This window comes from Malus sylvestris, chromosome 7 (genome assembly GCF_916048215.2).
Source record: "Malus sylvestris chromosome 7, drMalSylv7.2, whole genome shotgun sequence".
Classification (NCBI taxonomy): domain Eukaryota; kingdom Viridiplantae; phylum Streptophyta; class Magnoliopsida; order Rosales; family Rosaceae; genus Malus; species Malus sylvestris.
Genome location: NC_062266.1, coordinates 5,500,675 through 5,644,853, shown reverse-complemented (window position 1 = coordinate 5,644,853; position 144,179 = coordinate 5,500,675). Strand labels below are relative to the sequence as shown.

Genomic DNA, 144,179 nt, shown 5'->3' with positions numbered 1-144,179 from the left:
ATACTTTTGCTTTTGAAGAAGTAACTTTCCACAGGCTTATTCTTGAACTGAGCTGGAGGGTTTTCTGGTTTCCTCCAGAGTATAAGGCCGACTGAAGAATTTGAGGGTCAAAACAAGTCCATCAAATCTAGAGTACGTTCGACCCTGCTGATATGGGATACTTTTGCTTTTGACAGAGTAATGGATGTATAGGCACGTGTACTGTTACGCTTGTCTCCACATGCTTCCTTGTATCCTTCGCACTTGCCCTATCTGTTCCTCAAGCAGATGCGGTATCTTCCCTGGAAACATAAGATGTTGAAGATGAGTACTCGAGAGCAATGCCAGGTAAGTAATCAGGTAAGGGGTTCCAGGCAGTCAGTTCCTGGTTGGGAGCTTGATTTCAAGTGCTGACTGATTGCTCTCTTTCTCCTTGTCTTGCAGGTAAAAACAAGGCCAAAGGAAAAGACAGGGAAAAAGCATGATATGGGATACTCTTGCTTTTAACCCTGATGATATGAGATATTCTTGCTCTAGTATAGCTTGTTTGCAGAGGTATTATCGGGGGGAAAGAAAGCTGAATATTTCGAAAGGCTTCGTTGGGAGTGCCCTCTCAGATATGAGGAAGGGTTAAACATTTTTGCAGGTCTGCCTGTCCGTTGGGGATGGAGGTCGACATATATAGGAGTCTCCCTAACAACAAGTAGTAATGCTATTCCTTTACCCTGCTTGGTCATAGCACGGTAGTGGGAGCTGCCAGCTTCACAAGTTTTAACTCTGTCAGAGCACTTTGAAAAAGTGGTATGTGGTATCTGGCTCTCAAGATTCGGAGAACGATGCTTCTTCGATTTTTGAGAAAGCAATCATGCTGGGGGTCTGGCTCTCGAGATTCGGGGAGCAGTGTCTCTTCGATTTTTGAGAAAGTAATCATGTTGGGAGTCTAGCTCTCGAGATTCGGAGGGCGGTGCCTCTTCGATTTTTTAGTAAGCAATCTTGTTGGGAGTGTTTTCCCGGATGTGAGTAAAGGTTGGGCATGTTTGCTAGTCTACCTTGCCACGAGGCACAGAGGTTGACACACAGGGACTTTCCAATTATCCAGCAGTGGTACTGTTCCTTTACCCTTGTGGGTAATAATATGGTAGCTAGACCTTCAAAATTTATGTGTCTAAACTTTGTTAGTGCTGTTTCTTTGCTATTCTTTTACCTTTCTTGGTCAGAGCGATGTAGTGGGAGCTGCAAGCTTCACGTGCTCAACTTTGGCAGAGACTTTGGCAAAGTTATCTGTGGTACCCATGAGCTATTGTTGCGTGTGGGAAGTGGGTGATTGAACAGTAAGATTCATGTGCTTTCGACTTCACCAGAAGTCTTCGACAGAATGCCCATAATTTCCGCAAAGCTGAGTGTGCGTGTGACAGGTGCTGACAAGGCTAGAAAAGTAGGTGCCTCTTCGATTTCTGAGATCGGCCCTCGTGATCTCTGAGCAGCCCAGCTTTTGAGAAAGCGAGCGCCTCTTCGATTGATTCGGAGAACGATGCCTCTTCGATTTTTGAGAAAGCAATCATGTTGGGGGTCTGGCTCTCGAGATTCGGGGAGCAGTGCCTCTTCGATTTTTGAGAAAGTAATCATGTTGGGAGTCTGGCTCTCAAGATTCGGAGGGCGGTGCCTCTTCGATTTTGGAGCAAGCAATCTTGTTAGAAGTGTTTTCTCGAATGTGAGTAAAGGTTGGGCATGTTTGCTAGTCTACCTTGCCACGAAGCACAGAGGTTGACACACAGGGACTTTCCAATTATCCAGCAATGGTACTGTTCCTTTACCCTCTCTTCGATTTTTGAGAAAGTAGTCATGTTGGGAGTCTGGCTCTCGAGATTCGGAGGACGGTGCCTCTTCGATTTTGGAGCAAGCAATCTTATTGGGAGTGTTTTCTCGAATGTGAGTAAAGGTTGGGCATGTTTGCTAGTCTACCTTGCCACGAGGCACAGAGGTTGACACACAGGGACTTTCCAATTATCCAGCAGTGGTACTGTTCCTTTACCCTTGTGGGTAATAATATGGTAGCTAGACCTTCAAAATTTATGGGTCTAAACTTTGTTAGTGCTGTTTCTTTGCTATTCTTTTACCCTTCTTGGTCAGAGCGATGTAGGGGGAGCTGCAAGCTTCACGTGCTCAACTTGGGCAGAGAACTTTGGCAAAGTTATCTGTGGTACCCATGAGCTATTGTTGCGTGTGGGAAGTGGGTGATTGGACAGTAAGATTCATGTGTTTTCTACTTCCCCAGAAGTCTTCGACAGAATACCCATAATTTCCGCAAAGCTGAGTGTGCGTGTGACAGGTGCTGACAAGGCTGGAAAAGTAGGTGCCTCTTCGATTTCTGAGATCGGCCCTCGTGGTCTCTGAGGAGCCCAGCTTTTGAGAAAGCGAGCGCCTCTTCGATTTCTGAGATCGGCTTTCATGGTCTTTGAGCAGCCCAACTTTTGAGAAAGCAAACACCTCTTCGATTTATGAGATCACCCTCGTGGTCTCTAAGCAGCCCAGCTTTTGAGAAAGCAAACGCCTCTTTGATTTCTGAGCAGGCGCCTCTTCGATGTCTGAAGCTCCGTTGAGTGCAGCTTTTTATAGGGGCTGGCATTAAGTTCCAAAGCACACTTGAATCTCCACCAGTAGAAGCTCCATTCTTGCACTTCTAAGATCTTGATTTGTCCGACTTCTTCTCTCTTCAACACCTTTGAAAATGTCTGGCCCCTCCGACCGTCGTTTTGACTTGAACCTTGTTGAAGAGGCAGCCCCGCCTTCTCCAGACAACATATGGCGCCCATCCTTCGTCTCCCCTACTGGTCCTCTTACCGTTGGGGATTCCGTGATGAAGAATGATATGACCGCTGCGGTGGTGGCCAGAAACCTTCTCACTCCCAAAGATAACAGACTACTTTCCAAACGGTCTGATGAGTTAGCTGTTAAGGATTCACTGGCTCTCAGTGTTCAGTGTGCAGGTTCTGTGTCTAATATGGCCCAACGCCTATTTGCTCGAACCCGCCAAGTTGAATCATTGGCGGCCGAAGTGATGAGTCTCAAACAGGAGATTAGAGGGCTCAAGCATAAGAATAAACAGTTGCACCGGCTCGCACATGACTATGCTACAAACATGAAGAGGAAGCTTGACCAGATGAAGGAAACTGATGGTCAGGTTTTACTTGATCATCAGAGATTTGTGGGTTTGTTCCAAAGGCATTTATTGCCTTCGTCTTCTGGGGCTGTACCGCGTAATGAAGCTCCAAATGATCAACCTCTGATGCCTCCTCCTTCTAGGGTTCTGTCCAGTACTGAGGCTCCGAATGATCCCCCTTCGATGCCTTCTCTTTCTGGGGCTCTACCGACTGCTGAGACTTCTCCTAAGCAACCTTTGTGAAGGCTCCATCTTGTTTGTTTATTTTGACTCATGTATATGTACATATTTGTAGCTTATCGGGGATATCAATAAATAAGTTTTCCTTCATTTCAACGTATTGTGTTAAATACACCAAAGCCTTCTTCGCTAAGTTCTTTGAATTTTCTTTTGTTGAAGCTTGTATGTTGAAGCTTTCTGAGTGGAGCATGTAGGTTGGGGTAGTGTTCCCTTAATTTTTCGAGTGAGGAAAACTTCTCGGTTGGAGACTTGGAAAATCCAAGTCACTGAGTAGGATCGGCTATATGAATCTTAGAACGCCATTGTGCTCGGTCATGTGTCATGTCCTTCGTTAGATCCAAGTACTCTAAGTCTTTTCTTAGAGTCTCTTCCAAAGTTTTCCTAGGTCTTCCTCTACCCCTTCAGCCCTGAACCTCTGTCCCATAGTCGCATCTTCTAATCGGAGCATCAGTAGGCCTTCTTTGCACATGTCCAAACCACCGTAACCGATTTTCTCTCATCTTTCCTTCAATTTCGGCTACTCCTACTTTACCCCGGATATCCTCATTCCTAATCTTATCCTTTCTCGTGTGCCCACACATCCAACGAAGCATCCTCATCTCCTCTACACCCATTTTGTGTACGTGTTGATGCTTCACCGCCCAACATTCTGTGCCATACAGCATCGCCGGCCTTATTGCCGTCCTATAAAATTTTCCCTTGAGCTTCAGTGGCATACGGCGGTCACACAACACACCAGATGCACTCTTCCATTTCATCCATCCAGCTTGTATTCTATGGTTGAGATCTCCATCTAATTCTCCGTTCTTTTGCAAGATAGATCCTAGGTAACGAAAACGGTCGCTCTTTGGTATTTCTTGATCTCCGATCCTCACCCCTAACTCGTTTTGGCCTCCATTTGCACTGAACTTGCACTCCATATATTCTGTCTTTGATCGGCTTAGGCGAAGACCTTTAGATTCCAACACTTCTCTCCAAAGGTTAAGCTTTGCATTTACCCCTTCCTGAGTTTCATCTATCAACACTATATCGTCTGCGAAAAGCATACACCAAGGAATATCATCTTGAATATGTCCTGTTAACTCATCCATTACCAACGCAAAAAGGTAAGGACTTAAGGATGAGCCTTGATGTAATCCTACAGTTATGGGAAAGCTTTCGGTTTGTCCTTCATGAGTTCTTACGGCAGTCTTTGCTCCTTCATACATATCCTTTATAGCTTGGATATATGCTACTCGTACTCCTTTCTTCTCTAAAATCCTCCAAAGAATGTCTCTTGGGACCCTATCATACGCTTTTTCCAAATCTATAAAGACCATGTGTAAATCCTTTTTCCCATCTCTATATCTTTCCATCAATCTTCGTAAGAGATAGATTGCCTCCATGGTTGAGTGCCCTGGCATGAACCCGAATTGGTTGTCCGAAACCCGTGTCTCTTGCCTCAATCTATGCTCAATGAATCTCTCCCAGAGCTTCATTGTATGACTCATTAACTTAATACCCCTATAGTTCATGCAATTTTGTACGTCGCCCTTATTCTTGTAGATAGGCACCAAAGTGCTCGTTCGCCACTCATTTGGCATCTTCTTCGTTTTCAAAATCCTATTGAAAATGTCAGTGAGCCATGTTATACCTGTCTCTCCCAAAACTTTCCACACTTCGATTGGTATATCGTCTGGGCCTATTGCTTTTCTATGCTTCATCTTCTTTAAAGCTACAACCACTTCTTCCTTCCGGATTCGACGATAAAAAGAGTAGTTTCTACACTCTTCTGAGTTACTCAACTCCCCTAAAGAATCACTCCTTTCATGTCCTTCATTGAAAAGATTATGAAAATAACCTCTCCATCTGTCTTTAACCGCGTTCTCTGTAGTAAGAACCTTTCCATCCTCATCCTTGATGCACCTCACTTGGTTTAGGTCCCTTGTCTTCTTTTCCCTTGCTCTAGCTAGTTTATAGATATCCAACTCTCCTTCTTTGGTATCTAGTCGTTTATACATATCGTCGTAAGCCGCTAACTTAGCTTCTCTGACAGCTTTCTTCGCCTCTTGCTTCGCTTTTCTATACCTTTCACCATTTTCATCGGTCCTCTCCTTGTATAAGGCTTTACAACATTCCTTCTTAGCCTTCACCTTTGTTTGTACCTCCTCATTCCACCACCAAGATTCCTTTTGGTGTGGGGCAAAGCCCTTGGACTCTCCTAATACCTCTTTTGCTACTTTTCGGATACAACTAGCCATGGAATCCCACATTTGGCTAGCTTCCCCCTCTCTATCCCACACACATTGGGTGATTACCTTCTCTTTGAAAATGACTTGTTTTTCTTCTTTTAGATTCCACCATCTAGTCCTTGGGCACTTCCAAGTCTTGTTCTTTTGTCTCACTCTTTTGATATGTACATCCATCACCAACAAGCGATGTTGATTAGCCACGCTCTCTCCTGGTATAACTTTGCAATCCTTACAAGTTATACGATCCCCTTTCCTCATTAGAAGAAAATCTATTTGTGTTTTTGACGACCCACTCTTGTAGGTGATCACATGTTCTTCTCTCTTCTTAAAGAAGGTGTTGGCTAAGAAGAGATCATATGCCATTGCAAAATCCAAGATAGCTTCCCCATCCTCGTTTCTCTCCCCAAAACCATGGCCACCATGAAAACCTCCATAGTTGCCTGTCTCTCTGCCCACGTGTCCATTTAAATCTCCTCCTATAAATAACTTCTCCGTCTGAGCAATTCCTTGCACCAAGTCTCCAAGGTCTTCCCAAAATTTCTCCTTCGAACTCGTATCCAACCCTACTTGAGGTGCGTACGCACTAATCACATTGATAAGTTCTTGTCCTATTACAATCTTGATTGCCATGATTCTATCTCCTACCCTCTTGACATCTACAACATCTTGTGTCAAGGTCTTGTCCACGATGATGCCAACACCGTTTCTCGTTCTATTTGTGCCCGAATACCAAAGTTTAAACCCTGAGTTTTCTAGATCCTTTGCCTTACTACCAACCCACTTAGTTTCTTGTAGGCACATAATATTTATCCTTCTCCTCACCATAACTTCCACTACTTCCATAGATTTTCCCGTTAAGGTTCCTATATTCCACGTTCCTAAACGCATTTTGCTCTCTTGAACTCTACCCTTCTGTCCTAGCTTCTTCACCCTCCCCCGTCTAATAGGATCAAAGTACTTCTTTTGTGTGTCCCGTGTAAAGTTGATAGGAGCATATGCTCCCAAACAACTTTGAGTGGAGTCGTTCGAAAAGAAGTTTCTACGGCACCCTTGCTCATTTAACACTGCATCCGGGTGCCGATGGAGATACAGCGACCCTTGCTCACTTATCACTGTGCTCGGACCACACAGCGCGCCACTTACGGGTGACGCCCTAGCTTTAGCGCGGTTTTGTTCTGGATTCATTTTCATAAGGATTCGACGTGATCATGGAGTGCCGGCTGTCGACTACCTGACGCCCTCCCCCTCCTCCTTTATCCGGGCTTGGGACCGGCAATGTAAAATTACATAGGCGGAGTTACTTTGAACATATAAATTAACAAAAAAGGGTTTATGAGCCCTAGCCCTGTAAGCTCACACCGGCGCTCAGCAAATACTTTTCAGCTCCCAAATGCGCTTGCCAGCATGAATCAAGCACAATTATTGTCCAGCACCGACTGCTCCCTTCAATCCCCAAAATCAGACCCAGTTTTCAGTAGAAGTCAGGGGAACAACTGAAGTAGGCATGAATCAAGCGCAATTTATAATCCAGGCCTGACTGCTCCCTTCATTTCCCAAAATCAGAATCTGTTTTTGACAGAAGTCGCCGGAACAACTGAGGTACTTGAGGTTGTGCCAAAACAGATAGCATCAGGCAATGTATCCAATGCAGAAACATTTCCAGCAATGGTGGAAGCCAGTAGCTGGAGCTGCAGCAGGAGAGGCTCTCTCAGCTAGTTCAAACAATAACCAACCCATGTTGGAGTATGCTGATTTGTTGAAACTGCTTGAAGAAGATCCAGAGGAGTTCAGCTGGTTTGACAGTGCACCAAATCCAGGTGATGCTGCCGACCATTACTTCCAACTGATAACGGAAACTTTACTTGAAAATTGCCCGTATCCTCATCCGCTATAATTTATCAATTCCAAAAAGTATTTTCTTGTTCAAAGGTTTCACTGTTTGAAACATTGATACTGTTGTCTTCCTCGCCGAAGAAGGTTCTTCGAATTCTTGGTCTGGTGTGGCCGAGCGAGTAATGGCCACTAAAGCCATCAGCATCGCTAGCTGAAACAAAACCTTGAGGGATTTCATGTGATATAGTTGTGATTGGAAAAGAAGAATATAGAGTATTTGATGTTGAAAATTATGAATATATAGTTTGGATGGATAAGCATGCAGGGCTTGAACATGTATATATATATATATATATATATATGTAGGGGATGGTGCATGAGGTTTGTCATACAAACGTCATGAACGCGGGGAATATTGCATGGTTGGTATAATATTCAAAAAGGCCATTAGCAAAATGTCATAATTCAGTAAACAAATGTAGGCTTCCAGAAAAAATTGTAACTTGTATATATTATCTCAAAATTAATTAGGCCAATTTGAACCACATTATTTCTTAGCCTACTTCCCCATCCTTAGTATAAATACTACATAATGTCGTTTGTTAAAAAAAACCGTGACAATTCAATTACTTTGTAAAGAATGGTGAGTAATTAAGGAAAAATTGTACCAACCCTCAAAAGGCTTAAACGTTGTTAGCAATGCCGATTAGTAAAAGCCATCTTGCACACATATTTAGTGAAAAATAATAAAGGAGGAGTAAATTATGCCTAAACTGTTTATAGGTAGCAACTCCCACTTAAACAAAAAATAGATAATTCTCACTTAAACAAAGCATTTAAAAAAATGTGACATTATTGTTTAATTGAATATATTTCAAAAAAAAAAAGAACTTTTTCTGTAACACTTCAATGGTATTTTCTACCCCACACTTAGTTATAGTGCATTATACATATTCGATAACAACTAGATAGCTATAGAGAGTGTTAGCAGTTAAGTATCATTTTGACCAAACTAATTTTAATTTAATTTTTTGGGCATATGCTGTTTTAACTAGTTTTATTCGGGTTTCCCATTTTCTTGAAAGAAAAAGTTGTCCCACCAACTGGCTAGTGTCTCATTGTTCGTTCATATCTTTTGCGCCGATATAGATATGATCTCATCCAATTAGATGCCCGGCTGGCTTTTTCTTTACAAATTAAATTCCTTCTAGGTCACTTAGTACTAAAGTCTAGTGCAGTGACGGAGCCACTTGAGGACCAAGAAAGGTCTTGACCCACCCTGAAATTTTTCATTTTGTAATTTTTGTTTATATACTTTTAGTTGGATACTTTGCATTCTTCGACTTATGTGTGTTTGCTCACAGCTAGCTTTATTGTGTTTCGTTAATTGACAAAAGAAAATATGTTTTACAAGTATTGTTATGAAACTAAGGACATATATCAACTAGCCTTCCTTAGTTAGTTCACTATTTTGCATGGTACAATGTTGTTTTACAGTGAAATTACGCATAAATAGAATAGAGGAAGAATTTATCTTGAAAAACAATTTTCATAGCTGCAGTTTTGAGCTGTGGTTATTAATTTTTGTTCAACTTCATTATAGGAACTTATAAACAAGTTCGGTGCTTACGATACAATTATCTCAAAAAAAAAATTCGTGATTTCATTAGTCTCTTTTGATTAAATTTTTCATTCCACTATAAAAAATGAACCTTTTTCTCCCATTTTTTTTTTTTTTTCAATTTCTTTCATAGGGCTTAGAGGCCCTTCCTAGCTTCAATTTCTAACTTCGCCATTGGTCTAGTGGTACTCTTCTTCACTTGTAAGTGAAAGGTCTTAGGCCATCATCAACCGAAGGGTCCAGAGGGTTGAAAATAGCCTTAAAACCGTCTCCAACCGAGAACCAGGTCAAATGACTCGTGGGCCCCACTGGACAAAAAAGGGCCAAAGGGCCAACCAACCTCGAGCCGGGCTAAAAAATTTGAATCTCAATGGCTAGCTAACGTCAGCTAGTTGTTATTTTTGAATTTTTTTTTCTTTTACAGTTTTTTTTTTGCCAAAAATTAAAAAGAACATTTAATTAAGGCCCAAAAAGGTGATTGGTTCTATGTGGGGATGTTGTTTTTATAAGCATGTTTGATTGCTCAAACCTCTCCCATAGCCGATGTGAGACAAATATAATTGGTGCCACACATGCAAGCTTTTGCTTGCTCAATTCTCTCCCGATGTGGGACAAATATAATGGGTGCCCCAAATATAAGCTTCCTATTAGAGATGGTAAATGTGCATTTAATTTAAGTAGTAGTTTTTAAATTTAAATAATATGTTTGGTCCTTGGTTGGAGATGGTAAGAAATATGGTCATGCACTGTTCATTAAAATATTAATTTCTTTGAGGGTCAGAGGGCTAAAACGAGTCATCTGGCCCTCCAAGAAATTAATATTTTAATGAACAGTGCATGACCATATTTCTTACTATCTCCAACAGAGGGCCAAACATAATTTATTATTTAAATTTAAAAACTACAACAACTTAAATTTAATAACTACAAAAATTTAAATTTAAAGTTCATAATCATCATTATCCGCTATTGTAGGAGTATAGTCAGAGGTAAACAACTATTGTCGGGTCATAATTTCCTCTCTTTTTTTCTATCAAAATAGGCCTTACGTACCCATTGGAGTGTAATTCAAAGTGTTCATTTTCATATTCTTATCATCCATCTCTTCTTGTATTTGTTTGGCCCGTTCATCATGCCTACGGTTCCTTTCTTCCACAGCAATGACATTTTTCTCCGCCATTAATCACAATGATGTTGCCACTTCCTGTTGAGTGGCGTAATCATCATTTTCCTTACCCTTTTCCTTCAACCTTCGGGCCTTGTTTCGTCCTGTAGCCCTAGGTATGGAACCTTCACCCGAAGATGGATTTTCTACCCTTATTTGTTGAATGGTAGGAGATCCATCTTCATCCACATCTACAGCTGAGGATGCAGTTCCGAACACCGGCGTAGGACCTATTCTATGTTGTGGTGGATCTTCAAATAACACCCACCCTTTACAAATTTACCAATAATCGTGATGCTGAAAGGGTTCTGAGCTGCCCTCCATATACAATTCTTCCGCTTGGCGTACCTAGAAAATATAATTACAAAAATAAAGGAAATTAATTTATGAAATTAAATGTAATATAATTAAATATTTAAAATAAATTGTGAAAACACTTACTTCGTCGTAGAAATTGGCACCGCTTTCATGTCTACTTGCGGTTGCTAACAGTGCTTGATGCCATTTGTTCAAACTTGGATGAAGATGTTTCTTCCATCTTGAAGAACAACTCTCGTGGTTTCGAGTATTCGGTGGAGTGGTGCATTCGTACAACTCATAGTATTTTTTGGATACACGAGTCCAAACACCTTCACTTGTTTAAGAACCCCCTCTCACACTATTTTCCGAGATCCATCTATAAGCCTTACAAAGAGCTTCATCTTCTTTTCGGGTACAAGCCTTACCTTTCATTGCAGATGAGGCCATTTGAAAATTATTGAAAAAATTGAAGGAAAGAATATTGGAAGAGGTAAGAAAATACGAGAATTGAAATGGTGAAAAATTTGTGACAAATGGTGTAGGAATGGCTTAGGTATTTATAGGACAAAATGAGAATTTAAAAAAAAATTAAACAAAATTTTGGCCCAAAAAAAAAAATAAATCAAATCCAACAGTAACTGACGTCAGCTAGTTGTTGGTGTTTAAATTATACCTTGGCCCCGGGCCGTCTGGCTGGCTAGGTTGGGCCGGCCGATTGGCCCTTTGGCCCTTTTTTGCCTAGTGGGGCCCATGAGCCCTTTGGCCTGGTCTCGGTTGGAGGCGATTTTTGGGCTATTTTCAACCCTTTGGCACTCTGGACCATTCAGTTGGAGATGGCCTTAGGTTCGATTCTCGTCAAAGGCGAATTTGAACTAAATTATTGCTAACCCGTTGTGAGACTAAGCCCACCCCCTCCCGTTTAGTGTAGATAATATTGTTTGTTCAAAAATAAATAAATTTCCTTATATCATACGTACAGTACCAAACTAATCAAATTGAACGGTGAAGATGATCTCCACATAAGAACTTAATTAATTAAACAGAATATAATATTTCCCCTCATAATTGAGAGAGAAAGAGACCCACTTCATAATAAACCTCTAATACCAAGTCCTTATTTAAAACAATAACTTGGAGTACAAGCTAGAATATTTCTTAACATAAAAGAATTATATAGCACACAAGAACAAGGGAACAAGGAAACAATCCTAACACTAAGAGGAAATATGGAATCTAGGTTGGATCCTCCTCCTCTTACAAATGATTTATTCCTTAATTACATTATAATAAAAGAAAAATCAAATTATAAACAATAATTAATTGGTTAAGTCCCTCAAATGGTAACTTAAAGAATTTCATGCATAGCTGCACATCCCATAGACACATGAACTGCCTTTCTCACATTTATTGTTGCAGCTCCCACAGTTTTTCTTGTCAGACCTAAGGTTCACACACTTGCCTTTGCAGCATGTCTCCCCGTACTTGCATTTCTTCCCACACGTGCCACAGTTTATTCTATGTTCATAACCCCACATTTCTTCTTGCAACAATCTAGCCATGCGTTGCCCGATGCCCGACAAACCCTAGGGTATTTGTCACATGTAGTCACAGTGGCTCGAGAGGCAAGCAAGCAGCTTCTTCACCTAAGAGAAGTGGTTTTATCTGATTGCATGCTTTTGGTTGCATCATCTGTATCTTTGTTTTCCTCGTCCAAGAATGATTCTTCTTGGTCCGCAGTTGCAGAGAGAGTAATGACTAAAGCCATTACCATGGAAAGAACAAGCAAAACCTTGAAAGCTTTCATGATGTTTTGGTTGCCTAGTTGGGTGTATTGTATATATAAAAGAAGAGATTTTTGAAGGAAGAAAAGATGGTGAAACAAAGTATATATGTATGAATGTCTTGGATGGAGAAGTATATAGGGTTCGAGAAATATTTATAGAGTGTTAGGATGCTCTGATAGGTGGCATCTTTTGATTGGTAATTGTTCTAAGAGGTTAGTTGGTTAGTTAGGAGGAAATAATATGTGTTGTTAGTATTCTCTCTGTGTGATCAAGGAAGATGTGGAGTAAGGTCTTAACATTGGTATCGAGCCACTAGTTTCGATCTCTCAATCCTTCATTGTTGCATGACGCGGCAAGCTTTGCGTAAATCCATGGAGTCAAGGTTTCCAGCTTGGAAAAAAAGTTCGACGAATTTCAAAAGTCGCAGGAGGAATTCCGATTAAATCAGACGGAATTCCGATCACTTATGGTGGATTTCAAAGCGATCCAGGATTTGATAATGCTCCAGTTGCAATCGATCTTGGCGCAGTTGAATGGGGGGGTTATTGGGGGAATCGTCTGAGGCCACACATAACGATCCCCATATCCAAGAACGGCTGAATCTGAACTTCAATCATCAAGAAATTGAGTAGAACTCCAATAAACTCTCTCGTCCTCCATTCTTGAAGATGGATTTTCCAAGATTCAACGGGATCAAGGATCCAATGGAGTGGTTTACAAGGCAGACCACTACTTCGACTTTTTTAATGTCAATGAGTCTAAGAAAGTGAAGATGGCGTCCTTTCATATGGAAGGTGATGCCCTTCAGTGGTTTCAATGGGCAAGATGTTTGGAAAACTATCTAAACTGGAATGATTTCATCAGGGTACTATGCCAAGAGTTCGGCCCTTTAGAGTTGGATGATTCCATAAAAAACTTAGTCAATCTGAAGCAGATAGGAAACTTGCGTGATTACGTGATAGAATTCAGACGATTAGCCAATTGAATAAAGGACATCAGTACTGCACTTCTCAAATCGTGCTTTGTGGGAGGGCTCAAACTGGAGTTGCGACATGATGTCAAGATCATGAGACCCAGAGATATGCTTGAAGCTCCTGCTGTTGCTTAACATTTGGATGCCAAAATCTTGAGTCTTAAGGTGAAATATTTTTCCAAGACTCCTTTAGTTCAACCCAATTTTCGATCTCCTTTGCAAACTGTCAATTCTAATCCAATTTATGAAACTCAGTCAAAACCTAGTAATGTAAGGAAATTGACACCTGAAGAAGTAGATCACTGTCGAAGAAATGGTCCTTGCTTTCATTGTAAAGAGAAATATTTTAAGGGTCATGCCTGCGAGAAGAAACAATTATTGCTAATTGATATTCAAGATTCTGTGTGTGATGCTACTGAAGGATTAGAAAATGAGGAACCTAAGATAACTGCATGTGCATTGTCTGGTACCCCTGCACCACCTTCCATTAACATTATGAAGGTTTGTGGGTCGATCAAAAATTGCCTAGCCATTATATTAATTGACTCTGGCAGTTCCCCTAACTTTGTGGATGTGGGATTGGTGAAATGGTTAAGAACACAAATTCATACTAAGCATTTGTTTAATGTCAAGATTGCTGATGGGGGAAAAGTAGCTACCAAAGGTACTTTAGCTCAAGTTTTTGTCAAGATTTAGGATTTCCAATTTGTCACAGATTTGTATGCTATTCCATTAGGGGGTGTGATATTGTACTAGGAATTCAATGGTTGAGAACACTTGGCCCTATTCTATAGGACTTTGATAAATTGTATATGCAGTTTTCCAAGGATTCTAAGACATTTTGCATCACAAATTTTGCAAATGTTAGTAATACTTTTGAGGATATTCCAGCTTTATAAATGCAGAAATTATTGCAGCAAGAGACTACAGTGGGTACAGTACTCTACCACTTGGAAACTGAACCCATGTTTTTGCATAATATGGAGTCCAACAATGCAAATTCCATTTCTGTTAACCTTATAGATTAACAACAGTTGGAGTTGAATGACCTGTTGGCTGCATTTGAAGAAGTGTTTCTCTCACCAAATACACTTCATCCTCATAGGACTCAAGACCACAGAATTCCCTTGATTGAGGGCAACTCTCCACCAAACAGCATACCCTATAGATATGGACCTATGCAAAAAAAAAAAATAGAAATCGAAAAGTGTGTGAAAGATCTTCTAGAATTTGGGTTTATAGAATTAAGCAACAATCCCTATTAATCTCATGTGATTTTGGTTAGGAAAAAGGATGGAACATGGAGAATGTGTATGGATTACATATAGCTTAATATCATTACAATTAAGGAAAAATTTCCTATTCCTCTGATTGATGAATTGTTGGATGAGTTATTTGGTGCACAATTCTTTTCCAAGTTAGATTTACGGGCAGGTTACCATTAGATCAGGATGCACCATCAAGATGTGGAGAAAACAACCTTTAGAGTAGATGATGGGCACTATAAGTTTTTGGTTATGCCCTTTGGACTTACAAATGCATCGGCCACATTCCAATGTCTCATGAACGAAATCTTTCGACCATACTTAAGGAAATTCATTCTCGTATTCTTTGATGATATTTTGGTCTATAGTACTTCTTGGTCTTCACATTTGCACCATTTGAAGGTGGTTCTCGAAACTCTGCAGTAGCATACCTTATTTGTTAAAATGTCCAATTGGGCATTTGGTAAGGATCAAGTGGAGTATTTGGGTAATATAGTGTCTAAACATGGTGTATCTGCTGACCTTACAAAGTTAAAAGCAATAGCTCAATGGCCTATTCCTACATCCGTTAAGGCATTAAGGGGATTCCTTGGGTTGACAGGTTATTATAAAAAATTTATACCTCAATTTGGAAAAATAGTAAGTCCTCTCACCGTTCTCACAAAAAAAGATAATTTCAAATGGTCTACTGAAGCTACTGTAGCCTTTAATAATGTCAAACAAGCAATGCTTTCACCCCAACTCCTAGCTCTACCAGATTTTAATAAACCTTTTGTCATCGAAAGTGATGCTTTGAGGCATGGGATTGGAGCTATGTTACAATAGGAAGGGGACCAATAGCATTTACCAGTAAAGCACTTTGCCCAAGGAACCAAGCTTTGTCAGCCTATGAGAGGGAGATGTTGGCAATTATCCATGCAGTTCAAAAGTGGCAATCTTACCTAGTAGGGAATCATTTTATTATTCAAACTGATCACCACAGTTTGAAGTATTTTTAGAGGGAAGAGCTCATACCCATTTTCAACAAAAGTGGATCACCAAGCTACTTGGTTTTGATTATGAAATACAATATAAGAAAGGTTGTGACAATCAGGCTGTAGATGCATTATCTCGAGTGTCTCCTGACATTGTTAGTTCTCAAACCATCGATTCAATCAGTGCAATTTTTTACCCATACTTTTCTTGGTTGGATGATATAAGAAGGTATAATGAGAAAGACTATTGGATTATTGCTAAATCTCAGCACTTATTACAATCTCAGTGTGATGATGCTCATATTGGTACCTTGCGATTTCATCTGGATAATGTTTTTTTGAGATACCAGCAAAAAAATTTATTAAGTCCATCAAGCTATTGAAGAGATAAAGTTTTCACTGAGTTTCATTCTAGCCCTGCAGCTGGCCATGAAGGTTTTTTAAAGACTTATAAATGGAATTCTAGAGCATTTTATTGGGAGGGGATGAAGAATGACATTAAGAGTAAAGTGGCGAGTTGTGCTGTTTGGCAGCAAAATAAGTATGAAACCTTGTCACCTCCTGGAATCTTGCAGCCATTACATATCCCATCTAAGGTTTGGTCTGACATCTCAATGGATTTCATGACCAATCTTCCTCCTTGCAAAGGTAAAATTGTGATTTGGGTAGTCGTGGATAGACTATCTAAATATGCACATTTCACTGCATTGAATCATCCTTACACGACCTCTTTGGTAGCTTAACTCTTTATGGACAACATAGTCAAATTGCATGGAATGCCACAATCTACAATCAGTGATAGGGATCCAGTGTTTATGAGCAAGTTCTGGAAGGAATTTTTTCAACTCCAAGGCTCTAAGCTTTGTTTTAGTTCTGGATATCACCCACAAACCGATGGGTAAACTAAGGTTCTTAATAGGTGTTTGGGGACCTACTTACGATGCTTTTGTACTTTGCATCCAAAGAAATGGGTTCCTTGGTTATCTTGGGCAGAGTGGAGTTACAATACTAGTTTCCATTTTGCCATTAAGATGACACCATTTGAAGCAGTATATGGTTATGTTCCTCGTCTTGTACCTTACTCAAGAGTAATTTGGTAGCTGCTCAATGTTGAATGAAGGTTCAGGCTAGTAAAAAGAGGATTGAGAGGGTCTTGGCAGTGGGGGATTGTGTTTATCTCCGATTGGTGCCTTACCAACACAAATCCTTGGTAGCACATCCCTTTCATAAGCTTCAGCCTCATTTCTACGGGCCATTCCAAGTATTAGCCAAGATAGGCAATGTAGCTTATAAGATCAAACTTCTAGATCACTCTAAGTTGCATCATGTGTTCCATGTGTCCTGTTTAAAGAAGCATTTGGGAGAACATGTGCAGACCACAGTTCCATTACCAGTTATCACTGATGCTGGTATATTACAAGATGTTCCCATTAAGATTTGTGATCGAAGAATTGTGAAAAAGGCAATTCTGCAGTGACTGAAGTTTTGGTGCAGTGGCAAAATCATTCCAAGGAGGATGATACTTGGGAAAATCACCATGATTTGTGTTGATGCACAAAATCAGTGAGGACTTTGGTACAACAGAAAGTGTTAAGTTTGTAACCTTCGCTAGATTGCTTCGGTCACTAGTGTGGATAAGTATGTAAATGGATAGGGACAGGGAAGCAAACACAAGATGTACGTGGTTCACCCAGATTGGCTACGTCCACGGAGTAGATGAGTTCTCATTAATTGTGAAGTGTTTACACAAGTACATAGGTTCAAGCTCTCCTTTAATGAGTACTAGTGAATGATTTAGTACAAATGACATTAGGAAATATTGTGAGAGAATGATCTCTATTTATAGAAGAGAGTTTCTAGTTTCATTCTGACATTGATACGTGTCGTGTTGTGATTGGTTTCTGATGTTGACACGTGTCGCGTTATGATTGGCTTCTGATGTTGACACATGTCACGCTGTAATTGGCCTCCTGGTTGTAGAGAAACTCTTCTGGGTCCTTGACGGTATAACGTTGACCGGTGCTCAGTAGTTTTGGGATTGGTCAAGTATGGTACAAACAGTGCTCCCCTAAGTTCCCGAGTGAGGGAAACTCCTCGGTTAGGGACTTGCAAGATCCAAGCCACTAAGTAATCACGAAACTTCTAAGTACCGAAGTGTGGTATCATTTTCACTTGCCTTATCTGTCTCATATGTAGATGTGGCATCTTCTCTGGAAGTACTTTTCCTCCATCCAGGGGTGGTATCTTTAACCGATGAAAATGCACAAGGTAATGTATCAATTTCACTTGAAGCTTACTTGTAGTTTCGGGCTTGGTCAAGTGCGATACAAACCCTATAGTAGGAGTCCCCCAAGTCGCCGAGCTAGGAGATTTACCGAATGAGGTAACAGACAAGGTAAACAATCAGACTTCCAAGCAAGCAACCTAGATCGGAGGTTCGACTTCGGCTTCTTGTTAATTGTTCTCCTTCTCCTTGTGTCGTAAATAACACCAAGGATAAGGAGAAGCAAATGGAGAAGAGATGATATGAGATACTTTTTCTTTTGAAGAAGTAACTTTCCACAGGCTTATTCTTGAACTGGGCTGGAGGGTTTTCTAGTTCCCTCTAGAGTATAAGGCCGACTCAAGAATTTGAGGGTCAAAACAAGTCCATCAAATCTAGAGTACGTTTGACCTTGATGATATGGGATACTTTTGCTGTTGACAAAGTAGTGGATGTATCGGCACGTGTTCTGTTGCGCTTGTCTCCACATGCTTCCTTGTATCCTTCTCACTTGCCATATCTGTTCCTCAGGCAGATGTGGTATATTCTCTGGAAGCATAAGATGTTGAAGATGAGTACTCGAGAGCAATGACAGGTAAGTAATCAGGCAAGGGGTTCCAGGCAATCAGTTCCTGACTAGAAGCTTGATTCCAAGTGCTGATTGATTGCTCTCTTTCTCCTTGTCTTGCAGGTAAGAACAAGGCCAAAGGAAAATACAGGGAAAAAGCATGATATGGGATACTCTTGCTTTTAACCCTGATGATATGAGATACTCTTGCTCTGGTGTGGCTTGTTTTCAGAGGTATTATCGGGAGGAAAATAAGCTGAGTATTTTGAGAGACTCTACTGAGAGTGCCCTCTCGGATGTGAAGAAAAGTTGAGCATTTTTTTTATTTGCAGGTTTGCCTGGCTGTGGAGGATGAAGGTCAACATATATAGGAGTATCCCTAACAACAAGTAGTAGTGTTATTCCTTTACCCTTCTTGGTCGTAGCAATGTAGTGGGAGCTGCAAGCTTCACGTGTTTTAACTTTGTCATAACACTTTGAAAAAGTGGTATGTGGTATCTGGAAAGCTGATGTTGTGTGTGAAGATTGCAGACAAGCTTTATCCAAGGAAATCTGGCTTCAAAGTTCAGAGAGTGATGCCTCTTCGGTTTTCGAACAAGCAATCTTGTCGGGGATCTGACTCTCGAGATTCGGAGAGCGGTGCCTCTTTGATTTTTGAGAAAGCAATCATGTTGGGAGTCTGGCTCTTGAGATTCGGAGAGCGATGCCTCTTCGACTTTTGAGAAAGTAATAATGCTATTGGGAGTCTGGCTCTCGAGATTCGGAGGGCGGTGCACTGTTTGTACCATACTTGACCAATCCCGAAACTACTGAGCACCGGTCAACGTTATACCGTCAAGGACCCAGAAGAGTTTCCCTACAACCAGGAGGCCAATTACAGCGTGACACGTGTCAACATCAGAAGCCAATCATAGCGCGACACTTGTCAACATCAGAAGCCAATCACAACATGACATGTGTCAATGTCAGAATGAAACTAGAAACCCTCTTTTATAAATAGAGATCATTCTCTCACAATATTTCTTAATGTCATTTGTACTAAATCATTCACTAGTACTCACTAAATGAGAGCTTGAACCTATGTACTTGTGTAAACACTTCACAATTAATGAGAACTCCTCTACTCCGTGGACGTAGCCAATCTGGGTGAACCACGTACATCTTGTGTTTGCTTCCCTGTCCTTATCCATTTACATACTTATCCACACTAGTGACCGGAGCAATCTAGCGAAGGTCACAAACTTAACACTTTATGTTGTACCAAAGTCCTCACTGATTTTGTGCATCAACATTTGGCGCCGTCTGTGGGAATCGACATGAAAAACTATGTCGGTTCTCTTTCATTTTTTCACTTCCATCGTAAATCTGCAAATCTGCAAAAACCCATGAACCCAAAGCTTTCCTAAAAAAAAAACCCAGAAACAGAAAATACTCGATTTCTCTTCTCTCTCTTTGCATCTCACTCTTAGATCTCCGTTTCTGAGTTTTGAAAACGCAGCTGCTCTCCTGACATTGGGTACCTTTCTCCAGCTGCTCTCAGACAACCCAGCTGCTCTCAGGTTGCAGCCGTTGATCCGTGACCCGGAAATCGGCGAAGCCCCACCCTTCTCCGAATTCTCCTTCGCCTCAGATCACTCCCTCTGTTGCTTACTGTCTCACGGACTCGCCCCATCACAAGGATTCAGTCAAACGCCCGCCACATTTGTAATCCTAGATTTCAGCAACCATCAAGAAAATATCTTATTGATTTCTCAGCAACCGTGCGATCATTTTTCTCCAACTTTGGGTGGCTTATTAAATGAGTATTTCCCAGATGTGTGCTTGGCCATTTGGACAACGACTCCCTGGACTATTCCAGTCAATGCTGCGGTGGCTGCGAAAGCCAAGCTTTTATATGACCATCGTTGAAGTACAGTCACTCCCACACTCCCAGAAGATTCTTTATCTGATGGAAATAAAAAAAGGAAGGTCTGGAAATCTTTTGAATGAAGAAAAGAAGCATTTCCTTATTGTTGCTTCAGATCTTGTGCCAGCGTTAGAATCAAAATGGGGGGGGTGAAGCTTGTTGTTAGGAAAAGGGTGTCGGGTTCAGATCTTGAAAACTGCAGGTATGTCCATCCTCATCACCTTCGTCATCACGGAGGAATGGCTCGGCTTCATCGGTTTTGAAGCCATCCCGGACAACATTTAACTCACCACGATTCCCAACATCGTCCCGTCAGAGCTGGTCTTCGCCATCGACATGGATGGTTTCTCGACGCAATCATGACCAAGATGGAGGCCCCATTCGAGCAACTCATGGATCGGCTCGAGCCGCCTTCACACCTGATCGTGGCCGACACTTTCCTGCCTTAGGTGGTCCATGTCAGGAACTAGAGGAATATCCCAAGGAAAGAGATGAGCTGGGCAACTACAGCTCCGCTTCTATCACTGCCTCATCCTAAGCTTCACTATTCCCCTTCATTCCTTTCTTCTTTTTCATCTTTGATTTCGAGTGATAGGGTTTCAAAAACCAGTAGTATACATTTTTCTTCTGCTTCGCCATTTTTGTCCTCAGAAAAGCACCAGATATGCAGAGCAGCGGGCGAACACAAATTTCCCGACCCAATTCCTAATTTCGCTGATGCCGAGACAGGAAAATTCAAGACCCATCTGCTTGTTCATATAATCATTTTCCAATCCTCTTTTGAGAAATAGGTAGATCTCAAGATTTCATCTTTTGCCACATAAATAGAATTCTTTGCGTTTCCATCCTCCTATTCTTGGTTTCGAGCTCGACCCATCTGATATTCATGGCTGAAGGTGGTAGAACAGTTTCGGGCAAGCAAACTGAGGCTGCTCCGGTGAGAATTCTAGAGGAAAATAGAGCAAGAATGGCAGTCAATGCACGTCGAACAGGAGCTGAAAGCAAAAGTAGAAAAGCAAATGAGCTGGAAATGTAAGTGTGGGAGATCATGGCAAACCATCACTCACACAAAAGAAAATGAGAAAGAACAGAGATAGAGAGAAACACTTGGGGGACAACAGAAAAGCAAAAAGAAAAAAAAAAGAAAAAGAGAAGTGAGAATGGATGGGCACGACCAAAGCAAGTGGGTTTGCAAGCAAAGGATACCTTACAAAACAAGGTGGACAGAGAGAGTGGTGGAAAAGCATCAAGAAAAGCAGAAAGCGAAAGCAAGGAATAAACACCCTACCAGAATGATGTAATTTATTTTATCTTTCGGAGACATCTGTATAAACCCCATCAGAGGGTAATAATAGTAAAAAAAAAAACGGCAAAGCCCAAAATAAATGGGCTGGAATGTTGTATGGAGGGCGAAAGCCCATGAGCCCAAAATAGCTCCAACCAGGTGATCAAAAGTGCGCCCAGTACTCCACAATTATTCGGCAACTTGCCGCTATTACCACTAACCAGGTGATCAAAAAGTACGCCCAGTACTCCGTAATTATTCTACAACCTGCCACTATTACCACCAACTAGGTGATCAAAAGTACGCCCAGTACTTCAAATTATACATGAGCATTACTCATGTCAATCATATATAAACATACATGAGCATTACTCATGTCAATCATACATAAACATTTATGAGCATCACTCATATCAATCATACATAAACATTCATGAGCATCACTCATGTCAACATTCATGAGCATCACTCATGTCAACATCCATGAGCATCACTCATATCAATCAAACATTCATGAGCATCACTCGTGTCAATCAACTTCAAAAGCTTCATTTACAGAGCTCTAGCTTCGAAAAGCTTAATTTACAAAAGCTCTAGCTTCAAAAGCTTCATTTACAGAGCTACAGCTTCAAAAGCTTCATTTACAGAATTCTAGCTTCAAAAGCTTCATTTACAAAAGCTCTAGCTTCAAAAGCTTCATTTACAGAGCTACAGCTTCAAAAGCTTCATTTACAAAAGCTCTAGCTTCGAAAAGCTTCATTTACAGAGCTCTAGCTTCAAAGCTTCACTTGCAAAGCTTCACCTACAAAGCTTCAGTGCAGGGTATACAAATACCGCTTCCGAACAACCACCACTTCGGCCTATACATGGATTCAATTTGAAGTCTCCAACCAACAGACTCTATTGACCGAAGACTTGGGGGACTACATTATGTACCATATATTGGACCTCAACTGGGCCTCATGAAAAATACTTGGGGGACTTAGCCCATTACTTATGTATTGAGGAGCGAGCCCTTATTCTATAAAAGGGACTCCCTAACCATCATTAGAGAGCATCAACTCTAGCCCATCATTCATGTATTGAGGAGCGAGCCCTTATTCTATAAAAGGGACTCCCTCACCTTCAAACGCCGCAAGCCGAGCTAACCAAGGCAACATAAGCCACGAGCCGAGCAGCCTCGCAACGTGTGCCACTTCTAGTTGAGCGTCATTTCAGATTAAGCACTGCCTCATATCGAGCATCAGTTCAAGACAGCATTTTGTTACTTTGGCCCACACATGGACTGAATTTCAAGTTTTCAGCCAAAAAACTCTCTTAACTGAAGACTTGGGGAACTACTGTTTATACCATATTTAGGGCCTCGTATTTAGACCTCGTATAAATACTCGGGGGACTTAAATGTAATTATGTAATAAAGGAAGGGGCAAATATGTAATTAAGGGAAGAGCCCTTATTCTATAAAAGGGCCTCATCACCCTCACAAACGAAATGCCTCTCCTATCTAGAGCAAAGCTCTCACACTCTCTCCCTCACTTCTCAGAAAAATACAATACAATCAGTGTGGACGTAGCCCAAACCTTGGGGTGAACCACGATACATCTTGTGTTATTTACATTACATGCAGATTCACGGTCGGATTTACGTTGTTCCAAGACCTCCGGTTTTGTGCATCAACAATTTGAAAATGAAATTTCCAGAGATTGTTCATCTTTGAAGATCTGTGTTGAAATTTTTTCTGTTTTGTGCAAATTGTTGAGTTTTAGTTCAATCTTGTGACCTATTATTAGTGTTATGATATGTAAGCTCAGTTTTAAGGGGGGGGGATTGTTAGGATGCTCTGACAGGTGGCATCTTTTGATTGGTAATTGTTGTAAGAGGTTAGTTGGTTAGTTAGGAGGTTAGTGGAGAACCGACTACAAATAGTCAGCTTGTATCAGAAGGAAAACAGTTATGAAATATGGCGCCGTTGCCGGGGATTAGCAAAGTCGCTAATCCCTTGTCTTGAGTCTTGTTTAAATTGTTTAGTTTTTCTTGTTTGTTTTGTTTTTAAATTTTGCACCGTGTGTGTGTGTTTTGTTTGTGTGCCGTGTATAGGCACCTTAATTCCTTACTTGTGCCGAGTCTCTTAAGTTGGTTATTAACTTTGTTGCTCTTGTGTGCAGGTACTAGTTTATGACCCGTAGCTCACAACCTGTTCGTGAGCATATCTCCGACTTTGACGGTGATTTTGAGAGGACTTTGAGAAGGAAAAAGAAATTGCAAGAGTCTAATCCTCGTAGTCCCAAGCCTGAATTAGAAGAGCAAGAAGTTGAGGTTGAAGAGAAGGCCACGGCACAAGTGGGAGAAGTAGTGCAAGACATGGCCATGGACAACCGTACGCTCAAGGAGCTTGCCGCCTCGGGTTTGGATAATGCCTCACCATTATGTATCCAATATCCCATGGCTGCTCAAGGTAAAACCGAAGAGTTCGAGTTAAAGTCAAGTTTGCTCCACCACATTCCAAAGTTCCATGGGCTGTCCATGGAGGATCCGAACAAACATTTGAAAGAATTTGAAGTGGTGTGCTCAAGTATGACTCCGGTTACCATTGACGGAAGTATTTTAAAGATGAAGGCTTTTCCATTCTCTTTAATGGACAAAGCCAAGGATTGGTTATACGAGTTGGCTCCCGGTACAGTTACATCTTGGGAGAGTATGAAGAGGGCGTTTCTGGAGAAGTTTTTCCCAACTTCTCGCATCATTCTTCTTCGTAAAAAAATAAGTGGAATTCAACAAGATGAAGGTGAGTCTTTTCCTACATATTATGAGCGATTTAAATCACTTGTTGCTTCTTGTCCACAACATCAGATGAAGGAGGAGTTGCTTTTGCAATACTTCTACGAAGGGCTCCTACCACTTGAACGTCAAATGCTCGATGCTTCGGCGGGTGGAGCATTGGTGGACAAAACGCCCATGGCTGCAAAAATCTTGATTGCTAATAGAGCATTGAACGCTCAACAATACGAAGGTGTAGGCCAAAGAGGACCCCCACGGCAACAAGTGCATGAGGTAAGTTCCGCATCCAATATTCAATCTCAGTTAGCTAATCTTACTTCTATTATTTCACAGATGGCCGAGGGAATGAAAATTCAAGGACCCATGGTGCGTGGCGTATGTTCTATCCAAGGACATGCTTCCGAAAAGTGTCCTCAACTCATCGAGAATGGTGGATGGGAGAGTGCTAATGCCATTGGGTTTCAAAGCCAAAATCAGCCAAGACATGATCCATACTCCAACACGTATAATCCGGGGTGGAGAGACCATCCAAACTTCAAATGGAGAGAGCCACAACAAGCCCAACCACAAGGAGGCTTTAGGCAACAACCCCCGGGCTTCTACAACAACCCATACGCACCCCCTCAAGTCCAACCACAATCTGCCCCAAATAATTCAGGTAATGCTTTGGATAATGATACACTTGTTAAGTTACTAACCACTTTGACTAATGGGCAGGAAAATCAAAACAAAAGAGTGGACCAACTAGAGAAACAAATGGGGCAGATTGCCGACGTTGTTGGGCAGATTAGAGACCAAGGAAGGCTTCCTAGTTCTACCATTCCAAACCCAAAGGGAGGCTTTGAAAGTGCAAAGGCCATACTCTTGAGAAGTGGAAAAGAGATTGGGGCAGGTTCTTCATCAAAAACAGGTCACAAAGAGGATGAAAAACTTCAATTTGAGGAGGAGGAAGCATGCCCACCCACGGCAAAGGTGGACACGCCTATGCCGCAAGTGTCCATGGCCCCTAAACCTTCAAATCTGTCCAATAAGGGTAAGAATGTGTTAAATTCAATTCCTACTAATGTTTTTCCTTTGAATGTCCCCTTTCCTCGCAGATTTTTGCAATCAAAGAACGAAGAGGAGGAAAAAGATGTTCTAGAGACGTTTAGAAAGGTGCAAGTCAACAATCCCCTCCTTGATGCCATAAAGCAAATCCCGAAGTATGCCAAGTGTTTAAAGAAGCTTTGTACAACAAAGAAACGTGTCCGGGAGAAAGAGGTGGTACATGTAAGTGAGAATGTCTCCGCCATCTTGCAACATAAACTACCCCCCAAATGCAAAGATCCGGGAAGTTTTACAATTCCGTGTGTCATTGGTAATACCCATTTAAATCTGCCATGCTTGATTTAGGTGCTTCTATAAATGTTATGCCATATTCCATTTATGCATCTATGAACTTAGGAGCATTGAAAAATGATGGTGTAATCATACAATTGGCCGATAGATCTAACGCTTATCCAAAGGGAGTTTTGGAAGACGTTTTAGTGCAGGTTGATCATTTAATCTTCCTAGCGGATTTCTATGTTCTCGAAATGGATGAATCAGACCATGCCCATTCATTGCCCATCCTCCTTGGAAGGCCATTCATGAAAACGGCTCAAACGAAGATTGATGTGGCCAAAGGATTAGTAACTATGGCATTTGGTGGTGACATGATTAGTTTTAAAATTTCTGAATCCATTGAGACTCCTAATGTTGTTCATTCTTGTTGTGCCATTGATAAAATAGAAAATATAGGACCGGACCATTCAACACTAGGCACAAAGGATGCATCAAGAACCATGCAAGACGAGGGAATTGGAGTGGCGCACAAGGACCATACGGCCACTGCTCTCAAAATGCTCAAATTGGCCGAACACACCATGGGGAAGAATGTTCACATTGCTGCCACTTCATCACAACACATAGGCAAGCCACCTAATCCAAATCCAATTTCCATTAAAGTTGATAGGTGGTTCCCTTCTTTGGTGCAGGTACCCAAGCAAATCCCCGATGGTGGGCGTATGAACATGAACCTTAGGCAACACAACGCACCCATCAACAAACATCACTATCCATTTCCGTTCAAGGATGTAATATATGAGAACTTTGTTGAGCATGTTATGGAGGACATTCCCTTGCATGCCGTGGGCTCCAATGGGGAGTAATTGTGTTCATCGTTCGGCAGGAAGACGTTAAAGTAAGCGCTTTAAGGGAGGCAACCCATTTATTCTGCTTGATTGTCAATTTTATTACTTGTTTAATTATTTTTGGTTGTGACTTTCTATTTTGAAACATTAACAAATATGCAAAGGATTTTAACATTAAACTTCGTGGAAATGAACAGCAAACTGGGAAATAAAGAAACATAGCATAATACAAGAGGGAGCCTTCACAAAGGCTGCTTGGGAGAGGTCGTAGTAGTCGGCGGAGTTGCAGTAGTCGGCGGAGTCTCAGCAGTCGGTGGGGCCACGGAAGGAGGAGGTATCGGAGGTTGATTAGTTGGAGCTTCACTACGCAGTGCCGCCCCAGAAGACGAAGGCAGATGCTGTTGGAACAAACCCACAAACCTCCGGTGATCAAGTAAAATCTGACCATCAGTTTCCTGCAGCTGGTCAATTTTCCTCTTCATGTTTGTGGCATAACTATGTGCAAGCTTATGCAATTGTTTATTTTCATGCTTGAGTCCTCTAATCTCCTATTTGAGACTCTGTATTTCAGCCGCCAACGATTCAACGTGACGGGTTCGAGCAAATAGGCGTTGGGCCATGTTGGACACAGAACCCGCACACTGCACGCTAAGAGCCAGAGACTCCTTAACTGCCAATTCATCAGACCGTCTAGCGAACAGTCTATTATCTCTGGGGGTGACAAGGTTCCGGGCCACCACCGCAGCGGTCATGTCATTTTTCATCACCGAATCCCCAACGGTGAGAGGACTAGTAGGGGATATGAGGGACGGGCGCCATATGTTGTCTGGAGAAGGAGGGGCTGCTCTTTCACTAAGGTTCAAGTCAAAACGACCGTCGGAAGGGCCATACATTTTTCAGAGGTGTTAAAGAAAGAGGAGATCGGACAAGTCAAGATCGTAGAAGTGCAAAACGGGAGTTTTTACAGGCAGAAATTCAAGTGTGCTTTGAATGTCCTGCATACCTCTATAAAAATCAGCACGCGATTGGATTTCAGAGATCGAATAGGTGAGCTCAGAAATCGAAGAAGCCATTCGGAGATCGAAGAGGCGCCAGCTTTCTCAAAAGTGGGGCTTGCTCACAAACCACCAATTCCAGATACCGAAAAGTGTCAACTGTCTCAGCCTCGTCAGCACCCATCACACGCAACTCAGCTTTGCGAAAATCACGGGCAGTCTATCGAAGCACCGATTCCAACCATCTGTCTCTCTCAGCCTCGTCAGCACTTGTCACATGCAATCTCTGCCCTCAACGAAGCTCAGAACTCGAAGCGTAAATTCTGGATATTAAAGAGGCCTCTGCTTTATCGAGACGTGTCAGCATCTGTCAATTTGCACATCTGCGTTACGTAAATCACGCGCAATCTGTCGAAAATTTTTGGAGAAGCGGAATGCACGTGAAAACTACTGTTAAATTATCTCAGGCTTGCCGACACGAGTAATGGAACAATGCCTTCCCAGCCATTAAGAAAATTCTATAAATGTTGAACTTCAAAGTGAAGCAGTCTCACCCAACTTTCAGCCTCACTTAACCCTTCATCCTCTCTGAAATGGCTTTCCAACAAACCCTCTCGAGTCACTCTGTATTTCTCATCCCCTGGGATACCCCTGCAAACAACCCATCCAGAGCACAAGTATTTCATATCATAAAGGTTGAGAGCACGAGTATCTCATATCATGCTTTCTCCCTGTCCTTTCTCCAGCCAGCACCTGCTCTCGAGTACTCATCATCTTATGTTTCCGCTTCGTCTCTCACGTATAAGGGAAGTGAAGATGATACCTCGAAACATGTGGAGACAACGTGCTGATTCATCCTCAACTAGGGACAAGGAGAAAGAGAGCAAGAGGTGGGGGCACTTGGAAAGATTGAAGAAAGAAACAGACCAACACCTTTGCCTCGTGCCTGCCCGCCGTGCAGAAGAAACAAACAGAGAAGAATGCAGACTGCACTCTGATATTCCCCGCTCAGAATTCCAAACCAGTTCAAGATCAAAGCTGTGGAAAGTCAACAAGATCAACTATCTCCAAAACCAGATTTGCGTTCTTAAACTCTACTCTGTCTGGTTTTTACTTTGCCATATTTGTCATGTTTATTTGTCGTTTGTTATTTGCTTGTTTTTGGTGTGAGTATATGCTTGAAACATTGAGGACAATGTTTGATTTAAGTGTGGGGGGGGGGGGTAACTAGTGTTTTGCATAAAATTCGTAGAAAATTATCACCCATTACTTCTAGTGTTGTTCCTTGCTGTTTTAAGTATTTTTTTAAGCTGTTTTGGAGTGTTTCAGTGTGTTTTGACATAAAAATCCGAAAATTCATAAAAATTTGAAAAATTGTTTTTGAAAATCCCAAAAAGAGTTGTTTTTGTGTGCTTATTTGTGTCTTAGGGTACCTTCCAACACAATGATGAGGATTCGGTTTGTAATTGCATGACTGTTAAAGAGAGTTATAAATATGGATGAAAGTTTGATTTACTCTTTATTTATGCGTGGTTGTGGTTATAACTTATGAAATCACATGTAATCATAAAAGAAAAAATTAGTTTTTGTAACATGCTTGAAGGAAAGAACTCAAACTAACGCTACAACCTTGTGAGACTTGAGCTTAAACGTTTATTTGGAGAGTTAAAATCTGTGCATTCTTGTTTTCTCAAGTCATTGCATGATCTCATTATTCTTTGCTTGGTTATTACTTAGAAGGCGTTTCATCATTTAGTTCCAAATGCTAGAACTCATGCCTATTTCATTCAAAGCATGCTATTGATTTGCATAAAACATATTCAAGATGAAGTTGTGTAGTTACCACCACCAAAGCCAAACTGCCATGTATCCCATATCGTTATATGTTTAAGTTAACCCCATGGAGCCTTGATAGCCTACATTCTTTGTTGAACCACATTATCCTTACCTAGCATAGTTTAGGACCATCCATACCCTTGTTCTTGAAGCATAGTAAAGCATGATTCAAATTGAATTTCTTTTGATTAATGTATGGCAGAAAACAAGTGTGGGAGAAGTGTGAGTTATTATGCTTGTTGAAAAGAAAAGAAGAGTTGAAAAAAAAAAAGAGTTGAAAAATATGCGAAAAAGAGTTTTAAAGTGCTGCTTGTTGAAGAAAGGGTCCAAAACATAGAATTCGGCCCTAATTATTGCTTGAATTTTCCCTTCGTGTCTAAAAGCTGATTTCTGCAATCTAAGTGAATTCTAAGTTTCAATTTCATTACTTTACTTGCTATTGCTTTAAGAACGATTGTTATCCTTATCCTTCATTTGTTAGCCATCACCCCAAGCCCCGTTACAACCCTTAACTTCATTGAGTGTCATGCGTTTCAATATGTGGAGTTTGAATTTGGTATGAGCATATGGTGTCACTGGTTCTCGCATCTAAGTAGTAGCATTCCATTCATGAGATCATATCTAAACTTGCTTATTAACTCCAGAAATTGCTTTCTTTGTGATACATATATGTGAGCGTTCGTTTTCATATCTACATCAATCTTCTCACATATAACTAGTATAGGGTGTGTAGTTAGAAAATCTGAGTGAAAATTGAGTGCATACTTTGAAAGGAATTGAGTAAATTCTCTAAGGCATGTTACTACATCAAAAACATTATTTTAATCGATTAATTGTGAACAAGTAAGTAGTGACTATGATTAAGTACGTGTTTAAGTGTGAAGATGATTCAAATATGTGGGGATAATGATTTTTAACATGTCATATGCATTGGAATCCCTGAGGCAAATGTTGGAAGGTTTAGGTTGTATTTTATTTGTTTTGTTTCGTTTTATTTCTTTGTTTGCTCGAGGACTAGCAAAAGCTAAGTGTGGGGGAATTTGAGAGGAGCATATTTATGCGACTTAGTTAGCTTGTTCTTGTGCATTTATGTTGTATTTCCTTAGTTATTTTAGTGTTTAAAGTTATTTTTGTGTGATTTCAGACTCTAAGTACAAAGTATGCAAGAAGATGCATTTTGGAGGCCTTTGGAGCATGTTTCGGGCTTGGAATGGATAGCAAATGCATGGGCCAAAGTGGATGGACGAATTTGAGAACTAAAGAGGCCAAGAATATGAAGAATTATGGTCCAAAAGATGAAGAAAACAGCCCAAAAATCTGTCACCCCAACTTGCATTCCTTGCCATGCAAACCACATAGAATTCCCTTTGGATTCCATGCCATGCTTGATCATTCTTGTCCCCTACATAATTTCTAATTTCATGTTTCAATTCATTTAATTATTACACTCAATTGCTTGATACCTCTTGTTCCCTTCACTCATTAGATTTTAGACAACATTTACATCCATTACATGCACCAATTGATGCTCCATCATTCACATTTGGAATCCAATGCCATGTGCAACACATGTTGTTGCACCTTTGACCTATTTGTTGACACATTTCACCTCCATTTCCATCTCTATGCATTGTACACAATCATTCATGCTCCCTAGCTACAACACCACTCCATTTTACCCTTCACACTTTGCATCATTACTTCATTTTCACCCTTGGACCATTGCACACCACACACACAAATTGCCATGCATTTCATCCTTAACCTAACCTGATTTTCTAAGGTTTTTGGGGCCTATAAATACATGTTTACACCCCTTGGCCAAAGGACAATCCCCCATATTCATCATTTTATCACAAAAATTCGTCCATACACACCCTAGGAAGCAAAACACCCCAAAAACACCATTCTAGTGCCTAGAAAACATAACAGCCACTCCACCTTCTTCCACCCTCTTTGCCTAGTTCTCCACCACCCTCCAACCATCAAACACTCCTCCACACTCACCCTAAACCCTTCCATACCATTCCCCATCCATTCTACATCATAAAACTACCCAAAATCTGTCCATAACCCAATCTGCCGCAAGCAAGGGAAAAGAGGAATCTTGGATGCACTTGCTACCAAGTTGGAGCATTTTAGGTGTTTTCTTTCCTTTGATTTTAATGTCTAATTTTATGTATCTTTGCTTTGTGAGTATGAGGAACTAAACCCCTCTTAGTTAGGGGGTGATTCGAAACTATGTTCATACTTGCAATATGATTTGATTACATCCAGTTGTGATTCATAAGTTGTGAATTCAATTTACTTATCCGTTCATATAAAAACTAATTTGTGTATGTTGGTTAAGAGTGCACGCTTAATTTTCATGCATGAATTTGACGCTAGAATATAAGGGAGTTTCACCTAATCGTTATAAACTTATATTCACAAGTAGTGAAGGTTGCTAGTCACAATCACGTTAAGTAAACTCTTGGCATAAGTTTCATGCAAATCATAGTAACGAGTGCCTCGTCAATGCTTATGTTTTTCATAGAACTTAATGATTCTTGCTTGTATCTCTATTATGCAATTCATGTAGGGAACTTGTAGGGAATGTTTTGGGTTGTCGTATGCAATCATCCAACCTAATAACTTGTGGAAAAAACTAAGGGTTAATTAGTGCAATTCACGGTTAATTTGGGGCGTTGAGTATTCATAGCTTATCGAAAAGCAACTGGAAATCGTTTTGTATGCAAGTGTGACATATGTGGAGAAGAACCTCCTAGCTAATCTTCCATCCATAAGTTTCATTCAAATTCACTTACAATCTGTTTTGTTTTACAAAGTTTGTTTTGTTTTCAAATTCATTAAAACCAAAATCCCCCTTTTACTTTATTGTTTCAAAGTGTTTAATTTCTGTTTTGGTTGTGTGTTAGAGTGTTTTGATTCACCCAAATTTGTCTAAGAATTTGTTTACTTTGTTCTTGTCTTAATTTAATTATTTTCGTCGAAAATCAACCCCATCTTATTTCTTTGAGTCATATTAATTAGAACTTGTCTTAGATTATGTTTTTAAGTGTTTTAGTTCATTAGAAAACCAAAATTTGTCCAAGTTTGTGTGAGAGTCCCAAAATTGCCCAGATTGTGTTTTTAAGGTAGTTTTGAGTGTTTAGGGGCTGTTTTGAGTCTTTTGGTTTGTTTTAGTGTTTTAAAGTATAGTTTTGCATTCTTTGAGTCTAGTTAGTGTTTTAAACTTTGTTTTCACGTTTTCAAGTCAATTTCAAAGTTTAAAACGTGAAAACAAAGTTTAAAACACTAACTAGACTCAAAGAATGCAAAACTATACTTTAAAACACTAAAACAAACCAAAAGACTCAAAACAGCCCCTAAACACTCAAAACTACCTTAAAAACACAATCTGGGCAATTTTGGGACTCTCACACAAACTTGGACAAATTTTGGTTTTCTAATGAACTAAAACACTTAAAAACATAATCTAAGACAAGTTCTAATTAATATGACTCAAAGAAATAAGATGGGGTTGATTTTCGACGAAAATAATTAAATTAAGACAAGAACAAAGTAAACAAATTCTTAGACAAATTTGGGTGAATCAAAACACTCTAACACACAACCAAAACAGAAATTAAACACTTTGAAACAATAAAGTAAAAGGGGGATTTTGGTTTTAATGAATTTGAAAACAAAACAAACTTTGTAAAACAAAACAGATTGTAAGTGAATTTGAATGAAACTTATGGATGGAAGATTAGCTAGGAGGTTCTTCTCCACATATGTCACACTTGCATACAAAACGATTTCCAGTTGCTTTTCGATAAGCTATGAATACTCAACGCCCCAAATTAACCGTGAATTGCACTAATTAACCCTTAGTTTTTTCCACAAGTTATTAGGTTGGATGATTGCATACGACAACCCAAAACATTCCCTACAAGTTCCCTACATGAATTGCATAATAGAGATACAAGCAAGAATCATTAAGTTCTATGAAAAACATAAGCATTGACGAGGCACTCGTTACTATGATTTGCATGAAACTTATGCCAAGAGTTTACTTAACGTGATTGTGACTAGCAACCTTCACTACTTGTGAATATAAGTTTATAACGATTAGGTGAAACTCCCTTATATTCTAGCGTCAAATTCATGCATGAAAATTAAGCGTGCACTCTTAACCAACATACACAAATTAGTTTTTATATGAACGGATAAGTAAATTGAATTCACAACTTATGAATCACAACTGGATGTAATCAAATCATATTGCAAGTATGAACATAGTTTCGAATCACCCCCTAACTAAGAGGGGTTTAGTTCCTCATACTCACAAAGCAAAGATACATAAAATTAGACATTAAAATCAAAGGAAATAAAACACCTAAAATGCTCCAACTTGGTAGCAAGTGCATCCAAGATTCCTCTTTTCCCTTGCTTGCGGCAGATTGGGTTATGGACAGATTTTGGGTAGTTTTATGATGTAGAATGGATGGGGAATGGTATGGAAGGGTTTAGGGTGAGTGTGGAGGAGTGTTTGATGGTTGGAGGGTGGTGGAGAACTAGGCAAAGAGGGTGGAAGAAGGTGGAGTGGCTGTTATGTTTTCTAGGCACTAGAATGGTGTTTTTGGGGTGTTTTGCTTCCTAGGGTGTGTATGGACGAATTTTTGTGATAAAATGATGAATATGGGGGATTGTCCTTTGGCCAAGGGGTGTAAACATGTATTTATAGGCCCCAAAAACCTTAGAAAATCAGGTTAGGTTAAGGATGAAATGCATGGCAATTTGTGTGTGTGGTGTGCAATGGTCCAAGGGTGAAAATGAAGTAATGATGCAAAGTGTGAAGGGTAAAATGGAGTGGTGTTGTAGCTAGGGAGCATGAATGATTGTGTACAATGCATAGAGATGGAAAGGGAGGTGAAATGTGTCAACAAATGGGTCAAAGGTGCAACAACATGTGTTGCACATGGCATTGGATTCCAAATGTGAATGATGGAGCATCAATTGGTGCATGTAATGGATGTAAATGTTGTCTAAAATCTAATGAGTGAAGGGAACAAGAGGTATCAAGCAATTGAGTGTAATAATTAAATGAATTGAAACATGAAATTAGAAATTATGTAGGGGACAAGAATGATCAAGCATGGCATGGAATCCAAAGGGAATTCTATGTGGTTTGCATGGCAAGGAATGCAAGTTGGGGTGACAGATTTTTGGGCTGTTTTCTTCATCTTTTGGACCATAATTCTTCATATTCTTGGCCTCTTTAGTTCTCAAATTCGTCCATCCACTTTGGCCCATGCATTTGCTATCCATTCCAAGCCCGAAACATGCTCCAAAGGCCTCCAAAATGCATCTTCTTGCATACTTTGTACTTAGAGTATGAAAACACACAAAAATAACTTTAAACACTAAAATAACTAAGGAAATACAACGTAAATGCACAAGAACAAGCTAACTAAGTCGCATAAATATGCTCTTATCAAAATAATGTGTTGATAATATTCTCTTTGTGTGATCTCTGTGTAATCAAGGAAGACGTGGAGTAAGGTCTTACATAGAGAAGAATAAGAGGGGGTTATGGGTGGTATTAATTTGTAGAGTATTCATCTACTTAATGGGTTTTCTAAATCAAAGGGCTACGAAGCGTTTAAGTAAACAAAGTTAGGTTTCGAAAGAAATATTGTACTCCAAATTAATTAGGTGGATATGAACTTATGAATAAGAAGATACAAATTTACTTGATGATAAAGTAGGCAGGTTAGGCTGTGGTGTTCTTATTTGCTTGGGTTAATCACCCTCATGCATGCATAATATTGCATACATGTCGGTACTTACGTGAGCTCTAGCCCGCCTTCTTGTTATTTCAAGGGTCCAAGAAACCATAGTCCATTTTCCAAAGGGGGAAACCGTTACAGAAGCACTTGTTGACCCTCTATGTTAACCTTTTTCCTTTAGTAGACTTTTGGAATCACATAATTGACCATTGACCAATATATATTAGTGAAGAAACTTCGAGGAGGGTGACTACCCGATGACTTCAATACCATCCAATTCGATTTCGTTAGCATAGATTTGGTTCTGGGAATAACATTTTAAACATATGATAACTACAAGTTTTATTTAAAAATACTGCAATAGCTCAACCGGAGGGAAAAAAAAAGAGGGGGGGGTGGGAATATATATATTCTTACACATCTCATTTTCCTTCTCACTCCTTCAAATTTCAATTGTTTAATAGATTTTTAGAATGCATGTGAGGAAAAATTGGGTGTGTGAATATCCCAACCTTACTTCAATACATTGAAGCACTGCAGACATTGAAGTCAGAACAGTGCACCTACGAACATGGCTTCAACATTGGTAAAAGGTTAATTAAGAAATGTAAGGCTGGTTAATGGCTTAAACATTTTAAAAAGAAATCTTTGGCACTATGCTGTTTTAAAAAGTTTTATCAAAAAACTTTGCTCGTTTTTCCCATTTCCTTGCAAAGAATAGTTCCCGTGCAACTATAGATGAACTCGTCGCATTATCTGTTAAAAGTGTAGATCCAATATCGATAAATTTTGCATGCATGTATCTATAACTAGATGGGGATCCACTCTATTGCCAATTAATATAGGTGAAATTCAACTACGTCAAATATTTAAAGAGGCAGACCAATGATCCACTTCTAACCATACTTATATTGTCTTAACTTATCCATCTATTGTTAGGTGTTGGATTTTATCACAAAATCTTATGGTGTTATTAGAAGTAGAACCATACACTTATAATTTCACAATCTTAAACTTATATTCAAAACGCCACCTCATGTAGGACCACCACATAGTGGGCCACACGTGCAACCAATCCCACGTCAGACATTAGTGCATAAACATAGTGTTACATTAATAATTAACTCGGCCACAACACGGACAATGTTATATTAAACTTGGTAACTAGGGCATGTCACGAACCCACATGACCTACAATCAAACCCTTTGTGATACCATGCCAGATAGAGAGACAGGTCATTGACCCACTCCTGATCACACTAATATTGTTCTAACTTAACCAATTATTAACTGGAACTTCAATTTTTTTTAATCGTATCCATATCTGGGGCACGAATATGGACATGATATGGTTCAATTTTAAGATGCCCAAATGGCGTTTTCTTGCAAGGGTAATGCTAGAAAAATTAAATTTGTAGACTAAATTTACACACTAAATGATGTGTCATCAATAGAAATGAGCGCATTTATTAATGCTTAAGTAATAAATCAATCATAACCTTCCATGTCCTTTAGTTTTCAAAATTTATTCTCTAAATTTAGTCTCCCTAGCATTACCCTTTTATTGCAAACTAAATTCCCTATACATACAGTATCAAACTGAAAGTTAATCTTAACTAAAACAAATATGATCTTTTCATCAATTAATAAAAAAAGCTTTGCAGGTATAAAATAAAATATGTACGCTTAAAATTAAAAGATAAAACAATAGGTACTTAAAGGAAATTTGAATGGAAGTTAACAAAGGTGATGCTTTAGCATTACAACAAAGTCTGAGTGGTAATGTACATATTTGTGTGCAGGGAGAGGGAACCAGATTTCTAATTGAATGTTATCTAGATCATGTATACAAGCATGGTAATTAATGAACACATGCCTTAAAAGGCAGAGACTGAGTAATCGTTATACGATTAACCGGAATATGTAATTGCAAGCTTAACATAAATAAAATGAAAGATAATATTTTATTCATTATTCTTAAGAATTTGTACATTAATAATAAAAGAAATAGTCAACAATTAACTGGCCAAGGTAGCACATCAAAAGGTGATAACTAGCTAGCCCTTATTATCCTTGCACACATACATAAATTCATATAGCCTTATTTTATCTTCGCAATGTCGATCGAATGTAAGTTCATTATCAGCTGATCAGTAATTAATCTTCGATCACGCATAACTGCACATGCCATACGCACATGAACTGCCTTTCTTGCACCTATTGTTGCAGCCGCCACAGTTTTTCCTGTCAGACCTTGGATTCACACACTTACCCTTGCAGCATATCTCTGCGTACTTGCATTTTTTCCCACACTTGCCACAGTTTACTCTGTCTGTGTTCGTGTTTACACATTTCTTCTTGCAGCAATCTGGGCCTCCGCTGCCCGAGACCCGACAAACCCTAGGTTGTTTGTCGCATGTCATCACTGCCGCCCGAGAAGCAAGGAAGCGGCTTGTTCCCCTCAGAGAAGTGCTTTTTTCTAATTGGCTTTTGGTTTCATCATTTGGATCATTGTTTTCCTCTTCGAAGAATGATTCTTCAAGGCCTGGGATTGCAGATAGAGTACTAATGGTTAAAGTCAGTAGCATGGCAAGAACAAGCAAAACCTTGAAGGCTTCCATGATGTAAGTGTAATTTGTTGGTGAAGCGGAGAGATTTCAAAAGGGAAAAGTTGATGAAGGAACGTATATGATGTTTTTTTAGATGGATAAGCATATGGGCTTGTAGAAGTATTTATAGAGAAAAATTGATCAGTGGGGGCAAGTTGATAGAGGTCAACGAGTTCGATATCATTTGAAAACCAGGGTTGCATGTATTAGTTAAGTTGTATAATTTGAGAGTATTCATGATGTCCTTAATGCGTTGGTCTAATTCAAAGGGCTACAAACAAAACGTTTTAAGTAAACAAAGTTAGGCTTCCAAAGAAACATTATACTCGAAATTAGGTCAGTATGAACTTATACATGAACGAAGAAAGGAAACTAAGTCGCTGAGTTTGCTCATAGGTTGACGGTTAATTCATCACACTCATGATGAATCATTAGATTTTTAATTTGCTTGGGTTAATTCATCAGACTCATGCATGTATATATGTTGGCAATTACATGCGAGCTCAAGCGCCCGCCTTATGGTTTCTCAAGGGTCCAAGAAACCAAAATTAGTCCAATCTCCAAACGAGGAAACCGTTACAGAAGCACTTCCACTTGTGGAGCCTTATATATTGACCTTTTTTATTTTTTTATTTTTTTATTTTTTATTTTATTCTGTTGATACTTCTGGAATCATATAAGCAATGGGTAATGTTAAGGAGATCATATATTTATATTATATCTTGTAAATCATATGAAATAGTTGTTAATGATTAAATCATTTCTTAACTCTGGAATTTTTTTTTCGTAGTAACTATTTCTTGTATATAGCTAGTAGTAACCAATTGTAATTAGTATAAGATTCAATAAAAAAATTGTTATAGACTATATATATATGTTGTACTATTATGCATCGATCAAAATAAGAAGTCACCAACTAATTCATTTCTATAGATTTGGCTCTCGCAAAAAATATAAGTATATGCAAATTTTTAAGGGAGACTTTGGATGCGGTCCTTATTTATGAATATTATTTTACTGAAACCTTGTTGGTTTTCAATTTTTGATCGAAGTCCCTGAAATTAATGTGATAATTTATTTCTATATATGTTACTATTTTTTTTAAATTTAAAATTGAAATTTATAGTTGTTTATATTAATGAGATTTTAAATAAAAAATCATAATATGTGGGATTTAAAAATATTAAAATATAGGGTAAAAGACTGTTTACCACCCTCATGTTTCGTGGTTTTCAACATTTAGTACATCAAGTTTTTTTCGTCCCAGAGTCATACATAAAGTGTAAATTTTGGGACAGTCTCATACATATGTTAGTCAAACTGTTAGTTCTCCCGTTAAGTGATGACGTGGCGCCCTGATTGGACGCCACGTGTCATTAAAAAAATAAAAAATTTATTTAAATAAAAATAATATTTAAAAATATTTAAATAATAAAATAATAATAAAATATTTTTTTTTCCTTCTTCTCTTCTTCTTCTTCTTCTTCTTCTTCTTCTTCTTCTTCTTCTTCTGGGTTCGGTTCTCTCTCTCTTTTTTTTTTTTCTTCTTCCTCCTCCTTCTCCTTCTTCTTCCTTCTCCTTCCTCCTCCTTCTTCTTCTTCCTTCTCCTTCCTCCTCATTCTTCTTCTCCTTCTTGTTCCTTCTTAAGAAGGAAGGAGGAGAAGGAAAAAAACAGAAAAAAAAAAAAAACCAAACCCAGAAAAGAAGAGGAAGAAGAAGGAAGAAGAAGGAGAAGAAGAATGAGGAGGAAGGAGAAGGAAGAAGAAGAAGGAGAAGAAGAAGGAGGAGAAGGAAGAAGAAGGAGAAGGAGGAGGAAGAAGGAAAAAAAAAAAAAAAGGAGAAGAAGAAGGAGGAGGAAAGAGAAGGAAGAAGAAGGAGAAAGAGGAGGAAGAAGAAGAAGAAGAAAAAAAAAAGAGAGAAACCGAACCCAGAAGAAGAAGAAGAAGGAGAAGAAGGAGGAGGAAGGAGAAGGAAGAAGAAGGAGGAGGAGGAGGAAGAAGGAAAAAAAAAAAAAAAAAACAGAACCCAGAAGAAGAAGAAGAAGAAGAAGAAGAAGAAGAAAAAAAAAAAAAGAAGAAGAAGAAGAAGAGAAGAAGAAAAAAATATATATTTTATTATTATTTTAATATTTTATTATTTAAATATTTATTTAAATATTTTTTAATATTATTTTTATTTAAATAAATTTTTTATTTTTTTAATGACACGTGGCGTCCAATCAGGGTGCCACATCATCACTTAACGAGAGAACTAACAGTTTGACTAACAGATGTATGAGACTGTCCCAAAATTTACACTTTAGGTATGACTCTGGGACGAAAAAAACTTGATGTACTAAATGTTGAAAACCACGAAACATGAGGGTGGTAAACAGTCTTTTACCCTAAAATATAAATATACTATTGTGTGTGTGTGTGTGTGTATATATAAACATGGGTACATTCTTAAAAATTAAAAAAAATTAAAAAATAAATAAAGATATTAGGCTTAATAACATTAGTAAATTTCTTCAATTAAACTTGACATGGATACATTCTCAAATCAAAGAAAAAAGAATGTACCCATATAAGTTTAAAAATGGATTACAAAAAAATTGAATAGATTTTATATAAAAAAAAAATGGTACATTTTACATATAACAAATTGGTATATTTAAGAATGAGTACATTTTAAGATTAAAAATTTGAAAAAAAATACATGAATGGGTGCATATAATTAGCATGGGTACATTTAGCAAAATTAAAAATGGGTACAAATAAATAAAAAAATATGGGTACAAATACAAATAAAACTTTAAAAAATATGGGCACAAAAAGAAATTAATGTATGGGTACAAATTAAAATTGAAAAGAAAATTGGTACAAATTAAAACTGAAAAGAAAATTGGTGCAAATTAAAAAAGGGTTGCAAATTAAAAATGTGTACAAACTAAAAATAAAAATATATGATAAAACATTTAGCCATAAATATAAATATACTATTTGTAATATTTTTAACACTAAATGAATATATTTAGAAATAAAAAATATTTATTATTGAAATGATTAATTATGTTATTAATACACAAGGACCTTGATTAAAAATTGAAAATGCATAAGATTTTAATCAATTGAGTAGCAAAACGAGGGATGTGAACTTAATTTATCTAATTTTTAATGACTATATATATACACGTGTGTGTGTCTTCATTATATGATAGGGCAATGTTTACTTTGCTCCTTTAATCCACTTTTAGAGTTATGCCTACATGTGATTAATTTGAACTAAATCTTACAAGATAAAATTCCAAACTACTACGGGTCAGTGATTTCTAAATCTCAAAGGATCGAGGACTAGCAAATGATGAAACGAATCGTGTCAAATTAATTTGTTTGGCATTAATTCAGAACAGTACTAGTAAAACACAATTCGCAATCTAGATATATGAAAGATTGCTCATGGACCAGGACTAGTATGCGTGGAACAGTGAACATTACATGGACACACATTGGCAGAAAAATGCATAGATAATTGGTAATGGTCTTAGAATAATATAATTCTTCAAGTTCATTGCATTTTTATCAACTATTTAATGGGTAAAAGTTTCAGATAATACCTTCTTGACCCTTAGATTTGACTTTAATATGAAATTCTGTGGTTGAGATTCTGTGGCCTGTGATTTAATCTCAACCACAAAATTTCATTAAAATCAAATCTAACGGTCAACAGGATGTTCCCATTTAAAAAAAACAAAATAGATCCCTTCCCTTAAAGGCCTGTGTATATTGGTTACATAAGATTGTTATGTAAGCTGTCATAATGTGACAAGATAAATGTATAGCAGTAGTATACTGTGAACTAATCATGCATAATGGCACATCCCATAAACACAGAAGTCTCCCTTCTTGCACTTCTGATTGCACCCACCACAATGCCTCTTGTCAAACGATGCATTGACGCACTTACCCCTGCAACAAATCTCAGTATACTTGCATCTGTAGCCGCAAATCCCACAGTTGTACCGATCAGTCTTCACGTCAACACATTTCTTCTTGCAGCAGTCTGGCCCCAGGCTGTTCTTCGCACGACAAATCCTAGGAAAGTTGTCGCAAGTATAGCTGGGCAGTGGGATATTTTTATGATGATTATAAAGAAAACGGCTCACTCCTCTTAAAGAGGTAGTTGCTTCTGCTTCATCTGGTGTTTCAGGCAATGTAGTTGCTTCTGCTACAGTACTAGTCTGCATTTCCACGTCTTCGATATGATCGTCCTGGAAATTTGCAGCTCCAACAATGGCCATTGCTGCTAGGAGAGTAAAGGAGATGTTAATCAACTTCATGGCCATGACTAAATATTATCTGAAAGTTAAGAAATATTTGTAAGGAAAGATGTTTTTGAAGAAGAAGAGTGTAGACTTATTGTAGGGTGTCAATTGAGCGTGTGGGTTTTATAGAAACTAGGGAAAAGGATCCTGATCTCGCGATCTTAACTGTTTATCGTACATCGTACGGTTAGTTTTTATTAGATACTATTTATATATATAATTTTAAATTTTAAATTTTGAAATAATTTTTTACCGCACAATATACGATGAACTGTCATAATCACGGAATTCTCCAAGAAAATGATACGCGAGGATCCTTTTCCGAAACATAGGGAGGAGAGAGTTGACAATTGGAAACTGCATGTACAAGTCTTGCTTTATTTGTGTGGCTTAAAATTACTAAGTATCCTATATGTACAGAAATCATTTGATTGACAAGAAAGAAAAGTTGTCCTCCCTGTGATTCTGATTCTGTATCTGTATCCCATCATAAAGTTTAAGATACAGAAGTTCAAATAAAGAAAAATGCAAAAATTATCCTTTTCCTCACTTTCACAGTTATGATAAATTTATGTAATATTTAATTTCACTCCATAATGAAACTTAAGAACAACTCCAGTCTAAAATTTTAGGCTGGTTCAAAGCCTAATAAATGGGCTGGCACCACGTAAAATCCCTCCAGCCGAGCAAAATAGGTCAGGTCACAGCCCAAACCAGCATGTAGGCCGGCCCAAAATATGCTGAGTGATGTACCGGCCTATGTGATGTCATGCTGGTGTCAGCATGACGTCAACGAAGGCAACAAAATTTTTTTTTGCGTCAGGCGCGTGGGCGCATGTCCCAAACAGAAAATAAACATAGCGGCATGCCGCCTCAGGCGCACTAAAGGGCCGCGGGGATGGGCCACATGGCGCGTTTTCGGCCGTTGGATTTCCAACAGCTAGTTTTTTGAACCATTGGACTTCCAACGATCAAAAAATTTTGAAATTCAAACCCAACGTTCAGTGATGTGGCAACATCTATGCCGTCTGATTCCTAGATCAATGGTCCACGATTTTCGACCAAAAAACATTAAAAAAAAGAAAGGAAAATGTCATAATTATTATCGTTGGCCATGTGTTGGGCTGTTGGATTTCAATCTTTTTCAAATCCAATGGTCCAGATTAATTAATAAAAAATATTAAAAGTTGTTTAAAAATACAGAAAAAATAAAACAAAAATTTATTATTATTTTTTTCTATAAATACCTAACCATCATCTTCCACCTTACACTACTTTTTGTTAAAAGTGCTCAAACTGACAGAACAGCCTGGACAGAAGGAATGTTATCATGGATAAAACATTCCTTGACAACTAGGTTAACATGTGAAGATGTATCATTGTTCTGGACAGTAAGGACACATGCATCGTGGACAGCAAAGTCACTGCATGTGTATTCTGACTGCTGCATCATGGACAGCAAGAACACCACTTCCAGTGCCTTTGTTTATTGCATGTGTGTGTGTGTAATAAAATGTATATAAACTCTGCTACAATTGTAGCAGATGATTAATTCAAAAACATATATTGGATCCAAGTTTAATATGGTATCAGAGCGGTTCTAATCCTTGCTCTGCTCTGCCTTCATTCTTCCGTTGCCATAACCACCTTAGCCCCCCCTTCATAACCACTACATATATCTCCCACAAACACCATTGTCAACACCATGACAAACTCAACCCAACATACCAAACCTGATGAGGAATTCTCAGACCCATACACCATACACCACTCAGATCATACGGGGCTTATCCTGGTTTCCAAAACACTTAACGGAAACAACTACGGTTGGAGCCGTGCCATGTGCATGGGTCTCAGCGCAAAGAACAAGATTGGGTTCATTGATGGAACCATTAAAACTCCACCACTCTTGGACACAAAGTATACAGTTTGGAAAAGATGCAATGACATGGTCACACTGTGGCTTGTGAACTCAGTTCACTCGGACATAGCCAGCAGCATCATGTACACCGAAACTGCTGCTGCAGTTTGGAACGATCTCAAGGACATGTTGTCACAAAGTAGTGACTCAAGGATCTACCAAATTCGACAAGAAATTGTCGAGAATCGTCAAGAGCAGCTTTCAGTTTCTGCCTATTACACCAAGATGAAGGCCTTCTGGGACGAGTTAGCGTCCTACCATGATCCACTTGTTTGCACTTGTGCAGGTTTGAAGGGGCTTGCTGAACTGGAAGAGAAAGAAAGAGTCATGCAATTTCTGATGGGACTGAACGACTCTTACTCAACTGTATGAGGCTCATTTCTGTTGATGAGCCCACTTCCTGACACATGCCGAGTTCATGGTCTTATTCTCCAACATGAACGACAAATAGCTGTGGTCAATCGACGCGATATGGGAACAAACTCCCATGCAATGCAGGTTTAACAAGCTTCAACGTCGCAATTGACTAACAACAAGCATTTCAAACACATCTAGGCAAGTTAGGCGTCATTGACATTCACGCTCCGACTTGAGGGGAAGTGTTAAAAGTGCTCAAACTAACAGAACAGCCTGGATAAAAGGAATGTTATCATGGATAAAACATTCCTTGACATCTAGGTTAACATGTGAAGATGTATCATTGTTCTAGACAGCAAGGACACATGCATCGTTGACAGCAAGGTCACTGCATGTGTATTCTGACTGCTGCATCATGAACAGCAAGAACACCACTTCCAGTGCCTTTGTTTATTGCATGTGTGTGTGTAATAAAAAGTATATAAACTCTGCTGCAATTGTAGAAGATGATTAATTCAAAAACATATATTGAATCCAAGTTTAATACATTTCAATATTTTCAACACTTTGAACCAAAGCTTTCTTATACTTTTGTGTGCAAAAAATGGCAATTTGGACGATCATCGAAGATATTATGTTATGTAAATGCTGGGTTTAAATTACTCACTACTAGAAAATATTATTTTGCCGACAAATTTTAGGCTGACAAAGCAAAAATTTTGTCGGCACGAGAATTCTTTTCCGACGAAAATTTTAATTTATCGGCTCATAGTAGTTGAACCTGTGCCGACTATAAATTTGTCAGCACAAAATATTAGTACTGACGAATAAAATGACAGTCTCAAAAGCATGCAAGTTTGTCATCTCTGACAATTAAAAGAAAGGTGCGGACTAAATCATTCTCGCGCCCCTTCGTTTTTGGTCTTTTGATTCACCTGCTTCTTATTTTTTCGATAAATTCACCCTCAGTTCTATAACCGCTGTATTTTTTTTTTTGGTAAAATAAAAAGAGAGAACATTGTATTTTCACTCAACCTTAATATTGTGGATAGACTACCGCTTTCCCTTCTCTCCTTCGTAACGCTCTCCTCTCCGGCGATCTCGCTCCATCTGCTCGTCGTCGCTCCGTATGCTCATCATTGTCGTCGATTCACCTGCTCACGTCACCATCGATTCATCTGCTCGCATCACCGTCGCTCCATCTACTCTTTGTCACCGTCAAAGTGCCCGTCCATTCTAGCTCTGAAATCTCCAATGCAGAGTGTTTCTCTGCATTTCGTTCTCTAAAACCTTGGGTATGTTCTCAATCTCTATCTACCCTATCTTTCCCCTTAGTTTTTTGTTTAGTCTCTACTTTATGGTGCTTTTCTTAGTTTTGTTTGACCACTGTAATTTTGAGGTATTTTAGGTAATGAATTTGGTTGAGAATCTCATTTAGGTTTGTAGTTTCTTCCGGGTTGCCTGGGTTTGAGGATGATTAATCCACTTTCTAATTTTTTTTTTTACTTTTAACTTTGATTTCTGGGAAACTGCAACCAAAATACAGTTATGGTTATATATTTAGAATCGATTATGAGTGTTTGCACAGACATTATTGTAAGAAAAGTTCATCTTCTCCTGATTTACTTTCGTTTTGAAACGTTACTTTATGGTGCCTACATAACTTATTTTTGGATTGTTGGAATAACATTTCAAGTTGGTAAATGTTGCAATTCTGCATGTGTAACTACTTTTGCTTCATTAATCAGTAGTTGGTAATTATTACACTTGTGGTTAACTTCTGTAATTTCCACTTTCCAGTAATATGTATGTTAGTTAGCAGGAAAAGTTTTATCCATACTCGGTGTTTTTTAATGGAAACATAATATTCCTAGGATCATATATATGTTATTAGGCCATAACTTGTGGACACTAGCTGGGGTGTTTTGACTGATATGATTGTGAAGTTTTATGCTATTCGATATTATGTTAAATAGTTACGGTGTGCTTTTGGAATCCTGGTTAAAGGTTTTGTACTTGATTGAAGACATTATGCTAGTTTTCAAGTTTTCTTGTATGGCTACTTGGTAATTGACAAGTGAATTTTCGCTCGAGGCCACTTTTAGGACTTTAATTAGTGAAATTTACATGTTGTACTACTGGTGTACTGATTTTAGTGGTAATCTTGATTTAAATTTTTGGTTGTGAATTTTGTGCTTCAAGTGAAGTACTCTTGGTTGATGAATTCTTCCTTCTTATTGTTATGGCTCCAAAAAATTTCTTTGCATCAATTTCTAGATATGGCTTCAACAAATTTCTTTTCATCAATTTCTAGATATACAGGAGAGAAGAACTTTTGTATGCTATTTTTCTGGCTAGAATCTGAGACCCTTTTGGCATGTGCTGCTTCCTTGTTCCTATGCTATAGTTTCAGGTGTTGTTGGATCATTCAAGTGTTGTTTGCAAAATATATGTAAGTCAGTTTGCAAGGTAGTTTTCTTTGTGTAACGCAAGTGGTGCAATCATGCAATTCCCTTATGTTTCTAATTCCCTTGTTTTTCTTGGCAGATCTAACCTGCTACGTTTGGCCATGCCTAGCAATTATGAGTTGCATAGCTGGTTCACTTACTCCATGCTTCTTTTATTTCTATGTATAGCTGGATTTTGGGTATCAGTTATTGCAGAATTAAGTTTAGATTGCTTGGTTTACAAATTGTTGGAATTGCATGCTATGGTGCTAACTTTATTGAATGAAAGGTTATCCTTTTTCGATGCAATTCTTATTTTTCCTATGTTTCAGATTGCTTGGATATTCATTTCCATTTGTACAGGATTTGTGTAGTTTTAAGAATTCCAGGATTTGTATATATTCACATTCAGCCTCTAGATGTACATTTGGAATTTATCAATCAATAAAGTATTATTTCTTAACAATTTTGTGTATTGTATTTTGATACATATATAGTTGTTGAGCATAAAAGCATTTATTATTATTTTTTTTATAAATTAAATATCTTTTCCGACGAAAAACAAATTTTGTTGGGAGAGAGAAGATTGTGCCGATGAAATATTCACGACGACAAAACACATTTTGTTGGCTGAATAATACTATTTGTCGGCTTAAAAGCCCAGTACCGACGAGAATACTTGTCAGGAACAATGAAAATACCGACAAAAAAGAGTTTGTCAGGAAAAATTGAACCTTACCGACGAAGTATCAAAATTCGTCGAGAAAACTCTTACGCGACAAAATGGCCAACAATTTTTTTCGTCGGGAAAGGATCTTTGCCGAAAAATTTTGATTTTTGCCGACAAACAAATGTTTTCAGCAAAGTCAAAGTTTCTAGTAGTGAAATGTAGGGTTTCACTCAAGCAGGCATAATATTTCCCATCAAGTTAGTAATATCTTAGTAATATTTGTAGCCAAATGAAACTTGGTTGCTATAATCTAATTTACTCTACAACTGCGTATAAGCTAGGATATTATAACTAGTAAATAATTGAATTGCATACTTTTGACATTATATAGAATGTTCATCAAAAAATATATACTCACTTGAATTTAATTAGAAAACATATGGAATGAGAGCCTTGAGATTGTTGGGAAAATGATATTTAAACTTGGAACGATACCAATTCCTGGTGGCATAGCTTCTTCCGGCCAAGTAGAGGGCGGTTCCAGCGGTAAAGGAAAAGGAGTAGAGAGTCTGAGAAATGAAAGATATCCCAAGAAAGGTTGTGATTTCAAAGAGATAGTGAGGGCATATAACAAGCTCAAACAAACCACCCTTGGGAAGCTTGTATTCCTTCTCTTCACCTGGCTTCACCCTCATCTCCGAAAGAAGGTAGTGATGGTACAAGTTGCCAGAAATTCCTATTACAAACAAGACAATGCCGGCGCTCTTTAAATCAATTGCTGGCTCTGGAAACCCTAGCCCTTGGCTGCTTAGGTATTGACCATAAATCATGCTTCCGGTCGACAACAAATAACTCAGACAGATCGGAACTGCTGTATCAACGCCCATTCCTCCACTGTACTTGTGAACAAATTGAACCTATATACATACATGCATACATATACATATATTAATACAGGTACGTAGAAAACAAGATACAAACATAATATACACAAGCATTACGTACGTACGTACCTCAAGAATCCTTTTGAGAAAATGAAGGGTTAGAGCGTAAGAGAGCAATAGAGATCTGATATCTTGATGGGGAAAAAACAGCAAGGATGTGAGAGCAGCGACGAAGGCAGGAGTATAAGCGACGAGCATGCCTGTTCTACCGGACAATGTTACTACTTGTTGTTGCTTTTCTGAATTTAGTGCAGATTTTTGAGGATTATTGAAATTCCTGAACTTAGAATACTGCATGTGCTTTCCTCTAATCTCTGAAATCCCAGCATTTGCTAATGACGTGAAGCTAATCACTGACATTGCTGTCATGAATATAGAAGGAGGTGGTTGGAAAATCAGCGTCGAGATTATCGACATACTACTCACCACCATCATTAATCCTAATAAAACTCCCTTAAAAGAACAATTAATGGTGGATTAGAGGACAATTTCTAGCTATTTAATCAGTCTTAATTTGTTCTAAACCACGTACTCTGTGTGTATATATATCTAGTGGGCGGCTAAATGGTTTTTTATTTTGTTTCTGGGGTGTGTTTTTGTGTAGAATGGCTGGCTGGGTTGGCTACATGTTAAGTGAACAGGAACCACAATCAAAACCAGTAAATGAAATTCCAGGCCACTAGTTATCCGGCCATGCATTAAATCCGGCTCCTTTGGAAGTTTGGTTGGCTACTAGATAACCCATGAACATGTGTTGTTTTGGTGGACCACGTTGCACAGTGCCTGCCACCCTCAGCAGACCTTTGTTTCACTCTCCTTATCTTTTTGCCCCCAAAAAACAGAGAAAAATGCTCGGCGGACACCGAAATCAAGCTATGATGGTTGACACTTGAAATGTAACGTAGCCATAACATGCATGACTATGTAGTCGTACCTAAAATTAAACAGAATCTACCGAAAAAATGGCAGAGTTTCCTTAGAAATTCAAGCAATCCAAAAATTCACAATCGTGCAAAAAAAAATTTTCAACACAACATCCCCGCGTCGCTACACCTAATGAGTCCCCGACTCTCAACTACACGCATGAAATTCATATTCAGAGCATAAGTTAAACTAACACAACGAAAGCATAAAATGTATCAATACTGGTTACCCTATCCATTAGGATAAATACTTAAACAGAAAGATTAAAAAAAATAAAATAAAAAAATACAATTCTTCTCCCTACACTTCGGAAGGTCATTCTGAGGTTTCGTCGACGTCGACGGGATCTCTGCTATTAGGTCCGGAAGGAGGCGTAAAATAAAAATGCGTACGCAAAAAAACAAGTGTTAAAAAAATCATCTCTCTTTATGAACATACTAATTTCTTATTGAAAACCCATATAGCGTAAAAATGCATATAAATAAAGTAAAATTCACAGTTAGGGCAAATGAAGTGGATAGCACTACTTAGTACTTCTGCTTCTGCTCGTACTCTTTTGCTCTGAACCTCTTGCATGCGTGTGTAATAAAGGTTGCAACTCTCTTGCGGCGGCGGTTGCAGCGGTGTTTCTAGTTTTCTGTTTTCTTTGTTGAAATAAATGCTTCACCATGTTTTGGCATGGTGTTTTTCCAAATAAAAAAAAAAGGTTGCAACCCTCTGACGACTTTTTGTTTAATTCCAGTTGACTTTTGAACTTTTATTTATCATGGTGCATGTTAAAACTGCGTAAAAGTTCATCCTTAAAACATTTTGTGGCTGATTCACATGACTTCATGCTTATGATCTAAACTATTTAGAATATAGATCATTTTGTAAAAATTTTAACACATGATCTCTAGATAGTGATTTATAATATAAACAGATCCTATCACGTACATGAAAAATTCCTTAATTCGTGATATTTATTAAAAAAAATTTTAACACATAATCTCTAGATAGTGATATATAATATGAACAGATCCAATCACATACATAAAATTCTGTAAATCAACCACGACTTATATTTAAGAGGAACTCGTCCACAATTTTGTATAACCATGTGTTGATCGAAAACATTTACGAACCATTTCGGCGACTTAATTTTACAATGTAGCGATATTTTTCTTCATTAATTAATGAGAGATCTTAAATTTGAATATCGTATTTACGAGTTTGATACAAATTTTTCCATCACCCTTATGTGTAAATACATCGTTGCATTATAGAAAAAAAGACTTTTCAACCCATAAGAGTTGCTATATCACCCTCATGTCTCATTTCCCCATCCACTTTCGTACCAATTTCAATCACATCCAGTCAAGAATTGGCAAAAACAAACTGGTTGGGGCAAATGTACCTGCAGCTAATTAATTTCACACTCCAAAACAACAGACAAAACAAATAGAGAACATCCACAGGAAGCTGAAGATCCAACATTATACAGAGCTTCCATCATGCATGCATGCAAAAAGATCAACATACCAGAACTGCAGAACTGGACAATCAAACTGCATTTTTAAACCTGCAAACCTATACCCTCTATACATTGCTCGCCCCAAAATCTTATATACGGAATTACAAGGATTAAAACGAGACGCGTCCTACGTCACACCTCAAAGACGAGTGCCTTCAACAATTCAGAAACATCGAGGATACACATCGTTTAGGCTAAATAATTTTATGCCCCGTAAGATCAATAACTACTGCCAAATGAAAGAAAAGCTTCCTTTGTTCTTCTCGGACTCTTCACAAGACTCTGCATATGTATATGAGGTCGAATCTGTGAAAGGAGCTGACAAAGTCATCGCCGTTCTTTTCAGTTGTAGATTTTCACTGGCTTCTCAAAGGTGTGACGATTCTGCATAATTCAAGCATAGTCAACACAGGATTAAGAAAAACTAATTATCCGGGTTGGGCCTCTAAAGAACATAAAAAGAAACAATGTTTTCTGCATCCCTTGTGCTTAATAGCTACCTCCTGTACAAACTAGTCCAAATTTCTACCCAGAATAATTGTAAAGAAAATTGAGAACGATCCTGGATTGGCCTCAACCGTATAAAATATACCTGATTTGTTGTGTGTGACCTTTTAGGAGCATGATCAGCGTGTTCCAATCCAAGGTACTGTTCCCATGCTCCATACACATCCCTTCTCTGAAAAAGGTTATTGAAGAATACAATTCAGATTCCCATATAAATTACACTCATGACAGTGTATGTGTGAGCATGTGGGTGCAGAGAGAGAGGGAGAGAGACCTGAAATCGGCTGGCCACAATATCATCGTCTTGCAGGTACTCAGGACGACCCATGGACAAAAATGCAAATTTCCACTGAGCCAAACCAAAAGCATATGATATATTATAAATCAAAGTAAAGCTTATGGTGTTTCACAAATGTGCACTACTCTGAAACTGCTGTAATGAAGAAAATACCTTTGAATACTCCTCATCTGGGACTTGTAACTTTTTCTGTACACGCACTTTAACTTCTGCTAATGTCTCATCCTCACGAATGACCAAGAAAAATGGTTCTCCGAAATTCTGAACCTGACAAATTCAAAATTTTATAATTACAAAGTGGGGTGGTTGATGATGAGGGCGATGATAATAAATTCTAAAAGAACATATCGATTCTGAGAAAATAATAATAATAAAAAAGAGAGGAGAGAATAAGAAAAGCAGGAAGTAATTATATCTTCCTACCTGGTTTTGAGCTGTGTCCTTCATAAAATGATAAACATGGATCAGACGATCACGAGGGCCAAAGTTTTTCTCTTCTTCAGGGATCTGAGCAACAGACAAGAATAAAGGTTTACTAGCAGAAGTGTAAAACAAAGATTTCTTACATATAAAACAAAGCACTGGAACATAGAATAAGTATGAACCCAATACTGTGCAGACTAACCTCTTCTGCACGCAATGTCCAGTACTGATCATTTATATTCTCAATCTTCTCATTTGGCGGGAAAATCTGTAAAGAGACAATTAGAAGAATTACAGAAATGAATGCCGATTCTAAAAGGTTTCAAATTTTCAGATAGAAGAAACAACAATAGATTCCTGCAGCCACAACAAGAGAGCAACTCCTGCTTCTGCCTAAAATAAAATAAAAAAAGTACAGGCATTCATTGCGCCTTACTGATGCTTACTTCTTTGGACCAAACAATGTTGTTTGGAAGGGGTAACTTTAAGGACGTGGAACTATTATTTTGAGGCACCGGGGGTTTTTTTTGGGCTGCGGGGGGGGGGGGGGGGGGGGGGGGTGGCGTGGTGGTGGGGTTGAGGTGCTCCACTAAACAGAGGCAAATACCAATCTGTTCTCTATGGGTGCGTTTGGTACGCAGACGGGACGGGACGGGACGGGACGGGACGGAACGGGACGGAACGGAACGAAGGTGTAATTTTTGAAAAATACATGGGGTATATTTGTCTTAAAATGGTAAAACAGTGTGTTCCACAGACGTGGAACAAACCCGTTCCAGGGGGGGAGGTGGAACGCAAAAACACCCAAAATCTGTTCCGTGGAACAGCCGTTCCACCCATTTTTGGCGTACCAAACGCGGGACGGAACGCCTCGTCCCGTTCCGTCCCGTCCCGTCCCACGTACCAAACGCACCCTATGATATGATATTTAAGGGATGTAACATAAAGCTCTGTTCATAGACAACATTCAACATTTATATGCACGTTACTAATACCTTGTAGATTTTGTGATAGAAAACTTCTAACAATCTGAGTTCGGCATTAGGATGAGACAACTCCACCTGTTACAGATAGAAGAAGGAGATCCGTAAGTGTATTTCCATAATCATTTATTATGCAACGTTCACTGAAATATTGCCCTGAATAAAATAGAAACCGTACAACAACACATGTAGACTTAGAAACAAAGGTGAATAAATCCCAACCAGGAATATGACACTTTTGTTTCATATCCATTATCTACATCCATGCTTTGTCTTAAGGTCAGAAGCTGCAAATAATTACCTTTGTCTTAAGGTCATCAATCACATCCCCAACAGTGCTCTGCTTCGGTAATCTAATAGTATGAACCACAACCTGACAACATAAAAGTGCTTCTAAGAGGCAAGATTCTCACATATTTAATAATTAATGGTTCCATTGCTATCTGCACTCACTTCATCCTTGGTAGCATGATGAAAAGCAACTTTCAAAGTTTTGAGGCCTTGCAGCTCTGGGAGAGGGATATCTAATACTTCATAATAGAGTACATCCGTAGTCTGAAAGAGGAATACAAAATTTATGTTTATATAACAGTCAACATGGCAGGGAAAACACCTCCTAAACAGAGCTTAAAAATCTGGTATTAAACAACCTGATTGTAGTGCACCAGCATGTCAGACAAATGTTCCACTCCTCGATACTTGATTGGTTGGGGTTTAGGTTGCTGTGAGTAACAATTATGAGATGTGAGCCTAACTTTAGATGGATCATCCAAGCTAAGCCGTTGAGCAACCCTTTCCACTACATCATCATAGGTGTGAAACTTTGACCTAAAAAGTATAGGAAAAGAATGCCAATAAAAAAGTTAATATTAAACTATTCAGACTGATTCACCCCACTTCCAGAAGAATACAAAAAATGATACTGCAAACTTACAACTCAAGACAGAACTCATCTTCCTTTGGCTTGTCCAAAGAACGAAAGCGAACAACCTGTAGGTTGTCATGGAATGTCACAATACAATAACAAAAGAAAAATTATTGACCCCCACACCCAAGGGCCCCAACACACACACACACACACACACAAACCCCTCTTCTGGAACTTCCCATTATTATTTGAAATTCAACTTGAGCTTACCAATGCAATGAAAGCTTCTTTTTACAAGCAAGAAAAATGACTTAAACGCACACCCTCAAGTGCACATGCGGAAATATGCAAGAAAATCAAAATTGTAAAGATAAAAAGTGGTATAGTATGCATGTTGATTGTTAATAACCCACAACTCCCCTTATTGGGATAGACAATGCCTAATAACTGGGCATAAAATAATTACTAGTCCCAGCACTAAAACCTTTCCACATTTATGGACTAATAGGCATACAATATGAAACAACAAATAAGCAAGAGACCCTATTGTTTATCTGGTTTTGGTCCCCGGGCTGCAGGAGCAAAATCTTCCACCATACAAATAATGGAACTACCAGACATCCATCACATGATAGCACTAAGGATACCAAACACACTTAACGGTTACAAAACATAACAACAGAGTCATCATTTAACTCTCCTATGCATGGACTATGGACTTCCCATTCACTAGCAGACACTCTGTGTCTCCCGCAGTTAAGTATAAACTAGTGGATGATGAGAAAAGAAGGATTAGGGGGTTTATTTAGTTTAGATAAAGGTGACAACATTGTACCCAAAGACATAACAAGCGCATTTTCCACATTTAGAGGTACATCCCGTGATGTTGGTTCATCCCCATTCAAAATAATGCAGCATGTACTCATCAAAACAATTCATGCTTCTGTTTATTCCGTTAAAATATCATCCTCCACTTGAGGGGGGAATCCCAACATCCTTCATCTCTTTGCCATTCATTTGCAGCAAAAGGATGTTTCCCTATAATCTTGCAAACAAGTATTCATTCAGGCATGTTTGGTTGGTTGGAATGCTATGGTAATAATATATTTATATCACATCACATCTCACGCTTACCAAAATAATTTGCAGAAAATAAATAGGACTTTGCAGCAGTAAACAGAAAATCACTAAAAAGTTCTCTAAAACAATTCTCAGGAGCTACGAAGGAAGGCCAATTTTGATAACCATTTGGTTGAAACCACGTTTTATAGTGCTCAACTTCAGATCTGCATCTGCATAAATTAAAGTAACTTCTTACCAATGACCAAAAAAAATAATTTGACTTCTAACAAGTTTCTCTGCACTACTCTGATAAAGAAGGGTTTGCAGAAATTTCTTTTTCCATTTAAAACAGTATAGTTGTCAAGTGATAAAGGATCATCAGATGGGACTTTGCATCCCAAAGCTGGATGGAATAAAAATACCAACCCACCCTTGGTGTATCTAATCCGCTCAGTGGGCAGAACTGACTTCCGTTAATTCCTTGTGCTTATATCCTTTTCGAGAACTAAAAAGTTAACCAAACATCAAGCCCTGATATAATGGAAAATTAACTCCCTGATCTGGATTCCAACCAAACAAACATAGCCTTAGAGAAATACTAAATCATCCAAGCTTTGACTAGTTGTCAATGATCACCAATCTCCCTAGTTTTCATTGTCAGAAGTCTTTTCTTATTCTGAATAATAGACTATAGAAGTAGACTATAGAAGATTGACCCATTGGGCAGGGAAACTAAAATATTGAGACTCCATCATGGAATTAAAAGTTTGGGAGATTTTGAGCTTTAAAAAGAAAAATGAAAATATACCTGACGGTTACGAACATAATCCAGGAATGAAGGAACATCTGGGTAACGGAATTGTTCGCTGCTTCCACTCTGAGGGGATTTTTGAAAGCAAATGATGTCCCCATCTTCAAGCTGAAAGAACAAAAAGGTTGCATAAGGGAATAATATCATAATGATATTCAAAGTTAAAAATCATAGTTTGAATACTTATTGAAGACCGGTTTATAATTATTAATACCTAATACACCAAATCCCGCATCCAAATACAAGAGGAGGGGAAGGGGCCGGTAAGAGTAAACTAGCAGAGATATAAGACAATAGCTTTGTATATACCTGAGCACAAATTTACATATGAAAACAGTACAAATTAGTCTTTGAAATTCATACCTGACTAACACGGAAAGTTGCCTTCTCATCAATGTGTTCGCACATGATATTAGGTTCAAACTTTATTTCCTGACAACAAAAAAGATGGATATAAAAGCCTTTAGATTTTCTTTTCAAAGAAAACTATGTGCCATAGACTCTCATAAGTGATGTGATCAGAGTTAGGTAGGTTAGGTGGCACCTATTATACAACACAATTGACACAATTTACATGACTTCTCTTCAAAAAGAATCCATGTGACTTACCTCAAAAAATTCTATCTTTTCATCAGGACTGAAACCAGCCATTTGGTTTAGTTTTGTCAATAATTCAATGGGCTTACCACTTCCCTTCACAAACAACCTCCCAACGTACCTGGTTTTGAGAAGGAAACCTAAGTAATCAAATGTAATTTCAACTTTGATGGAAGAAATAAGGAACATACCGGAGCTCTTCTTTCAAAGGGTCATAAAGTTTGAAAAATAGAAGAATCTCTTCTTTAGTCTTCTCAGCAGGAGAAAGAGGCAACAAATCCTGAATATGATATATACAACAGCCGGTGAACACCGCCATTGAAATACGATGATCAAAGCTTGTCAAAGAATCACACAACTTATTGGGGAAAACATGAAACAAATTTAGAAGGTAATATTACCGGCCCAAGTTCTACTTCAAGAAACAGCTTTAGCTCTGCATTATTTGACTTATTGGAAACTTCCCTCAACTGTCCAACCTGCAAATACCATACATTCACAGATGAGCAAAATATAATAAGCCACTGAAGTGCCAACTTTTTTGTGATCGCATGTTATATCTAGCTTCTCATAAGCTAAAAAGGTGCTTCTTCAAGGTACTTTTTTTTTCATGTTGTTTGGCATCACTTGACAAATGTATTTTTTAGCAGAAGCTAAGGAGAATCTTTTTGGAGAACGATCCTATCTTATATCTTCTCTGCTTAGAAATAGCTTTTGTTGAAAGCAGTATAGCTTCTTCTTCAGAACCTCTCAAAGAATCTCTCTACTGATGGTAAACAAGATTTCAACTGTAAATTACCTAAATGAATTTCTACAAACCTCAAAAATATTTATAAGTCGTGAAAAGAGGAATGGAATATGCTTCATTACATTTACACACAATGTAAGAACCATGAACTAACCATAAAGTCATAGAACATGTAACAGAATCAATGACATAACAGGTATCAAGCAAAAGGAACTTACAGATTGTGCTTCCTCAAGAGGTGTCAGTGGTCGATTTGGCCGGTATGTATGGTTTTGACGCTTTGCCCACAACCAGAAACGTTGACATTGAACTGGTATACCAAACTCTTTGGCAACCTCTTCCTGAGGGTGGACTTCAATTAGAATGATACTGATCTTTTGGATCCGGCAACTAGAATATTACATATAGACTACAGCTTCATCATAAGTTTATCTAACGTCATTTACTTGGTTAGAATGATTCTAATCATTTGGATCCAGCAACTACAATATTACATATAGGCTATAGCTTCATCATAAGTTTAATTTTATTTACTTAATTAAGCTCAATATAAAAAAAAAAAGGTCGTACCCAGTGCACAAGGCTCCCGCTTTACGCAGGGTCTGGACTTAATTAAGCTCAATATAAACTAATGAAAATAAGCGAAGACCACATTGATAATTTTCAGTATGGAAACTAGCAATACTATGGAATAAATGGAGCACAGTGCACACCGAAAACTGAAAATGTCAATCATTTCAATACAATAAAGTTAAAAGAGTGAAGACGCTACCTTAAAGAGGTTGAAGGGCATCTGCTTCTGAATACGAAAACTACGAACTTTATCATGATCCACAAGATCAAAATAGATATTCTTTCCTATCTGTTCAAGCAGGTCCTCGTTCCGCGCAACCTAGGAAACCCATAAGAAAATCTGAATTAACTAATGTTCCACAAATCAAAATTTACATAGCTCAAACAAAAAGAGACAGGAGGCTGAAAAGAAAGGGACGAGGGGAGAGAGAAGGGATGGAGAGGTTGTAAATATTGTAACCTTTATGATAGTATAAAGGTGCGCTTCAGCTTTCTCCTTTCTCTTTTGCTCCTTTTCTTCCTGTTCTTTCTTCAGTCTTATCTGGAATATGGTGTTCAAAGAACACAGTAACACGGCATGACTTAGCAGCAAGACAAAATAAAATTAAGAATATTAGAAGTCTAAGTCAACAGAAATATTAACAATCTGTCTTACCCTTAGATGTTCTGCAATGTCTTTCTCATCCACATTACAAATTATTTTCTCCTTGTCAACTTCACGTATATAAACAAGCATGTAGGCATTGGAGTATTTAGTAAATTTAAATGGAGCATTGTTGAACCCAGGATTTGTCTGCGGTAACTGTAAAATGCAAACAGTGAAACATAGAGTACATCAGAACAGACGGAGGAAGTAGAGATAGCAAACGTGAAAATAACCAAAGACTTTACCTCTTCTTCTCCACCATACTGCTCCTCTAGAGCCCTCTTCATATCTTCTTTTGTTACTCGTTCATCATCAAATTTAAACCTGAAAGCAACGAGTTGCGGGGGATTTTAAATTTGTTAAACTGAACGGGACAAGTCATGGTATGCAATAATAACTCACTGTTGATTCTCAATGGTAAAGATCAAACTAGTTAAGCACTTTCTTAAAAGCACATGCATGTACACTTCCAAAATTGCACAATACCTTACCAGTTACTAACTTAATAATAGGATGTAATTTTAAGGGAGAAAAAAAAAATAGAAGTAGATTTTTTCCTAAGTTATCGTACATCCAAAATTCTAACAGACATGATTTGTCACTAGAATCTTTTTTCAATTAATTCAATTCAAATGCTAAAAGAAAAACGGATGAGTGTAGCGAAATTCTAGAATGGACGAAGATTACATAGCCTTTGTATCCAAGGAGAGGGTCAACTTCTAACATTAGTCAGCCAAGTCAGTGTCATTGGTGCGAACTTATTGCTTTCTTTCCCAGTACTGTTGACTCCCTAGAAGTCCAACAAGCATAAATTCATTCAAGTACAACATTAACAAATTTTGTCCAAACAAAATTTTCATTGGTTCAAAGCCCAATATACTTCATCTTCATTTCAGAAGACCTCCAGGGATCAAGAGCAGAAAACTCAAACCTTTGGACATCCCTCTCTGTCCCTATCTCACTTGTTCCACATTCATTTGGTCCATATTTATCTATATACATAAGTGCATTAAAGAATTGAGGACTAGTATGTCATTTACCACAGTTGAACAATGCCCTCCTAAACTTAACATTGAAAAGGCCTCACAAAATAGCTAGCTCTCTCATCAAAACTACAAGACCAATTCAACCCTTCCACCAGAAAATTCAACTTTCTTCCAGGGTAATCTAAGAAGCTACAAACTCAGGTACAATTCCTTCTTTCTCCCTCAATCACAATGCCTTCCTTGTCGTCCAACTTATTCATCAACTTGTTCACCTTTCTACCAGAGAAACAACTTTACTTATTCTCCCACTCCTTGATCCAATCAACTTTATCCTTCTCTTTTCCTAGTAAAATGAACAAGGGCATACATTTCGAAAAACTTAGTTTTCCTGATGTTGCAGAAATTACATTAAAGTAGTCCTTGAAGTACATTTTTGAGGTAATAAATTGTGAAGCTACATTATTTTGTTTACAAACCCTTATAAGGAAAAAGAAAATCAATAAAATCAGGAAAAACAATTCTAAACATTGTTAACTACGAAACAAACAAACAAAAAGAAAGCATGGCTACAAACACAAACTAAAGTCCACGACTATTAATAACTTCCAACTTGAGTATTTGAAAGAACATTAACCAGATACATGATGCAAAAAATAAACTTATTGTTGCAGAAAGAAAAAATGCTAATATACCACTGATCAGAAAGGGTTGGCCTGATATAAGCATAGTAATGCCCACCATGCACCCCGCCACTGTGCACCAAAACACTGAAAACAGACACAAGCACACATTAACAATCTCCATGCACAGAGCCAGATACAACGGCCAAGCATGTACAACTTTGTTACAATAGCAATCAGCAAAAATGAACTTAGCATAATGAACTACTAATTTTGACGCATAAAAAAAATTAACCATGAACACATTGAACTTGCTATATACTGCATCTGCTTTGACAAAATCTAAAGGTATGTATATAGTTAGACGTTCCATCCCCATTATGCCACCAATACATGCCAATAGGTATAACTGGAGTATCAGTGGGCACTTCAGCAACCTTGGCTTTCAGATACGGCACTGGTAAGAGGTGGACCCATCAATGTACGATCAAGATATCTATAGGTTTATTTTGTAAATACTTGTTTAAGAGATAGGTCGAAATGTGATTCTGAAAATTTTGGGGTAAGCTTCAAGAATACCCGAAACGGATGTTATCGCACTCACATAGTTCCTCTTTTCCTCCATGGTTAAACAAAACAGAACAGGATCTATGGTTCTCCACTTTCTAAGATTGTATCCACAGAAAATGGAGCAGAAGAACGGGAGGGGGGACCTAAAACAAAAAACTCACCTTACCTGCACATCACAAGACTAAGAACATGGAAATTCTATGACAAATCTTATGCCAAAATTTTTGGCATAATTGGAATGTAGATTAACTCTCCATCAATGTAAGTCATACAAATATGCTTAACATAATAGCTTCTTCGCCCTTTTCCATAACCAATGCAACAGGGATGGTTCATCCTAACCTGTCAAAAAATTGCTTTCTACACTTATTTGAGTACGATTCTCCTAAATGACTATCATTTGCATCTTCATTTCCTCTTTTATATGACCATATATGAATGCTAACCAATGGGGGCCAAACCCATGTATTTCTAAAAAAAAAATCAATATTAAGGGGACAGATGTATAATCATCCCCACGAAATGCACAATATACTAAAAATAGGGTGGCCGAAAAGTATAGGACTGTTGACAGCTTGGGGAGAGGTCGTGGAGATATTGCAAGATAAAGTTCCTTTTTGTTGTCTGGTGATTTTGGATTCTACATAGTTTAAGAACCACCCTGTTATTTAGCAGGAGCCAACTGCTCCCCAGTATATTTGTAACTCATTAATCATAAATAAAATTTGTTTCTCATAACCACCAAAAAAGACAGCAATGCAAACAGAATAGAAAAGACCAATACACATAAATTATAATCATTAATAAAAAAAGGTGAACTATTTTATGCTATATCTGGTTAGCCTATGATATGGTATGATTACAGAGAACTCCGTTGCAGTACATCCAGATACTCTCTCGCAAAAGTAGACACGGAAATGATACAACTCTCTCTATCAGTCTATGTCAGTCAATCTAATGAACTAACACATTATTTACCATATAGAAACTTTTCACAACAAAGGGTATAAATAGTCTCAAACACCAATAATCTTAAATTACTAATACCTATGAAGAGTGTAGAGGTTGCGGACGCTCCTGTCAGCATCAGGCGACAGATATTTCCCATTCTCCCTATCAAGATCAAGTTGCAAGGGGAACTCATAGCGATCATTTATCTGTTGGCATGCAGAAGACTAGGTGATTCCAAGTAATTATGTTTAAGGAAAATTATACAAGTATGAGAAGAGAGAGAGAGAGAGAGAGAGCTAATAAATTACATTACAAGAGACAGCTCAATTGCGCTGGTCTTAATTCTTATAGGCAAAGATAATGAAATAATAAATAAATTCTGACAAAGTTGAAAGTCCAAAATTTTAACAAAATATGGGCCTATGGTAAATGAAAGCAAATTAATATTGCTTTCGAGAGTGATTTCAAATGCACAATACAGGGTTTTAAAGTTCATTAAAAGCATAAACTTCAAACATTTTACCAAAATTCTATTATGAGATTACACAAGATTATAAATGCTAAAGAAGACCTACCAAATGGGAAGAACCTAGTAGCACTATGCCATTATAAGACCAAACAGTTCCTCAATCAAACCTAAGAACAGCTTCAATATTTTTGGTTTATATGTCCCAGGAAATATATAGATAGTTAGATACAGTTGCACAATATGTATGAAAAGGTTCAGTGAAGGCAGATTAATCTATCAACCACACCTTTACCATGGTGTCCCGCATAAAATCGTACTCGAAACGTTTTAGCTGAAGTTGAAGGACAGGTGGAAAATCAATGAACAGGACACCTTTCTTAGCATCCTGAAAATGTCAAACAATTGCAAAATGTTACTAAAAGCAATCTTCAAACATTCAAACTATAGCAAACTGATATAATAATACAATTATGATAAAATAACCCCCACCCCTGTCAGAAAGAAAAATCTAACACAAGATTTTAATTTTAGCATTTTACACCCTAAAGGTTTAAATTTACATCAACTTTTCGTCGGGGAAAACCATTGGTTTTGTTGTTAAATTGATGATTTGGAAACTAGGAGATCCATTTTTGTGTTGATATGTGGAAGAAAAATCCTAAAAGAACGATTTTATTATTTTCTTAATATTTAATCCTATCATCTTTACCCCACTTCTGTCCTTTTAAGAGAAATTTTACTATTTTCTTCCCCATCAGCATAAAACTGAGTTTCATAATTGCCACCTTATATATTTAACTGCAGAACTAACAGTCTTCCTGATGGAAGGTTTAAGTTGTCGTAAACTTAAAACTTGAAGGTGTAAATTACTAAAATTAAAACCTCATGGTCCATTTCAAAAATCACCCCCCAACACTAGGGGGTAAAATTTAGTTAATCCAAAACTAAACAAAGCATAAGAAATAAAAACATGAGTTGACTGGTGATAATCCAAGTAAAATCTGTTTTTTTGCCAACATTCTCAAGAAAATAGATAAAACCAACAGGGAAATGTATACCTATTCCAAAGAGATCTACCTGTAAACCATACTGTTCAGCATGATATTTATTATCACCCTCAAGGCGCTCCACTTCCACATACTTATCGAATGAAGCATAAACATCCCGACACCCTTTGACATCCAATTGAAGATCTGCAAGTAAACATACAGAATCTTCCATCAGACCTACAGTATTTATGTTCCATTAGTAATCTACTTCAACCTCAATCACTTACCATAAAATGATTCTTTCCTCGTTGATTTATAGTCCACATTGATGCATTCAATATAGTTCATCTGGTGCCCTTCAAATAACTGCTGTATTGTACCCTCCACAACAGTTCCCTATTCCAGTAAAAAAATTCAGTCAAAGTAACCTCCAAAATAGATGTAGAAGAATTAAGTGCAAACAATGAAGTATGATACAGTAAGAGCTTCATACTTTCATCTTGTCTTCAAGCTTTTCAGAAAGAACCCTATTGAGTTCTTGGACGTCATGCTGCATGAATGAATCATATGCATCCCATCCAAATGACTTCGTCAGCTCTTTGGTCGCTACACTAGTATCATTGTACTGAAGCTTGTAAAATAAGCTTTGCAAGGCAAGTGGGATGCTTCCAGATGGATTATCATTCTCCGTTGTTGGCATATGGTACACAGCCTAAAAGAACAATTTGAGATATGGGGCTTTCTTGTACACAAAGTGGGATAAAGTGTATTTAGAAATTATGCTACCTTTCTAAAATAAGGAATATGGTACAGCGTCTGAAGAAGAGAGTTCATATAACAAGTAGCTCCTTGGTTTTTCAGTCCAACAAAACCAGTTTCCTTTTTAGAGTCATGTGACCAGTAATCAATAACCTTTCGAACTGCAACATCAGCTTCAACTATGCATCTATCATTCACAATATAACCTCTACTAGGGTCATATAATTCACCAAGAGGCATGAATGAAGTGAAACCCCAGTCACTCTCACGAGCATTAAATTGGTGCTGTGTTTCTGCAAAATGCAACACAAAGCAGTAACTACAAATAGTTCTAACATACATGCTATCATAAACACTCAACCTGAGACAGACAAATCAATGTAATGTCATAAAAACAAATCTTGTTCTGTGCTACCATATTAACGAAGTCTAACATTTTTCTTTTTTCTCCAAAACAAGTATGTGTAATGTTATGAGATGTTGCGACTCCAGCTGTTATAAGAAAAACATTTCATTTACTAGAAACAGCAATATCATGTAAGAGAGGCCTTGGCTTAAACCTGAAGTAAAAGAAAAATATTGAAACATCATGTATTGGTATTTCTGACTCTTTTTCTTGTTTGGCTTAATTCACCTCATCTCTGATCAGAAAAGGTAAGAAAAGTACTCTTCACATGTTAACCGAGCATACATTTATATTTGCATCATTTTTATATTGGTAAAACCAATCCCCCAATTTCCTAACTAAAGTCTTGGAAGAACACGTAAGTAAGAATCCAGTTTTATCTACTTTCACATAATCCAAACACTACATAACTTCATTTTCTATTCAACATCTCAATGATACCAAGATAATTCTGGTCCACTCTTCCTGTCTCAGCTTTGGAGAGAAGTTAATTTGTTCTAACTGAGCATACCTTTACATTTGCACCATTTTTATATTGGTCAAACCAATCCCCCAGTTTCCTAGCTTAAGTATTGAAAGAACATGTACGTAAGAATCCAGTTTTATCTATTTCTCACATAATCCAACCACTACATAACTTTATTTTCTATCCAACGTCTCAATGATACAACTTTTGGAGTGAACTTTCTTCGTTCTAAGTTCAAATAAAAAGTTATTGTCTGTCTGCAACTGTGCAACATGCCAAAACAGGTGCATGTATTTTACTTTTGTGTTTCTTTTCACACCCCTTTTGTTAACTGGTGAGAGTTTGAAGGGCTACGAGAAGATAGACTACATGTGTTGGTAACTTAAAAATCAGAACAAATAAAGTCTAAATTTATAAAACTACTAAAACTATCATTTCTAAAAGGTACACCAGCGGCAGAGAAAGTACCTTTTCTAATAGAGTATTTACTATTAACTTGATTGACAATAGACAAGCTAAACTGAGCATATCTACTCCATCCATAAGGCAAATTTCCAGAATCTGCAACATCCAGATACATTGACAGATGATCCACATTATTTCCTTTGGGGAAAATTAGTATCCGCCTGCAAAGCGCATTAGAAATACAAACATGATTATAAATCATAACAAATCAAGTATCAATATCTACATGCATTCGGATCAAAATTAATCACTGGTAAGAGATTTAAATACCATTTGTAGCCTCCTACAAGGAAAACATCAGAATAGAGCTTCTTAGTATTAAGCCTTGAAAAGCTCTCAATTGGCCATGTAAATCTAGCTGACAATGGATCATCCACCGTCGGAGCATCCACTGCATTGTTAGTTTCTGCTTGTGCTGCCAAACGTAATAAACCAAACAAATTGTTTGATTGTCAAGATCAGCGGACAGAAAGAGCAAAACAAGGTCAATCTTATATCACAACTTTTTTATTATACACCCAAGAAACCACATAACCTACTCAACAAAAAACTAATCGAGTAATTTGTCCAAGTTATACCTTTTCTACATATTTCTTTCTACAACCAAAGGAATGGTTAAATACTGCCCAAGGAGCACAATTCCAGTACACACTAATGGCCTTTTTCATCCAAGTAACTTATAAAATAGAATGACAGAGAGACCGAGCTATTTGATGGCCACTCCCCAATGCCATAATCACCAACGGACCATTTTTCACCTGAATAATAAAATTGGCCATTCCATTCCGTATGGCCTAATAGAAGTCAATTCTGACTTCTATTAGCAGAAGTGACAAGAACAGTGTGGCTAGTTTCTAATAGTTTGATTTCAATTTCCTCAGTTGTCTCAGCAACCATACAATTCAGTCCCCACTGTAAATTGTAACGCACAATTATCGCAAAATAAAAATGGAAATTAGAAAAAGAAAAGACCATAATTACTATTGCCCTAAAAACTGCTACTGTTGTGTCCAGAGGCAAAGCAAGACCTTGACATAAAACTTCACTGATTAACTTTTTGCTGAAATTTTCTCGGGAAACAAACAGAAAGTAAGAAAAATAAGTAAATAAAGATAGAAAATAAACAAACAACCTTCCTCCATGGGCTGAGGACCGTCGGGGAGGTCGGAGTGTGGGACCAGCATCTCATCTTCCTCCTGCGGTTGCTGCTGCTGCTGCTGCTGCAAAAACAAGGTCAATATGAGAGCTCCGATCTGCTAATTGAAACCCTAGCACAACATTCATACGCCAAAACGAAATCGTCTGGAGATCGCGTTCGAAACGAGGGGGAGACGGGTTTAGTAATCACATCTAGCGGCGGCGGAGTCATCAGAGTCATGGGCGCCGGAATTGGATGCCGCCTGATCGAAGAATCCGAGTGACTTGTGCTTGATGCTGAGGAGAAGAGGAAGACTGAGGGATTTCGAGTCTGTAACTTATAATATGAAAGGGGGCTTCGCTGCTGGTTTTAGCTAGTCGCGGGACAATTTCGGAATTTTGTAAAAGGAATGAGGAGACCAGACACAATAAAGGCAATAAATGAAACCCAATTATAAAGTACAGCTTTCTTTACGAGTAAGTCTGTTCTCTTACTCGTTTTTACCTTCCGCAATCTCTTAATTTTTAGAGTATACTATTTATACCATTTTTTATACCACATTTCTATATTATTTTAGATAGTATTTGATGTGGATAGCCACGTCATTTGAAAAATATGCAAAACCCAAGGAAATGGAGGAGAAAGACTCCTCGTATACCACAATCATCATTTAATTAACTAATTTTTCTTAATTATTAGTTTATTAAATAATGAACTAAATTTAAAAATCTGATTAATTCAAATGATGTGGCTATTCACATCAAATGTCATCTAAGATGATATAAAAAATGTGGTACAAAAATATAGTATGAATAACAATACTCTAATTTTTAACGGTTATATCAAACAAATTGAAAATATCAAAGTTTAAAAATTAACAAGATATGTGAAAATTAAAATTAAGTGTGAGAATAAACGATATTATTTACATTAAGCCTCGCTAGCAATAATGTGATTCATATTCGTTTTTAACGAGCATTGAATATAAGATTTCTCACCTACAGGTGAAGATAAATATTACTAAATCGTAATAGTAACTAGTAAGTGTCGAAAATTATTTCTTCTAAAACCAATGGTTTGAACCTTCAATTTGAGTTAGAACATATAATTTTGAGAGAATATTTTTCTCACCACTTTTTAGTAATGTTCATAATCTTATTTATTATTGTTTTTAACATTTTAAAAAATTATTTATTATGTTAAATAAATTTAAATTTAGAAAAATAAATGCAAATTTTAGTGCGCTATAAACATAATACGTACACCACATTTTTTAAATATTCAACAACTTGTACTTTGTGTTAAAGACCGTGTTGTGGCATTGAAAAATATAGTAAAAATGATAGGGGGGGGGGGCCGGCCACCACCACCTATATCATGGCTGTTGATAATTTAATTTACAGTTATGCCTTTTCCGTTGAATTGAATTAGAATTTAGGGATTTTGCAGTAGTACTGATACCAATCCAATGGCGCTGTCGCGATTTTATCATCCCTGTTGTTCTACTCTTCCCTCCCCACCACCATCCCCGCCGCAATCTTCTGCTGCTTCTTGTCTTGGTAGCAGCTATTCACCCTCCAAGTCCCCAGTATTTACAGGTTCTGCCCTCCTCCGCCCTCTCCGCTGGCAATCAAACCACCGGCACCTGCGGTCTCTGACGGCGGTGAAGGTGAGGGGCAGCCTCTCTTCGGCCGCGGAAACTTCAATTTCTGGCAGAGAAGGAGAGAAGGAGCTGCTACTCGAAGTGAAGGATCTAACGGCCGTGATTGCCGAATCCAAACAGCTGATTCTCAAGGGCGTCAACCTCTCTGTCTACCAAGGGGAGGTTCATGCAATTATGGGAAAGAACGGTTCGGGGAAAAGCACTCTTGCCAAGGTCCGTATTATTAAGGGCTCCCTTGGAAGTGTGAAAGTGTTTACGATTGAAGTGCTTTTCTATAATTCACTTATATTTTTAATGTTTCAATACTGTTTCCAAAACACTTTCGTCAAAAGCGTTTTCAATCATTTTGAAAAGCACTCCCAAACACACTTACTTTGTCTTTCTGTCTCGAATTATTAGAAATTTGAAACAATTGGTAAATTAATTCGTTCATTGGTTCAGGTTCTCGCCGGGCATCCGGATTACCAAGTTACAGGAGGCAGTGTTGTGTTTAAAGGTGACAACTTGCTCGAAATGGCAGCAGAAGACCGGTCACTGGCCGGGCTTTTTATGAGTTTCCAGTCCCCAGTTGAGATCCCCGGTGTCACCAACATTGATTTTCTCAACATGGCTTACAATGCTCGCAGAAAAAAACTAGGACTGCCGGAGCTTGGACCAATTGAGGCAAGCTAGCTACGCCCATTATTTCGTGTTAGAAGCCGCTGTTTGAGATGTCTCTGTTGGTTTACTGATTCATTCTTGTATCTTTATTTATGTCCTTGCAGTTCTATGCTTATGTATTTCCCAAACTTGATCTTGTCAACATGAAGACCGACTTCCTTAATCGAAATGTTAATGAAGGCTTTAGTGGAGGTGAAAAGAAGCGCAATGAGATTTTGCAACTGGCGGTATGGCTATCATTCTTAGTTAATCTTCCTGCTTCTTTTGTAATCTTGGTCAAAACTTCATTTGTAAGAAAATGCTTGGTGTGTGTTTGTTGAATTGAACATATAGTGTAATTACAATATTTGTAGAATTATGTAAACCTGTGGGAAGTGGGTTTCTTCCCCAGAGATATAGTCTTGTAATTTCAGTAAGTTGTTGCTCCTTCACATTCGTGTAAGTTTTACTGGGTACTTGTCTTTGTATTCACATGCTTCCGCTAAATGCAGGTTTTGGGAGCAGAGTTGGCTATATTGGATGAAATTGATTCTGGATTGGATGTCGATGCGCTACGAGATGTAGCAAAGGCAGTCAATGGGCTTCTGACTCCGACAAATTCTGTATTGATGATTACTCATTATCTACGACTTCTGGAATTTATAAAGCCAACATGTATCCATATTATGGTAAGTCATTGGAAGATATGAAAACATACATCGACAAGAGAGGTTTTGGGTCTTGTTTCATGTATCTGTCTCATGAAATTAGAAAACAAAATGGAAAGGTAATAAGGGATGCTCTATAAATATAAAGTATAACATGGTTCAGAAAAAAGCATGACAAGGTAAATGAGTTATTAGTTTCATGTGTCCGGTAGTTTATCTCGGACTGCATAAACATACGGTTTGGATTTTTGCTGTTCTATCTTCATGTTATGGCTCCTTATAAGCAAATCTGTTAAACGTATAGCGGATAGTGCATCAGCAAATAGGGCTTGTTTCATGCATTCTTCCCCAGAATTCCTGGCGCTTTTGTTTTTACTTATGAGAGAACCAAGTGGGCAAGATTTGTGAGTAAAATTTTAGAAGCTCCAGATACTTGTAGAATTAATACAACCAAGATAGCTGCATGTTGCTTAGGGGATACATGAATTGGGCATAACCTTGGAGTATATCAACTCACGAAGATTTGGAAAAAGAAGAAATTTCTCTTTTGTTAATTGAATCTTTTTAGCTTTAAGAAAGCGTAGAAAAAAAGGTTATATAAGTTGGCTTCTACGACATAATACAGGATAATCAATAAATTATCATTGCGAGGAATACAGTAAGCTTTTTAAAACTGTTCCTAGATTATCTTTCAGTATTGATCTAATTATTTAATTAAATGATTTTATAGGAGGATGGGAAAATTATAAAGACAGGTGACATCTCCTTAGCAGAAGTGCTAGAGAAGGAAGGGTACAAAGCAATTTCTTGAGCATAACTTTATGAAAGGTATTGCTCTTCCTTTCTCACTCTCTTAAACCTCTAAACATCTTTTACTGCCTGGATACTAATATTGTATGCGTGGACCATTAATTTAATTGATCTTCTCAAATAAAAGTAAATAAATAAATATAGTGCCTCGAGTAATGCGTTTTATTATCTACAAGACTTAATTGGTCCTTCAATCACATTTATTTGCCTTTTTGCATATAATTGCTTTGGTTCATGTGGTCAATGGTATGTAAACAGAAGGGCAATTATATATGGCTAGATATTGTTGTAAGAAGGCCCTTCCCAACAGCAGAACTTCAGGTTTCTAAGTGAACTTCAGCATCCTATTTAGAATAGGAGGCAATTTTCCGTCTTGGTAAAAACTTGCTCCCTATGAGTTTAATAATTTATAGCAGTGTTTCAAATAGCGTTTTCCTGGCGGGCTATATCGCCCATTTTGTGGCAACGCATTCAGAAACTTCTACAAGGTGTAGTCATTTCGTGGGGTTCCAAATAGCATACGCTGTTTGATAAAAGCGTACGCAATTGTAGTTATAGGTGAGCTATATTTTTGAAAAAGGCGATGTAATGATAGGTGCACTATCTTTGATTAAAAGCGTACGTAATTGTAATGATAGGTCTCTTATCCTTTCTTTTTTGTGTGGCTGAAAAGCTCATGCCTCGGGTTCACTTTCCAAGATGAGAATGTTATGCAAGAGAACACTGGACACAAGCTCAGATGTAGTATTGCTGAAACTGCTTCAGGGTATGCTTTCCCAGAAATGTTTATAATGATCATTAATGTTCATCCAATTTTTCTCGGGTTTAGTCAAGTTGTTAGGCCTGTGGTTTGCTGTCACATGGAGTTTGTTCCCTCAAGGTACCTATCTAGCTATTTGATAGAATTTACTGCCTCCCAAAGATTTTAGAATTTTTTGGCAAAGCAGGTTCGGGGATCTCTGGGTAAAAAGATAGTGTTTGCTGATGAAGTCAAGTGATAGAAAAATCAGTTCTGCCTGCCCTATTAGGAATTTTCGCATGCAATGGGGAAGGAAATTCCTCAAGATTCAGAATGCGAATGGTCTAATGCTGAAACACATTGATTCCCTTGAATGACTGTCAGTAAGAAATCCCACTTCTGATGACAATTGCAAAGCTTCCTGGCCATAGTTTGTTGATTCTGAGCCAATGATATATGATTAGGGTCCAAAATATACCAATAATGTTCGAGGAACGTGGGATAGTAGTGATCACCGATTCACTTGAACTGCTTGCATATCGTCTTGCAATTCTCACTAGGAATATAAACAAATTATATGGTATTTTTTTATTGCTGCGGCATCTGTTGTATATCTCAGTTCGAAACTAATGTTGTTTTGACCCTTTCTCATTCTTGTAGATTTGATTCGGGGAAAAGCGGGTGCAGGAGTAATGATCTCTTCCCGAAAAACCATAAAACATAATCTGCGTTCACTGCTTGGTAATTTGAGTTTTACATTTGTCTAATTTGTTAGGTCATATTATGGGTATCAAGGTGTGGAGCCCTGATACCTAGTAATCTCATATATAAGTGAAATAACTTGAAAGTTTTGCCATCTGGTATGGTCCATGCTTCTGACTCAACCACAAACGTAACCTTTTGATGGTGATATTTTAAACTACTATGTTCTACGATGATGAGGGGAATTCAAAATTGGGTGCAGGGGTTCGGGCACGTTGCCCTAGTCAACTGGAATAACTAGAAATTGGAAATTGATCCCTCAGAAAATTGAATTTGATTGGTTGCACTCATGGCTGGATAATATGGGATTTGATTCATTCCTCTTAATAGTTTTTGGATTTTTATACATCTTTTTTAAGATTGCCGACATTCACCTCTCCCAGACCCTGCGTAAAGTGGGAGCCTTGTGCACTGGGTACGACCTTTTAAGAGGTCGCACTTGGTGCGATGGCAAGTGCCTTCGCCCATGAGCGGTAGGTCTTGGGTTCAAGACTTGGGAGCAGCCTCTCCATAAATGGGGGTAAGGCTAGTCGACATTCACCTCTCCCAGACCCTGCGTAAAGCGAGAGCCTTGTGCACTGGGTACAACCTTTTTTTATCAGATTCAATAAATCAAATGAAAACTTATATGATTACATATTGGTGTGGAGGAGAAATAATGTGCGTGTTTATCTACTTAAAATTGCGGAAGTCATGAATGAGAAAAGGAAAGAAAAGAGTGAAAATGAGATCAAGTAGGGCTAGTTAAAGGTGGAATCTACTCTTTTTTCATCTTTTATATTATTTTCATACGTATTAGTGTGTTACAAGGGAAGTTAGGAATTAGATTCTGTGTTTTCAAGGAAGCCAAAGATCATTACGACCATGTGGCGATGACAAATTGTCAGCATTTTCATAAGATCAATTGTCCTGGACATGACCTCACCTACTTTTCTAAAGCTGTTTTGTCGATTTATTCTCATAAAATAGAGCAATAGTTTCTGATCTAATCGGTGCTTTGTCTCTTAACTAATCAATGATTTGGTCTTTGAACTAAAAATTCGTACGTATTGGTTCTGAATTTGTTATAATGTGAAGCAATGATCCTTTTGACTAACTCCATTAGAACTTTCATATTAAATAAAGGGTTTAAAGGGACAAAAAATGGAGGGGAGTTCTAAGCAAAGTTAACCAAAAAGATTACTGCTTCACATTGTAACAAGTTAAGGGACCATTGCTCCACATTATTACAAGTGCAATGACCAATATTCACAGATTTTTTGTTCAGAGACCAAAGTTCCAATTGAGCTAAAATTCAAGACTATTGCTCCAATTACTTTTTTTCTTCTTTACTTTATAAAGCACATACATCAACAATTAACGGATGACTTGAGGCAGTGAATAATAGAGGTATAAAAGTGACGGAAAAATCTAAGTTTGAGTACCAAAATGCGACAGACAACTAAAAGTTGGAAATTAGAAAAATCTTTAGGGTAGTAAAACGAAAATTACTTGTAGCTTTATTGTGCGATGGTGCCCAACCAATTGCAGCAACAAATTAAGGCTTCCAAGATGTCTTTTTTGCTCTCTTCTTTCTTAGATTGCATAAACCAGCGAGGAAAAGGTACATTTGGTGGAATGGAGCAAGAAAGAAATGAATTTGGAACAACCTTTCTAGAATTAGATGGTGGCGTAGCTGGGGTAGCTGCGTTAATAGGATTAGAGATGATTGGGTGTTGCGGCAAGGCTTCTTCTAGGCTTGCCATGGCTGAGTCTTCCTCCTCTTCAGACAGCATCTATTTATCCACTTCTAGGCTATGTTTGGACATCTGTGATTCAGCTCCAACCTCCATACCACTTCAACACTCAATGATTCATTTCTTCATACAACAATTTGTAAGTGAAGAATCATGGCACATAAAGTGTCCATGCCCTTGTTATGAACAAAGCAAGAGCATTGAAGAACATCCATGAAAACCCATAAGAGCGCCATGAATGTTTTCACTCAATAAAACTCAAATTTTCACTACTCAAAAGGGGGTTAACATCCTAGGATACTTAGAGGTTTCAAAAGTCACTTTAAAACACTTTTAACAAGACAAACATGAACCAAAAAATCCACCATTTGGATTTGGCCGAATTTCCCCATAAACATGGCATCAAATTTTAGCTCCAAAATTCATGCTCATATGAACTACATCTACAACATTTGAGATGACAAATTTTCAAGCAAAATTCACATCCAAAGAAGCAAGAATAAAGCTTGTAACAATTACAACATTCAAATCATAAACTATGAAAATACAAAACCCAAAAGGATTCATCAACTACTAGACCTAGGCTCTTGATAAAACATGAGGTATGAGAATGTGATTCGACCTATAGTTTAAGGTAGTTTTTTGTAACTTACCCTTTTTTTTCTTTTCTAAATTTCAACTTTACCAAACTGGTACTTAGTTGACAAGAAAGCCCTCTAATATGTTTAAATGACATCTCCTCAATCGAATCACTTTTGGATTGGATTTTTTTTGCTTAAATGATTTCAAATGGATGAGAGCCACTTAGAACTGCAGTCTAGTGATATTCCTCTTCGCTTCTAAGTGAGATGTATTAGGTTCGATTTTCGCTAAAGGTGAAGTTGAATCACATTATTATGGTAAGTCCATCATAAGGCTTAACCCATTCTCCCATCTCTTTAGTGTAGATATTGTCGTTTGTTAAAAAAATGAATGAGATTTGAGAAAAATTAGGAAAAAAAAGGGGATAAGCACAAAGTCAACACTAAAAAAGATTAGTAAAGTACTTCATTCAAATAGTTCAAAGAATGTGCATTCAAACAACAGTACGTGATATAATCAATCAGTTTATGTTATGGTAAGTGAATTGACAATTAATATTACATTATGAATCTTCAAATCAATTGTTCATCAGTGTTGTAAACAAATGTGGGTTTGTATAATTAATAAGTTAATTAAATTTTAACATTGATCCAATGGTCCTTAAACATAGGACATGGGTTTTGTATAGTTATTAACTATAAATTGTATAGTTTTTTTTTTTAGTAAAGCAATGCGTTAGTGGGTCAATTAATTAATTGTCAAAAGACAAAACAATCATCGAGAATTGAACTCATATTAAGATGTATACACATAATTACTTTTCTTCACAATTGTAAAACGTCATATGCCATAATTTGTATAGTTTAACTTGATGTTTCTTGAGTGTTTCTTTTTATGGTCAAGTGGTCATTTGAGGAAAAAAACACAAGTGAGTCAATGATAAGATGGGCAGTCTCATACATTTGGTACTGTTGGGGAATGGGAAAAGCATGGACCCCAAAGGTAAAGGAGAAAATGGTAAATGTGTGTGCATTTGATTGAGTTTAGGCGGGAGCTAAAAGATCTCAAGCGGTCGGCCGGTCACATCAAACCCATGGAATCTTGGACTCCACTCATGTAAATCCCATTTTTTCTATTTTCATCCAACTTTTGTTCTTATTTTTTATTGCTAATTACCTACTAATTAGAAAGTAGTATAAACTGTAAATCTGAAATAAACTTTGGACTATGCAAATTGTAAGTTAATAGGGAAAGGGAGATCAGTGGATCAAACCTGCACTTGCATACGTAGATATTATTGTTTTTCACTAGCGACCGTAGCGCAAGGAGGGTGTTCGCCTCTCTGGTCGTCGGAAATCCTCCTCCTCTGCTCTTCATGGAGATTTTCGACGATCGGATGAGCCTTTTATTGAAAAAAAACCCAAGTCAAAACGACATCGTTTTGAACTTGGGAAAAAAAGAATAGTAAAACGGCGACGTTTCACTAATTCTAAAAAAAATATAACAAAACAAGAAGATCACTCGTCCCCTATTACACACACAAAATTGATATTGATTCTAGACAAACAATCAGGCATGTCATCGTAAATGAACGATACTATAAGAAACGGTGCTTAAACCCTCCTTTAGATAATACAGTTAGTCCAAATCCTCCTTCGAATATTTCAGGTAGTCCAAATCCTCCTTTGGATATTTCCGCTAGTTCACAATAAAGTGATGTCACTGGTTGGATGAAATATTGGCTAATCTTCCTGTAGACTCTGGACTTAGACTTTGAATGAGTGATTATAAGCCTAATTATCGTAAAACAATTCTTAGACACTATCTATAAAAGGGTCCTTGTCAACCTTAAACCCACAAAGCACCACGAAAAGTTATAGGGAACGACAATCAATATTTTATCACTCATTGATCTGATTTATTTGAGTGGTTGAAGTATATAAGTTATAACACAACAAAAAGATTCTGCTTTACGTGAACAAAAGAGGAGAAGTAATTGATAGATTTTTGGGTCTTCAACATGTCTCCTATACAACTACTAGCAAACTTGCAGAGGCTATTGAAAGGTTGTTTGCCACAACAAATTTGAGTATGAGGACAATGCTATGATAGAGTTAGTAATATGAAGAGCTAAATGCTCTTAAAACAAATATTTTGAACAATTATCCTTAAATATTTTATGTTCATTGTTTGGCACACCAACTTCAACTAGCTCTTGTAGCCCTAGCAAAGGGAAATGATGATGTTGCCACTGTCTTCCCAGTGACTAGTAGTTTGGTTAATATTATTGGATTATCGTGTAAGTGTCGTGATGCATTTAGAGAGAAATAATAATAACAATTTAAGAAAGCTCTTGATATTTGTGTTCTTGAAACGGAAAAAGTGTTAAATCAAGAGAATAGCCTCATGTTTCCTTGTAATATATTTTGAAACTGACATTCTGGTACTTAGTATTATTGTTATGTTTCAACTTGTGGTGGAGGTGCTTCAAAGGATTAAGGGTGATCGCAATGCTTTAAAAGGCAAAGGTGGAGGCGAAGTGAGTCATGAATAGCCCCATCTAGGCAAAAGTCTTGAGGCGTGATGCTAAGCTTTACAGGACTTCAATTTTTTAATAATATATAATTGTGTATATAATATAATAGTTTGTACAAAACTACCAAGGCTGCATTCCGTAGATAATTCATCAGCCTAAACTTTCCAGATCCAAAAACTATGACAAACGCCGCATTTCTACTCAGGTTTCTTTGCAGATTCGGAATTTTCTTCCTTTTTAGACTTACTAAATGATCTTTCCGCTTCCAAGACTGGCATATATGCTTCAGTTGTTTTTCTTACAGTGTCCTTGGTTGCCTTGTCAGACTCACGAGGGCTCGCCAGCTTCTTCTCAACGTCTTCGAACTTGGCAGTGGCCAAAGGTGCCGTCCCAACGTTCTTGTAAGAACTGGGTGCGTCAATTGTGAGCATTGAAACCGCATCCCGGGCGGCATACCATGAATGACCACAGGAAATACAGTCCAGCTGAAAAATGAATGAGAAAGTAAATTCCATTTGCAAGAAGGAAACAAGTGATATAGCTGTTACAATCTAAATAAATTACCCTTGAAACAACGTTCATGCATTAAGCTTAGGGACTGAAAAGCAAATGAGGCTACAGACATCCATGGCAATGTCATCTTTTAGTGAAAAAAAAAAATCAAATACTGGAAAGAGAACTCAATGATAGTTTGCCAGAACCAGAAAAAAATTTGGTAGATAGAGATAATGTACAAACGTCTTTCATCCATCATCACCACCTACTTCAGAATACAGATAATATCAAAAGTTTAGGGACTGAAAAGTATGCAATTCAAACTTTGAACGTAGCCAGCAAAGCCGAAGAACGCCTTGGCAAAATTAGGGGCGGTACAAGGCAACATAAGAAACCAACCCATAGTTGATGCTTGCCTATAGAGTCTACACAGTAGGTAAGAGACTTTCAGATTACTCAACTTAACCCCTACTCCGCTGTTGGTATGATACTACCAGAGACATCTTTTCTTTTTGGTATTTTCGTCGGACCTGGACTATTGCACACCAGACTTAGTCCTCAAACATTGCCCGTTATTTTGTATGCTCCCAACAGTGTATAATAATCCCAGTTTAAAAAGAAAAATGTAGGGGCAAAAGCAATTGCCACTTGCCTTCAGACTCTGGTTGGTGACCATATCATATATTAATCTCTATATGCACAAACCTGATACCGAGCACTATTTCCTGCTTGAATAATGTCCCTAACTCCCACTTTGAACTCTGAGCATCTTGAGCAACGAGCATCAGCCATGAAATCAACAACGAGCACAGAACGTATATGCTGCAGAGTGCAAGGTACTCAAAACCGACTACAGGTACAAATAAAATCACCTGCATACGCTCCCAATCATCAGGCTCCTTTGCTCTCTCCTCACCTGAAATAAAAACCATGAAAGCAAGAGCAACTATAGTATTATCCCTTTTGCATACATCAAGAGTTGGCCATAGCAACCACATCTTGTCTGATCATACATGGATACTCAAAAGGTATCATGTCAAGAGGCCATACTCAACCCAGGGCAGAGGGAAACACAGACGCATTTTACTCGATTCTCAACTGAGATCTTCATACAAAATGAGAGAAAAAGTGAACAAGTAAGCCTAGTCCCAGACTCCCAGCTAAGGCATAAAATACCTAGAGAACTGCTGAAGCAATCTTGACTCTACATCTTTCACCTGAAACTAATGTATTCATTCCACATGGAAACATCCACAAAGTTACTCTTTAGATCTTATCAACTTTATTGAAAATATGCAAAATAAAAGAACAAACCAACTCGAACATGCCTTAATTCAACAGAAAAATGAAATAGTTTACATGAATTTCTGTGCTATTCCATAATAGGTCACCTTTCATTAAATTTATCTGTCTTGAACAAGTAGAAGTTTGTTTCAGATGACCAAATCGTCCCAGGAAATTGTCATCTTCAATGCAAAAATTCGAGCACTCATGGAAAAATTACACCTCTTTAGATGTTGTGGACAAATTCTTCACTAAGCATGTTTTTGCTTCCACAAAAGGAATTGAAGTTCCTTGATTTTAAAAGCAAACAAATCAACATGCAGAACCTAAAAGCTAAGAGTACCACCAGTTTCTCTATGGCTATCTGCTTTGAAGACTAGTCGGATCTAAAGCTAAAAGAACCAACAGATTCTCTATGAATATATAACCCATTTCAACCCAAAAACCCAAATATCAAACATATCCATCATCTTTCACTTTCCTCGATAAATGCTCCCCCCACCAGTTGAACAGCCTTGACAAACTTTTCTCTGATAAAAACCTTACATGGACATGAAAAGAAAGGAAGGGAAAAAAAGGACAACATCCAAAGATATAAGAGACATGTGTCTACTCGTGCAGCTGGCATACATACTTCCATCCCTCCTAAATTAGCAAACAGTAAGATTGGCTAAATAGGAAGAATTAGTCAGCAGAGATGTTACAAATATGTCCAGTGAGACCAAAAGCAGCTAAAGGAAACTGAATCTGATCAAAATCGAATAATTAATCTTCCTTGAGGAAAAATGGCAGACGAGACTAGATAAATATATAAAAGTTACACAAAAAGCAAACAAAAAACTATTTCAAATCGTTTTCACTTTGAAAACTAAAACCGACTAAAACGGAAAAAACAAATAATTATCAAACGACTCCTAAATTTCTATCTTCGTCCTGCTTTGCTTTATGTCGACTCGGAACAACTCAGTAAAATTATTCAGTGAGTTCTTATCGTGCAGCATGCTTCATTTCAGGCAAACTCCCTTCTCCTTCAATCAAAGAACTAACATGCTATTTCATGTCATTCGAAATTTGATCTACCGAACTACAAAATTGTTATGCACTCGTGGGGCATCGAAAGGGATTGTCAAACCAAACTGATTTTTCGCATGTTACTGTGATCACTGCGTTTGGCAATCTCCTTCAAACTAGTCCACGATTTTCTCCTCCGTTTGTTTAACGTGCTAGTTGTGTTTTCGCCTATTGAGGTGGGACTGCTCTCAGGTTCAGCTGGTTTCTTGGTCGCTGAATTGTTTCTCCTTCTCTTCTTCCCTCCCAACAACAAAGTAATTCCAGTCTTCACCGCTGGAGTTGCAGGTGTATCCACACTAGGAATCTCTCCGCCTGTGGAAGGAGCTATCTCATGCGCTTTACTAACCTCATCGCCTGCAGTGGTTTTCTTTGAGTTGACAAACTTCTTGGAGATGGACTTAGCGAGGTTCAGTTTCGAAGTTGTCTTGGCCTTAGGGGGGCATATCGTTTTCATATGTCCATTCGGAGTCCCTCTCTTCAAATTCTGATGTGAACAGAAGTGGCATGTATACACTACATTGTTTTGAGAGAAATTAATAAGTTTCTTACTTCGTCGTCGTGCCTTTGCTCTATTTTTCTCAATTCGAACAGTGCAGTTGAAGCCAGGCTGAAGAACTGTTTCACATCTGCAAAATAGTGAAACGCTGATCACAGGTCTGTACCTTTTAATATACTTTATAGTATCATTCATTTCAAAATGTATATTGTCCAAAGTTATAAAACCTACAAGGCTACAACACACATTACACGCATCCAAAGACAAATTGATTCCAATAATTTTTTCATGTAACGTAATGGCTGACTCATTTCAGAGTCAAAGTCATGGGAAGCTCTATGCTTATCTCAAAAGCACTTCAGTGTGTTTGAAAACATACATTCAAGGTGACATAAAATCCAAAACACGAAGGTTTACTAATATCTTTATTTGTGTTGTCACTGTTGCGTGCTAATAACACAAACAGGACAAGCCAGCATCAGTAAAGCAAAAAACGATACATGCCTCAGTCAGATTCATGTTTCATGCCAATACAGTATACAGTGCAAAACGAGTTAAGCGGAAAAGAAAACCTTGCAATTGCGGTTCGTGAGAACTTTGTTAGGATTTTATCTATTCATGGGTTAACCAATAACAACCTTTCTGAAAATTAAAATAAACAAACATGTAGTTGATTAGGCTTTCAGGTTAGACGAGTCAGAATCCTATTCTCTCTCCACCTTTCGAGTCTAACATTCCATTAGATGTTTCTTAGTTTATATATCTGACTTTCGATGGTGAATCCTAGATGCATGTTGTTCCCATATAACTATGTATCAATTAAGAATTTCAGAACTCCAACACGTTTAGCTACGCGACCAGAAACGCTACCCCCATTGCCATACCAAACAGTTTCAAACCTATCCAAACCAATAAGATTTCCATCTTTATGGTGTACTAAGCTTAATCAAGGCGGAATGTAACTTCAGTAAGCATCATGATTACAATCAATTATATTTGTGGAATGCAGGTATGGTTAAGCTAAATATGAGGCTGTATTACGAAATCATACAAAAGATACGCAATCCCACGAAACTCAAGACTCCTTATAAAGATACGCAAGTCAATAATGTCTGTTATAGCTGGATTGGTTTGGTTCATTTTGGTAGAACGAATCTATCTCATTGGTTTCATAAATTTCTATTGCAATCCAATCCAAACGACATCAATGAGACTAAAGCGAATAGCCCGTTTTCTTGTTTCTTTTTCTCCACAGCTCTAAGTCATGCCACATTCAAATAGCTAATTTTGTATCAGGGACAAATTAACTACTACAAACTATGCAAGCCTCTTAACACCGAAAACTATTAACGCAAGCAAGTGAATCAAAAGTGGCACAAACTTTCAATCACAAAAATATTACAATGATCATATTAAACCAATAGTTCACAATCCCACCTTAACAGTGAGCAGTTCATGATCACTTCCTAACAGAAATCAAATCTTCCACAATTTTTTCACAACCAATCCTACAACATGCAAAACCCACAAAATTGAACTAAAAAGGCAATTAAATTTGCAATTAAATCCACTTATAACCACACCAAATTCAAATACGATAAACCCTCTTTCTTTTGCGGTTTTTCAATCAAGAATCTAAAGATTTTTGGCATACCTCTGGCAAGGGAAGAGAGAAGGTTCAGGGGGCACAACGATGGCCTCTTGGGCAGCGGCCAAGGTGCGCCCAAATAATGCACCCAGAGAAGGAACAGAAGCCTCCGCGCCAGTCCACACAACGAGTCTCTGCAAGTGGTCGAGCTTCAGCACGGCCTTGGCATTGATGGAGGAGCCGCCCTTGGTTTGCTTTTTCCCGGTCAATTCTCTCAGTGATATGTTGTTGGTAGACGCAAATGAGGTGTTTGGCACCCTCTTACCTGCTCCTCTCCTGCCCATGGCGGTGCTTTGTTTTGCTGTGGGATTAGAAATTGTATGGGTAATTATGTTTGAAAAACTACCAAAGTTAAATTTAGTATCTTCAGCAGATCTTTAACTTTCCAGCCGTATATAAATGTGAGCTAATAAATGTATATCTAAGTTTCTAGATGTGTTTAAATTGAAACTAATAGATCCATAACTTAGGTTTCAAAATGCACTATGGCATTGATTAATCTAAACAGAAGCACCTCAGCAAAGCAAACAATTTTATTTCCTTTAGGAATATCATTGTTTTGTTACTTTACAAAGTGAATTTGTTCGAAAAGATTGAAAGTAAGTGGGCTTCAACTTTGAAATCCTACAGCATGAGTAGATTAAAGAATCAGTTTCTCCAATTATATTCAACACCACTAAACCACGCCATGACATTATCTTGTAGGGAGCAAAAAAGAAATCTATACAAACAATTAGAAAGAATATAATTGTAAATATAAAGTTACGTGATTTAATGGTTAAAAACTATGAAAACCATGTAGATGTTAAGAAATAAAAAGTATATGGAAACTGAGGACTTACTTGAGCTGAGAGTTCAGATAATGTTTTAAGAGTGCTAAAAGTTTTGTTAGATTGAGGTGGTTGTAATGAGATATCTTCTTCTGCACAAATAGTTTTAGATGCATGTTACCTAGGAACATAGCATGTTAAACAGCAAACTCTGAGCAAAGGTAACTCATTTTAGGTAATGACACATATTATTCATTAAAAGAAATCCTTTTTCGTTAGACATGTAACTATAATATTAACAAAGATCAAGAATACAAATGAAATGTTTACATTGTTTGAATTAATCCAAAAGACATGATTTTATCATGTCAGACATGCTGATGAAAACCCATTTACAGCAGCCAAAATGAAATTGAATCAACCCGTGATTAATGTGAATTGAAAAAAGAATAAGCCTGGTGACATGCAGGACAGAAACCTAATATTGTTAAAAAGATTGGGACAAATCCGAAAAAAATCCTATTGCAACCACAAATGAGTTAAAGAGTTCAAAAATAAGTGCGCTTACTTAGATAATTATATTTACACCCAGAGAATAGCATATGCAGCAAGCTAGTACTAACAAAACACTCAAAAAAGGCAAAACTCATTTTCATTTCTTCCTAAAATTAAACATAAAAATGAAAAAATTGATCTGCTTCGAACTCAGAGATTCGGAAGAATGGTCTACGAATAACAGAATCAAATTATCAATGATAAATTGATTTAAGCCAATTCCAGTTTGTCCTACTAAATCTTTTTTACAGTCGCTCAAATAAGAGCATAAGCAAGTTCAATAGTTGAAACCTCTGTAAATCCTTCCCATTATACATGTTGCTCACAATTATTTCATTGCAATCCTGCAGATATTGCGGATCAAGATTGTTTGAAAGAAAATGAAAATTTTGAGGTGTGTGTAACTTGTAAGTCATTACAGAGCTAATAGATACACAAAATTACAAAAGGACTGCATAACCATCTTAATTAAGAATGTGATACAAAAGTAACCATACTTATTTGCAGCAATCAGTTCTACATTTATGTTCAATTAACAATTTCATACCTTTTATCTCACGGATTTGGGACCCTATGAATTTCTATTGCCTTTTTTGTCCATCTAATTTGCAATCTGTGATTTCCGTTTTTTGTTTATCATCCTTTGAGCTTCCTGCAAAGAACATAGATAAGCAAAGCATTCAGAATATTGCTGTCTAATCTATATTTTGAGGAAACAAAAACAGAACTCTGTTTTTTTCCAGTGGGTGCAAGGAGAAATTTAGAAAGAAATGGGCAAGATGGGTATGAATAGTGAGAACATGGAAATGAAGCTGGGAGAAGAGGATTGCCGCTTTTACTGCAAAACCAATACTTTATTTTTGTCGTACCCAGTGCACAAGGCTCCCGCTTTACGCAGGGTCTGGAAGAGGTGAATGTCGGCTAGCCTTACCCCCATTTTATGGAGAGGCTGCTCCCAAGTCTCGAACCCGAGAAAATTCAAAACATTCAAAACCCAAAAAAGAAATAAAACCCAAAGTCCACAAAAACACGAAAGAGAGAGAGAGAGGAGAGAGTAAAAAATATTATTTTTGCATCAAAACTAAAAAATGCTTATAAAGACTACAAAAAACTACAAATGAAACAAACATTGTTAACATTGGAGCAAAAACCTGACTCTTTGAGATTTGCTTTCCTTGTATGTTTATATAAGTGATAATCATGCTAAACTGAAAACAACTTTTGAGTCCCAATGGCCTTCTTTATTGTTTTTCCTAAATGGGTTAGCTGCATATGGAGGAGAAGCTGGCTTTAAAATCAAATTTGAGAACATTTTAGAATTTTATTTTTATTTTTTGCCTGTTTGGTTAGTTTGCTTTTCATAATTTGTTTTGCGTATTGCCCAATGGAGTAGTGATTGGATGAGTTAGTTTGCTTTTCATAATTTGTTTTGTGTATTGCCCAATGGAGTAGTGATTGGATGAGCATACTGAATAATATTAATCTCTGAAAATTAGAGGGGATCCTTTTAAACACACAATGTTACCGTTCGAATTAAAATACCTCAGCTATAAACTGGGACACCTTTGCTTAAACGGCTCCGGTTCTGTAAACCGAACTTCTTGAAGAATGTAGCGGATCTGCAATTGTTGTACTTTTATGCGCAAACGGAAGCGAATTATAACAAAGTATCAAATATCAACGTAGTAGGTGAAAGCTAAAACAAACAATCTCAAACTGACACAAAAGATTTACGTGGTTCGGTGTAAAGCCTACTCCACGGGCGAAGCACGGCGAGGAATTTCACTAAACAAACGGAGATTACAAAAGAGTGTTTAAACGCTCACAACCCAAATCCCACAAATTACAAACCCTAAACCAAACGAGTAGAGAACTCAAACAAACGGAAAAGATTCTCCCAAATTGCTCTCTAACTCACAAATTGACTCTCACCAAATTGCCACACGAATGAGCCACACAAAATACACTAACCCTAAGGTCCTATTTATAGTGCATAGGACTTAGGTTACAATAAGAATCCTAATAGGAAATAAATTCAAATCCTAATCAAATAGGTAATTAACAAAATCTCTCCACCAAGGAAACTAACTAAGAAGTTAAAACCAAACCCAAATAGGACACCAAAACCAAATAGGTAACACAAACCTAATTTATTGCATCATCCTAATTTTGAGCCAAAAACCCAACAGCAATAACATTAAATGAATGCATTAAAAGCTTTATCTATTATCTGCCAAACCAGATTTCTTTGTGAAGAGAACTTGTATAAAGAAAGGTAATCACTTCAAAATCACCAATCAACATAGGCATCTTCAAATAATTTAAATAAGCAAAGAGATGGGTGAACTGGGCTGGTAAGATCAGCAACTTGGTTTTCATTTACATTCAGTTTAGCTGACATCAAAGCCATTGTACAATTAACTGGATGAACTTAAACGTTTCTGATCACAAAAGTTGTGATCGCAAAACACATTGTGTTTATATAAGAAACAGAAGCAACAATCGATATGCAGATCTTCAAAAGAATACTAAAAAAATAAAGAAATAACAAACAACATTTGAAATTCCATGTCCCATTTGACCAAAAAACCCATATTGAATCACACTAAACAGAAAACACATAATCCTAAAATCAAACCTCAAATGAATAAAATTCGAAAAAAAAATAGTGAACTCTGGTCCTTAATTCTTCTCAACAGTTTAATACGTGTTACAATATTTTCTTTTCTTTTTTTGTTGCTTAGGCTGCCTTCTTGACAACAAATACAACTGGAAGAAAGCTTTTGCTATTCTGCTGAACAACTTCTACCACCCTTATCAATCTAAATAAACAATGTTCTCCAATATTTTTTGTTGTGTAAATAGCTTAACACAGCATGATTTCCCCAATGTTTTTTTTTCCATGTAAATAGCTTAGCATTTCACACATCTTTGTGTCCAAATGCTGCTATCGATAAAAAACCACATGGTAAGTTCTAACCCAATTCATTTAAGCATCTAACAAAATGGTGATAACACACTACAATCAAATTGGTTACTCCTTCCACCCAATTTTTATCAAACATATAGAACCAAAGACCAATTGTTTAAACGTGTTTAGTAAGGGATTTATTTTTAAAAACTCCTTCAAATACATAATGCTAACTGGCAAGATATGCATCAATTTAGTTAACCAACACAGACAGGTAAGTGCACGTGTTGTTCGGATAAAAACTAACACAAATTACTGAGACTCATTTATTTAAAAACTGAAAAATGATTATTTAAATTCATATTCATACAACGTCTAATACTGAAACAAAATTTACAATTCAATTAAAAAAATTTGTCCAAGCACTTGCTCAGTGCAGTCCCCACATTCCTCAATAATTCAATTGTAACATATATTGCATGTACCAGAAATCATTTTAATTAATTTCCAGAGAGGGTTTAGCGAATGTAGAAATGGAAACAGTTGTTAACAAACACTGTAGCTTTAAAAGAATACCAAAAAAATAAAGGAATAACAAACAACATTCGAGATACATCACAAATAAAACTGAACCAGCAGCAAAGCTGCTGTTCTTGATTATTTTTCTCTTCTCCATTTGGCTTCCCTAACTTCAAATCTTCACATCTTTTTCATTCGGTTATCGTTTTCGACAAATATTATATCAAAATCTAAGCCTCATTAACTACGAAAATTGTGCAAAAGGTTGAGAAAATGTGAAATTTCCCCTATTCGTATTTTAGATAATATTCCAACTGATTTGAAAAGACTTTAACATTAGTGACTTTATATTCTTTTCTCCATCTTCTAAGCAACCAAACAGAGGAAGTTGGAACAAAACATTAAATAAGACAAAAAAGAAAACATGTTTCTCACATCTGCTTCTGGATGCAAAGTGATCTGAGCATAAACCTCAGGAGAAAAACGCAAGAGAGAGATTTCTTGGTAAACAAACAGAAATTAAACAACCAGTTTCAAATCGAGAACAAAATTCTTACCACGCAAAGCAAATATGCAGATCGTTGTCGTAGAAGACGCAGGGGCAATAGCAGAAACCGTGTTGGAGAAAGAAGGGGGAAAGTCTGCGAATTTAGGGATTTGGAAGTGTGTGGAACTGAGAACGCACACACGGAAGAAAAAGAGAGAAGGGCAAAACGGCCAATTCACCATACAACCCCACTAAAACTAAAAAACCATGAAGACAATGAGGGGCAAAATCGGGTGGACACTGTTAATGAACAGTGTTTTCCACCGGGTTTTAGTAGAGAATAACTAGCAATTGTGCCCAGCAATTGTGCCCGCGCGTTGCCGCGGGTTTTAAAAGTGCATGCATAAAATTTGTAGAAAGTTTTACAAACATGTATGTGTCTTCATCGTATTTACAGGAAGGAATAAACATATAGAAATAACAAATGGTACAGTTTTGTTCTAGTAATGGGGCAATTGTAAGAAACAATGTATTTGTAATTCAAGGGTTAAAGTTGTGTTGTACGGTGTGAAAAAATGTTGATTCAAATGTGAGCTTGTGAAGGGTTGTTAAGTGTGTAAATTGACAGTTAACACGTAGGAAAGTGTTTAGGTATTTAATACTTAACCAAGGGAAGAAATAATATTGTCATTGTTTATAAGTTAAACAGCTGAGAATTAATTTTATCAAAGCAAATAAAAGATAGTGTTAGAATGGTGTACCTTCAAATGAATGATGATTGGAGGCGATGCTTTACAGAATAACTGGTTATGCTGTAAAATAACAGTAAGCATGAATAAATTCTTATGCATCAAATTGTTTTTAGAACTGAAAAGGTCAGGAATCAAATACTGCATGAAAGTAATAAGAAATATAAATCTAAGCTAACAATATGCTTCCGTTCTCTTCTTCAGGAACCTCATATATCAAAAGTAATATTTAGCGAATACTAATTGTATAATTGCAGTCTTATCACAAATGTAATCTTGTTGGTGTTTAATTGAAAGTCTTATATTGGTGCACCTTTGGAAAAAAAAAAAACCTAGAACTAAAGAATTGTGTGATCAAATTGAATAATTATATTGTTAATTAACAGTCAATTTTGTATGATTTTTTTTTTTGTAAAAATAGAAGGAGACGGTGTACAAAAATGGACCAAATACGTTTAGTTCGCTGTTCTATATAGTAAAGAGGTATAAGTTGCTAAGTTATTTCAACTTGCATAATTCGGACAAACGATCATCATTTCCATTTTTCCTTCTCAGAAAAATAGATTGTTACCAATTTGTAGGTAAAGACTTTCTTCTATTGGCTTAGTTGTAATACATGGCTAATGACTATGCTGATCACTGAGGGGTTTAAAATGGATGTCTAAAAGTATAAACAAAGATGGTCTGACCAAAGATGTAATTGTTTCACATGCTTTAACTAAATGAAAGAAGACTTTAGAAACAGAGGAATTGTTAAATGGAGCCAATAACCAATAAAAATGATATATGGATAGATTTAACAATTTATCTATTACCAAATGTTTTTTGGTTGAATTAAGCCATGTGGACAGGGTATATTTGTAATGGGAACATCTTGACTAATACTTTTAGATATTGAAGTATACTTCTCAGTGATCAGGGAAGGGATTAGTCATGTATTCTAAAGTAAGTAAAAAGAAGATGGTCATTAATTTATATTAGTAACAGCCAATTCTCCTGAGAAAAAATGTTAGTAAAGATTGAATGTAAAACTAAAATATTAAGTAAAAAAAGGGAATAAAACTTGAATTGTTGGTACATACTAATGAAGTTTTCAATTGTAATTTGGGATACAGGGTGGGGAAGGATGAATTATAAACGTTAAGTAAACGCAGGGATTTATACCTCAGTTGGATTTTCAGATTAATTTTCTTTCGGAAAAAAGGTGAACCTACAAAATTAAATTAAATTTATGATTAAGAATGAATGAACACTGCATCTAGGAAACTGTTCTTTATCATTTCATATAACAACGATGACAAATCAACGATGAACTCGCTAGAATATGAAATCAGATACAAATTCAAACATAATGAAAATTTTGAAAACCATGTGATGAAAAGATTTAAAATTTCTTAAACCTTTTGAGACTTACAATGTCGTTTGTAGCTTTTTCATCCCTAATGGAGGTTACCGCAAAGGAACAGCACAGAGCAAGTCCTATGGAAGCTCTGAGACAATCGGTAAAAGATCATTGCCTACAAATCTGAAAATAAAACAATTCAATCAAATAAATAAATACATATAGATATGTTTGTTATACAGAACCTGTGAAAATGTGCAAGTTTCTATAACAGAACCAATGGGACGTGAAAAGTTTATCAAATACGAAAATCAAATACCAATATTGTAATTTCACAATGGAAAACTTGAAAAGCAGAAATAGACTCTAGAACAACATCGTGACAGAATGAACATAGAAATGGATATATTATTTAATACGTTTTGTATTAAATAAATAGAAAACCAATTAAGACTGAATTAACTGTGGTTTTCATACAGAATAAACAATGGCCTTTGTGTGATGCTTGCAAAGAATCTGTTTTTCATTCTGCATATACAAAAAGAAGACATTGATTATGTTTAGCAGTAATCAGAAAATTATAGATAAATAGCATTGTACATGTTATTCAATTATATTTAAATAAATGTAAATTTTTTTACCTATGAGGTCATAAAGCGAAGCACGTAATTATAAATTTTGTAAGACATCTTTAAATACTATATTCAAAGTATAATTGTCAACATTATTTTCTCCATTTGTTATTAAAAATTTTAAACCTTGTTTTGAAGCCACTCTAGACAATGGAATTACAAATTTAATAAAAAAAATGTATAAATTAATATAACAACTGATAAAAATGTGTATCTTCTTTGCTTTCATCCTTTTATCAACCAAAGAAATCATGAATTGGCCAAATAGAAAACAAAGACAATAATTGAAATTGATGCCAAAACAGTAACCATTCCAAAACTGTATCTGCTTATTTAATACTTAGATTATCACCAAACTGTTTTCTCAATGAGTATTAAGACTGGTGTAAGAATAAAATTTACGTTGGATCAATATTAACAACACTTATTCAGTGAACAGCAGACACTGAGCAGCCTTAATATTGTCTGAGTTTGTTTATCTCGTTAATAGTTTCAAAACAATTTAACATGGCATTAAAGAGGAATGAGTCAGCAATTAAACATTTTGTATGAAAATGTGTGAAAACAGAACAAAAAACAATAACAAATAACTAAAACCAATAATGAAAACAGTGTGTTTCAACACGACACACTATTGTACAAAGCCACAGTAAAAAAAAGAACAATTATACCGACAGAATTTTAGAGAAGCCAAAGAAACAAAGAAAAAAGTCAAAAAAAAAAAAAAAAAAACAAAACCAACACTTTATAAAGCAAGATAGTAACTTTACCTCCCTCCAACAATAACAATTGATATTACAGCAGCTAGATTTGTTAGGTGGCATCGATGATTTCACTGCCAAAAAAAACTGGAAAAAAACACAAAATTAGCAATAGGAACAACAAAAACCCAAAATCAAATAAGTCAAATTCAGTTTTTCGTCATGATTGTGCAAAAAAGAAAATCATACATCACTAACACGCAAAAGCGATTCAGCAAACTGACTTCGGTCGAGTTAAAAAAATTTGGAAGCAAAAGGAGCCTAATGACCTGCAATACAGTCCACCACTCAATTAAGAAAAGCTGGAATAGTTGTATCATTAACCAAACAGATATGATCTTTGCCATGCAAAACATATTTGATGCATCTATTTAATAAATAAGAGTTAACAGTTTCTTGTCTGCATTATCTCTCTGCAATAATACCAAATCATCCAAAAATTAGAACCAAACAGAGTGTTTGTTATTGATCTACCATATACAATATATGTATTGTTCTCCACCCATGTGAGAACACTATTTGACAATGAAAGCAAACGAAATACCTCACCATTCAGAAAAATTGCCACCATCAATGTTCTTAATCCCCAATATAAAAAGTGCTAATTTTCACAATGGTAATTGAATCACACACCTTAATTCAGCATTAAATCATTGTTTAATTTAAATAATTAAGCTCTAATTAATCACTGAAGCTCTCAAACCTTTGTAAAAGCTTCAAATGATTTTAAACAATGTGCCTTTCAAAGCCTTTTGATTTCTGCATACTAATCTAAAGAAAGCTGTATTTAAGCATTTAAGCTTTTAAATTTTTGTAAAACCCTTAACTAATTTTGAATACTTTCCTTTTCAAAGCTTTTTCCTTGCTCATCACTGACTCAAACCAATAACGAAGACAAGTCCAAAAAATAAGTGGAAAGCACACTGAGTTTCTCTTCTTAAAAAACGATTAAAATATGAAGTAATTACACACACCAATCAGAACAAATCGAGTCTCCCTTCTTAAAAAACGATTAAGATCTGAAGCAACCACACACACCAATCAGAAGCAAAGCGAAAAAACAGTACCAACTCAACTTATATCAGACTTTCTTGCAAACATATACAATTATGGACCAAAAAATTACTCACATGGAAAACCAATTTATTAGAACCATCGTAAACACAACAGATAAAACCAATTTGGCAAGGCTCCTTTTAAATAAACACAAACTACGAATCGAAAATTGCACATAGTTGTTTTAAACATACCTAAGCTGTAACATCCCACATCGCCCAGGGGAGCGATCCTTAAATGTATATTCTCATCCCTACCTAGCACGAGGCCTTTTGGGAGCTCACTGGCTTCGGGTTCCATCGGAACTCCGAAGTTAAGCGAGAAGGAGGCCAGAGCACTCCCAGGATGGGTGACCCACTGGAAAGTTGCTCGTGAGTTCCCAAAAACAAAACCGTGAGGGAATGGTAAGCCCAAAGCGGACAATATCGTGCTACGGTGGTGGAGCGGGCCCGGGAAGTGGTCCGCCCCGGGCCGGGATGTGACAATTTGGTATCAGAGCCTAACCCTGGTCGTGGTGTGCCGACGAGGACGTCGGGCCCCTAAGGGGGGTGGATTGTAACATCTCACATCGCCCAGGGGAGCGATCCTTAAATGTATATTCCCATCCCTACCTAGCACGAGGCCTTTTGGGAGCTCACTGGCTTCGGGTTCCATCGGAACTCCGAAGTTAAGCGAGAAGGAGGCCAGAGCACTCCCATGATGGATGACCCACTAGGAAGTTGCTCGAGACTCGTGAGTTCCCAAAAACAAAACCGTGAGGGAATGGTAAGCCCAAAGCGGACAATATCGTGCTACGGTGGTGGAGCGGGCCCGGGAAGTGGTCTGCCCCGGGCCGGGATGTGACATAAGCTCAATATAATTTCTTTATCAATAATTTGAAGAGGTAGCACATGATCAGCCTCCAATTTGACAAAAAATTTGTCCCAACCTCCAGATCCGCAAAAATAAAAATAAATAAATAAATAAATAAATAAAAAAAAACAGAAACAAAGAGCTTAAATTTCTTACCCTAGAGATCAAAAAATAAAGATAAAACGTTGAAAACAAACTGACCTTAAAATTTTGATCCCAACGATGGCAAGATGAGAACAAAACGCTGACCAACAAAGGGTTCGACACCAGATAAGACCGAAAACAAAACACCCAATAAAATCAAACAAAGGGTCCGACACCGGAGAAGACCGGAAACCAAATCCCCAATAAAATTAAAGTCAGGATCTCTTTTGAGACTATTTTGCGAAGAAAGAGCAAAGATTTAGCAGCAAAAGAGGGAGCGATGAAGGAGAAAATCGCAGAGCAACGGAGATGAAAAAACGAAGAGAGAAGGAAAAGTAAAAACGATGCGGTCAAAGCAGAGAAAGAAACAATCCATACCGCAACAGAATTCAACTCTATAATGTGATTAAAAAAACACTGAACTAAACGACCAAGAGATAAGATTTATAAAAATTTAAACTAAATATGTACAAAAAAGTTTTAATTGCAGAAACAAAGTGATAAAGAGGCCAATACATTAATTGAAAGATGCAGCAAACCAAGCACAGTGGTAGAAGGAGATACATTTCATATGCAGCCGAGGCAACACTGCAAATTATGACGAATCATGATGATGGTATATGGGCATGTATGTGTGATGCGAACCTTGATTATCCAACTGGATGCATCTTTCATCCACCATCATCCAATTAATTAATTAATCAAATTTGCAAATGTGATCCAATTCTACTCCATCACTCACTGATTAATTATGTGTCTTCCCATTTCCCATATACGATCCCATTCCATCAGTTTTAAAAGGAAAGATTATCCAAATCATCTAAAACAATGAAAACTTCATTTTATATCCATGAACAAAAGCTCCAAACCCTGAAGAACAACACCAATTTTAAGTCGCTTCAGAGCAACCGAATAACACAGAATCCAAACAAAACACCGACGCCACTCAATAAACCCTGCCCAATGAAAAAAACTAATACCTAACAAAGAACCCAACCACTGTAAGTGTAAATTCAAACAACAGATGGAACAACCACGGACAAATGATCACAAAATAGAAGAAAACATTTGAAAGAAAGAGCCAACACACCTTAATTAGAAAAGGTTTGCAACGCTGCTCATAAAAACCCCAAAATTTGGAGACCAATATTTCCTGCAACGAAAAAGCCAATCAGATTAGCGAACCACACCAAAAACGCTAAAAATTAACCAAACAATGAATGAAAAACGCAAAAACTTCAATTTCACACCAATTAAGCAATAAAAACCCTAAACCAGAAAGACCCAAATTTCCCAAAAGGAAAATTCGGATTACAGGGAACAACGACGCCAAAATAAGCAGAAAAAAAAGAAGAAAACATTCGAAACAAAAAACTTACAGCCCTTAATCACAAATGATTTGCAAGACTATTCTCAAAAACCCTAAAATTCACACACCAACGTTAGTTGAAGCCAAAAACCCAATCGGATTAAACGAACAGGCTAAAAACAAAGAAAAAAATTAGGAAACAACCAATGCAAAACACAAATACTCTAATTTTACATCAATCAGTCTGCAAATTTTCTTCCCAATCAAAGAAAACACACAAAAAAAAGGAGAGAAATTACCTCAAACAGCGGAATGAATGAGAAAAAGAAACTCTTCAGGCGACAAAGGATGGACGCAGAGAGATAAGCAGAGAAACACGAAAGATGGAGGCAAGCGGAAGAACACAGAAACAAAGAGGAAGAAAAAGGGAGAAGCTATGGAAGAGAATGAGGGATCGCTCGAGCAGTTTCCACACCAAAAAAGTGAGGGAGGAAATGGGAGTGCGATCCCACGTGTCAATAGAAATGTGGCAGAAATGTGATAACACAATTTAGCAGGGACAAAATCGGTATCACACTGTTACTTTCACTGTTCATTAACAGTGTTCCACCCGTTTCGGTTTTAGTATATATAGAATTTCTGCTCAGACTATAATCTCAAAACAGAGATGATAATGATGATGATGGATATGATAATGATGATGGATGATGATGGATATGTTAATGATTGGATATGATAATGATGATGATGATTATGATATTGATAATGGATAAGATGATGATGATGATGATGGATGGATGATGATGATATGATGATGATGGATATGATGATGATGATGATGATGATTATGATGATGATGATGATGATGATAATGATTATGATGATTATGATGATTATGATATTGATGATTATATGATGATGATGATGATGATGATATGATGATGATGATGGATGGATGATGATGATGGATATGATGATGATGATGATGATGATAATGATGATGATGATGATATGATGATGATGATAATGATTATGATGATTATGATGATTATGATATTGATGATTATATGATGATGATGATGATGATGATAATGATGATGATGGATATGATGATTATGATGATGATTATGATATGATGATGATGATAATGATGATGATAATGATGATGATGATTATGATGATTATGATGATTATGATATTGATGATTATATGATGATGATGATGATGATGATGATGATAATGATGATGATGGATGATGATGGATATGATAATGATGATGATGATAATGATGATGATGATGATGATATAGCTGGATTGGTTTGGTTCATTTTGGTCGAACGAATCTATCTCATTGGTTTCATAAATTTCTATTGCAATCCAATCCAAACGACTTCAATGAAACTAAAGCGAATAGCCCGTTTTCTTGTTTCGTTTTCTCCACAGCTCTAAGTCATGCCACATTCAAATAGCTAATTTTGTATCAGGGACAAATTAACTACTACAAACTATGCAAGCCTCTTAACATCGAAAACTATTAACGCAAGCAAGTGAATCAAAAGTGGCACAAACTTTCAATCACAAAAATATTACAATGATCATATTAAACCAATAGTTCACAATCCCACCTTTTATAAGCTAATTTTTTTTTAATCGACACCAATTCACCATTTTCAGCGAGAGGTGGTTATGGTGTATAGTTTCTGAGGGAAAGTATTGAAGAGACAATCGTTTTCATCAAGAAAGTGAAAGAGAGAAGGCAGCGGCGACAGAGTTCTAGAGAGAAAAAGTGGTTTGAAGGAGGAGAGAGATGAAATTTTGGGGAGAGAATGAATTTTTGAGAGAGAGCTCGGAAATGCGCACAGGAAGGAAATAAAAAGGTTTACTGGAATCTTCGAGAGCGAGGTGGAGAATTTTGAGAGAGAACACCAGTGCACCATCACCTGACCAACACGTGTACAGAAGGACAAAACCGAGATTAGAGTATACATGGAAGGGCAAATTCGCTAGAACACTGTGCTTATGAACGGTGTTTCAGTTCAATTTCTCTTTTAGTATAAACTAGTAATAGAGCCCGCGCGTTGCTGCGGGTTTTTAAAGTCTATAAAACATGTAAAAAGTTCTATTACAATAGTAGCACATTGTATCATGGCGTTATGATTATAAAAAAGTTTGATTGGTTATGTACGAAATGAAATTTACTTACCATGGGAGAGGTTGGTCTACGTTCTGCCCATATGCTAAGCAGATGCTAAAATGTGTATCCTGGAGACTTGTTGGTTCAACCTGAAAGGAAAATGAATAGATTTTCAAATTGAAATAATGAAGAAAAATGATTTTAGTTGAACTATTGTCAAAACTGTGAATTATCATGAATTAAAAACACTCAAATCATCTTCTTTTCAAATGCATAACAAAACTTGTAAAAAAAAAAGAATTGAAAATTCAGAAAATAACACCAAAATTTAAACACCGACATACAAATGAATAATAAAAAATAGCAAACTAACTGATCAAGGCCCTTTTGTTTCTCTGTAAGCTTTCTTTGCAAAGCACATGAGCATATAATGAAAAAGCTCTATTAACGACATCCATAATGAAAAACAGCAGAACAACAAATAAAAATATAACGAAGACCAAATTTATTTATTTATAATCAGAGAAGCCATCACGCACCCAAATTTTTTTACTCATTTTGACCATAATTATAACAAATGCTGGCTATAAATACAGAGACTCACACAAAATCGAAATTTCTATTTTAAAAATAAAACCAAAACATATATCTGAAGACTATGAATAGGAGAAAAACAGAGGAGAGGACACACAACCTTCTCCTTAAAACAAACTGTAACTAATAAGTTAAGAATAAAACAACACTTCTAACTATACATGAAAAACAGAGGAGAGGACACACAACCTTCTCCTTAAACCAAACTGTAACTAATAAGTTAAGAATAAAAAAACACTTCTAACTATACACGAAAGGAGAAAAAAACCACATAAAACCTAGTTTGTGCCAATGATTTCCATGTTTGAGAAGATAAAGTTCTGTATAAAATAAAATTTTCAAATCTTGAACTCACCCAATTGTTGACCTTCAGTTAACCATAGAAACACTGCAGCTGCAGATGGACTCTTAAACAAACCAAAATTTTCAACTTCAACACAGACGTTTTCCAATCCTACAAACAAAATTTCGAAAAAAAGTAAAAACTTGAATCCCTTGAAATTATAAGTAAAACCCAGACCCACATACCCTTTAAAAAGAATTCTTCAAAATGAGAAAAAAAAAATCAAACACAAAATCTATGTGCACATCTAAAACTAAAACAGAAAAATACAAAGATCTGTATTAAAAAAGACCCAAACTTTGCAGGAAATAATGCATCCTCCGAGTAAAAAAAATATACCACCATCGAACCAAAGAACAGAAAATTTAGCGAAACACAGTGAATTGAGAATTATTGAAAATTTAGCGAAACACAGTGAATTGAGAATTAGAACAAGCAATATATAACAAAAGGCAGGTCGGACTGTCAAAGTAGGAGCATGATGTCACTGCCCTGTGAGACCATGAGTTGTTCAATTGCATGAAACAAGCCTACCCCTACTGAAGAGTTCATTTTTTTTGTTTTTACTTGTTATGATACAAAACGTTCATGTTAGCTAATTGTGCCAAGTTTTTGCTAATAATCCACAGGAACAAACAAAGGTTTCTTTCTCTTGAAGTAATTAAGTTGTCCTGTCCCTTTAAAGTAATTAACCCATCTAAGAAATTTACATGTTGGTAAATAAAACTCCAGCACAGAAGCTGCAGAAGCAAAGCAAAAGAGCCCAGTTCCTTCCTTCACCAATCTGCAAAAACCCAAGAACCATTAGATCAATTAAATAGAATCTGTGAAACCAAACAAACCCTAAATTTACAAACCCTAATCTAGAATTCGTAAATTAAATTTCACAAATCCTAAATTAAATTTCAAACCCTAAATTAATTCCCATATTTATTTACCTGTGTGTGAATCTGAGAGAGAGAATCGCGTGAGAGACTCTTGAGAGAGAATCACGAAAGAGAGTCTTGCGAGAGAGAGACCGATGGCTGTGGCTCTGTGTTGTCACTGTCGTGAAGGAAGTAATAATCATAATAATCAATGATGATGATGATGATAATAATAATCTCTACTAATTAATAAAACGCTCTTTGTCAACCAAAAGAGGGTGAAAAGACAAATTAGTCTTCTATCACACAAAAAAAAGATGGGTAATAATCCAAATTTTACTGTTTTTTATTGAAGCCTCACCTACATGTGATGTTAACATAGCTCCAATATTAAAAAATAAAAAAATAAAAAAAATAAAAAAAAATTTCCCATTTCCCACATTCTCTATCACTCTCTTCCTCTCTCCTTCTCTCCTTCTATTTCAAAAACAAAAATAAAAAATTTTCTCACACACTTTGTGTGTACCCATATGCTAGAGAGATAATCCATTTGAACCGTATTTTGTAAATCACATGATGTATCATTGATGACTATTTTTCTTTTTCAAATCATTAAAAAAAAATTCAACCATCAATTATCACATCATGTCTCTACAAACTATGATCTAAAAAATTTGTCTCCCTAGCATTTTTCGAAGGGTTAAGTGGAAATAAACTAACAATGGGCTGGAAAGTCATCAAATGCTTATCATTATAATATTTTCCTTTAGTGTGTAGGGTTTAGGTCATCAAACACTGGTGCTAATTAACGAATGTCAAATTTTAAAATATTAGGTAGTTATTTGAAATAAAATTGGAATAAGAACTAAAAATCTGTATGGCGCCCATATAAAAAAGGGAGGATAGTATCATTCATATGCTCATTTTTACTTCCTACACACTCTTATTAATTTTTTGTCATTGATCTTCAATTCATTCGATCTGACTCCTAATTATTAAGAGTAGTGTGTGAGAAATAAAAATAGACGTGTGAATGACACTTCCAAAAAATGGAATGTCATTCCAAATTTTGGAGGAATGACATTTCTTGACGGGGTGGGATTGGAGAAGGAGAATGAGAATTAACTTTATCTATTAAAATTTCATTCACATTTTTTATTGATGAAAAGTGAACTAGTTTTTTATAATGATTCATTAGTGGAATATATAGAGAGGGAAGGAGAGCGTGTAGCATAAAATAGAGTGGCGCGATGATTGTTATTAATGCAAGGTGAGAATCAACAGATTCATTAATCCAATCTACAACAATATCGGGTTCCAGACCATTCAACGGAACCAAAATACAGAATGAGATTTTGGACCACTCAACGGAATTCGAACAGGATATGATTCCGGACCACTCAACGGAATCTCGGAGTAAAAGAGATTCTGGACCACTCAATGAAATCTGAGTGGATACGATTCTGGACCACTCAACCGAATCACAGAGTACGAGAGATTCTGGAAATCGCAGAGTATAAGGGATTTCGGACCACTCAACAATTCAACGGAACCCCAACGAACTCAGTTTCGAACCATTCAATGAAACTAAGCGGAAGTCCAAGAAACATATCAACGGCTCGAAGAAACAAGACATGATTCAAGTTACTCAATTTACGAAGGCTCAACGAAATGAAACAAAACACAAGCACTAAATTTAAAATGGATCAATGAAGTGAGAAGTGAAACAATATCATAGCAACAAATCCCCATGACAATGGGTTAAGGTCTGCTACTAGCCCTCACATTTCACAAACAATTCAACATGCATTTCAAATCACATTTCACAAATATTTCCAATGCACAAGTCAAATCACATTTCATAAAATAGATCGATGGCTAAATGAAAAAAATCACATTTAAGAAGAAATCACATTTATAAAATCAAGTCATATCCACAAAGGATACATAAGAATCTCAGGGTAATAACCATTACCATATATATTAAAGTCACTCACTTGAAGTCCGCACTACGACTCCTAGCATAATTATCGAGGCGTCCACACGAACGTCGCCAAGAACAAATATCAATTCTCGTCTCAGAACTTTAACGATACAACCCATAATTTCATGTTCTATACGTTCTCCAAGACATTGTAAAAGAATTAGGAATGCATTGACCAAAAGTCAACCGGTTGTCAACCATCAACAGTAGGGTCCACAACCCTACGTAACTTGAACTGGAAGATCTGCGCATCGGATTTTTGATCTGTAACTTTCTAAGGTCCTTATTATGGTTCTAGAACAACATATTAAAATTTCGTCACGATCCAACAGTTGGATCTCCACCAATCGCAAATTCAAGTGGCGGTTAACTAGGTGGTCAACTATGAACTTACGTTAAAACATCGGAATGTCACTAAACGAATTAGGGGCATCGACATTACCTTAGGGGGGGGGTCTCTTGGGCCAAAACCTGAAAAGTCTACAAAAGTCAATGCAAGGAATATTCGAGACAAATGGTGAAAGCCAAATGGTGGCTGCAGATGTCCTGAAACTCGGAAAAAGAAGCATGTTAGCACCTGTTTGAAAGCCAAATGGTGGCTGCAAATGTCCTGAAACTGGATGGAAAGTCTCAGAGCTTTTAGAATATTAGTTAATGGCCCTTTTTTTTTTTTCGTGATCCAAAGCTCATTTTTAAGCTAGAGAAAAAAGGAAGGTCGACCTGGTGTTGATCAAATGGTTAGAATCGGGAGGTGTGTGGTGATATGTATGCTCAAGCAAGGAAGAGAGAGTTCCAGAGAAAGTGAGGGAAGATTGAACGAAAAAGAAAGACGGGAGAGACAGAAGCCGGAGAAATCTAGAGAAGTGGAAAACGGTCTGTGGGTCCCACGTGGCACACAACCCCATCTAACATGTGTTCCAAATGGGCAAATTATCAAAATACCCTCAAAGTTTAAAGGTTCGCAAAATCTTCACTTTATCTCCAAATTTAACTCCGCTTGCGTCCGGGAGTTCGCATCGACGAGTACTATCCGAAAATGTCAGGAAACATGAAAAATATGAAAGGATCAGTTATGACCTCTAAGAATCCCATTTAATCCATTAGGGTCGTTTTCGTCTTTTCACACATTTCAAAAAAATTATACATTGCAATTATAAACGTTTCGAAAATAGGAAGGTCGACCTGCTGTTGTTTTTGAGATCAAATGGTTAGCATCTTGAGGTGTGTGGTTATGTGTGTGCTCGAGCAAGCAAGATAGGGTTTTAGAGAGAGAGAAAGAAAAAGAAAAACGGGAGAGAAAGAAGCCTAGAGAAATCCAGAGAAGTGGGAAACGGTCTGTGGGTCCCACGTGGCACACAGACCAATGTAACATGTGTTCCAAATGAGCAAATTACCAAAATGCCCTTGAAGTTTAAAGGTACATATATTCTTCGCTATACCTCTCAATTTGACTCCGCTTGCGCCCACGCGTTCGTATCGACGAGTACTGTCCAAAAATGCCAGGAAACATGGAAAATATGAAAGAATTAGTTACGATCTCTAAGAATCCCGTTTAATCCATTAGGGGCGTTTTCATCTTTTCAAACTTATTCTCATAAAATTGAGCATTAGCTTTTTAACTTTGACCGAATTGGAGTTGACTTTTGAATAAAAAATTCGTGAGTATTGATCCCTAAACTTATTATAATGTGATTGACCAAAAGAAAATTTTGGTGTAATGTAGAGCAATGGTCATTTTGGCCAACTCCGTTAGAACTTCCATAAAAAATAAAGGATTTAAAGAGACAAAAATTTGATAGAAGTTCTAAACGGAATTAGTCAAAATGATCATTGCTCCACATTATAACAAGTTCAGGGACCAATACTCACATATTTTTTAGTTTAGGTACGCTCCAGTTAAGCTAAAGTTCAAGGACCATTACTTCAATTACCTCATTTATTCTCTTCTTTTTCTTTTCCCTCCTGTTAACGTAAGACTTGAGACAATGACTAATAGAGGTGTGGAAGTGATGGAAAAATCAATGTTTGAATACAACAGTGAGACAAAAGAACTATGGATACTAAAAGCTGAAAATTAGAGAGACTTCAAGGTTGTAAAACGAAAATTGCCTGTGGTTTCCCAACCAATTGCAGCAACAAATTTGGGATGTTAAATGTTCAAAGAAGGGAGAGTGGAGATGAAAGAAGGAACAAAATACCAAGAGAGGAAGAACAGCCGGTAGGGCCATTGGAAAATTCACTTAAAAACTCAGGGGGTCGAGCATGTATCTTACAATCATTGCATTAATTTAATAAGTCGAAAATTATAAATCTTCTTACAAATTAAGATAATGTTCAAGCATAATTACACACATTAAGTCATTCAAGAAATATTGACGTTTCCCGACTTAACAGTAGCATCAGAAAACATGGATGTCGCCGGTCTCTTTGTAGCCTGGTGGCTTCGTGTTCCACATGAGGTTCACCGGGTCAACAGTTCGACTGGCACCACAAGAAACCATGGCTATCTATTACTTTGGTTTATCAGTTCTTCTTAGAAGGAGATAACCGATGTTTTGACCACTCTTCCAGAGCCCTGCGGTGTAGAGCATTCATCCTAATGTAAGGACGTTTCTCTCGAATTAGTTTCTCAGCATCTTTCCAGTCCTCTGTCACCCCAAGAGCAACTAGCAGTGCACACATGACAGCTACACTTCTCCCATGACCTATAAAATAAAATTACAAAACAATTTCTCGTTACAACTTACAACTCAATACCTACACCCATCCAAATAGTTCAGCAATCAAATATCATTAAAAAGGTCGTACCCAGTGCACAAGGCTCCCGCTTTACGCAGGGTCTGGGAGAGGTGAATGTCGGCTAGCCTTACCCCCATTTATAGAGAGGCTGCTCCCAAGTCTCGAACCCGAGACCTACCGCTCATGGGCGAAGGCACTTGCCATCGCACCAAGTGCGACCTCTAGCAATCAAATATCATTACTATGAAAAACAAAACACAGCGGAAATTTGTTACGAAAAATATTTAGGGACGAGCCCCTTTATCACCCGAAACCTCCTATCGCAGGAAATTTAATGCAGAAAACTTTATTCATCAATCCAACTAGACATGGGAAAATTGGAACTAAAACAGGGAAACTAAAAACCTCAGGAAACAAACAAACAACACAGGAAGGTAATCCAACCACAAAGATATGTTAATGAGATCATCTTTTCTTCCATCTCTTTACTTGGTAAACCGTAAATGGTTTTTCAGCAATGTCCTCATCAAATTCTCTCAACGAAAAGCTATGAATCTAGAGGCTAAAAGTTTGAATAATTCCGCACATAACATCAGGGTTTATCCAGGATCATGCTTAGAATTACACGCGTAAATGCAAACTTAAATTTTGTAACTGTGTGTGACTTGTATTTCTGAAAACCAACAGCGATGACAGCATTGTTCCTCCATAAGAAATGACTGGACAAGATCATATCTAGCTTAAAAATGAGACAGTATGAATAGTTTCGAACCTAAACAATAAACAAGTTAATATAATCGTTAAGTTTCTTTTTTCTTTTTTTCTTTTTCTGGGACATTAATTATGCAGAGTATAGAGCGTTTCAAAGATGTTTTGAAGAGCCCAAAGCTAATCGAATCAATTCAACCTCTTGATGTGCTGCGCTTATAACTCATCTATGCTTTTTTAATTATTTTCGTTCTCTTTTGTGTGAACCTTTAAATGTATTTAAAAAAGCGTAGATGAGTTATAAGCGAGAAAGTGCCGAGTGGTAATTGGTATCGAAAGCACTGTGAAACGCTACCCCGTTTCTTATCATCCATTGTTTACCAATTACCATTTTGCAGGAATGACACCCCGTTTCTTATCTAACCCGAGGATGCCCTGAGCAGAGCAGTGGTTGATCAAGAAGTACCTCCTCCATAGGGCTTAACCTTAAGGCAATCTTATCTGCATTGCACCACAACTACCCCTCACTTTAATCACCTATATAGATATCTAGGAGCTAATACCGCCAGACATGTTGCATTGCAGAACAATTCACAAATATATACAACCACATTATATGCATCGCAAAACAAGTGAATCTATCTCACTACCAACATGAAAAATTACTCAAAATTTGAGCAGCGTACCGTGGGCGCAGTGGACGAAAACAGGCTTATTCTGAGCCCTTTTTCGGCAAGCCCACTTGACAGCAGATTCAATGGCACCCGGCGGAGGAGCCCTCGTGTCCCATGTTGGCACACACAAATAAGAATGCCCTGTAACCTCACACTTCCTTGGCAATTCACAAGTGCAATCAACAATGGCAGGGTCACCTGGTGGCAGTTTATCCGGCGAAGAAGGCCACCCGCCAACGAACAAACCCTCGGAGATTTCAGTGTAAAGAGCCTCCCTACTATGCAACCTCTGAAATGCCGAGGAGAAGCGGACGAAATACAAATAGGGGCTGAACATTATAACCGACCAAGTGGGGAAACTCCCATCTGGGTTCTTCCCCAACAGCATGGGAAGGTCTATCAATGGATGAGCAGCAAGTGAAACCAAAGCTAAAACCAAAGAGGCATATAAAAATGGTATGGAAAGCACTGTGAAACCAGAGCTTTTGAGGCATGCAAACAACGCGAACAATACTGCTGCCTTCCACCCTATCCGAACCGATAGACCATGACCCATCTTTGCTCCACTACTGAGTACCCCAAATGTGCCTGCCAGGGGCTTGATGGAAGTCCTCAGAGAGGCCAAGGGCAGATCTTGTTTTGCAGATCATATCTCGACTGGAGAAATGTAGTTTAAATAAGGGTGGGATTGGATGCTGGAGGGTATCCTCGTGTTACTCGTAAAAGCAATTTCAAAGTGAATTTAAGACTCCTCCTTCCGTACTCAAAGAATAGAACTAGAGGAATTGATGGTTTCACGGAATTGGTATTGACATTTCAAAATTCTCATTTTGTTTTTTAAACTTTTTACATATAGAAAGAAAATACACTCGTGAGATAAAATGAGATTTTTATAATGTTAATAACAGTTTCTATAATAATAATAATAATAATAATTACGATTAAAATGATGATAGAGAGATTATTTATTTGACCCGTATTTTGTTAATCACATGATAAAGCGTCGAAAATGGGAAAAAGATCATCGCTAGATCCTTTTCCTATGGATTCTAGAGATCCCATGATCGTGATTGTTCATCGTACATCGTGCGGTCAGAAATCATTTTAAATTTTAAAATTTAAAATTAAATATAAATAGTACTTAACGAAAATTAACTACACGATATACAATGAACGATCACAATCACGGGATCCTATAATCCCTAGGAAAAGGATCCTCACCGTCTCCTTTTCCGTCAAAATGTAGCTTAATAGTTATTTTAAGGGTGGGATTGGATGCTGGAGGGTATCCTCGTGTTACTCATGAAGCAATTTCAAGTGAATTTAAGATATCTCCTTCCATACTCATAGAATAGAACTAGAGGAATTGATGGTTTCACGAGAGACTTTCTGTTTACTGAATTGTTATTGACATTTAAAAAATTTCATTTTGTATTCTAAACTTTTTACATTTAGAAAGAAAAATACACTTGTGAGAAATACAAAATGAGATTTTTATAGTGTTAATAACAGTTTCTATAATAATAATAATAATAATTACGATTAAAATGATGATAGAGAGATTATTTATTTGACCCGTATTTTGTTAATCACATGATAAAGCGGTCAAAATGGGAAAAAGATCATCGCTGGATCCTTTTCCTATGGATTCTAGGGATCCTATGATCGTGATTGTTCATCGTACATCGTGCGATCAGAAATCATTTTAAAATTTAAAATTTAAAATTAAATATAAATAGTACCTAACGAAAATTGATTACACGATATACGATGAACGATCACAATCACGGAATCCTATATAATCCCTAGGAAAAGGTTCCTCGCCGTCTCCTTTTCCGTCAAAATGTAGCTTAATAGTTATTTTAAGGGTGGGATTGGATGCTGGAGGGTATCCTCGTGTTACTCATAAAGCAATTTCAAGTGAATTTAAGATATCTCATTCCATACGCATAGAATAGAACTAGAGGAATTGGTGGTTTCACGAGTAGACTTTCCACCACAATCCAAGGACAAAATGAAAAATTTGAACTACAAGTTTCTATTATAATAATAATAATAATAATAATAACAACAACGGTTAGTGTGATGTTAGAGAGATAATCCATTTGAACCGTATTTTGTAAATCACTTAATGTATCATCGATAACTATTTTCCTTTTTTAAATCATTAAAGAAAGAATTCAACCATCAATTGTCACATCATGTATCTACAAACTATGATTTAAAAAATATGTCTCCCTAGCATTTTTCCAAAGGTTAAGTAGAAATAAACTAACAATGTGCTGGAAAGTCATCAAACGCTTATCATTACAATATTTTCCTTTAGTGTGTAGGGTTTAAGTCATCAAACACTGGCCTAACCAATGTCAAATTTTAAAATATTAGGTAGTTATTTGAAAAACTAAAAACAAATTGGAATAAGAACCAAAAATTTGATAAAAAAAGGAGAATATTGTTATTTACATACTCATTTTTACTTCCTACCACACTCTTATTAATTTTTTGTCATTGATCTTCAATTTATTTGATTTGACGACCAATTATTAAGAATAGTTTGTGAGAAGTAAAAATAGCCATGTGAATGACACCACCCAAAAAGGGAATGCCCTTCCAAATTTTTGGAGGAATGACATTTCTTGACGGGGTGGGATTGGAGAAGGAGAATGGGAATTAACTTTATATATCAAAATTTCATTCACATTTTTTATTGATGAAAGGTGAACTAGTTTTATAATGATTCATTAGTGGAATATATAGAGAAAGAAGAGAGTTTGTAGCATAAAATAGAGTGGCGCGATGATTGTTAACGCAAGGTGATAACCAACAGATTCATTAATCCAACCTACAACAATATCGGGTTCCAGACCATTCAACGGAATCAAAATACAAAGTGGGATTCCAGACCACTCAACGGAATCGCAAAGTAGAAGGGATTCTGGACCACTCAACGAAATCTGAGTGGATACGATTCCGGACCACTCAACAGAATCGAGGAGTACAAGGGATTTCAGACCCCTCAACGAAATCGCACAGTATAAGGGATTTTGGACCACTCAACGAAATCCAAAACAAAATACGATTCTAGACCACTCAACGAAATCGCAGTGTACGAGAGATTCTGAACCCCTCAAACGGAATCCAGACGAAGCAAGAAACCAGACCACTCAACGGAACCCCAACGAACTCAGTTTCAAACCACTCAACGAAACTGAGCGGAAGTTCAAGAAACATATCAACAGCTCAAAGAAACAAGACATGAATCAAGTTACACAAGTTACAAAGGCTCAACAAAATGAAACAATGCACAAACACTAAATTTAGAGCGGATCAACAAAGCGAGAAATGAAACAATATTGAAGCAACAAATCCCCATGACAATGGGTTAAGGTCTGCTACTAGCCCTCATATTTCACAAACAATTCAACATGCATTTCAAATCACATTTCACAAATATTTCCAATGCACAAGTCAAATCACATTTCATAAAAATAGATCAATGGTTAAATCATAAAATAGATTGATGGCTAAATGAAAAAAAATCACATTTCAATAGAAATCACATTTATAAAATCAAGTCATATCCACAAAAGGATAAATAAGAATCTCAAGGTAATAACCATTACCACATGTATTGAAGTCACTCACTTGGAGTCCGTGCTACGACTCCTAGCACAATTATCGAGGTGTCCACACAAACGTCGCCAAGAACAAATATCAATTATCATCTCAGAACTTTAACGATAAAACCCATAATTTCATGTGCTATACATCCTCCAATACATTGCAGAAGAATTCGGAATGTGTTGACCAAAAGTCAACAGTTGGTCAACTATCAACGGTAGGTCCACAACCTTACGTAACTTGATCCGGAAGATCTACACATCTGATTTTTTATCCGTAACTTCATAAGGTCCTTATTATGGTTCTAGAACAACATATTAAAATTTCGTCACGATCTAACAGTTGGATCTCTATCAATCGCAAATTCAAATGGCGGTTAACTAGGCAGTCAACTCTAAAATTGGGGGCATCGATATTAGCATAGGAAGGGTCCCGGGCCGAAACCCAAAAAGTCTACAAAAGTCAATGTAAGGAATTTTCCAAACAATATTCAGATAAGGGTCATATCCAGATCAAACCACAGGTCGAGTCAAGTCCGGGTTATTAGATCTAGATACAAGTCGTGGGTCAGATATGGACAGGTCGACCCAATTCGCCAGAAAGCCCATCGATTTTTGCAAATTTTGATTGAAAATTTGGGCAATTTTCAAAACTTAATAACTCACTCATTTTCAACCAAATTCGACCTATAATATATCAAAACGAAGTTAGGGAAGTGTAAAACAAGATTATATCTGTTGGGAAGCCAAATGGTGGCCGAAAAATGGCTTGAAAAGCGACGAATCCGCATGAAAACTGGGTAACTCGCCGGATTTCTAGGTAGGATTCATCATTTTTTAAAGTTTATTTCGATATCTGTTTGTGTTGTTTAGTTGATTGTGTATCCAGGTTTCTTGGTAATTTTATTTCGCCTTCTTTATATTTGCTTCTGACCTGACGTGTAGGATTCATCAATTTTTAAGTTCTTGATATCTTATTGCGTCTACTTATACTTGCTTCTGACCTACACAATATTTGTTTATGTAAGAGTCATGAGTACTGGTCAAGTAACGAACGCCGACCCCGCAAGTGGAGCAGCTACACAATTGGATGTGCAATTGACCGCCGACCTGGTTGATCAGGTGATCTCCACTATTTTTTTTTTTCTATATTACAACTATTTTGGTTGTTTTCATATTTATAATTTTATATAAGAGAAACTATATATATATATATATTTACACATATATATGTATATAACAACCAGGTGATCTCCACTATTTTTTTTTTTCTATATTACAACTATTTTGGTTGTTTTCATATTTATAATTTTATATAAGAGAAACTATATATATATATATATATATATATATATATATATATATATATTTACACATATATATGTATATAACAACTAGCTTTAAATTTGAATATTGTAACACCCTACCAACAAAAACTATCTTTCATGTGTGTGTTCAGATTCTACCTATATGTTGTTTGGGCGTCGGACGTGCTGGTGTTTTTAGTACGGTGGTTATGGTTATACATAATCCATGGGCATGGATGTAGGGTGTTACAATATGTATAGTCATAATCACCATACTAAAAACACCAGCACGTTCGGTGACCAAACAACATATAGTTAGAATCTGAAAGCACACATGAAATATCGTTTTTGTTGGTAGGCTGTTACAATATTCAAATTTAAAGTTAAGTGTTGTATATGTGTGTGTGTATATATATACAGTTCCTCTTATATAAAATTATAAATATGAAAATGACAAAAAAAAATTATAAAAAAAAAAAGTCGTACCCAGTGCACAAGGCTCCCGCTTTACAAAAAAAAATTATAATATAGAAAAAAATAGTTGAGATCACCTGATCAACCGAGTCGGCAGTCGACTGCAGATCCAAATTCCAATTGCGTAGCTCCTCCACTTGCCGACCGCTACTCATGACTCTTAACTAAACAAATATTATGCAGGTCAGAAGCAAATACAAGTAGACACAAAAATATATCAAGAACTTAAAAATTGATGAATCCTACACGTCCACATTTGTGAACTTCCAGATAAAACTGTTAAAAATGTAATTCTCAACAGTTATGTGATATGTCAAAATTTGTGATTCTAACGGTATGAGTATGCGGAAGTTGTGATATAAAAAAAAGTGTATAGTTGCTGAGATACCTTCCACACACTCATCTTAGACATGCTCAAAAGAGTCGTCTACTTTGTGAACTTCCAGATAATACCGTGGGCACTCTCAGATGCAAAAGGCATGACTCTTTTGAACCAGTCTTAACTCAACAGTTATTTTCTTACAATCAATTTTTAATGGCTGTAATTCTCTTCATATATACTCAACTATGGCAGAAGAGATTTATATTCAGAAACAAACCTGAAAACAAAGCCCATACCCATAAAATGGGCTCAGAACAAATCTATGCACAATGAGACAGAGAGAGACAGAGACAGCGAGTACACCCAGAGAGAGAGAGTACTTACATCAGTCGTGCTCTCAAATGCATATGGTAATCTGCATAGAAACAAACATAATAGAGAAGCTGTTCTACATCATCTCATTCAAACTATTAAAATAGCTTTAACATTATTGCACCGGTGAATCAAATTCTATAAAAGTAAACTTCAATTGAAACGTATAAAGATTACCATCAATTCTTTGTAACCAATAACCATACATCTTCCCATCATCACCAAAAGAGCTATTCAACTCAACAGGCTCAATACAAAAAACTGTCTGAAGCACTCACCTTCACTTTGCTAGAAACTATGATAGTAGCCATTGGTTAAGCCTCAATGTCAAATTAAAAATTGAGATAATAAAGAAAATAGATAATACCTAAAAATTAAAACAGAGAAAAATCAACGAAACATAACCATCTGCATCTATTCTAAACCTCCTCCATAGAACATATTAAGCACACGTCCATACACTCCATCTTCTCTTCTCTCTCCCAAATCAAGTTCCTTTTTATACAGGTTCTCAACAAATCAGACCCAAAAGGTCCCTTTTTTTTTTTAACACAGATCAATTTCATCTATCAAAATTTTCATAAAATTTTTTTGCACTGCCCATGAAAATTAATCATTGACTCACAAAGAAGAATATGGACAAAGACAAAGAGGGGATGCAGGGTGGATGGGATTAGAAGGAATAGACACCAACCAAAAATTATAAATTGAAAAAAAAAAATCATACGAATAGATCGTTTAACAACTAATGACAGAGGAGAGGAAGGGGTTAAGAGCATGTGACCTTTCCTAGGCATAAATTTGTACATTGCAAGTTTAATTCCAATGAAACAAATACGTGAGTAAAGCAGAAGACATCAAGGCTACATGTACTGTTTTACAATCATCTCAAGCAGCTGACACAATGCCTAAGCTATTTCAGACATAAAGATTTTCATATAAATAAAACACCTCACCTAAACAATAACTGAGGTTGTGGTATTTGAATCAAGTAGGAATACCATCTCATATTCCCTTCCCATTTTTACTGTATGATACAATAAACTGTTCAAATCTAGACGGAAATAAGAGAATCCACACACTCTACAAACAGAATAGCCAGTCCCGAACAATAATGCAAGTCTAGTTGCAAAAATTCACCTCAATAAACTACTGATGGCATCTTAGCAACATCCAGGATTCCAATAACTCAATATATAAGAAATGAAATTGGCAAAAACTTGGTATCTTTTAGCAAATAAGACACGAAATAGAAGAACGAAGGTATCGGAAGAGAGCCATCAGACAGAAAAAATCAGCTTTCCACCAATTAAAGGAGAAGGTCTAGCTCCAGCAGCAGCCTCCATCCCCGGTTGACCTAAACCATGCTCGTGTAAATCCAAGTGCAATTGCGGTACCTATAAACACAGTAATTAGTAACTTTGTGATTTAAGTCCAGCATTCATAACATAAACTGATAAAAAAAACCATAAGACAGTATAAAAGCATACAGTTCCAAAAATACTATAATAAATAACAACGAACGTCTCAAGAAAACCAATTGACACTACATTCAACCGAGACACCTGAATATTGCTTTCTCCCATTAGAATTTCCTTTGCTTTCTCGCATAACATTCTCACCTACAATGAAGCAATGAAGAAACGATCATGCACTAATAGACAGTTCTGATACTAAAAGACAGGAGATAACTTCTTCTTTTTTTTTTAAATAGAGAACATAATATAACTTAAAAGGTGCTTAAACAAACCATTCTGGCATAAAGCCAAGTTCTATACTGAGGTAAAAGTCCCAGATTATACTTTAGTCCATTTCACATAGTTTTGTATGTGTATAAGATAATTCCTTTTGAAAAATAAGATGATTCATTTTGAAAAATACGACTGCCTTATCTTAAAGTGGCAATACAACTGCCTTAACTGTAGTCAATCACTAAAAGGAATCCAATCCATTTTTTAAATAAATGAGAAGCATTCTATAAGACAATTCGGTTCTTCACCTAATCAGCTCAAAGTTCCCGTGCCAAAATATATTCTTCGACTGAAATAGATTTATAAGACTATTAAGTATGCACTCTTTTTATGCTGTATCTAACTAATTTCATGTCATTCCGAAAATGACCTATTTACCATTTTCTGCAAGATACAGAATAGATCTTGTAGTAAATTTAGACGAAGTAAGACTTTTGATTTAAAATCACAAAAACAGAACCTGAATTACATCACAACAAACACAAACAAAAGAAAATGAAATATTTCCCATTTGGTGGCTAAGAAAACCAAAAAAAGGTAAAGAACTTTTTTCCCTTAAGAAAATACACACAAAAATTCAACCAGAAATTGCAATTCCCACAAATCCAACAACAAATCAAGAAACCCCATGAGCCCATTTTCCTTCCCAAATTTTCCCAGGAACCAAACAGACCCCAACCCAACCCTAATCCCAAATCACTCAACAATGGGCGGATAACACATTTATATAAGATGAAATTAGAATTTGGGTTGGAGAGAGTTACCAGCAGTGTCCCATAAGCCTAAGTTCACAGTGGTGCCTTCAACCACCACATTTGCACTGAAGTTATCAAATACAGTTGGTATATAGTTCTGATGAACACAAAAACAATTGAAAAACAAAATCAAATTAATTGGAAAGGGAAAGGGGGAAAAAGCAAAGCAATTTGTCTACAGAGAAAAAGAGAGAAGGGGGGGGGAGATATATATATATATATATATATATATATATATATATATATATTTCTGAACTAAAATCTTTAAAAAAACAGAAAAAAGCTGCAAAACCAGATGCATAAACACATAAAGTAATCCAAAAGTCACACAAATTAGTCAAATTTGAGAGACCCAGATGGATCTTCTTGGCAGAAATAAATAAAGATGTTGAGAAGAATGGGCAAACATGGAGCCTGGAAGAGTCGACCTCAGCAGCTCGGCAGCCTGTGAGAGCAGCTAAAAAGAAAAATTGAAATAAATCTCTCTCTTATGTCAGATTCGGATTGATTGGGATTTCGATTAGGGTTTTCGGAATTCTTTCTTCTTCTTCCCTCCCAGAAGAAAGAAGGTAATAGCGCGGCAATGGTGATCAAATAACCAAAGTCCCCCAATTCATACTACTCAAATTACAAATACACAGGGGACCAAATAGCTGTTAAAGCTGGAAATGGCCAGGTAAATGTTGTAGATAGACTTCTAATTACAATTTGCTTTCTTTATGAATTTTTAATTGTAGGTTTACCCTGTGGCTTTTGAAATTTTGGTTGAAATTGTGAATGTTGTCTGTTAATTAATCCTGAATGGATTTTGTAAAAACAATTTATATATGTTTTCCAGAGACCTAGAATATACCGAATCTCTACCCAACAATAAAAAACAGAGAAGGTCATCCACATAGGCAATAGAAGCCGAACAGAAATCCCACATTTCACAACCAAATCGGTACATCCTACAACAAAAACCCAAAAGCAAGTAACTTCGAAACATTAAACTCTAAGAACAAAAAAGAATAATAACAGTAATAACAGTACCTTGAAATGAACCCTCAGGTCAGAACCTCTTGCTTTGCAAGCTGAAACAAATGAAAGAAATCAAAACCCACGAACCCACAGTCAGATCAAAACAATTTTCCAGGATAAACAAAACCAAGATTGGTCTACAAAAACCCATTAGATCTGTAAATCGATAAGAGCACATATACTTGGTGATATTGTCGTGCTAGGGAAGTATAAAACGAGAATATCTAACCCTACAAGTTTCCAGTGGTTATTGAATTATAAATAGCTTTGGAATATCAACCAACCCAAGGATGAAAACTTATAGTGATCGCATACAATTTTGAAAAAAAAAACAGCTCATGTGCATGGCTTCACATGTAATGGGTGTATATTACATTTGTGATGTAGTCAACAGACAAGAGTAGCAATTGGAATTTGTTGTACCAGAAGAGATAACTTACATGCCTGATATAAATAGCATTGAATATGTGTGATTCTTGTTACTTTAGAAAGACGACACATTCTCTCTGCACCAACTCGCTTAAAACACAAATGATCCTGGATGAGGGAGAACAAATATACGCCTTGATGTACTGTTGAAACTCAACCCAATGTGCTAGGCGTTGAATTTTCTTCTAGAAGATATGAACAGACAATATCTTTGTGCGTTTGCCTATCATGAATTACTCCCTTAGTTACCATGTAGTCATGCAATGCAACAACTTCTTTTGGGCTGCAATTCTTGTTCAAATTGGTATCAAGAGTGGCGTATGTTACAAAATCCGGAACCATGCTCCTTGAAATCATTACCTTCACAAGTCCTCCTGCTTGTTGAATACACCAAACTTGAACAAAAAGTTGATCAATATATTGTAGGTGACTATATTGAATGAAATTCCACCCTCTCCCATTTCCCGAAGCAAAACAAACGCCTGATCAATCATCCCGCTGATGAAATACCCATTTATCATTGTGTTATAGGTTATAATGTCAAGAAGATCCAGCCTCTATAACGAATCCATCAAAAGTTTTGAAATACCCACTGATGCCTCTTTCCGCAACCCATTTATAACAGAATTATATATCACCAAATTAGTTTTTTCTTCCCCTCACATCAGCTTTTCATAAATCTGAACTGCACTTCCTATGCTCCCTTCTTTGCAGTGCCCATCAATAAGAGTGCCATAGGTGACAGTGTCAGGAAGTAAACCACGAACAAACATGCTGCCCGTCAATTGCTTGGCTGCTGTCAAATTTTTGCTTTTGCACATATAATCAATCAGGATACTGTGGGACAAAACATCCTTGATGAGGTTCTTCTCAAGGATGTGGTTATGAAGTCCAACTGCTTCCATCACAAGCCCACTTCTAGAGAGCCCCTTGATGAGGATTGAGTAGGTGAACTGATCAGAGCATATATGCCTATCAATCATGTCAGAGTCAGACAATAAGGAAAAAGCTTCCTCAGTATCTCCTTCCATGTGAAGCCGATGGATAATTGAATTGTAAACAACAGGATTAGGGGCCAATCCCCTTTCCACCATTCCATCGCACAATCGAAGTGCCAACTCCAAACGCCCCTGTTTTGCATACCCATCTACTAGAGTTGCACAAGTCCTCAAATTGGACTCAACACCTGCCTCGGCCATTTCAGCATGAATTTCTTCTGCAACCGGTAAACCACTAATTTTGCAAAACCCATTAATGATACAATTATTGTAAGTAACTGAATTGGCCGTAACACAGTCCTCCGACATTACCCCCATCTTTCTCAAAACCTTCAAGGCAAGTTCCATATCACCCATCCTGCATGCTCCAGGACCATTTAAAATCATGTTAAAAGTAACAACACTAGGCCAAATTCCACTCTTCAACATCTGATAATATTCCGACATTGCTTCTAGTAACTTGCACTCCTTACAAAGAGCATAAATAACCAAATTGAAAGTATCAACATCTTCAACATACCCATATGAAAGCATTTCCTTATACATCTTCCAAAACCTATCAATCTCATTCAACTTAATTAAATGATTAAGAAAGTTCTTCCATGCGTGAATCAAAACCCAATCCAATCTAAGCTTCTTGATCACCTCATAATCACCATCTATGGCCCCGAACCGAGTACAAGCCCTCACAAGTGCATCAAACACTGCAGGGCTTGAACGACCACAACCTTCACCATAACTAGTAACCAACCCCTCCAAAACAACCAATGGGGGCAAACCCTCTTCCCCCATTAGACTCTCCATAAGAGACAATGCATCATCGTACCTCCTAGAATGGATCAAAACACGAATTAAAGTACAAGAAGATTCCAAAATTGAGGACAACAACTCTGGTTCGTACGAACCCAGTTGTAAAACTCTAAAGCCAACTGCGGCGAGTTCCGAAACTCGCGAACAACACGGCTGACTAATGAACTGGTTGAGTGGGGGATATCTGGTCTAAGAACTTCCATCTCCTCTGTTGAAGATTAACACAAATCATTTTGAAAACAATGTTGTCGGAGTTTGGAGGTGAGAATTGCTTACTCGCGTGAAGACCGCGGCAAATTAGACGGGTTGTTTTGGGGGAGAGAAGAAGCTTGGAACCCAGTTCATCAAATAGCACCGCAGTTTCTGGAACAAACCTTCGGACCCCAAATCCAATGCATCGTCGCGCTTCACTGAGATACTGCGACAAATTGCGATAGGCCACAGAGCTTCTACTTCCACGAACCAAAAAATAAAAAAAATAAAAAACCAGAGTTTCTCTTTCACTTTTATTTTTAAACCTAGATGTTACTCACTGTTGGGCTTTCTGCAGTAAGTCCAAATAAGAGTGCAACTTGGGTCGGTTCAAGACCAACCGGAGCTTATGAGAGGAGTTTGGTGCGGTTCGAGGGGGTTGAACTGACCCGCTATAGTACAGGAAACTACACGGATCATGCGAAGCGTTGTCATATGATCATATGATGATTTTATCAACAAAACAATGACATAGCGCGGATTTATCGATCCAAATCTAAAGGTTCAATAGTGAGAGTAGATATGAAAAGGGAACGCACAATCGTGGATGCAAATGGGAACGCACAATCGTTTGAGACAAATTATGGACTTGAGAGAGTTACGAGAAGTAAGTGGCAATTACCATTTTTCTTGTTTGAATTGCTATTTATAGATTTGAACCATAACAAGCAGTTGGGAATGGAGGTTTCATGCCATACTAGGTAGACCTTTAAGATCTACTAGTGATGGTGCAAACCAGTCTCCACAATCCTGCCAGCTAGTGGTCCTAAAAGTCACTGTCGACATGAGCGCAGGCCCGCTAGACACCCAAGGGGAGACTCCAAAGGGTCAACTTCCTGCTACCATTGAGCCGAGCATGGCCAATTGACAGGACATATCATGGGCCTTGAGCACCTTTTGTCACACCCCGATCCTGACATAGGTCCAGAATCGACGTGCAACGGTAGACTATGTAGGGGGATGCCAAGAAATACAACCGAAATACTAAAATGAAATTAACAATATTTACAACAACTATGCAATAAGGATTACTCTCACTAGGGACAATGTCAGTAGGCTTCCAAAGGAAAGTCGAAAATAAATACGAGGAAAGATAAGGGTAACCTAACATTCCTAGCTGTCTGGCAACAATATGCTACTCCAGAGGCTCCACATATCAACTAAACCTGCATAATCGCCCCTACACCATGGGAACGGTGCACCCGGTAAATCAACAACCCAGATAAGCCGCGAAACTCGTGTGAGTGACAATAATGCAATGTATGTGATAATATAAAAACGTATCCATCAATCACGGTTTATAAACATAAAATATAAACTCAATACTTTATGAAATCATAATCAAACCACTGAAAATCCCGAAAGAGTCACACACACATCCATCGACTTTTCTATAACAAACCACAAAGATCACAGTCAATAGTTCATACAATACACTAAAAAGTAGGGCTAGAACAACACAGTTCGGTTGAAGCCTATATCTTTGAAGCTGTCTCAAATAATTCAATCCAAGGAACCAATGAATCAAAGGATGCAATTTTGGAACACTCAACAAAATATGATATTTTATTTCTCTAATTTTATCAATTTTTATATAAGATGGGTAGAGAATTTGCATGACTTGGCCGTTGGTGAAAGAGAGTAACTTTTCAAATCTTGGTGTTACAGATTGTTACTTGTTTTTCTAAATAAAAACGATAGTTTTACTCTAAACTACACTAACGAAAGGGAGAAGAGTTTGAACAGGGACACAGTAGGTAAAAGAAGATTCTAATCATCAAGACAATTACCATTTTATTTTAGTTGTTAAGTGACTATTCAACCTGTTGGGTTGCTAATGGGTAATTGTTAAGACACTTTAATTTGATATCACTATAATATACATGTGAGATTGATAGTGGTGATGATGGTGTCAGATGATATTTTAACAACTCAATGAGTTGATTTGCCACATCTGCTTAAAAGACTATATTGATTTGCAACACCTATTTTCAAGAATTATTTTGATCTGATTTTCAATTTCAATGACCATCTTTATCTTTATGAGGTGCCTCAATTTTAGAAACCGGATAAAAACTCTTTATTTATTTATTTTATTGGACAAAAGAAGAAGTGTGGTTGACGCACTTTGCTACTAACTTTCATTATAATCTTAGTTCGGATCATACTTGGCTTGACGCTGTCTCTCTCTCTACTTTTTCATCATATCTTGTTCCTCTTTCCATCCATTGCCTTGCAATGCAAGCAAAGTTCCCATGTAAAGAGAAATCAACCACCACAACCACTGCTACTCTATATAGTAATATACATGATGAAAGAATCTAACGGCCTCAATTTTCCAAGTTTTTCATATATAATAGCTACCGGCCGCTACCGATGATATATGTATATCTTTGAATTGTAAATAATGGGGATCTGTTTCGCGAAGCGGAAGAAATCGACGGCAGATATAGTGCCGCAAAAACAACTGACGACAACAGTCCGACTGTACGGCTCTCCCAGCAGCACAAACTACATCCGATTTGCCCTCAAATACAAGGAGGCGGCTGTCTCACTTCGCTGCGTGGTGGTAGCCAGATCTAACGACGACAACGACGACAACGACGACAACGACGACAACGACGACAACGACGACAACGACGAAAACGACGAAGATTATAGAAACTTGGAGGTGGCGATGGAGGTGGAGGAGGGCGGGTCATCGTCGGAGCCAGCTGAGAGGGTTTCAGGGCCACCCAATACTCTGCTGCAGTTGATGGAGGCCAGATTCCCTCATCCGCCGCTTCTTCTTCAAACGGGGTCGTCCTCTGAAACCCAAACGACGTCGCTGGTGGCGGCGGTTGTGAAGCTGACTGAGCTGCAACACAGGAGCCTGGCGTGGCACTTGGAGAGGTTGGTGAGGTGGGTTATGGATCTGTTGAAGCGTCCGGGTAAAGGAAGAGGAGGGGTGGTTGATCCGACGGTGGGGAGTGCTCGGATGGAGTTAAGGAAGCTGGGGAGGAACTACTCGCAGCTTTTGGAGCTGATGTTGGAACACGCTCAGATGGAGGAGAGACTCCTCTTCCCCATCTTCAACTACTGTGATCCAGGTCACATCTTTTTTTCCTTTTTTCAGAAGAATATTTACCAATTAAACTTTTACTTTTTTTTGGTATATATATTTTTAGGATTGCAAAAATAAAGGTATATGTAGGAATCTTCTATAAATATTTTCGGGCACCTAAACTTCTTGTCATTTGTAAGAATTTTCCATGAATATAATTTTGATGGAGTAAAAAACCATAAGATTATATATGTAAGTGAATATGGAAAGATTTTTCACACATACGCCATACTGTATAATGACATAAAGGGAAAAAGAATAAATTGCCATAAAACTCGTCATTTTCGAAATTTGAATATAAATTTTTTTATTTACAAGTGAAAAAAATACTACTAGATTGTAATACTAAGTGATATAATAATAAATTATTTTAAAAACCCAGCAAATGTCATAACTTAGCTAAAATGTTGAGTTAAAACAAAGCAACTGTTATTAGCATTCCAAAAATCTCATTCTACACTCCTAACAATCGTATGTTTCTTTCTGATTATAAATTTTTTTTAGAGTAAAATGAAAATTTTAAAATGTTAATAACAATTATTATTAAATAAAGTTAAGATGGTAAACTAACCAAATAATTATGCAGGAATCTGTAAAGCTGCGAATGAAGAACACGCAAGGGACCTACCCATCATGAACGGCATCAAAGAAGACATCAAATCCATTGAGGTTCTTGACATTGGGAGTCGTTACTACAAAGAAGCTCTTTCTAACTTTTCTAAGCGCCTCAATTCACTACAGGTGATCCATGTTAACTGCTTCTTGTTATTGTTTTATTAGTGTTATATAGAGCTAACTAGTTAGTAATTTAATATAATATTAATTGCGTGTTTAAATTCATTCCATAATCTTTTTTCATAATTCAAAATATTTATTTTTCTGGATCTTCATTCAAAAATCTTTCTTACAGAATTTTATCCATATCGAAAAGCGTTTCAATATCAAATTGGGACAAAGAAAAAATAGACATGCACAGTGTTGCTAAAAACACAATGAAATGTTTATAACAACAATCAAATAAAATGATTTTTTATTTGGACGAATTTTTGTATGGAGTTCTAAAAAATGAAAGGTTTGGAACTTTGGATGATGAGAGAATATTATACAGTGGGGTCTACGTGATTAGCACTGTATTAAGTCATACAATATAATATTCTACACATAATAATATTACTAAATATATATTTTATTTGGACTTAATATGTAGGAGCGTTATAGACAACACTTTACGGAGGAGGAAAGAGAAGTATTGCCGTACATGGAGGCAGCCGAGCTGAGCAAAGAGCAGCAGCAGAGACTATTGGACGAGTGTTTGGATGTGATGCAACAGTCACACTCATCGCATTTGTTCAATTTTCTCCTTGAAGGGCTACTTCCTTGTGAAGCCATGCACTACTTGGACTTGATCTCCATGTCCACCAACAAACAACGAACAACTTCTCTGCTTCACATGATCATTTAGCTACTTATAACATCTTCCTCGTGCATATTTGTTGATAATTTGTTTTTTTAATTTTTCTTTTTTATGATTATATAGCACGAACAATATTTCATTGAGAAAGTTGGTGAGACTTACATAAACTTGTGCAGTTCGAGACTTACATAGATAACTAGCCACAAACTCAGATATGCCCCCTATCGATCTTGTTGGTCGGTGGTCTACTAAAGCCAAATTGGTGTTGGAGCAATAATAGAAAATATGGAAATAACACAAAAATTCTAATAATAATAATCATAAAAGAAATTCACAATATCAATTATATATGAAATTAATATAAACAACAAATTTTAAGGATTCAGATTGTTTGACGAGAATGATTAGGTGGAATCCTTTCCTGATTTCTCCAGATTATTGTTGCTCCTCAGAGAAGAAACCAACGTCAATGTCAGACTTCCCACCGGAGCTACTGTTCGACATCCTATCAAGGCTTCCGCCCAAGGATTTGATTCGATTCCTCAGCGTTTCCAAAGCTTGGAATGCCATCATCCGCCACCACCACTTCATCAAAGCTCATCTTCAACGCTCCATCCAAACCAATTCCTTTCGCACCATTTTAGTCAGGTCAATTGGCTCCCCCTCATTAGATTATTTTTCATCGGCTGTCAACGGCAGCGAAACGTTCCGGACAGTCGTTAAAATTGAGCGGCCGTTGAAATCCCCTGAGAGGTATCAGATACTGGGGTGCTCGATTCATGGAGTGGTTTGCATTTGCAATAGTCTCCGTACGAATGTCGCTTTGTGGAACCCGTCAATTCAAAAGTTTAAGATGATTCCCCTCCCAGCCATTGAGCAGCAGCAGCCATCATCAGATTTACATATATCCCTAGGGTTCGGGTATGATTCAGTTTATGATGACTTTAAACATTTGCGAATTGCGGAGCTTAGTAAGGGAGTCTTTGTGAGTTCTGAGGATAGTATTTATAATATAGCCTCATATTGAACTCATGGAAAAGGATCAAGAACTTGCCTCGCAATGATTTTAGTACACTGAATGTGTATGACACGGCGCTGGAGTTTTTAAATGGTGCTCTGTGTTGGCTAATGCCGAACAGATTAGATATGTATCGATTCATAATTCTGACCCTTGATCTTGCTACTGAAAAGTATCGGGAGTTTGACACCCCGGTGGATGAGGATTACAGTACCGTCATGGAGTTGGAGGTTTTAGTGGGCTCTCTATGTGTTTATGTTCATGATTGGGACACCGGAAATGATGTTTGGATTATGAAGGATTTTGGAGGACCTTGGACCCTTCTGTATTCTATTAAAAAGGAAACTATGACTTGGTTGCTTAACTATTGCCCACCTTTGGTCTTTTCAAAGAACGGTGAAATGGTTCTTTTGAAGGAGGACGAGGAAGCATTTGTTTGGTTTGATTTAAAGGGAAAAATTGGATACCAAGATAATATTTGCGGTCTGCCAGTTCGCTTTGATGCAAAGATTTGCGAGGGCAGCCTTTGTCTTATTGATGGTGATCCCGTGATTGGTTGGAGGCAGTAGTTCTCTTCTACCTCTAATTTCAACCAGTGAAGGGATAAATTTTTTATTGTGACGGGAGCACAAGACGTGTTTTTATGTAAGTAGTGAAAAATTTTATTTTTTAAATTATTAACTTTTTAACACACATATCTCACCATTTGTATAGTGACACGTGATGTACCAACTCGTGTGTTGGTTACACTAAAAAATCTCTCACAAGGGTTTGTAGAGGTACTCAAAGCAACAAAAGATGACTTTAATTACGGTGGAAGGTGGGTAATTGGCTTGATAGGTTGAAATACAAGTACGTGAACTTATGTGCCTTGCTATGTACGCTTATTGATCTCTCATCTTTTGGCTAAGTGTTTTTCCTTTATTGTAACAGTATTAACTAGATTGTTTGCTAGTTGTCAGAATTGTTTCAAATCAATCGTTACCTTTCTCGTATGTTTGGTTGGTTGGTTTTCTTCTTGTGTCTGAATAACTGATGATGTGCTGCAATTTCCTGGCATCCGATTGACCGTGTTCCATGGTCTTTTCTCTTGATGTTTGTCCTGTTTCTGTTGGGAGCTTTGTAAGCATATTAATATTCGGAGGACAATTAACCATTTACGGATCAAATTAATGACATGCTTCAGATTCCCTTTTGAAAAAGGAACACACATTTTTCGTGCAACCTTGCTGCAAGGCCTTGAACATGCAACGGAACATGAATGTATGATGTTTTCTTGTTTGTCTCTTTTTGAGGGAGGACTGTCGTAGGTTTTTCTTTTAATTCGTTTACAGCACTTCCACCTCTAACAACCCACTCCACCCCACCCAATAGGTTGGCCCAACGTGGAAGCCAGCTTTAAGGTCAGCACATAATAGATTGAGCAAGAGACCGGCTTACATGACGCCAGACTGGCGTCAGCTATGTGAATTTCCTTTTTTTTTTACCGTTGGCATGTGGGATTCAGGGTGCGCATTCAAGTGTTAAAAAAAGTCAGAATCTTAAGGGCCACGTGTCCACATTTAGGCTGTTGGATTTCATTTTAAAATAAAAGATTTACACACACACACACACACACACTTCAACCATTTTCACAAAAATTGTATTTTCGGAAATGACACGTGGCATGACAAGATTGATTAAAATTTCTATCCGAAATTTAAAATATTTTTTTTAATTATTTTATAAAATTTAATATGGATTGACTAGACTTTTGCCCAGCTCATTTTTTAGGAGTAGAGATGTACTTGGCCAATTACTGTTCATTGGAGTCAATTACTATTCATTTGGGTGGATTAAATGGACTTTGGGCCAACTCATTTTTTAGGGATGAAGTTGCTCTTAATCGGTAGTAGACACATTTTCACTCATTTTGCACTCTTGCTTTCTTTTGTACCTCAATTTTCTTTTAATTCGTTTAATCCGTAGGCCATAAATAACAAGCATGTGCAACAGAAAATCATTGTGTTGAATTCAGTTACATAATTCACTCATTTATAATGAAATCCTTCTCTTCAAAATAGGAAGAAAATAAAGTTTATAACGAAATCATTCTCTTCAAAAAGGAAGAAAAGAAAGTGGTGATTGGCAATACAAAAACAGAGCCGTGATAGTGGTTAATATGTTAAGAATTAATTCCACATTAAGAAAAAGAGAGATTTGCATGTGCTTAAAAGTAGTTGGGCTACTCCCTCTATTGCCGATTGATTTTATGGTGGAACCTGTTCGCTCCCTAAATCCGCCATGGGGCCTTGCGGGCAAGTCGGGGATTTACTGCACATACGAGATTGGTGGGTGCGGGCGTGCCACTACTAGATGCCGCTAGTAGACGGGATTTGAATGATTGAGGTTGCGCCTTTTGACTTCAAATCAAGAGATTGTGCCATTTGAGTGGGAGTTGCTCAAATCAAGGTTCTTTCTTTGCCTTAAAAATAAGGACTTTACTTATATGGAGAGATAGAACAATATGTAAATGACAAGGTTGCTTGGAAATATAAATGACAAGGGAAAGTGGCTAATATTGCAGATTGCTTGTAATTTATATGACTGGAAATGAGTACATAACAGCTACAAATGAGATCAATACCGCAAGTGAGCAGCAGAGCTAATAAGCTAGATAAAAGAAGGCTTTTGGCAAATCTGGTTTGAGCAGAGTTTGTGCTTTTGTTTGTTTGTTTGAGTGTCCATAATCCTTGTGCATCTGCTCCCTTTTATAGAGGTTTGGAGGAAACCCTCCTGCTGAGGTTTTGTATCTGCCCGAAAGAAGCTTGGGCAGCTTGTATTCCATTGCTTTAGACAGCTTGCATGCTTTTCACTTGCCAACTTGTATGGAGAAATAATATTAAAAGGGGAACTTGCATTTCCACCACAAGCTTTCATCACATGTTTTCCCACTTGTAATAAACTAATCAATTAAAAGAAGTAAGTTGGCAAATTGGCTTCTTTCATCACACATTCTTGCCCGAAAGTATGCATGGTGTCCTTCCATCCACTTGCATGAAAAAGCATGCACTTGTCTTGATTAAACAATTCCCTTGGCAAACCTCCACCACCCAAACAAATAGGAGAAATAATATTATAGTGCCAAACCCTCCACTTGCAACTAAATATCTTTCCAAGTTAGTCTTCTTGCATATTAATCCTCCAAATACCATATTTTACCCAAATTGCCCAAATAAGTAAAATGGGTATATTTTAGGTGTAAACAGTGCCCCCCAAGTTTTACAAATTTGAGCAAAGTTTGTGAAACTTACAACCCTAATGCTGCCAGGATTGATGTCGAAGGAAGAGGCACGTCTACCTCTTCGGTCCTTCTGTCGTTGACAAACTTTGGAAAGAGGAGCAAGGCAATTGGTATTGCAACTAGCATTGGAAAAAATGTTGTCTAACTTGTGCATCCTTCTCGTTGATACCAAAAAACATAGGAGCATCTTCACTGGTTACCGAGATAGTAAACTAGAAAAATGCCCGAAGTCGGGCAAACTGGAAAAGAGAGTTAAGAGAGAAATAAACTGGGCAACTATTCTTTTTTGTCTTTTTCTTTTGGCCTCTTTTCATATAATATATAATATAATATAACTATATATATATATATATATATATATCTCTGGAGCCCTTTAGGGCAAAGTGAAAGAAAGAGGAAAAGAAAGAGACAAGGAGAAAGAGGAAAAAAGGAAAAGAGAGAAGAATGAGAGAAAGATAGGGACAGCCACTTGGGCTTTTGGGAAGAAAAGTTGACTGGCCTACCCTATAATATAATCTATCATATATTATATAGATATACAGCCCATTCGGGCAGAGCAAAGAAAGCAGACTTCGACAGAGATACAGAAAAAGAGAAAGAAATAATAAAATAAAAAAGAAAGAGATGCCCTTTCGGGTAAGAAAGGGACAGAAGAGATAAGGAATAGGAAAAGAGAGAGAAAGAGAAAGAAATAATAAGAGAGGGACCTTTTGTCAGGCAACAGAGCAATTTTTCTTTCTCAGTCTTTAGGCAATATCGGGTTAAACGAAGCTGATTTTCCAAACTTGGAATCACAGGCTACCTCCGTGGAGTTTGCTGCAAGAGCAATGGACTTTTGCTGGGTATGAGGATCCTATCTTGTCAACAGAAGAAGTCACCAGTAGCAGGGGCTTTGTTGTGCCATCTTTATCGCAGCAATGTTCGAATGCAATGGTCCCAACAAGAGCATTGAAATCCTCTAGCAACTTCCCCACTCTAATCACATTCCAGGGGTCCCTATACTGCTCTCTCATTTTATAATCAAATGAAAAACTAGTACAGAATACTAGTCCGACCTTGCGCCGGAGTCCTCGCCATCAGTTCTTTCTACAGAGGCGCGTCACCCGATGCGTACCCATTCCAGGCCATAAACTGATCGATTCTCGAATAGAAGAGCCAACATCGATGGGTGCGAACTGTCATGGGGCGAAGTTATGATGGAAACAACATGGATTTGGCTGAGAGGGGTCGGACGTTTGAGAAACTGCGGATGTTATGTTGGTGGTTGAATGATAGCTGACATGGTTCCCTCACTCCGACTTCTGTGCATCGAGAAATCCTGCTTTGAGGTTCATAAGTCTGCTTCCCAGATCAAGGTAGTGATGCTGACTATGCACTATTACTTTTGTTCCGCTCGGAGAGAGGTGGTCATGTTTGACCGATCTGCAGAATCCTTCAGAGAGCTGGACTTGATTTACTGCCGGTTGTAGCACATCAAATGGGGAAGAAGTCCTTCCAGACTGATGGCTTACCAGGAGTTGTAGTTCACCGCAAGTTGACCAAGATATTTTGCCGTTGAGATTTTGTTGAAGCACAGATCCAGAATAGTCAGTGGTATTATTTCCAGTGACCGGGAGTGGCAACCACCACATCTGCTCCTTGATCAGTATCTCTCAGTTGTGGACCCTTTGGAGCTTCTTCATACGAACGCACAAGACATCTTCGACAACTTTCCAAACTTGACTGCCTCCTTTTGAATCCGTTTTGCCAGCTCCCTAGTTTGATGATAACATCAACACAGTTGGAAATGGAAGGAGTGAGCGGGGCTGTACTAGACTTTGATCCGCTGTTTGATGTTCTTTGCCCGAGCTGCGGTTCCAAAACACCAACCATGGATTCGTTTTTGGAGTAATAACACCACCTCGGGCTCATGGGATTTTGCAACAACCCCGCTGGCGGAAACATTGCTGGAATTAAGTTCGTTATCACTTCCATCATGATGTTGCAGCGTAGGTTTTGGCTGGCTTTTGTTGTCTTCTTCTTCCCGCGAACTCCGGCATACTGGAGAAGTGCCTATCGTATTCTTCCTTTGCTTTGTAGGCGGCATATTGGGCGGCCATGGCTTGCATCTTGTCAACCTTGCCCACTTCATGCTGTAGAAGCCTGCCCTACGTTTAGACAGTCTGGTATTTACAAGAAGTTTCAGTGCTCTCCTTCGAACCTTTAATTCTTTTGTAAGCAGCTTGGTAACACGTCATTGAAGCTACAACGGTCATGGCAAGAACACTTCAGATATGTTTGCCAGATTAAACATGGGGCCCCACGTTTGATTGACAACATCGAGCAAGATAAAATGTCCTGCTCATCGGGCAAGATTATAGCTCTCTCGGGCAGCAGCAATATACTTTCATCAAGCATTCGGGCAAACTGCAAAAACAATTCTGCACCCACCATCCAACCTCCACGGTTTAATCGTAGCCTCCAATGGTAGTCGTCGAAGTAGCCCGACCCTTGGTTGTAGGAGCTGGTGAGAGTTAGGGAGACATGCAGAGTCTGTTGGTGGTGAGCAGGGAAGACGTCACTTCCGTCGGGCATGGTTATGGTGGTCTCATCGGGCACCACCAATCGGGCAAGATAACCCCCTGCTTTTTTGCAATAGCCATTGAGAAGCTGTCTGATAGATTTTTGCACAGGAAAGCCATGATTTGGCTTTTTATAAAACCTCCAATTCCAAGATTCTGGGTGAGATTTGTGGAAAATGTAGTTTTATTGGATGGTTTTGGGTTCGGGCTAAATACACCCATTGGATAAGAGAAAAGTGGAAAGAAGGGTAAAAATGGCTACTCACAAACTGCCCAACTCTTTGATATTTTCTGTAAAGTTCCCAGCAAGAAAACAAAAAGGGAAAGAAAGCAAGAAAAAGCATGAAAGCAAAATGTTTTTGTAATTTTTAATTTTTATATCTTTTTCTTTGTAACAGCACAAGAACACACAAAGAAAACAGAGTCCTTTCAAATACTATAATATTAATATATATACACATAAAGCCCTTTTCGGGCAAAGTACATAATATAATATAATAATATAATAATATAATATAATATAAGACACATAGATATAAAAGGCCCATTCGGGCAACACTTTTATTATATAAAATATATATATCAAAAAACTATATATATAGCCCTTTCGGGCAACATTTTACAAAACAAATTATAATACTATATATATATATATATATATATATATATATATATATATAATCTCCATCCCCCTACTATAACATATATGTACATACAGCCGTTGTCGGGCAAAACACTTTTATCATATAATATAATAAATATAGACACATAGATATAAAAGTGTTTTGGGCAGCAGAAAGATAGGTGAGAGAGAGATAGGAAGGAAAAGAAAGGAAGAAAGAAAGAAAGAAAGAAAAAAAAAAAGGAAAGAGAAGGAAAAGGAGGAGAATGGTACTGGAGAAAGTGCACAAAAGAATAACACAAAAGAAAGCCATTCGGGCAAATTGGATGAAGCCCTTTGGCTGCTCAATTGTTATTCTTCTCTCAACACTCAAATCTTTTTCTCTTTTTAAAATTGAGTGTAGAGAGATCATACCCATCATTTAAATTGGCCATGCCATATAGCTTGGGAACCATAGGAGGTGGCCATTCATGCTTGATCCCAAGCTTTGTCCTCCTTGAGATCTCGATGCGGACAACATGCTTGTGTTGGCGGGGAAGAGTGTAGGAGCTATTTTCTTCTTCTTCGGGCTCCACATGAGGTGTGGGCTCATGCCCCCCGAGCGTTGGTGTTTGGCCTACAACGGCTTGGACTTCTACAACCATATCCATTTTCATGGATTTTTCCTTGGGTGGGGCCATTGTTTGGCCTTCATCAACATGTATGATCTGTTCTTCCTTGGTTGTAGTAGGGTGAGTGTGCTTTGTAGAGGGGATTTGACACATTTGATCTATCAACTTTCCCAAAGTTTCTCCAAAAGTTGTATAGCTTTCCTCCACCCTTTTAAAACACTGAGTGACCTCCTCACCATACTCGATGCTTGCCACATGGAGTTTGGACATCTTCTCTATTTTGCCCACATCCTCTTTGTAGAGCCTTTCATCCGGATGATCATGAGTTGGCATCTCATATATTGGCTCTATGTACTCATTGGAAGCCTTTTGATACTCAAAGCCATTTGTTGGCCTATCATAGTATTCATGAATATGATTGTCTTCAAAAGAATAATAACCTTCATCATAGCCATAAGTTGGCCAATCTGTAAGATTATTATTTATTTGATGGCCATTAGTTGGCCGACAATCATGTTCCATGGGACTTGAGTACTCTTCAGCCATGTACCCATAAGTTGGCAACTCATAGGTTGGCTTTATGTGATAGCCATAGCTTGGGCGCTCTTCCACACCGTCATCCTCCAAAAAATCATGAACATAAGGATTGTTCATGATCTAACTTCATATAAGGGTCCCACCGAGCGTGCCAAAATATGTTCGCTCCCTAAATCCGCCATGGGGCCTTGCGGGCAAGTCGGGGATTTACTGCACATACGAGATTGGTGGGTGCGGGCGTGCCACTACTAGATGCCGCTAGTAGACGGGATTTGAATGATTGAGGTTGCGCCTTTTGACTTCAAATCAAGAGATTGTGCCATTTGAGTGGGAGTTGCTCAAATCAAGGTTCTTTCTTTGCCTTAAAAATAAGGACTTTACTTATATGGAGAGATAGAACAATATGTAAATGACAAGGTTGCTTGGAAATATAAATGACAAGGGAAAGTGGCTAATATTGCAGATTGCTTGTAATTTATATGACTGGAAATGAGTACATAACAGCTACAAATGAGATCAATACCGCAAGTGAGCAGCAGAGCTAATAAGCTAGATAAAAGAAGGCTTTTGGCAAATCTGGTTTGAGCAGAGTTTGTGCTTTTGTTTGTTTGTTTGAGTGTCCATAATCCTTGTGCATCTGCTCCCTTTTATAGAGGTTTGGAGGAAACCCTCCTGCTGAGGTTTTGTATCTGCCCGAAAGAAGCTTGGGCAGCTTGTATTCCATTGCTTTAGACAGCTTGCATGCTTTTCACTTGCCAACTTGTATGGAGAAATAATATTAAAAGGGGAACTTGCATTTCCACCACAAGCTTTCATCACATGTTTTCCCACTTGTAATAAACTAATCAATTAAAAGAAGTAAGTTGGCAAATTGGCTTCTTTCATCACACATTCTTGCCCGAAAGTATGCATGGTGTCCTTCCATCCACTTGCATGAAAAAGCATGCACTTGTCTTGATTAAACAATTCCCTTGGCAAACCTCCACCACCCAAACAAATAGGAGAAATAATATTATAGTGCCAAACCCTCCACTTGCAACTAAATATCTTTCCAAGTTAGTCTTCTTGCATATTAATCCTCCAAATACCATATTTTACCCAAATTGCCCAAATAAGTAAAATGGGTATATTTTAGGTGTAAACAGAACCTCAATTTATTCGTAATAGAATGCTATGATCACACAAAACCGCCCTCGCCTCACCTCGCGTCGCCTTGCCGCGTCATTCCTTGCATTGCAACACCATTTGTTGGTAGACATGCAAAGGAGGAGAGGCCATGTAGTCACCCTTCCCCAAAATCTGTTTTACGTTCGAAACATAAAATAACTTGTGCAAACAGTATCTATGGAAAGTGAGTGAAAACTTGTGCAGCAACTCGAGATGGTTTGAGGGCAGTCAAAACTTGTTAAAATGCAGCTAAAGATGGTGACTCTTCCAAACTGTTCCAGTATCTGTTCAACCATGTCGCTGACTCGCTTGATCTTTAGGTAGTGGTAGACCATGGGATTTTCGGGGCTGGCGGGTTTCTGGATGGAAATTGCTGAGAAACATTGTATTCATCTCAATGGCTTGGTAAATAAAATTGAACTCTTCAGTGCTTCATATGTCCATACTATATATATATATATATATATGAGTGTGTATATAGGAGAGATCCTATTTTTTGTCAAAATATCTATGGAGATATATTAAAAACAAGAAAAAGAGAAGAGAAAAGAGAGATACGAAAGAATAGCTTTCTTATCTGTTTATAAATAAAGAAAAAGAGAAAATAAAAATGAAAGTCCGTACTTGTGGGTGTGACACGCCTCGACCCTGATATTCCCTGAATACCAGGATATACACGTGCTGGCCGACACCTGAAGGTGACGAAAGCCATTAATTGATACAAAAGCTAAGAATAAGAAATAAATAAGGGTTATGAATTTAAAATACAATGAAATAATAATTTAGGAACGTGCTCAGAACATACAACTAAACCTATTCACTAAAAAGAATTAAGATAAAATTGAATGAATAAAGAAGTGGGTCCTACATAAAGAGGATTCAAAGATACTGCTGCGGAAGTGTCCTGACGCGGGGATTAGGTGCCTTAATCCTAAGTCCTGAATGGGGGCGCAAAACAAAGGTGAGTGGACCAAGTTCATATATACAATAATAATAAAACAGTTATCAAGATACCAACCCCCGCAGTTTAATAATGAAAACTACTAGCATAATAAGTTATGGATTTAATCAAAATCCTATCGTCATCCATCGGATAGTCTACCAGTTCATGGTTTTTATATAAATACGATATATCAAAATATAGCTCAATATAGGCTAACAATTTATTCCTCACAAACACACGAGATGAAACCAATATATTTAGTAAACAGGCTTGATATAAATCAAATCATAAATTCGTAGGCATGCTAATCATTTATGCAATTAAACTATAAAATCATGTAAATTTAGAAGGAGTCCACTCACAGAACTCAGCCGCCAAAAGCTGCGCTACTAGCGAAGACGGAAACGTCACAATAATTGCCCCTAAGCACATGAATGACTCAATTAATAAAACTATATAATAGCAATTGAATTTGGGAAAACGGACATTGGAAACGGATTCAGAACGTCGAATTACCCTAAGAAGGGTCCCGGACGAAAAGCCAAAAAAGTCAACTCTACAGTCAACGTTGATCGGGGGTCAACGGTCAAATTAGGTCTAATGGGTTTTAGGCTTGAAATCCGAATTAGGGTTTAGGTTAAATATGATTAGGATCTATTGGGTTTTGAGTTTAGGATCCTAAGGTTTTTGGTTTAAAAGGGTTAGGGTTTAAAATGGGTGGTTTTGGGCTTAAGCCCAAACCCACACACAACACACACACACACAGCCCATACACACCCACAAGGCACGGCCCGCAGGCCTAGTTACCAACAACTGGGCTTTAAGCCCCAAATAAAAGGAAAGGCCCTAAGGCCCAGTGGGTCAACCAAATAAATAAAGGAAATAAAATTTATAATTGGGTTGGGTTTTGGTGTTTCTGGGCTGGTCCAAACACGGGCCTAAGGCCCGGGGTGCTTTGGGTGGCCTGAAGGGCCTGCGTGGTGATCGGAGGAGAAGGCTGGAAATTCGGCTGGAAATTCATACCCACTTTAAATGGCCATAACTTTATCAATACTTAACGAAATCAAGTGAAACAAGAACGAAAGTTTTAGCCCTCGAAGATACGAAGAGAATGGTACCTCACACGACATCTAACTTGTCGTGGTTTGGCCGTAAAATGCCTAGAAAGCCTCAGAGGTCGCCAGAAACTGGGTAAGATTCAAATGAGTATAACTTCTTCATTACTCAACGAAATTGAGTGAAACAAAAAAGGAAAGTTGTACTACTCGACGAGACGAAGAGATTGATACCTTGCACGCCGGCCAACTCGCCCTGGTTTGGCCGGAAATGGCCTCGAAAGTGGCGGGTACCTCGCCGGAAATCTGGGGAAGTCTCCCCGACGTATTTTCGTGTCCAAACCTTCATCAAAATCACATTTTAACAACCACTAAGCCTTCTAGACTACTAGGAAGGAAGATTGAAGGGTGTTTTCGACTTACCTCGTCGGAATTCAAGTGCACCGTGACTGTGCACAGTGTGAAGAAGAGAGAGAGTGAGCTCGGAGAGGTGCAAGAGAGAAGGGAGGATCTGAGTGATGGTGATGGGTGCTGTCGTCTTCATTGATGTGGTGTGGAAGTGAGGGTTTGCAGGGAGGAAGGACACGGGTGAGAGGGAGAGAAGAGGGGAGAGAGCTAAAGGAGAGAAAGAGAGGCCGGGGGACAAAATAAAAGGGATGGGCCCCTTGGGCTCATCAATATAGGTCCAAAAACCATTTTTAAATAAAAAAAAGGGATTGGGGTGTTTCAGGGTGTCAATAACTTCTTCAAGTATCTCTAATACAAATGATTTTGCGGCACTAATATAGTTATTAACATGAAAATTGAAAATCTAATACATGTTTCAGCAAATTTCTCAAATATTTCTAAGATATATATTGTGAGTCCCTACTATCACAACAAATGGTTTTGAAGTACTAAGACTTATTAATCTATCTTGTTGTGTCTACACCATTTGTTCCTTTCTATTAATCTTAGGTTAAAGTTTTATAACTTTAATTAATATTCGAAATAATTTTATAAGTTAATATCCGACGTTGATTTCATTATAATGTTAATATAAATTGAACCCTTAAAAACGGATACCATCACCCAAATACCTCCATAGAGAAAGAAAAAAAAATACCTTCATAAATCCCAAACACTTTCTTTTCCCAATATTTTGAAAAAATAAAAATAAAATGAACATGTTTATCTTGTTATTCAAATAAAAGGTGAAAAAATAATTATAAACAAAAACCTGTTTTAACTGTCAACAAGTTTCTCACTTATCTCAACTCTCAGTGAATTTTATGTACCGTTTAAGAATTTTCTCTCATACTGTTATTCATCCATTTCTCACTTATAACTCATAAAGACAATATGTTTTTTTGTACAGTTTAAGAATCTTCCTCCTACTGTTATTCATACATATGCTCAGTCAGTTTTCTGTACCGTTTAAGTTTTCTCTCAACTTCCAATTTTCAGAAAGACATGCTCAATTTTCTACAATTTAAGGATTTGCTCTCCTACTACTATTCATCCATTTTTCACTTATCTCAACTTTCAGTGAACTTCAAAAAGGTTTTATGTACCGTTTAAGAATTTTTGTTCTCCTACTTTTATTCATCCATTCTCTCTTTATCTCAACTTCTAGTCAACTTAAAAAAGACATACTTAGTCAGTTTTCTGTATAGTTTAAAACTTTACTTTCTTGGTGTTATTCGTCCATTACGATTCATCTCTGAGTTAAATATCCGACGTGAATCTACTATGTCATTGTATTTCGGATTTAATAAAAAAAAAATGAAAAATGAGGAAGCAGAACTGGAATTTTGCTCCTCTTCGATTGCAACCTGAGCAAGAAAGCAAACAAAGTTGCAAGCCAACGGTGTATTAGAGATTTAAACAGTGAGGCTAGCCATCCATGTACACTATATCTCCCGTTCACCATGCCAAGTATTCAAGTCCTAATCCTCCACAAGCCACGTTTCAGTCATGTCTAAAGTACCACCACCGTCACGGGTTATGGTTTCTCAAACTCACCAGCCGAATTAAAAAAAAAAAAAAAAAAACAGGATAAAAATCCTCGATTCTTCTCAAAAAAATCTCACAATGTCGAACTCGGAGATGGTTGCTGGTAGTAGCAGTGTTGGGGTTGCGGAGAGAAGCAGGCGAAGCGGCCAGCGCAGAGAAGCTCGAGGAAGGGTTGCATGAGGGGGAAAGGAGGGCCAGAGAACGCTATGTGCACTTACAAGGGCGTCAGGCAAAGAACGTGGGGCAAATGGGTGGTGGAAATCCGCGAGCCCCACCGCAGAGCCCGGCTCTGGCTCGGGACTTTCGACACCTCCTATGAGGCTGCTCTGGCTTATGATGCTGCCGCGGCGGCGGCCTGGAAGCTCTACGGTTCCCAGGCGAAGCTCAATTAGCCATATAGCCATCATCAATTGAACCAGCACGGCCTGCAGCATCAAGTATTTCCCTCGTCGGCCAATCCTGGCGTGCCACCTCAAATTTCGAACCAAACCCTTGTGCAGAACAATCTGTCAGGTACTCGGACTAATCCTGCATGTTATGCTGCTCCTGTGAAATATATTGCAGTACCTGTTATTTGCAATAATTATGCGAATGTGAAGGTGGATCAGCCGGAGCCGGGGGGCATGAAAGTGGAGGAGAATATGAGTAGTGGTGTGAACAATGAAGGCATGGATGGGATATTCTGGGGGAAAATGAGAGAGAGCTTTCCGGTGTTTGATGACTCGATATGGACGGAGGCAGCCATGTCGCTTGATCTTCCAGTGGTGGCAGATCAAGGGATTTTCGGCGGCGGTTTCACGGATGGAAATTGCTGGGAAACATTGCCTTCGTCTCAGTGGTGCATGATGTAAATCAAACTTGAAGGGAAGGTATAGAGATCAAAAGTGGTGACTTGGTAAATAAAGTTGCACAAGGTACAGTGCTTCATATGTCATAGCATATATATATATAGTAGGGTGTGTATATATGTATACAGTACAAATAAATGGAAGTGTGTATAAATATCTAAAGGGCTGAAGGTTTGCTGCCTTAATCTTTTTTATTTTTAGTTTTAATTTCAGGAGTGTACTAAGAAAACGTAATGTGCAGGATATTGTAAAAGAGTCGGAGCTTGCAAGGTTTCTTGTATACATAACAATGTTATGTGATGTGTTAACTAATTTAATCTAATTTGAGGCATCGATCTTTTTCGTTTGTCTATATTAATCAAGCGAGCCTTTTGAATTCTAAGTTAACCAGAAGAGCTTTTTGAGTTTGAGTTAGCATAAGCACAATGGTTAATTATGTGAATGATTTTTGTTCTAATGTTTGTGAGTTATCTAATTCAATCTAATCCAAGGGACCATATGAGTCATCTGAATTAGCTGTTGCACAACAGTTGGACTACTTCGCCTATTTCGTCTTATTATGGGATTTAATTCGTTTCTTTTCCTGGTTTGATTCCAAATTTTGATGGATGTTTTCTAGTATCATCATCAGGATGTGGAGGATTTATCTTCCTATACCTCTTGGGAAGTTTAAGGTTTGAGCTTAATTATCCGTACAACATTTGAGACATTATTTCATCTCTCTCTGTTTTCAATATGTTAATTTGTCCTCTCATTCACCAAGCATCATGTATTTTTGTCAATGTTGGTATTTATTGCCAATTCTGCAAGTGCACTTAATTATTTAATTATTGATTTAACAAAAAAAAATTATTTAATTATTGCAACTGGAGTTGACGAGTCATAATATTATTCTTTATCATATTTGAAGTGTGTCAAAAGGTATAGTAGTTCGACGATTGAGTTCTGATATATAGTTTTGTTCATCCATCTTTCATTCCTTATGCCAGACTAAGCCTTGATGCGTGGTTTCTTATGCTACAGAACTTTGTTTCTTTTTTTGTCTTAAGCATGTACTAGTTATTTACTTCATAATAAATGAGACACTTTTTTTTCTCCATTTGTACAGTCATGCTTTTTTTATCCCTTATTTTTCTTTTAATTCGTTTTGTATGTATGCCAGACACACATTTTTCTCTTTTTGCACTCTTATTTTGTTTTTATCCCTTAATTTTTTTTTAATTCGTTTAATCTATAGCCTATAAATAAACAAGGGTGTGAAGCAGCAGAAAAATGGTGTGTTGAATTCACTTATGTACTTCATTTATAATGAACTCCTCTTCAAAAAAGGCAGAAAAGAAAGTAACCCAACTATTCACAAGCAATTGGTTTCTTGTGATCATTGGAGAAACCGCCCTCGCCTTGTCTTGCCGCATCATTCCTTGCATTGCAACACCATTTGTTGGTAGACATGCCAAGGAGGCGAGGCTATGTAATCACCCTCCCAAAATCTCTTTTACATTTGAATTTAGATATAAAACAACTTATGCAAACACTAGGTATGTCAGGTGAGTGAAAACTTGTGCAGCAACTCTACATGGTTTGAGGGCAGTCAAAACTTGTCAAAGTGCAGCTAACGATGGAAAGCTAACGATGGTGACTCTTCCAAACTGTTTCAATTTCTGTTCTTGAATGATGTTGCTTGATCTTCCGGTGGTGGAAGACCGTGGCATTTTCGGCGCCAGCCGGTTCGTGGATGGAAATTGCTAGTAACATTGCATTCGTCTCAATGGTGCACGTAAATCAAAACTGAAGGTGTAAAGTAAAGTTGAACTCTTCATTGCTTCATACGAGCATACTATATATTATATACGTACGGAAATGTAGGGGGGGTTTTATAGTACAAAATATAAAAATATATATATGTGTGTGGAGAGAGGTGTGTATGAATAAGTATAGGGCTACGGCGCTGGATGGGGTTTGGAGAAAGGTGTGTATGAATATGTATAGGGCTGCGGAGCTGCGTGGGGTTTTCTGCGGTGTGTATGAATATGTGCAGGGTATTGTAAATGAGTCGAAGCTTGCAAGGGGTTTGTTGCAAGTGCTATTGTCCTTGTGTATGCATTGTAATCTAATTAGAGCTGCACACTAAGTTTATCACGTGTGACATGCCCCGACCCTGATATTCTTCGAATATCAGGATAGACACGTGCTGGCCGACACTCAAGGTGACGAAAGCCATTAATTGATTATAAGAGTAATGATTAGAAGAAAACATTCATAAATAACGTCAGAATTTAAGAGTAGTTAACAACATTCACGGAAACATCTAGAATGAACCATACACAGTCTAAACCAGATTTACAAAAAGAAAGAACATTACAAGATATCACACAAGTGGGTGATGGAGTGCTACTGGTAGGGGAATGCCTCGTACGTCCAGTTGTAGTCCTCGTTTCTATGACCTGAATGGGGGCGCAAAACAAAGGTGAGTGGACCAAGTGCATATGTACGATAATAATGAAACAGTTATCACTCCTAACCCATTATTTATGTACTGAGGAGCGAGCCCTTATTCTATAAAAGGGACTCCCTCACCATCATTAGAGAGCATCGCCGCCTGCTGAGCAACCGCCTTGCCACGAGCATCACTCTTAACCCATTATGTATGTACTGAGGAGCGAGTCCTTATTCTATAAAAAGGACTCCCTCACTTTCATTAGAAAGCACCCATTATTCATGTACTGAGGAGCGAGCCCTTATTTTATAAAAGGGACTCCCTCACCATCATTAGAGAGCATCGCCGCTTGCTAAGCAATCGCCTCGCCGCAAGCATCACTCCTAACCCATTATTTATGTACTGATGAGAGAGCTCTTATTCTATAAAAGGGACTCCCTCACTTTCATTAGAAAGCATCGCCGCCTGCTGAGCAACCGCCTCGCCGCAAGCATCACTTCTAACCCATTATTTATGTACTGAGGAGCGAGCCCTTATTCTATAAAAGGGACTCCCTCACCATCATTAGAAAGCATTGCTACCAGTTGAGCAACCGCCTCGCCGCGAGCATCACTCATAACCCATCACTTATGTATTAAGGAGCGAGTCCTTATTCTATAAAAGGGACTCCCTCACCTTTAAACGTCACAAACCGAGCCAACCAAGGCAACATAAGCCACAAGCAGAGCAGCCTCGCAACATGTGCTACTTCTAGTTGAGCATCATTTCACTTTGAGCACCGCCTTATATCAAGTATCAGTTCAAGACGACGTCTAGTTACTTCGGCCCACATATGGACTGAATTTCAAGTCTCCAGCCAAAAGACTCTCTTGACTGAAGACTTAGGGGACTACTGTTTGTACCATACTTAGGGCCTCCGTATTTAGATCTCATATAAATACTCGGGGGACTCAAATGTAATTATGTAAGGAAGGGGCAAATATGTAATAAGTGATGAGCCCTTATTCTGTAAAATGACCCATCACTCTCCTCATTAGGGGAGGCCAATTCCTAAGTCATACCATCACCCTCTCAGAGCTCTCATCCTCACAGAAAAGCTCTCTCTCTCCCTCTTCAACATCTCAGAGAAATACAATAATCAGTGTGGACGTAGCCCAAACATTGGGGTGAACCACGATACATCTTGTGTTATTTACATTTCTTGCAGATTCACGGTCGGATTTACGTTGTTCCAAGACCTCCGATTTTGTGCATCAACAATATTAATAACAATCATATTCAACATCATTCCACAATCACCTCAAGTAACCCATTCCATGAATCAAGGAGACACGATATTAACATTTAATTACGTTAGTCAGTCAACCAGATCACATATCAATGCACGAAATTTAATAAAGGAATTCTACATAATTCCCTGCCTGGATTCCAAGTAATCACATGATAAATCTAATTTATATTCACAAGGTAGGTAATTCCCATTTACTCAAATCCAGGGTTATAGTCTAACTTATGGAAATGAGAAAGAGTAAGAATTCCAGACCACTCAATAGAATCCAACAAAATCGGGTTCCGGACCACTCAATGGAACCAAAATACCAAACGGTTTCTCATAATCTACCCAAACTTGTCATATGTAAAATCAGTGCCTACATCAAGGGAATGATGCACTGGCAAATCAAAACTTGGTTAAGATGTGACGCTCGGGTGAGTGATAATAATACAAGAATGTGATATTAAATAAAAACAGACCATCGATCACAATCTATAAACATCGAGTATAGAATCATGCTTTGTGAAATCATAATCAAGTCGTTGAAAACTCCGAATGAGTCACCTAGACATCCAACGACTTTTCCCATTCAAACCACCAAGATTCTAAAAAATCATCGTTCATATGTACATTAAAAACTAGGGCTAGAGAGACGCAGTTCGGCCAAAGCCTACATAAATAACCAAACAGGAAGTGGCCCTCCAAAGAGGATTAACTAATCAGAGCCATCCTTGAAAAAGTAACCAAGTAGGCAATGACCCCCCAATGCGGATTAACCAAGCAGAGTCACTCCTACAGCTGTTAGGAAGTGATTACCCAATACGGATTAACCAAGCATGATCACTCCTAAGCATACATAGCTATAAGGATCGCCCAACACAGATTAACCAAGCGCGATCCATATATAGTATGGTCCCCTAACGCGGATTAACCAAGCAGGACCACTAGTGACCCCCAATACGGATTAACCATGCAAGGTCAAGATAATCAGGTAGGTAGTGACCCCCAATGCGAATAAACCAAGCATAATCACCCATAAGTATAAATGACCATAAGGATCGCCCAATGCGGATTAACCAAGCGAGATTCATATATAGTATGGTCCCCCAATGCGGATTAATCAAGCAGGGTCATAGTCCTCTACTAGCCCTCAATTTACAGAACATTTCAATATGTAATTCGAATCACTTTTCCACAAATATTACCAATCCATGAATCAAATCACATTTAATAAAATAGATCGATGGCATTTTATAAAATAATCACATTTTAATAGAAAACACATTTATAAAACCATGTCATATCCGCAAAGGATATTAATATCAAGAATCGGGTAATCACCATATCACATATATTAATGTCACTCACTGAGACAAGTCTGCAAAGCTTCACTGAGTTTCTAATAATACCAATTTTTTTTAATTCAAATGGCTCGAGACATGTTGACCAAAAGTCAACTCTTAGTCAATAGTGAGGTCCACACCTTAGCAATTTAACCCTGAAGATCCGCCTATCAGATTTCTAATCTGTAAGCTCTCAAAGTCCCCATTACACTTCTAGAACCACATACTAAAATCCCATCACGATCCGATGGTCGGATCTCCGCCAATTACTAGAATTAGGTGGCGGTCAACAATTTATTTTACAAACTTAGAAATCTAATTTGGGAAGATTCATACATTGGATTCCCGATCCATCAGTTCCTAACATCCTCAAATATTACGTATTATAATGTATTAAAGTTTGGTGACAATCCAACGGTCGGATCGTCGATTTATATTTTGATCAAGGGATGTCTCATAGTGAAATTAGGTTCAAACGATCAAACCACGTCATACGAATATTAACTACAAAATCAGGACATCTATTTGAACTTAGAAAGGCATCGTCGGCCCACTGGCCACTCGCGGTAGTGAGTGGCGGTTTTTGGCGAATGGAAACCCAATTTTCCGACTAACTTCAAAAATTACCAAATTTCACAAAAATGTAGATCTCAATGAGTATATCAAGTTTCATACCTATGGCCAAGCCCAATTTGACCGGGAAAGGCCCCAAATTGACTCAAACCCGTCGAAAACCCTAAGATGGGTGTTCTTCGTTTCGACTTCCTTGGTGTTCCAAAACCCCTACAACTGATTGGGTCTTGTTCCTGGGTCCAAGGGGAGTTGATTAAGGGTGGTGGTGGGTGGTGAAACTCGTCGGATTGGAGGAATCACCGTCGAGCACCTCCGATGCTCCGATGAGGTTCTACACGAAATGGACTTTAAAAATCTTCAAATTTATGTGGAGATGGTAGATGGGGAGTTGTGGAAGATGTTTCAGATGTTGGATGGTGGTGGTTCGACGAAAAAAAAATGGCAGAAATCCCCGGAATGTGGTCAGTTAGGGTGCACGGGTGTGTTAGACAGGGAGGGTCTTTCTTCCTCCTTTTTTTTCCATTGGTTCTCCTTTCCTCCCCCATTTCTAATTGGCCCCTTTCCCACACTGTGGGAGTTTTAAAATAAATTAAAATCTATAGTTTAGTAATATAACTTCAAATATCTGTAACTATACCATTAAAACCCGGACTCGCAAACGGCTTTCGCCTATGCATTCGTGGCTTCGAGATCTTTTAGAAAACATTGCTTGTGACCTCAAGAGGTCAACGAATTTTAAAGATTCATTACGAAATTTCAAACCGATAACTATTCGATTTAATTCCATAAATTAACTGAATTAAAATTAACTAATGAAAATAACATAAACGTGAAATACGGATTTAAATAATGAGATACGTAAATAATAATGAAATTTCAGGGACGGGATTTCACACCTTTTGTCACACTCCGATCCCAACATACGTCCAGAATCGACGTGTAACAGTAGACTGTAGGGGGATGCCATGAAATACAACCGACATACTAAAATGAAATTAATAATATTTACAACAACTATGCAATAAAGATTACTCTCACTAGGGACAACATCCATAGGCTTCCAAAGGAAAGTCGAAAATAAATACGAGGAAAGATAGGGGTAACCTAACACTCCTAGCTGTCTGGCAACAATATGCTACTCCAAAGGCTCCACATATCAACTACACCTGCATAATCGCCCCTATACAGTGGGAACGGTGCACCCGATAAATCAACAACCCAGATAAGCCGCGAAACTCGTGTGAGTGACAATAATGCAACGTATGTGATAATATGAAAACGTATCCATCAATCACGGTTTATAACATAAAATATAAACTCAATACTTTATGAAATTATAATCAAGCCATTGAAAATCCCGAAAGAGTCACACACACATCCATCGACTTTTCTAAAACAAACCACAAAAATCACAGTCAATAGTTCATACAATACACTAAAAAGTAGGGTTAGAGTGACACAGTTCGGTTGAAGCCTACATCTTCGAAGTTGTCTTAAATAATTCAATCTAAGGAACCAATGAATCAAATGATGCAATTTTGGAACACTCAACAAAATATGATATTTTATTTCTCTAATTTTATCAATTTTTATATAACATGGGTAGAGAATTTGCATGAGTTGGCCATTGGTGAAAGACGGTAACTTTTCAAATCTTGGTGTTACAGATTGTTACATGTTTTTCTAAATAAAAACGATAGTTTTATTGTAAACTACACTAACAAAGGGGAGAAGAGTTTGAATTGGGACACAGTAGGTAAAAAAAGATTCTAATCATCAAGACAATTACCATTTTATTTTAGTTGTTAGGTGACTAATCAGCATGTTGGGTTGTTAATGGGTAATTGTTAAGACACTTTAATTTGATATCACTATAATATACATGTGAGATTGATAGTGGTGATGATGGTGTTAGATGAAATTTTAACAACTCAATGAGTTGATTTGCCACCTCTGCTTATAGGACCATATTAATTTACGACACTTATTTTCCATAATTATTTTGATCGATTTTCAAGTTCAATGACCATTTTTATCTTTATGAGGTGCCTCAAATTTAGAGACCTGATAAAAACTCTTTGTTTATTTATTTTATTGGACAAAAGAAGAAGTGTGGTTGACGCACTTTGCTACTAACTTTCATTATAGTCTTAGTTCGGATATACTTGGCTTGACGCTGTCTCTTTCTCCCTTTCTACTTTTTCATCATATCTTGTTCCGCTTTCCATCCATTCCCTTGCAATGCAAGCAAAGTTCCCATGTAAAGAGAAATCAACCACCACAACCACTGCTACTCTATATAGTAATATACATGATGAAAGAATCTAACGGCCTCAATTTTCCAAGTTTTTCATATATAATAGCTACCGGCCGCTACCGATGATATATGTATATCTTTGAATTGTAAATAATGGGGATCTGTTTCGCGAAGCGGAAGAAATCGACGGCAGAGATAGTGCCGCAAAAACAACTGACGACAACAGTCCGACTGTACGGCTCTCCCAGCAGCACAAACTACATCCGATTTGCCCTCAAATACAAGGCGGCGGCTGTCTCACTTCGCTGCGTGGTGGTAGCCAGATCTAACGACGACAACGACGACAACGACGACAACGACGAAGATTATAGAAACTTGGAGGTGGCGATGGAGGTGGAGGAGGGCGGGTCATCGTCGGAGCCAGCTGAGAGGGTTTCAGGGCCACCCAATACTCTGCTGCAGTTGATGGAGGACAGATTCCCTCATCCGCCGCTTCTTCTTCAAACGGGGTCGTCCTCTGAAACCCAAACGACGTCGCTGGTGGCGGCGGTTGTGAAGCTGACTGAGCTGCAACACAGGAGCCTGGCGTGGCACTTGGAGAGGTTGGTGAGGTGGGTTACGGATCTGTTGAAGCGTCCGGGTAAAGGAAGAGGAGGGGTGGTTGATCCGACGGTGGGGAGTGCTCGGATGGAGTTAAGGAAGCTGGGGAGGAACTACTCGCAGCTTTTGGAGCTGATGTTGGAACACGCTCAGATGGAGGAGAGACTCCTCTTCCCCATCTTCAACTACTGTGATCCAGGTCACATCTTTTTTTCCTTTTTCCAGAAGAATATTTACCAATTAAACTTTTACTTTTTTTTGGTATATATATTTTTAGGATTGCAAAAATAAAGGTATATGTAGGAATCTTCTATAAATATTTTCCGGCACCTAAACTTCTTGTCATTTGTAAGAATTTCCCATGAATATTATTTTGATGGAGTAAAAAACCATAAGATTATATATGTAAGTGAATATGGAAAGATTTTTCACACATACGCCATACTGTATAATGACATAAAGGGAAAAAGAATAAATTGCCATAAAGCTCGTCATTTTCGAAATTTGAATATAAATTTTTTTATTTACAAGTGAAAAAATACTACTAGATTGTAATACTAAGTGATATAATAATAAATTATTTTAAAAACCCAGCAAATGTCATAGCTTAGCTAAAATGTTGAGTTAAAACAAGGGAACTGTTATTAGCATTCTAAAAATCTCATTCTACACTCCTAAGAATCGTATATTTCTTTCTGATTATAAATTTTTTTTAGGGCAAAATGAAAATTTTAAAATGTTAATAACAATTATTATTAAATAAAGTTAAGATGGTAAACTAACCAAATAATTATGCAGGAATCTGTAAAGCTGCGAATGAAGAACACGCAAGGGACCTACCCATCATGAACGGCATCAAAGAAGACATCAAATCCATTGAGGTTCTTGACATTGGGAGTCGTGACTACAAAGAAGCCCTTTCTAACTTTTCTAAGCGCCTCAAATCACTACAGGTGATCCATGTTAACTGCTTCTTGTTATTGTTTTATTAGTGTTATACAAAGCTAACTAGTTAGTAATTTAATATAATATTAATTACATGTTTAA

General features: G+C 37.5%; 9 protein-coding genes, 2 long non-coding RNA genes and 4 pseudogenes across 15 annotated transcripts in view; 6 read left to right on the top strand and 9 right to left on the bottom strand.

The window, feature by feature from the left end:
- Window positions 1-37,042: 37,042 nt before the first annotated feature.
- On the bottom strand, window positions 37,043-37,800 carry LOC126628246 (stigma-specific STIG1-like protein 1). Its single transcript, XM_050297860.1, has one exon. The coding sequence runs from the start codon at window positions 37,720-37,722 to the stop codon at window positions 37,270-37,272; it is 453 nt and encodes a 150-aa protein (XP_050153817.1). The 5' UTR covers window positions 37,723-37,800; the 3' UTR covers window positions 37,043-37,269.
- Window positions 37,801-41,488: 3,688 nt separating this feature from the next.
- On the bottom strand, window positions 41,489-42,111 carry LOC126628244 (stigma-specific STIG1-like protein 3). Its single transcript, XM_050297858.1, has one exon. It carries the CDS (start codon window positions 42,032-42,034, stop codon window positions 41,552-41,554), a length of 483 nt encoding a protein of 160 aa, XP_050153815.1. The 5' UTR covers window positions 42,035-42,111; the 3' UTR covers window positions 41,489-41,551.
- LOC126628242 (uncharacterized) lies at window positions 41,853-48,998 on the bottom strand. 3 transcript variants are annotated; one of them, XM_050297856.1, is made up of 3 exons: window positions 48,422-48,998; window positions 47,827-48,325; window positions 41,853-41,991 (listed from the first exon to the last, which is right to left on the bottom strand). In XM_050297856.1, the coding sequence occupies exons 1-2, from the start codon at window positions 48,785-48,787 to the stop codon at window positions 47,837-47,839; spliced, it is 855 nt and encodes a 284-aa protein (XP_050153813.1). In that variant the 5' UTR covers window positions 48,788-48,998; the 3' UTR covers window positions 41,853-41,991; window positions 47,827-47,836. The 3 variants fall into 3 exon arrangements, with proteins under 3 accessions (XP_050153813.1, XP_050153814.1, XP_050153812.1); XM_050297857.1 differs by having other exon boundaries at window positions 41,970-41,994; XM_050297855.1 differs by lacking the exon at window positions 41,853-41,991 and having other exon boundaries at window positions 47,768-48,325; window positions 48,422-48,997.
- Window positions 45,327-47,204, top strand: LOC126628247 (uncharacterized). Its single transcript, XR_007625326.1, has 3 exons — window positions 45,327-45,586; window positions 46,606-46,743; window positions 46,839-47,204. It is a non-coding gene; the product is annotated as an uncharacterized LOC126628247 (long non-coding RNA).
- A 1,656-nt stretch (window positions 48,999-50,654) lies between the features above and the next one.
- LOC126628795 (ubiquitin C-terminal hydrolase 13-like) lies at window positions 50,655-66,511 on the bottom strand. Its single transcript, XM_050298632.1, has 32 exons — window positions 66,335-66,511; window positions 66,119-66,206; window positions 65,257-65,401; window positions 64,990-65,147; window positions 63,677-63,942; window positions 63,384-63,602; window positions 63,178-63,286; window positions 62,979-63,094; window positions 62,188-62,286; window positions 61,529-61,638; window positions 59,984-60,058; window positions 58,551-58,629; window positions 58,315-58,461; window positions 58,120-58,200; window positions 57,859-57,978; window positions 57,305-57,427; window positions 56,740-56,817; window positions 56,530-56,618; window positions 56,351-56,459; window positions 56,105-56,173; window positions 55,739-55,849; window positions 53,935-53,990; window positions 53,651-53,828; window positions 53,454-53,555; window positions 53,302-53,373; window positions 53,013-53,078; window positions 52,220-52,285; window positions 52,018-52,101; window positions 51,748-51,861; window positions 51,571-51,645; window positions 51,382-51,468; window positions 50,655-51,173 (listed from the first exon to the last, which is right to left on the bottom strand). The coding sequence occupies exons 1-32, from the start codon at window positions 66,362-66,364 to the stop codon at window positions 51,132-51,134; spliced, it is 3,363 nt and encodes a 1,120-aa protein (XP_050154589.1). The 5' UTR covers window positions 66,365-66,511; the 3' UTR covers window positions 50,655-51,131.
- Window positions 66,512-67,470: 959 nt separating this feature from the next.
- On the top strand, window positions 67,471-71,497 carry LOC126629973 (ABC transporter I family member 6, chloroplastic-like). 2 transcript variants are annotated; one of them, XR_007625911.1, is made up of 7 exons: window positions 67,471-68,000; window positions 68,229-68,450; window positions 68,552-68,674; window positions 68,939-69,115; window positions 69,825-69,922; window positions 70,578-70,670; window positions 71,304-71,497. XR_007625911.1 is itself a non-coding variant. In XM_050300145.1 (6 exons), the coding sequence occupies exons 1-5, from the start codon at window positions 67,593-67,595 to the stop codon at window positions 69,903-69,905; spliced, it is 1,011 nt and encodes a 336-aa protein (XP_050156102.1). In that variant the 5' UTR covers window positions 67,471-67,592; the 3' UTR covers window positions 69,906-69,922; window positions 71,304-71,497. The 2 variants fall into 2 exon arrangements, 1 of the variants encoding a protein (XP_050156102.1); XM_050300145.1 differs by lacking the exon at window positions 70,578-70,670.
- Window positions 71,498-76,345: 4,848 nt separating this feature from the next.
- On the bottom strand, window positions 76,346-84,788 carry LOC126629217 (uncharacterized; annotated as a pseudogene).
- Window positions 84,789-90,651: 5,863 nt separating this feature from the next.
- Window positions 90,652-92,375, bottom strand: LOC126629218 (uncharacterized). The gene is made up of 3 exons (XR_007625684.1): window positions 92,081-92,375; window positions 91,880-91,963; window positions 90,652-91,229 (listed from the first exon to the last, which is right to left on the bottom strand). It is a non-coding gene; the product is annotated as an uncharacterized LOC126629218 (long non-coding RNA).
- Window positions 92,376-101,526: 9,151 nt separating this feature from the next.
- Window positions 101,527-104,180, bottom strand: LOC126627941 (uncharacterized). The gene is made up of 2 exons (XM_050297511.1): window positions 103,395-104,180; window positions 101,527-101,966 (listed from the first exon to the last, which is right to left on the bottom strand). Exons 1-2 carry the CDS (start codon window positions 103,936-103,938, stop codon window positions 101,785-101,787), a joined length of 726 nt encoding a protein of 241 aa, XP_050153468.1. The 5' UTR covers window positions 103,939-104,180; the 3' UTR covers window positions 101,527-101,784.
- Window positions 104,181-110,458: 6,278 nt separating this feature from the next.
- On the bottom strand, window positions 110,459-115,739 carry LOC126630680 (pentatricopeptide repeat-containing protein At1g11710, mitochondrial-like; annotated as a pseudogene).
- Window positions 115,740-117,764: 2,025 nt separating this feature from the next.
- LOC126628014 (uncharacterized) lies at window positions 117,765-120,176 on the top strand. Its single transcript, XM_050297588.1, has 3 exons — window positions 117,765-118,581; window positions 119,182-119,336; window positions 119,803-120,176. The coding sequence occupies exons 1-3, from the start codon at window positions 117,900-117,902 to the stop codon at window positions 120,055-120,057; spliced, it is 1,092 nt and encodes a 363-aa protein (XP_050153545.1). The 5' UTR covers window positions 117,765-117,899; the 3' UTR covers window positions 120,058-120,176.
- A 129-nt stretch (window positions 120,177-120,305) lies between these two features.
- LOC126629074 (F-box protein CPR1-like) lies at window positions 120,306-121,596 on the top strand (annotated as a pseudogene).
- Window positions 121,597-130,363: 8,767 nt separating this feature from the next.
- On the bottom strand, window positions 130,364-132,402 carry LOC126628022 (uncharacterized). Of its 2 annotated transcripts, XM_050297601.1 has the most exons (5): window positions 132,230-132,402; window positions 132,041-132,149; window positions 131,870-131,938; window positions 131,114-131,173; window positions 130,364-130,746 (listed from the first exon to the last, which is right to left on the bottom strand). In XM_050297601.1, the coding sequence occupies exons 1-4, from the start codon at window positions 132,348-132,350 to the stop codon at window positions 131,119-131,121; spliced, it is 354 nt and encodes a 117-aa protein (XP_050153558.1). In that variant the 5' UTR covers window positions 132,351-132,402; the 3' UTR covers window positions 130,364-130,746; window positions 131,114-131,118. The 2 variants fall into 2 exon arrangements, with proteins under 2 accessions (XP_050153558.1, XP_050153556.1); XM_050297599.1 differs by having other exon boundaries at window positions 130,364-131,173.
- Window positions 132,403-133,879: 1,477 nt separating this feature from the next.
- Window positions 133,880-136,449, top strand: LOC126629073 (dehydration-responsive element-binding protein 2D-like; annotated as a pseudogene).
- A 6,122-nt stretch (window positions 136,450-142,571) lies between these two features.
- The window catches only part of LOC126628016 (uncharacterized), a 6,958-nt gene continuing 5,350 nt past the window's right edge, over window positions 142,572-144,179 (top strand). The window contains exons 1-2 of the mRNA XM_050297589.1: window positions 142,572-143,331; window positions 143,931-144,085. Coding sequence (XP_050153546.1) covers window positions 142,686-143,331; window positions 143,931-144,085 — 801 coding nt within the window. The 5' untranslated portion in view covers window positions 142,572-142,685. The remainder of the gene's footprint in view (window positions 143,332-143,930; window positions 144,086-144,179) is intronic.

Excerpts from the sequence above, each read along its gene's own strand:
- LOC126628244 (XM_050297858.1), bottom strand. The coding sequence starts at position 42,034 with ATGGCCATGAAGTTGATTAACATCTCCTTTACTCTCCTAGCAGCAATG.
- LOC126629973 (XM_050300145.1), top strand. The coding sequence starts at position 67,593 with ATGGCGCTGTCGCGATTTTATCATCCCTGTTGTTCTACTCTTCCCTCC. Across the intron at positions 68,001-68,228 it reads GGAAAAGCACTCTTGCCAAG|GTTCTCGCCGGGCATCCGGA; the intron begins GTCCGTATTATT and ends TCATTGGTTCAG. Across the intron at positions 68,451-68,551 it reads CGGAGCTTGGACCAATTGAG|TTCTATGCTTATGTATTTCC; the intron begins GCAAGCTAGCTA and ends ATGTCCTTGCAG.
- LOC126627941 (XM_050297511.1), bottom strand. The coding sequence starts at position 103,938 with ATGGGTCATGGTCTATCGGTTCGGATAGGGTGGAAGGCAGCAGTATTG. Across the intron at positions 101,967-103,394 it reads TTTCGTCCACTGCGCCCACG|GTCATGGGAGAAGTGTAGCT; the intron begins GTACGCTGCTCA and ends TTTATTTTATAG.
- LOC126628014 (XM_050297588.1), top strand. The coding sequence starts at position 117,900 with ATGGGGATCTGTTTCGCGAAGCGGAAGAAATCGACGGCAGATATAGTG. Across the intron at positions 118,582-119,181 it reads CTTCAACTACTGTGATCCAG|GAATCTGTAAAGCTGCGAAT; the intron begins GTCACATCTTTT and ends ATAATTATGCAG. Across the intron at positions 119,337-119,802 it reads AGCGCCTCAATTCACTACAG|GAGCGTTATAGACAACACTT; the intron begins GTGATCCATGTT and ends CTTAATATGTAG.
- LOC126628242 (XM_050297856.1), bottom strand. The coding sequence starts at position 48,787 with ATGATGGTGGTGAGTAGTATGTCGATAATCTCGACGCTGATTTTCCAA. Across the intron at positions 48,326-48,421 it reads TTCTCAAAAGGATTCTTGAG|GTTCAATTTGTTCACAAGTA; the intron begins GTACGTACGTAC and ends GTATGTATATAG.
- LOC126628795 (XM_050298632.1), bottom strand. The coding sequence starts at position 66,364 with ATGACTCTGATGACTCCGCCGCCGCTAGAT. Across the intron at positions 63,603-63,676 it reads ATATTCCTTATTTTAGAAAG|GCTGTGTACCATATGCCAAC; the intron begins GTAGCATAATTT and ends TTGTTCTTTTAG. Across the intron at positions 63,095-63,177 it reads GAGGAAAGAATCATTTTATG|ATCTTCAATTGGATGTCAAA; the intron begins GTAAGTGATTGA and ends GTTTACTTGCAG.
- LOC126628022 (XM_050297599.1), bottom strand. The coding sequence starts at position 132,350 with ATGAAGACGACAGCACCCATCACCATCACTCAGATCCTCCCTTCTCTC. Across the intron at positions 131,939-132,040 it reads CGAGTTGGCCGGCGTGCAAG|TTTCTGGCGACCTCTGAGGC; the intron begins GTATCAATCTCT and ends AATCTTACCCAG. Across the intron at positions 131,174-131,869 it reads CAAGTTAGATGTCGTGTGAG|GGGCAATTATTGTGACGTTT; the intron begins GTACCATTCTCT and ends TCATGTGCTTAG.
- LOC126628246 (XM_050297860.1), bottom strand. The coding sequence starts at position 37,722 with ATGGAAGCCTTCAAGGTTTTGCTTGTTCTTGCCATGCTACTGACTTTA.